The sequence below is a fragment of the Stegostoma tigrinum genome, chromosome 6 (genome assembly GCF_030684315.1).
Source record: "Stegostoma tigrinum isolate sSteTig4 chromosome 6, sSteTig4.hap1, whole genome shotgun sequence".
Classification (NCBI taxonomy): domain Eukaryota; kingdom Metazoa; phylum Chordata; class Chondrichthyes; order Orectolobiformes; family Stegostomatidae; genus Stegostoma; species Stegostoma tigrinum.
In genome coordinates this window covers 61,679,495-61,785,528 of record NC_081359.1, presented here as the reverse complement: position 1 = coordinate 61,785,528, position 106,034 = coordinate 61,679,495, and the positions used below count along the sequence as shown (strand labels likewise).

Genomic DNA, 106,034 nt, shown 5'->3' with positions numbered 1-106,034 from the left:
CAATGGCTCACTTGAGAAATCTAGACTTGATACGTTACATTCCATCAGTTTTATTATATTCTCTATAGCAGTCTCATTGGAAATAAGGAATCATGGGTGACAGGTGACCTATATCTGTTATGAAGTTGCTTTTTATTACTTTTTCAAATCCTCCCAAATATATTGTGTCTTAATATATGTCAGTCTTCCTGCCCTATTCTTGTTTCATTACAGTTAGGTTTTGACTCATGAATTACTTAAGAAATAATGGGTCACCCTAAAACTGAAGTTAAATAAAGTTATTTATTTAACGAGGGAACAACATTAGGGATTTAAATGGCAATAGAATGCCCTTCTTAGACTACCTGGCACTAAAATCCCTTTATTTTCACTCTACTCTTCATAATAAGTAAACTTAAGCAATACAAAGTCCAAATATGTTCAACCCTGTGAAGTGTAAGCTGATGCACTTTGGAAGAAGTAATAAGACAGGCAAGTATTCTATGAATGGCAGGACACTAGAATGCTCACAGAAACAGAGGAATCTGGGGGCGCTTTGTCCACAGACCCCTGAAGGCAGCAGGACAAATTAATAGTGTTGTTAACAAGACATACTTGACACTTTTTTTCTTCAGTTGTGGTATAGATTATAAAAGGAGTACAATTATGTTGGAGCTGTATAAAAAGCAGCTGCTCCCCTTCGTTGAAGATAACAAAGTGTGATGCTGGATGAACACAGCAGGCCAAGCAGCATCTTGGGAGCACAAAAGCTGACATTTTGGGCCTAGACCCTTCATCAGAAAAGGGGGATGAGGAGAGGGTTCTGAAATAAATAGGGAGAGAGGGAGAGGCAGATCAAAGATGGATAGAGGAAAAGATTGGTGGAGAGGAGATAGACAAGTTAAAAAGGCGGGGATGGAGCCTGTAGAGGTGAGTATAGGTGAGGAGGTAGGGAGGGGATAGGTCAGTCTGGGGAGAATAGACAGGTCATGGGGGTGGAATGAGCTTAGTAGGTTGGAAATGGGGGTGCAGCTTGAGGAGGGAGGATAGGTGAGAGGAAGAACAGGTTAGGGAGGCAGGGACGAGCTGGGCTGGTTTTGGGATGCGGTGGGGGAGGGGAGATTTTGAAGCTTGTGATGCCCACATTGATACCATTGGGCTGCAGGGTTCCCAAGCAGAATATGAGTTGCTGTTCCTGCAACCTTCGGGTGGCATCATTGTGGCACTGCAGGGGGCCCAGGATGGACATGTCGCCTAAGGAATGCGAGGGGGAGTTGAAATGGTTCGGGCTGGGAGGTGCAGTTGTTTGTTGCGAACTGAGCTTCGGTGTTCTGCAAAGCGGTCCCCAAGCCTCCACTTGGTTTCCCCAATGTAGAGAAAGCCACAATGGGTACAGCGGATGCAGTATACCACATTGGCAGATGTGCAGGTGAACATCTGCTTAATATTGTAGGTCGTCTAGGGTCCTGGGATGTGGGTGAGGGAGGAGGTGTGGGAGCAAGTGTAGCACTTCCTGCGGTTGCAGGTCTCTCTGGAAGGTAGACAAGGGTGGGGATGGAAAAATGGCTTGGGTGGTGGGGTCAGATTGTAGATGGCGGAAGTGTCAGAGGATGATGTGTTGTATCTGGAGGTTGGTGGGTTAGTATGTGAGGACGAGGGGGATTCTCTTTTGGCGGTTATTGTGGGGAAGGGGTGTGACAGATGAGTTGTGGGAAATGCGGGAGACACGGTCAAGGGCGTTCTCGACCACAGAGGCAGGGGGTCGTTGCAATCCTTGAAGAACAAGGACATCTGGGATGTACGGGAGTGGAATGTCTCATCCTGGGAGCAGGTGCAGCAGAGGCGAAGGAATTGGGAATAGGTGATGGAATTTTTGCAGGAGGGTGGGTGGGAGGAGGTGTATTCTAGATAGCTGTGGGAGTCAGTGGGCTTGAAATGGATATCAGTTTCTGGTGGTTGCCTGAGATGGATCTCTGATACAATTTTAACCCCTTCGTTGAAGATTTAATTTTTAAAAAGTGCATAGTTTTAAATGAAAGGCAGTTTTGAGGAAAACCAGTTATGCCCAGAGGGTGACAGGGATCTGGAATGCATGGCCTGGGAGGTTAGTTGAGGTGAGAAATTTCACATCAATTTAAAAAGTACTTGATGCGCACTTGAAATATCGTAACATTCAAGGCTTTGGGCCAAGTGCTGGAAAGTCAGACATTGGTAGATTTAGAGTAGTTTAATGAATGCAAACTTGATGTACTAAAGGGCCTACTCTATACTGTATCATTCTATAATTCTGTGTTGTAAGTAAACGGTCACACTGATGAACAATCTGCCTATGTCAGCCTTGAATATACTTAAGGATCCAGTCTCAAACAGCCCTCTGCAGGAAAGAATGGCCCAGATTCACTGACCTACCAAAAGATGAAATTCCCCTCAATTTCCTTCTTAAAAGGGTTAGCCCTTACTCTATTATGCCCTACAGTCTCCCATAACAGGGAACAACATTTCTACAACTGCCCCTTCAAGGCCGCTAAGATTCTTGCATGCTTCAATAAGGAGCCTCTCACTTTTCTAAACTCCTTTGAGTGCAGGCCTAACTGGCTCAGTGGTCAGTACTACTGCCTCACAGTGCCAGAGACCAGGTTCAATTCCCCCTTGGGTGACAGTCTGTGTACAGTCTCCCCATGTCTGCATGGGTTTCCCCTGGGTGCTCCGGTTTCCTCCCACAGTCTAGAGATGTACACGTCAGCTGGACCGGCCATGCTAATTTGCCCCATAGTGTCAAGAGGTGTGCTACCCATGGAAAATGCAGGGTGACAGAGAAAGAGTAGGTGGATGGGATGCTCTTTGGAGGGATGGTATGACTTGTTGGGCCAAATGGCCTGTTTCCACACTGTAGGGATTCTATGATTCGACTCTGTCTTCATAAGACAGTCCCTCTACATTCTGGATTCACCTAATGAATTTTCTCTGATTTACGCCCAGTAATAGTATAACTTCCCTCACTTAAGGGGACCAAAACTGTTCATAGTATTCTATGTTGTTTCACTTGTGCATGGTTTAGTTTTAGCAAGATTTCCCTATATTTATAATCCACTCTCTTTGAAATAAAGGCCAACATTTCATTTTCTTTCCCCATTTCCTGCTGATTATGCATGCTGGGTTTTTGTGATTAATGTACGAGGATTCCTAAATTCCTCTAATGCAGATTTGTGTAATCTTTCTCTTCTTCGGTGAAATACATCTGCTCTATTTCTCCTGCCAAATGATACATACTCACATTTTCCATATTATATTCCAAGTAGTTTTTTCCAAATCACTTAACCTGTCTATATCGCTCTTTGTGTCATTCTCGCCATTTGTCTTTCTACCTATTTTTGTGTCATTCGCAAATTTAATGATAGTGCAGTCGCTTTCCTCAACCAAGTCATTGATACATATTGGTAAATAAATTGTCCCAGCAATGACTCCTGTGGCACTTAGATATTTACAGATTGCCATTCTCAGGATGTTCCCTTTATCTCAACTCTGTTTTCTGTTAGTTAGTTAATCTTCCCACTCATGCTAATACACTACATCAATACCATGAGCTTATTAAGTAGCTTTATGTGTGCTACATCAACAACTGCCTTCTGAAAATCCAAGTATACTAAATCTACTGGTTCCCCACCATCCATCCTGTGTGTTACTTCTTCAAAGAAATATGATGAATTCATCAGGCATGATTCAGCTTCATAAAGCTATGCTGACCCTGACTGATCATATTATGTATTTCCAAATTGTCTACTCCTACATCTTTTATGAGACTTTAACATTTTCCTAACTGGGCCATTGTTACCTGCTTTTTTTCTCTTTCCCTGTTTGAAAGAAGTTATTATATTGGTAGTTTTCCAAACCTCTGGAATCTTACTCAAATAAAAGGATTTTTGGAAGATAACTATCAGCACATACATAATATCTGTGGCTACTTCCTTTAATATCATAGCCCCCATTAGTTTCCTGAGCACTTTTTCTCTAGTGATAGTAAGTGTATTTATCATCTCTCCCCATTTTGACCCAATGTACACTCAAGAAATCTTGAAACATCTACAGTGTAACACTATATCATGGTGATCTGGACCAGTTAACATTGCAACCATTGGCATATATAGAACTCATGAAATGAACAACTCAAGCAGTTGCATTCAGTTTCAATGGTACCATGTATGCCCATATGGATGGTATTGCTTGGGAATCTTGCTTGACCCAGATCTTGCAAATATCATTGTTGAATTCCATGAGAAATGTGTCTTCAATAAATGACACCCAAACTCCTACATTTTATGTATTTCTTGCATATGGATAATACCTTTGCTTTACTTAAATTCACAGCTGCATATGAAAATGTTATTTTATGTCTTAATGAACAACCTGTGTTCAGATTCATGTTTGAAATGAAATGGTCAAATGTGCTCCCTTTCTTCAATGTCTTCATTGAGGAATTGGCTGGATATTCTATACTATTGTCTACCACAAAGCCAACTTTGCTGGTCATATATGCATTGCGATCCCTATTGTTCCATTTGCAATAAGATTAGCCTCGTTGGCAATCTAATAAATATAGTCAAAGTCATTTGTTCACTATAAAAATTTAATGTTGGAATAAAGCCATCCTGTCGGATAATGGCTCCTATGATCTTCTATAGTTCATGCAAACTCTTGGAAGGCCCTAAGGCACTCTTGGTCCTGAAAAGTGCCCTGTCTACTTCAGCAGGTCAAGAAGCATCTGTGGGGAGGAAGAAGAATTAATGGTTTGAGTCCAGTGAATCCTTCTTCAGAAGTGCCTTGAAATTGGTGAATCTAGCTGTTTCATGCTGCTGCCACAAAGTAGTGAAACAGGTGAAGTTTGACACTAACAGTTTATTGCTGTCAAGCCAAAAAGATGTTCAATTATAATACAAATAAGTGATGCAATATACCGACTTTCACACCAGTGTGTTTCTTGATATGTAGGTTATGCATCCCAAAAACTGGTTGATTATATCAAATATATAGGAACATAGTTCCATGTTCGGCTGGCGTGTACCTAGCAGGAGAATTTGTATTTGGTAGTTTTCCCATGGTTCTGCTGCCCTTATCTTTCTATGCTGTAATGTTTGCGTGTTTGGAAGTAACTTTTGAATAAACCTTGGTGAAAAATTGCAGTACTTGTTTGAGGTGGAACACACCACTTTCATTGTGCATCCATGGTGAAGGAAGTGAATGTTGAAGGCTGTGGATAGAATGATAACCAAATGGACTGCTTTGTTCTGGATGGTGTCATGATTCTTCAGTGTTATTAGAGCTGCACTCATCCAGGTAAGTGGGAAGTATTCAATCACACTCCTGACTTGAAGAGGCACTGGGGAGGCTGAAGGTGAACTACTTACAGCTTCATTTCTAGCCTCTCGCTTGTTCTTATAAATACAATATTTATAGGTCTAATCCTGTTTAGTTTCTGGTCAATGGTAATCCTCATGATTTTGGAAGCGAGAGACTCAATTACAATAACGGCACCGAATATCAGGGATTAATAGTTAGATTGTTCCATGTTGGAGTTAGTCATTGTCTGGAACTTGTGTAGCATGAATGTGATGTGCCACTTATCAGCCCAAACCAACTCTGATGTTGTGATGAAGGGGAGGTCATTGATGAAGGCAATGATAGTAATTGAGTATAGGACACTTCCCAGAGGAACTCATGCAATCATGGGTCTGGGATGATTAATCTCCAACAGCCACAAAAATCTTCCTTTGTACTCAGTATGATTCAGAGGAGCAGAGTCTTCCCTGATTCCCATTCACTCTAATTTTGCTGGGATTCCTTAATATCAAACTAGGTCTGCATATTGACAAGGATAGTTACTCTCACTTCCCCTCTGGAGTTCTGCTCTTTTATTATGTTTGGACCAAGGCTGAAATGAGGTCAGCAGCTGAGTTGATCTGGTGGAACCTAAACTAAGTGTCACTGGTCAGGTTATTGTTCAATAAATTTAACTTGATAACAGTATTAAAAGCACCTTCACTCTGCCTTTGCATTGATGATTAAGAGTTGACTAATGGGGCAGTAGTTGGCCATGTTGGATTTGTCTATTTTTTTATGCACAGGGCTTACTTGGGCAAAATCACTTAAATTCTTTTGTTTATGTCAGAAATGAGTTTGGATTAAATTTCCAACAAGGTCAGTTTACATCCTTTTTCATACGATCATGCATAACAGAGTAAAGATTTTCCAAATATACATAAAAACACAAAAAAAATTGAAATTGGCTTTCTATCTAGCTTGATCACATGTGGGTCACACAGTTCAACATTCTGACATCACCACATCATATGAAGTAGTTTTGGATTGGAGAATCTGTTGACATTAACTAAGGCTGAAATAGCAATGTTTTATTGAAATCCACTGTTTCATTCCCACTATGGGGTTAATTTCAATGTACTGTGTTGCATACTGTATTAGAGGGCACTGACACAGTAATTACTGTCGCAGTAGCACAATTTAAAATGCTTGTTCCTGGTCAAAACCTGGTGAGTAACTTGGTGCATAAAAGCACAAGTGACCTATCAACTTTCCCCTGTTTTAACAAAGTCTTGGAGCGGTCACATATATCTTCAACTTGTAACAGTTCCAGCAATCATTCTGTAAACAAATTCAATGTCCTGGTCCAATGACTGTTTTGTATAGCAATTCAGCATATATGTAACAATAACTGAAATATTGTTTTCAATGTAAACTTCAATGATGCAACACTTATCACCGTTTCAACATGCACTGAAATGCTCCAGTTCTAACTGAACTTAAAATTCAAGGAACTTTAAAAAAATTTCTTGAGAGAGCTAACAGTCAAATGTGAATAAAAACTGCTCTAAATGTACAAATATAAATGTCCCCAACAGTAATCAAAGGAGACCTCCTGATGGGATGTCAGGGATCTGCTGTATTTTCTTGAAGTCGATGAGTTCTCACTGTAAGAACTTGAGGTCTTCTTTCCACTGATTCTTCCACCAACACTTCAAAATAATCTAAGCTGTCTAATTAAAAAGGTCACCATCACCAAATGGTAACTGCCAGAATGATCGTACCAGAATCATCACCAGGTGCCAAAAAATAATGGATCTCACTTGTGAAACTCATAAATTACATGCATAGAAAAGTTACGTAAAGCATTAAAATTGGGCAGAATGTTACAGTCCCTTGCAGGCAGGCTCGCAGCCAGAGGGATGTAAAACTCAATGAGTTTTTTCATGCCACCCACCTATCTGCCCACCTGCCTGCCTGCAATTAATGGCCACTTTAGAGTCACTACCCACCTGCGTGTAATTATTTGCTGGTGGAAAGAGGTCAGCAACAGCTAGTAAGCCTGAGAGTTAAGACAGGCCTTCTTCACCAATTAGAGACATCACCCCCACTTAGATATCTTGCCTTCTTGTCCATATTTTCCTTTCCCCTCAGCTTCCCTGCTAACCTGTGCATTCCAATCCCCTATTGCCTTTCTGTATCTCACCCTCCTTAATAGGAATCCCTTTCTTGAACCCACTGAACTCCTCCCCTATGTGGTTATCATTTGGTTCCAACTCATTAGGAATGGACCAGTTTTATAATGACATTTTCAGTGAAGGGATGGGAAAACTTGCCATTTGAATCATCGAATCCTTATAGTGCAGAAACAGGCCATTCAGCTCATTGAGTCTGCACTGACCCTCCAAAGAGTATCCTTCCCACACCCACAACTCTACACTATCCTGAAACCCCACATCTATCATGGCTAATCCACCTAACTTGTAGAGCTCTGGACATTACAGGGCAATTTAGCATGGCCAATCCACCTAAGCTGCAAATCCTTGGACTGTGGAAGGAAACCAGAACACCCAGTGAAAATCCATGTAGACATGGGCAGAATGTGCAACCTCCACTCAGTAAACCAAGTCTGGAATCAAACCCGGGTCCCTGGTGCTACAAGGTAGCAGAGCTAATGACTGTAGAATCATACTCACTGCCTCTTATTTGCTCCATCTTTGATGTGACCCTTCTACTAGAAAACAACAAGTTCTACCAATCAAAACAGTAACCACTATACTAAAAGGACAAAATTAACTTGCTTTACAACAACTTTTATTGTACATAACAATAATTATTTTCAAAATTATTTTGTGTTTCCTAATGATGTACAAGTTTGTACGATAAGTTAAATGCATGATTTGTTCTTTGAATTTTTGTTTTTGCTTGGTGTAGGAAATTTCCCTTGCTTAAAATTGTAACCATCACTTATTCAGATCTTAAATCTGTTCTACCTGTTACACCAATAAGACAAAAAGTCCACTGCTCTGTCATCTAGCTGAGTTTAGCAAATGGTTTATTCCACAGATTCCATGTACTTGTAGGTAACACCTGTACAAAATGAGAAATACACCACATTTAGATTAACCTGACATCAGTCAATGAGCTTAATTGGTGCTTTGACAGCTGATGCATAGTATAATTACTGGCAACACATACTTATGTTGGTAATTGGTAGGCTCTATTTCCAATGGATAACTGTTCGATGTGCATATCAAAACTGTTCCTGGAATCATTAGACATTGAAAACCACAGAAATGATCTGAATTCAGTTCCTAAAATTCATGAATTCTTTAAAACATTGTACTTACTATGTCACGCTATTCTTTAATATTTGTCTTAGGAGAAATCAAGAAAATGTTAATTCCTCAGAGTAGGTGTAAATGCATTGCAACTTGTTAAACAGAATAATACTGTCTTTCTAAGCATTAGATGGGATGGGATATTTAATAGCTGTTAAAACCTAACTGCAAGACTTTAAAACATTTGGTTTGAGGCTACTATTAATTTTACTTTCCAGCGTACTTCCAAATAGTTAGCAGGACAAAAGCTATACAGTATAAGAAGAGAATAATCAAAAATGCTGTTTGGAAATATAGAGAAGTAAACTTTCATTTCCAATGTGTATATTTAGCAAACTGCTTGTATTAAAATAATTGATTTCTAATTCTGCAAAGCAAAACAAGAGCAGTCTCTCAATCATAATGAATGTGAATAGCGTGGCCTGCAAGGAGGAACAGCAAGCCTGAGAACAGTGAGAAGAAAATCCCAATGGCTGCAATTATGAAGGACCATCCATATTGAATGTTTAGCGTAAAATCAGGACAGAGCTGAATTCTTTGCTTCTGAATGTATTCTTGAATATCAATCACAGTTTCGATCCAGATGACATACATAATAACAAGTACTGTAAATAAAATTCCTGGGAAGATAAAAAAGGAAAAAAAAAATCAAAACAACATTTTAAAACATCACCTATTTTCAGATGTGTTATTTTTAAGTACTATTTGCTACGAGTTCACCTTACTCTGCTAACAGCACTAGCTCAAAGCAATTGATTGCTCTACCTTCCTCTCCATCAAGGACAACCAAAGGTTTTAATTAAAATTAATCACCAAAGTTACACTCTAATCCAGACATAACTATTTTACTCCAGAAATAGACAGTGCATGCAGTGTAAAATTATTTTTTTGCACCAAATGCCTAATATTTAAGGGAGACACTGTAAGGAGGTGGAGGAACGGAGTAATCATGGAATAAGGGTAAACTGCAAAATCCCAGACATGCAAATCAAATGATAGGACCTCATTATTATTTCTTAGCTCAGTTCCTGTAGAGTGACTAGTCAGGCTGCCTGTTGGAATACCACCAATAGATAATGTGGCTAGCAATTATTACAATATATCCATTAGTTATTTTTTTAATTCATTAATGGGACAAGGGCATCGCTGGCTAGGCAGCATTTATTGTCCATCCCTAATTGCCCAGAGGGCAGTTAAGAGTCAACCACATTGTCGTGGGTTTGGAATCACATGTAGACCAAACCAGGTAAGGATGGCAATTTCCTTCCCTAAAGGACATTAGTGAACCAGATGGGTTTTTCCGACAATTGACAACAGATTCACAGTCATCATTAGATTCTTAATTCCAGATATTTATCGAATTCCACCATCTGCTGTGGCGGGATTTGAAGCTGGGTCCCCAGAACATTACCTAGGTCTCTGGAATATCAGTCCAGCCATAATACCCTCCCCAAAAGGTAGACTAATTGGTAAAGTTGGGTCACGTGGAATTCAGGATGAAACTGCCAACAGGATGCAAATTGGCTTAACAGAAGGAGACAGAGAGTGGTGGTGGAGGATTGCTTTTTCAACTGGAGGCCTGTCACCAGCAGCGTTCCACAAGAATCAGTTCCGGGTTTTTATGTGTTTGTCATTTATATAAATGATTTGGATCAGAATATACAAGGCATGATTAGTAAATCTGTGGACAACACCAAATTTGGTGGCATAGCAGACAGTGAAGAAGGTTTTCTACGATGATAAAGGGCTGGATCAAATGGGTTAAAGGGCTGAAAGTTGGCAGATGAAGTTCAATCTGGATAAATGCAAGGTGTTGCATTTTGGTACAACAAAGAATGGTAGGGCTTATACAATTAATGGTAGGGCCCTTGGGTAGTGTTGTAGAAGAGGGACCTAGAAGTTCAGGTGCATAATTCTTTGAAGTTCATGTTGCATATAGACAGGGTGATTAAAAAGGCACCTGTTATGTTTGCCTTCATTGCTTAATTGTTTGAGTATAGGAGTTGGGGTGTTACACTGAGGTTGCACAGGACATTGATGAGGCCTCACTCGAATACTGTGTCCAGTTCTGGTCGCCCAGTTACAGGAAAGATATTATTAAGCTAAAGAGGGTCCAGAAGAGATTTACCAGGATGTTGCTGGGTATGGAAGGTTTGAGCTAGAAAGAAAGGCTGGATAGGTTAGGAATTCTTTCACTGGAGCGTAGGAGGTTGAGAGGTGATCGTACAGAAGTTTATTTAATGAGGGGTCTCGATAGATTTAATGGTAGTTGTCTTTTCCCTCGGATGGTGTATTTCAAGTCTAGGGGAGTGTAACATTTTTAAGGTTGGGGTAGAGAGAATTAAAAAAGACATGAGGGGCAATTTTTTTAACACTGAGGGTGGTTCGCATGTGAAATGAACTTCCTGAGGAAGTGATGGATGTGGATACAATTACAGCATTTAAAAGACATTTGGATAAGTACATGAATAAGAAAGGTTTGGAAGGATATGGGCCAGGAGCAGGGAGGTGGGACCAGTTTAGTTTGGGATTATCTTCAGCGTTGACTGGTTGGACAGAAGGGTCTGTTTCCACACTGTATGACTCTGAAAAGATCATGCTGGTCCAAAGTTGATATGAAGATCTGATAAACTTATGACTAAAAGCTTGATCGGACAGTTGATGTTAAGGAGCATCTCAAAGAAAGAAAGGGAGATGGAGCAGTGGAGATGATTACAAAAGTGGACTTCCAGGTCTTAATATAGAGGCATGACCATCAATGGGGATCTGATGGAATTCAGGAATATGAAAGGCGTTGGAATTGGAGAGCAGAGACAGCTTGGAAACTATTAGGATTGGAGGGGAGTTACAGATCCTGAAAGGAGTGGGATTTGAAAGCAATGAAGAACATTTTAAAATTGAGGTATTGCTACACCAGCACTTAATGTAGGTTGGCAAGTACAGGGCTGACAGACAAATGAGATGATGTATGTTACAATATCGTTAGCAGTAATGTAGTGAGATCAAATTTATCAAGGTTAGTAGGTGGCCAAGGTAGAATTGGAACTTTGAAGGAGGGGTGTGAAATTAAGAGCCATTTAACAATAACTAATCTTATGTACTATTACCCAAAAAGTCTTTACATCAGTTTAGTACAACAGTGTTTGATACAAGAAAGGTTAAGGGTAGAATTTTGCCCATTAACTGTCAATCAAGAAATTCTTTGCAATATTATTTGCACGTGTAGTGAAGTATATGACCTGAAAAGGACAATATTAAATCCTTTTAAAAATCACATTCATTAGAGACAGTCGGAACTGCAGATGCTGAAGAATCTGAGATAACAAGGTGTAGAACTGGATGAACACAGCAGGCCAAGCAGCATCAGAGGAGCAGGAAGGCTGATATTTTGGGCCCAGATCCTTCTTCAGAAATGCTCATCATTGATGCACATTCATCAGCTCTTTGTCAAAGATGTGATTCAGTGGCCACTACGGGCTATATGCCAACCACACTATCCTGGTCACAGGGAGCAGTAAAAATGAAAAGTTACAAAACACGACCTTAGACTACCACATATGATTCTCACACTATTTTTACAACTGAAGGTTGCACAATACTCTGTGTTTTCAAAAATGGGATATTTCATTATGATATTGATATTAGGCTCTCATAATCCAGTTGGGAGCCTGATTTAAGTTTAACAATTACTGCCTCTGTTTCTCAATATTCAGAAGCTGATAATTAAATGGACTCAGGAGCAGCTAGCTACAGAAGGAAAATGCTTTGATTTGATTACACTTTGCAATTTTATTTTTGGTTTGTGAGTTAGGAAGTCCGGGAGATCCCTCAGCAAATTTTCTGCCAATACAGATTTCCTTTCACAGCCATTCAATTGTCAATCCCACAGCAATTCAGCATAGAATGCCAAGACCACTGTCCTACATTCTCCTGACCACCCATCCTCTCAGCCAGAAATCCCAAGCCTCCTGTCAAACAAAAAACTAACTCAGCTGTTAGAAATACTTGGAATAATTTTCTCCTGTCTATTCAAGCTTTGGCAAGTTCAGTCTTAAGAGATCTCAAATCGTAAAAACGTGTAATTTATGGCCAGTTTTCAACCTTAGCAAAGATGATTTGAGTGAGGTTTAGATGCCTCATCAGAGATATTAACATTTAGTTCTGCACTCTCAATTATTCTTGTGCAGCTGTCGCTCAGTAGCCCTTCACTGTTCGCCTCCTAGAACATTTGGTCCAGTATTGTGTTTATAGAGCTGGCATACAAACCCAATAGTAATGAGTTCAAATTTCACCATGACAAATTATGCAAATGCATTTACTAGCCATGTCAGCTCTGGTAGAAAGATTAACTATGCGAGCTGCTAGGACACTGTTAAATCAAACTAGTTAACTAATATTCTTTTAGGAATGGAAACCTCTTCTGTTAAACATTCATTCACACACCAAGGACATAATTTAATCCTGCTCACAGGAATGAGTTCTGGAATTGTGAGGGAAAACAGAGGTGAATGCATATTGCCTTTTGGTGCTATGCAGTTAATGCATAGGTGAGAAGAGGGAAAATGGGAGTTTGAGGACCTTAAGTCATTGATTAAGCACCATTTAAGTTCTTTTTCACACTGCCACTCTGCCAGAAGTGGGCCAACCCTCTGCCATGTAGAAACGTTATGTAGTAAAAGCAGCTCTGCTCCCTGCAGGTTCAGTGGGGAATGGTGGGTCACCCTATTTGATAGTTTCTGACCCATGGAAAGTTCTCTGTGTTGCAAGGGAGCCTCACTGGACTGCTGCAGCAGGCTTGAAACAGAATGGTTGGCTAGGGAACTTCACTTCTGAAGTGGCAGGCAGCTGTGGACAGAATGTTGGTGTTCTGTAAAACAATCATGTAGTCTGCATTTCATCTCCCAGTGAAGAGGACAGTATCGAAAACAGTCAACTAAATTGAGTGAAGTACAGGAAATTGACTGGCCCATCTGGAAGGTAAGGCTGGAGCAATGGATAGTGAGGAGGGAGGAGGGAAATGGGCAAGTGTCACACTTCTGCGATTGCATGGGAAGGTGCTGTGGGGTATGGGGAGCTGTTAGGGATGGAGGGGGAGGAACATAGAACACAGCACAGTACAGACCCTTTGGCCCATTCTGTTGTTCCAACCTATTATCCTACTCTAAAATTAAACTACCCAGCATACCCTACATTTTGCTATCATCCTCGTGCCTATACAACAGTCACTTAAATGTCCCTAATGTGTTTGACTCCCCTGCCACTGCCGGCAGTGCATTCCAGACACCCACCACTCTCTGTGTAAAGAACCTACCTCAGACATCTCCCCATACCTTCCTCCAATCACCTTAAAATCATGCCCCTTCATAATAGTCATTTCTGCCCTGGGAAAAGGTCTCTGGCTATCCACTCTATCTTTGCCTCTCATCATCTTGTACACCTCGATCAAGTCACCTCTCATCCTCCTTCACTCCAATGAGAAAAGCCCTAGTTCCCTCAACCTTTCTTCGTAAGACCTGCCCTCCAGTCCAGGCAGCATCCTGGTAAATCTCATCTTCACCTTCTCTAAAGCTTCCACATCCTTCCTATAATGAGGCGACCAGAACTGAACACAATATTCTAAGTGTGGCCTAACCAGGGATTTATAAAGCTGCGGCGTAACCTCATGGCTCTTATACTCAATTTCCCTGCCAATGAAAACCAACACACTATACGTGTTCTTTACAATCCTATCCACTTGGGTGGCAATTTTGAGGGATCTATGGATGTGGACTCCAAGATCCCTCTGTTTCTCCACGCTGCCAAGAATCCTGCCATGAACCCCATATTCTACATTCAAATTCAACCTTCCAAAATGAATCACTTCACGCTTTTCTGGGTTGAATTCCATCTGCCAATTCTTTGCCCAGCTCTGTATCCTGTCAAAGTCCCACTGCAAACTGTAACAGCCCTCCATGCTGTCCAAAACGCCACCAACCTTTGTGTCATTGGAAAACTTACTAACCCACCCTTCCACTTCCTCGTCCAAGTCATTTATAAAGATCACAAAAAGCAAAGGTCCCAAAAAAGATCCCTGCAGAACACCACTGGTCACTGAGCTCCAGGCTAAATACTTTCCTTCTACTACCACCCTCTGTCTTCTATTGGATAGCCAGTTTTGTATCCAGACAGCCAAATTTCCCTGAATCCCATGACTGCTTACTTTCTGAATGAGCCTACCATGGGGAACCTTATCAAATGCCTTGCTAAAATCCATATACGCCACACACACACTGCTAGACCTTCATCAATGTGTTCTGTCACATCCTCAAAGAATTCAATAAGGCTTGGGAGGCATGACCTGTCCCTCACAAAGCCACCCTCCAATCATCTGGTATCACTTCAGTGGACGGTGAGGACACAAAGATCATTGCCAAAGGCGCAGTAATCTCTTGCCTTGCTTCCAGCAGAACCTTGGGTATATCCCATCTGGCCCAGGGGACTTATCTATCCTCATGTTTTTCAAAATTGCTAGCATCCTTCTTTCTAACATGAACCTGTTCGAGCATACCAGCCTGTTTCACACTGTCCTCACAAACATCAAGGTCCCTCTCACTGGTGAATACTGAAGCAAACTATTCATTAAAGACCTCCCCTACCTCTGCTGACTCCACACACAAGTTCCTCCATTATCCCTGATCAGCACTAACCTCACTCTAGCCATCCGTTTATTCCTCACAGAAGTATAGAATGCCTTGGGGATTTCCTTAATCCTACCTGCCAAGGCTTTTCCATACCAACTTCTGGCTCTCCTAAGTCCATTTTTCAGTTCCTTCCTGGCTACCCTGTAACCCTCTAGAGCCGTGTCCAATCCTTGCTTTCTCAATTTTAAGTAAGCTTTCATCTTCTCCTGGAGTAGAGCAGGGTGTCTCAGAGGAAACGGTCCTTGCTAAATGCTGACAAGGGAGGGCAATATGTATTTGGTGGTAGCAAGCCACTGGAGGTGGTGGAAATGGCAGCTGTTAATCCTTTGGGTGTGGATGCTGGTGGGATGGAAAGTGAGGACTAGGGGGATCCTACTGGTGTTGTGGCTTCCTGTTGCTTCAACACACCACCATGTTCTCTGGCCAATATCTCTGTCTCCGGCCTGCTACGGTGCTCCAGTGAGGCTCAGCACAAGATGGAAGAACAGGGCCTCATCTTTCACTTGGGGACCCTGCAGCCTTCAGGACTCAATATCAAATTCAATAATTTTAAAACCTGAACATGTTCCTCATCGTCTTTTACTGCCCTCCACACCCCCCCCCCCCCCCCACCCAGCCCTGTCAGGCCCTGTCATAGCACGGGCTGTGTCAGCACAATCAACCCATTTTCACCCACTTATGCTGCCCATTAACATTACTTTCTCCTTGGTATACCATTATCCCATCCCTTTGTCTGCCTAACTGTCTTTCTATCTCTCTCTGGGCTCCATCTCTACCTATTCCCACCCATCCATCATTGGCTTATATACCACCATTTCCTAGTAACCATCAGTTCTGAAGAAGGGTCAATGGACTCAAAACATTAGCTCTGATTTCCATCCACAGATGCTGCCAGACCTGCTGAGCTTCTCCAGCAATTTCTGTTCTTAGTTAAGATTTCGAGCACCCACAGTTCTTTTTTATTTCACTCTGATGTGTTTGACAATAATGCCTTCTCAAGTGTCCTAATCAACCCAATCACACATAAACAATTACTCGAAAATAGAAAGTACCTCCATCCCCATTAATCATGGTAAGTAAAACAAGGTGGCATATAAGGGGAAATGCTGATCTCATTGAGTTAGTTGGCCATTGGGTGAGATAAATTGGGATTTTCAATTTAGGGTTTCGGTCCTTTTGTTATTTTTCTCTTTTTTTTGTGTAATCGAACCAACTGTTCTCAGGCAATTTGGAGAGTAACATCGCTATTTTTAATCCTACACCTAAATTTGTCACATGTATGAGACAGTGGGGAAATACTGGCACAGTGTTAATGTTAGTGGATTATAATTTCTGGAGACCCCAGGCTCTGGGGCCAGGTTTCAAATCCTATATGGCAGCCAATAATCTTTAAATTTAAATATCCAACTTCAAACCAGCTGGCTCATGTGGTGTCACTACCTTGGAACCAGAAATCTCAGGTTCAAGACCCATTTGCTGTAGGTCTAGTAACTTCCCTGAGTAGGTTGATTAAAAAAAATCTACAATATAAATCTAATCCCTAACAACAACAACAACTAAAATATAATTATTAATTGTATAGAAACCTATCTGATTTACCAAAGCTCTTTAGGGAACAAAAACCTGCTGTCCTTCCTGGTCTGGCCAACATGGAATTCCAGGTCCATGGTGATGTGATTGATTCTGAAATGCTCTACCCAACCAATTAGGTCAAGGGCAATTTGAGATTGGTAACAAATGTTGGCCATGCCAGTGATGCCCACATCCCATTAAAGAATTTAATATTCATTGCAGGGGGCTTGTTCTCTGACTGGGAAATTAGTTACAGCCCCACTTTGGCCATTTTTGTGAGCCCTATAGGTTTTAATTTAATTGAGTTGCCTACCTACCATCGGGTTTCCAAGCCTGCAAATGAATTTCCCCACTGCCGCTGACACCACCAGTAACATCCAGAAATCTTGGTGGAGGGAAAATTTTGTGGGAACAGGCCAACAGCTTTGTAACATTAACAATGCCCCCTGAACAGTGACAATTACCGCTGCCAGAACTCTGCAATGCTTAGAGCAGGGATCAGTGCAGCAGACTCAGCAAACAGGGGATTTCAGCAGCTTCCCCAGAGTCTGACAGGGAGACACCAGATCCAGCACCCTGGCTTTATTATCAAGCCTGCTGATAAAGGGAGTGCTACAATAATCTGGTGTGCTGACCTCTACTGGCACTAACTCCCAGTCACTTCCTCTTATCTAAATCATGGTCCGCCACTGAATATCAAGCTGTTACTTACAGGACTGTCATTGACCTCATCTCCTTTGAAGGCCTTCTCACCATGAGCTTCCCATCACACTGTCCCCTAAGCACGCACATCCCACTGCCTTCTTCTTCCCAACGTCCATAAACAGGACTGCCCTGGAAGACCAACCTTTTCAGCCTGTTCACGCCCCACTGAACATACGTCTTCTAATCTTGACTCTATTCCTCCCTACTTCCTCAGTCTCTTCCTATTATTATCACCATTCTTCTAATACTGTACTTTGGTTCGACAATTTCCAGTTTTATCATGCAATCGCTCTACAAATCTATCCCCCATCAGGATGGTCTGAAAACTCTCTGCTTTTTCCTGAAGAGTCCCCATCACCACCATCATCCCTCGCCTGACCAAGCTTGTTCTTGCTTTAAACAATTTCTCTTTTAAGTTTTCTCACTTTCTCTGAGTGAAAAGTGTGGCCATGGGTACCCATATAGGTCCCAGTTATGCCTGTCACTTTGTTGGGAACATGAATATTCCTAGCTCCAGTCCTAGTCTGGGCGCACCCACAACTCTTAGTCCAGTACATTGATGATGTCATCATTGTTACTTCATGTTCTCAACTGTTATTGGAAAATGTAATCAATTTTGTTTCCAATTTCAACCCTTTTTGCACCGTTACCTGGTCTACCTCTGACTCTTTCCATCACTTGCGTGGCTTCTTTATTTCCATTTCTGGGGATAGACTGTCCACCAGTATTCATTACAAACACACTGAGTCCCACAGTTACCTTGACTACACTTCCTCACATCATACATCCTGTAAGGATTCCATTCCATTCTCCCAACTTCTCTGTCTCCAGTACATCCGTCCAACGATGCCACCTTCCACCAGGATGCGTCTGACATATCTCCATTTTGCATCAACTGACGATTTCCCTCAGCGTGATTGGCATGGCCCTCAAAGACATCTGACCCATCTCTTGCACTTCTAATCAGACCTTTTCTCTTTATTCCAGAACATCGATTTGGATTCACTGTATCCTCACTTTCCACCTGACCAGTATCCACATGTAAAGGATCATTCGCTGCCACTTCCTCCAACTCCCACAGGATGCCACCACCAAACACATTTATACCTTTCCTCCCTTGTCAGCCTTCTGTTGGGAATGTTCCCTCCATGATATCATGGTCCACTCCTCCATTTCTCCAAGCACTTCCTTATTCCTGCATGGCACCTGCCCATATAATCGCAGAAGGTGTAGTACTCACTGATTCCATCTCTACCACTCTCACTGTTGAAGGCCCCAAACACAACTTCCACATGAAGCAGATTTTGCCTGTACTTGTTTCAACTTAGTCTACAGTATTTACTGCTCAACAATATGGCCTCCTTTACGTTAGCAAGACCAAATGCAGAATGGGTGATTGCTATGAAAAATATCTTCGTTCCATCCATTGGAATCATCCCAAACTTTCAGTTGATTCCTCCTTTGCAAACATTTCTGTCCTGGGCCTACTACAGTGTTCAAGGAAGCACAACACAAGCAAGACCTCATTTTCTGCTTAGACATTTTACAGCCTCTGGCATTCAATATTGAATACTACAACTTCAGAGCATGACTTCTGTGCCCTGAATTTGTCTTCGCTTCTCCTACCTTCATTCCCTTCTCCTCATTCTCTCTCTCGGTTTGAGCACCCTCACAATCTGTACCACTTGCCTCTCCTCCCACTTTGTCTCGAGCATAACAAAACACTATTTTCCAAAACCTTTCAGTTCTGAAGAAGAAATATGTGAACTTGAAATGTGAACTCTGTCTCTCTCAAGAGTGCCTACATGATTGCCATTAGGCTAGCTTTTAATTCCAATTTTGATTTTTGTTGAGGTCAAAATTCCTTATCTGCCATGATGGACTTGAAACCCATATTCTCAAAACATTGCCTCGAGCTCTGGGTTACCAGTCCAGTAACTGTTCTGATTCTGATTCTCTGCTGCAAAAACAGGTATAAAATCTCTGTTCAATTTATCTGATATTTCTCTGTTTTCTATAATTAATATCCCAGATTCACTCTCCAGAGGACAAGTGTTCACTTTACTTAATCTTTTCATCATTAAATATCTATAGAAACTCTTACAATCTGTTATATTTCTAACTGGCTTTTTCCTGTACCTTGGTTTCTCCTTCCTTATTAATCTTCCAGCCATTCATTGCTGCTCTGTATACTTCAGATCTCCATGCCAAACTTTGCCACCTGATCTAATGCCACTTGGCATCAAAACCCACCTCTGGATTGGAGGAGGTGTAAATTTAATTCCACTTAATGACTGTGAGATCTTTCTTCTTGCAAAATGTCTGAGACTGAAATGAATTTATCCATTGAGTCCACTCAGTATGAAAGACATTCAGCACTGAGACTTAAACTCTTTAATCAAATTTCAATGTTAGTGGCACTATTACACTCAGCTTTTGTCTTTATTGAACTTTAAACTCTGCTGCTGTGTAAGAGATATCAGTTAACTTTAATCAGTTTCCTTCTGGGTCATCTCCATGAGGTTGTTATGGAACTTACTGACTTTTTAATATTCAACTCAATTTCACTTTATTTAAATCTTCATCTCCTACAGCTGCATTAAAAAAAATCTTTGTCCGAGTCACGCTCAAGTAGTTAGTGAATTTTGATCTAAATTAGGCATGGAAACGTGATAATATGTAGCTGGAATGTGGGGCAATTGCTAGTTTTAATTTGGAGTTTGTACTATTATACAAGTTAAAATAAAATTCCATTAGTTTGGTACCATTTAAAATTTGCAAATATTTTCTCTATGAATTTTGAAGTTGTAAAATCTGATAGTTGAAATGTGATAAGCAAGGTTTCAAAGAAGAAGGGAGACAACAAACAACAATGTCTTGAGTCGTTAGTTGTGCTTTGTCAAAATAGGTGCAAAAAAAATCCCACTCCCATAATTGACACTATTTCCAACAATGGGGTATGGTGGTAGGTCAGACAGTACTGGAGAAGAGACAAACCAGACTCAAAACATTAACTCTGTTTCTTTCTCCACAGATACTGATATACTGATATACCTGTTGACTTTCTCCAGCATTCTCTGTGGTTTTCTGAGATGACCAGCATCAGCAGTATTTTGCCTATACTCAAGACACTAGTGAACCTCCTCCGCATTCTCTCTGGTGCAATCACAACCCTCCTGTTGTGTGACAACCAGAACTGCACCAGAATTCCAGCTGTGGCCTAACTAACATTATATACAGCTCCATCGTAATTGCTTTGCCCTTGTATTCAATGCCTTGACTAATAGAACTGTAGAGTCATACAGCATGGAAACAGACCCTTCAGTCCAACTCTTCCATGTTGACCAAGTTACCCAAACTAAACTAGTCCCACTTACCTGTATTTGGCCCATATCTCTCTAAACCTTTCTTATTCTTACATCTGTCCAAATGTCTTCTAAATGTTGTAACTGTACAAGCAACTACCACTTCTGCTGGCAGTTCATTCCCTATATGAACCATCTCTGTGTGAAAAAGTTGCCCCTCAGATCCCTTTTAAATCTTTCTCCTCTCATCTTTAAAACATGCCCTCTAGTTTTGAACTTCCCAACCCGAGGGACAAGATCTTTGCTATTCATCTTATTTATGCAAGGATTGGGGAGGTGGTGGCATAATCACAAGACTATTAACCAAGAGACCCAGTAAAGGTTCTGGGGGCCAGGTTTCAAATCCCACCAGGGCAGACGGTGGAATTAAAACCAATAAAAATCAGTAACTAAGATCCTAACGATGACTGCGTCGTTAATTACCATGAAAAGGTAAGGGTCATTAATGTCCTTTAAGGAAGGAAACTGCCATCTTTAACTGACTGGCCTACATGTGACTCCAGGCACATAGCAATGTGGTGAACCTTTAGCTACCCTCTCAGCAATTAGGGATAGGCAATAAATGCTAACCCAGCCAGTGATGCCCACATCTCATGAATGATTTTAAAAAAACATCCATATGCCTTTTAACCACCTTATCTATATGGCCAGCTGCCTTCAAGGATCTATGGACATGGATGTCCATACCAATGTCTTCCAGATCCTTTGACACATACTCTTTCCCTGGTTATTCTCTTGATCATAATGTACTTATTAAATTAACTTGAATTTTTCTTAGTGTTGCACTCCATGTCCCTTCTTCACTCTCCTAATTTTTTTTTAAGTAATACTTGCACTTTCTATAGTCCACTAGGGCATCCATTGTTTGAGCTCCCAGTATCTGCAATAAGCTTCCTTGTTTCCTTATTCATTCCTGTAAGTCCCTTGACATCCAGGGTACTCTTGACTTGTTGACTCACCCTTCACTTTTTTGGGAACATGTTGGTGATGCACTTTCACCATTAATCTTTCAGATGACCACCAATGCTTTGATGTGTAGTTTTAGAATCTTTGTTCTTATCCATAATTACCTTAAAACTAACCGAATGATTGTCTCTATTGATTTAATGGTCCTAAAATTAGATCCAACACTGCCCACTCTCTTGTAGGGCTTTCTTTGTGCTGGTTTAAAAAGCTGAGCCCCTCCAAGCCTGACATTTAGTCGATCCTAGTTAATATTGAGTAAATTCAAATCCCCTGCTATTACTGTCCTATTATTTTACACTTCTATGAGATTTGTTTACATATCTGTCTGTGCATCCACATTGCCTTACTTAGTCTAGAGAAACAATTCAGTTTGGCCCTGCAAGGCTCGCCACAATATGACACAGCTCAGGGCCTTAAAGCGAGACAGTGAAGAAGCGAGCCCTTCAGATACAACATCTGAGGAGGAGAACGATAACAAATATTGAGGAAGAGCTGACACCGACGAAGATGGCACAGTGGAAGACCACCCGAGGTGGAGGCTCAAGAAACCATGACAGATTCTTTATAGGACGGAGTCATTGCTAGAAGCGTATTAATTCAGAGCAAAATTTCTAGGCTCTTAAAAAGTCTAGCGAATTTTGAGAAGATTTGTAGCTCAGGTTGAGGTTCTGGATGTAAGTTTACTCGCTGATACTAGCATCCTTAGTATCTATCACTATTACTAGCATCCTTACATACAGATGAGGAAGGACATCACTTTGATTGGGACAACACATCCATCCTAGGACAAGCCAAACAGAGACATGCATGAGAATTCCTAGAAGCATGGCATTCCAACCGTAAGTCCATCAACAAACACATTGATTTGGAGCCCATCTACCACCATCTGAGAAAAAGAACAGGAAATAACATCGGCAACACAGGAAGTGACATCAACACAGGAAATGCCATCACCAACCCAAGGAAACCTAAACACATAAACAGAAAGTGGGACATAACACCAGCACTTCGCCGAAGGCTCACTGATGATGTTACCTAGAATGGTGATGAAACGTCCGAAAATGAACCTTCCAGCTCAGCGAGCAAGCTTACATCTTAAAAAGTCTACAATTTATATGCAGAGATATATACTGCAGCGCTGTAGTCAGTGTCAAAACAGATTTTTTTCAGGTTTGCTCCCTTCATCAGAACGGGGGAAGGGAAAGAGAGGTTGGAATAGATAGAGGGAGGGGGATGGGGCTGGGGGAAGGTAGACGGGATGGTGACAGGTGGATGAAGGTACGGGGTAGTGGAGATTGGATAGTGGGAAGGGTGGGGTGGATAGGTGGGAAGGAAGTGTACAGGTTGTATCAGATCAAGGAGGCAGAGTTGGGAGGAAGGGTTGGATGTAGGTTGAGGCTGAGGGTGGAGAGCTTTTGTAACTGGCGAATTTTACATTGAGGCCATTGGGCTGTAAGCTCCTGAGGCAGAATGAGGTATTGTTCCTCCAGTTTGCGCGTGGTGTCATTGTGGCACTGGAGGACGCTCAGGATGGATGCCAAGGGCGTGGGAGGGTAAGTTAAATTGTTGGCAACCAGAAGTTTTTGATTATAGTGTACAGTGCACAGATGCTCCGTGAATCAGTCACTGAGTCTGTGCTCGGTCTCACCGATATAGAGGAGACTGTATCGGGAGCAACGGATACTGTTGAAGGACCAGGTTGAAGGATATACGGGTGAACACCCATCAAATTTGGAAAGACGTTTTGGGCCCTTGGATAGAGGTGCGGGGGGAGGTGTAGAGACACGTGTAGCACTTCCTACAATTGCAGGGAAAGGTGCCAGAGTGGTGGGGCTAGTGGGAGTGTGAAGCAGTCAAGGGAGTCGCAGAGAGAGCAGTCCCAATGAAAGGCAGATAGGGGCGGGGAGGGAAATATTTCTTTGGTGGTGGGGTTAGATTGTAGGTAGTGGAAGTGGCAGAGGATGATGCGTTGGATGTGGCGGTTGGTGCCTTGGCATGTGAAGACCAGGGGACCTCTGTCCATACTTTTGTTGGGTGAGGGAGTTTGAGGGCAGAAGTGCAGGAAATGTGAAAGATGCAGTTGAGGGCATTGTGGATCAACAGAGGGGGGATGTTGTAGTCTTTGAAGCTGGAGGACATCTGGGATGTTCGGGAGTGGAACGTTCCATCTTGGGAGCAGATGTGGTGGAGGCGGAGGAATTGGGAGTAAGGGATCGCATTCTTGCAGGAGGGTGGGTGAGAGGAGTTATAGTCCAAATAGCTATGGGAGTCGGTGGGTTCAAAATAGATGTTGGTGCTGAGATGGTTACCGGAGATAGAGATGAGAGGTCCAGGGAGGGGAGGGAGGTATCAGCTTTGGTCCAGGAGAATTTGAGGTTGGGGTGAAAGGTGTTAGTAAAGTTAATGAACTGTGTAAGCTCCTCATGGGAGCTTGAGGCAGCGCTGATACAGTCATCGATGTAGCAGAGGAAGAGGTGGGGGATAGTGCCAGTGTAACTACAGAAGAGGGACTGTTCCATGTATCCAACTAAGAGACAGGCATAGCTTGGACCCTGTGGGCTTCCATAACCACCCTTTTAGTTTGTAGGAAGTGGGATGAGTTAAAGGAAAAGTTGTTGAGGGTAAGGAACAGTTCTGGTAAGGGTGTCGATGGAGATGGACTGGTTGGGCCTGCGGGACAAGAAGTAGCGAAGGCTTTTAGGCCATCTGTTTGGGGGATACAAATGTACAGGGATTGGATGCCCACAGTGAAGTTGAGGTGTTGGGGGCCAGGGAATTGAAATTCTTGGAGGAGGTGGAGGGCGTGGTAGCGTCTTCAACATAGATGGGTTCCACAAAGACGCCACATGCAAACTGGAGGAACAATACCTCATATTCCACCTCGGGAGCCTACAGCCTGTTTGCCTCAACATAACATAGAATTCACCAGTTTCAAAATCTCCCCACACCCGGCCTCATCCCATGTCCAACCCTCCCCCTCGTCCCCACCTCCTTGACCTGACACAACCTGTCCATCTTCTCTCCCACCTACCTCACTGACCAATTGCCACTACCCCCCACCTGTATCCACCTATCACTATCCCACCTACCTTTATCTATTTCCGTGCTTCCTTCCCCATCCCCAATCCTGATGAAGTGGTAAACCTGAAATGTCGACTTTCCTGCTCTTCAGATGCTGCCTGACCTGCTGTGTTCCTCCAGGTTCATGCTGTATTTACACCATGTATATATGTTATTCCCAGTGAGCAGTTTCCATATAATTAACTTTTAATATGGAAGCCACACTTCTTTAGGGAACTGCACATACCTGTTACAAAAGAAGATCAGCAGCATGTTTTACGTCTGTGCCCTAAACATGGCTAAAACCATGACCATCACAACTATTGGTCTGAACATGGTGCACCATGCATCCTACCTTATGCAGCATCTATAGCATTTTGACATGTGGAAAATCCATTTTACACTGTGTATAAATGAAGTGTAGATGACTATCATTGGCGTTGCAGCCACAAAATATACGCCTTTCCCCTTGACTATTTTTTTATTGTATTCATGGTAAAGATTGCAGCAATTTCCACATGAGTACTCCCAGTGGATAAGTCTCCACACTGGGAGCATGCATTTGGGAATACATCTATCGTTACAATGTTTATCATTGATTTTTTTTGTGGTAAAGAAAAGTACCACATTATAAATGTGCTATCATAATTATATAGACAATTCATTTGGTTGGAAATTTATGATTTAATGAGGGCAAACTCATGAACATTGCCATCATTATTCATCCAACAATGACAACAATTTCCTGTAGATTACATATGTGCAGTTAAACACAAATAAACAGTAAACCTACAATTCCCTGTCAGTGACAACACTGAAGTGTCCTCAGAACAGAAATCAGGGAACTAACTAAAATCTCCTTTTAAGCTGTTACAGAGGTAGTAGGTACTGCCGATTTTCTGAAGAAGGGTCCTGACCCAAAACGTCAAACTTTCTTGCTCCTCTGATGCTGCTTGGCCTGCTGTGTTCATCCACCTTCACACTGTGTTATCTCCTTTTAAGCTATTGATTTTACCATATGAACCCTTGAAAAGAGTGACACATTGTTGAATGATGTATCAATGAAGTTCATAATTAATACTAAACAGTTCCACAGTCCCTGAAAAACTAATGTTATCACTGAGGAATGCCAAATTTCTCCTCTACAATTAATTTTTTAAACTATTTAAAAGAATGTTTGTGATATTTCAGTTTCTATATTAACAGCATATGAATGTTCCAATAATTTATTTCACTTTCCCTAAAACTTTATAACTAAAAATGAAATATTTAGTACACTTTACTCTCAACTTTACAAAGTTAGAAAATTTGATCCAATTATTTCCACGAATTATATGTACAAATATAACACATAAACTGTCACACAGTGCATGTGACTAGACTTAAACCAAATACAAGGAACAAAATGCATATCTCTTTTAAGTGCCCATCTTCAAGGCACCTATCCTAAATACTTGCTGGAAAACTCTTTATGGGTCAGGGCCTGCTGTTTCTCTGCAAGGTTTTCACTTGTTCATTTCTGCTCCGAATATCAATTCTCTACTCCCTTTTCCTCTATGTTTGGGAACAGAATACTCTCTACTTTAAGCTAAGTATTGGGAAAGGGGTGATTATAAAGATGGACAGTTCTTCTTTTTAATATACCATAATAAAAGCACCCATTAGTCAAAAGTATCTGTAGATATTTATGAATTAAGATTATATTGTTGTAAAATGATTATGGCACATTTTGCTATCCAAGACCTGATTTAGTCATCGGTCATTAAAATTGCAACAACTCATATAGCTCAAGTTACTGTTAAATTAACTGCTGAACCAGTTAATTTTGAAGCAATCAACTAAATAAACAGTGAATTCATTAGCTGATAATTCATTCTGCTCTATATATTAGGTCGTAAGGTATTGCAAAGTATTCACAAAGAATATCCTACTTACCAGCAGATAGAAATAGTCCCCCTCCTGCTTTGTAGAGCTTATGATTAGGAAATGGAACTGCACAGATGATGATAAAGCCTCCCACTGTGACAGCAATGATACCCAACATCATAAATACTGACCAGAAACCACGGTAAACTGAAAAAACAGACAATACAAGTTAAGTTTAAGGTCAGATTGCAAACATTAAAATGGTATTGTGTCATCTCACAATAGTTTATTGTCTATACAAGGAACAGGGAAGCTACTTCTGATAAGAAGCAAGCTGCAGACTTGATGTTTCCAGAGGAATTGTCAATGTTATGGACAAAAGAATCTAAAGGATCATCAATAATGTCACAACATAGGTTTGGAGGACAGAAAATGCTAGAAGAATTCAACTCTAGGATTCTTCAGTAGCAGAGCTTAGAAGAACAACATTGCACTTGGACTGAAGCCTGGATATCAGAGACAGACGCTGTTGGTTGGAATTGTAGCTTGGTAACAGCCAAGTTGGGTTATGAGGCTTAACTTGTTTACTTAAAGGGTCTTATATGGGTTGCTACATGCAATAAAATTTAAATTATTGTTTCAGTATTTGGTTGTGAGTCTACTTAATAAGAAGCTGAATTAAATGTAGCTTGTGGTCATTTACGCACAACATTATTTTGTCATAAATGTTATAATCTGAAAAACTATGAATTCAATGGCTATTCATATAAATATGGTTGTAGATAGTGTTTAAAATTATTTAATGGGGGAAAGGGATTAAATTGAAGGGATGGTTAAAACATTGAAAGCAATCAAATGATCATGGGTGGAGGGTAACAAGGAGGCAAACAGTAATCAAAGTGTGACATTAAGGTGCAGAAAATACATGCAGAGGTGGGCAAACCAGAGTAAAGTAACAATCGTAATAAGTCAATCTTAAGGCTCATCATCTGAATGCTTACAGCACTTGTAATGAAATAGATTTGCAATGGCAATAATAGAGATGAACAAATATGATGTCTTTTAGAGAGACATCATATGGAGTTTAATGTAAGAAAGTGTGGATCATTCACTCTGGTAAGAAAAATCAAAAGGCAGACTATAATGTAAACAGAGAAGGGCGCCAATAAAGTACAATACAGAGGATCTGGGTGCCTTTGTGCAGAAAACACAAAATGTTAGTATACAGATGCAGCAATTAATTAAGAAGGCAAATGAAACTTTGGCCTTTATTGCTAGAGGGTTGAAGCTTAAAAATACAGAAGTCTTATTAATACAGAGTCCTGGTGAGAACTGTGCACAGTACCTGGAACACTGTGTACAGTTTTGGTCCTAGTATTTAAGAAAGGATGTACTGGCTTTGGAAACAGTTCAAAAGAAATTCACCAGGCTGCTTACTGGGATGAAAGAGTTGAATTAATAAGAGCAGCGGAACAGGTTAGGCCTTTGTTCCTTAGAGTTTACAAGAATAGTGGATGATCTTATTGAAACATACAACATTCCAAGAGACCTTAACAGGATAGATATTGAGAAGGTATTTCACTACTGGGAGGAATCTTATGGAATCATTGAACCTCTACAGTGCTGAAAGAGGTCATTCAGCCCATCAACTATGTACTGCCCTTCCAAATAGCATCCCACTCAGATTCTTACCCTATAACTCCTCAATCTTAGGTAGGTCATGCCTCACAAACCTTATCGAGTTTTTTGAGGATGTGACTAGAAAAGTTGGTGAGGGTCGAGCTGTGGATGTGGTGTATATGGACTTCAGTAAGGCATTTGATAAGGTTCTCCATGGTAGGCTCATTCAGAAGGTCAGGAGAAATGGGATACAGGGGAACTTAGCTGTCTGGATACAGAATTGGCTGGCCAACAGAAGACAGCGAGTGGTAGTAGAAGGAAAATATTCCGCCTGGAAGTCAGTGGTGAGTGGGGTTCCACAGGGCTCTGTCCTTGGGCCTCTACTGTTTGTAATTTTTATTAATGACTTGGATGAGGGGATTGAAGGATGGGTCAGCAAGTTTGCAGACGACACAAAGGTCGGAGGTGTCGTTGACAGTATAGAGGGCTGTTGTAGGCTGCAGCGGGACATTGACAGGATGCAGAGATGGGCTGCGAGGTGGCAGATGGAGTTCAACCTGGATAAATGCGAGGTGATGCATTTTGGAAGGTCGAATTTGAAAGCTGAGTACAGGATTAAGGATAGGGTTCTTGGCAGTGTGGAGGAACAGAGGGATCTTGGTGTGCAGATACATAGATCCCTTAAAATGGCCACCCAAGTGGACAGGGTTGTTAAGAAAGCATATGATGTTTTGGCTTTCATTAACAGGGGGATTGAGTTTAAGAGTCGTGAGATCTTGTTGCAGCTCTATAAAACTTGGTTAGACCGCACTTGGAATACTGCGTCCAGTTCTGGTCGCCCTATTATAGGAAAGATGTGGATGCTTTGGAGAGGGTTCAGAGGAGGTTTACCAGGATGCTGCCTGGACTGGAGGGCTTATCTTATGAAGAGAGGTTGACTGAGCTCGGTCTCTTTTCATTGGAGAAAAGGAGGAGGAGAGGGAACCTAACTGAGGTATACAAGATAATGAGAGGCATAGATAGAGTTGATAGGCAGAGACTATTTCCCAGGGCAGAAATGGCTAGCACGAGGGGTCATACTTTTAAGCTGGTTGGAGGAAAGTATAGAGGGGACGTCAGAGGCGGGTTCTTTACATAGAGAGTTGTGAGAGCATGGAATGCGTTGCCAGCAGCAGTTGTGGAAGCAAGGTCATTGGGGTCATTTAAGAGACTGCTGGACATGCATATGGTCACAGAAATCTGAGGGTGCGTACATGAGGATCAATGGTCGGCACAACATTGTGGGCTGAAGGGCCTGTTCTGTGCTGTACTGTTCTATGTTCTATGTTCTAGGTTCTAATCTTGAACTAGGGGGCATAGAAATTTGAATTCAATTTTAAAAAAACAAGTTAGAAGCTTATCCTAATGGTAGTGGTGTAACCATTTTTGGTTGTCATCAAAGCCCATCTGGTTCACTCATGCCTTTTCGAGAAGGAAATCTACATCTTTACCTTATCTGACCCACATGTAACTCCAATGTGATTAACTCTTAACTGCCCTCTGAGCAAGTAGGGATGAGCACTAAATAATGATCTTGCCAGTAATGCCCACATCCTTTGATCGAATACAAATAACTGTGATTTTAGATAGGAGTGCCTGTGGTCAGCACACAGAATTATGCGCTGTAACAGGATGCAATCTTGCAATGTCAAGGAATGGCACATAGATTCATGCTGATGATCCTTGACATGCTGAATTCATGAAGCGCAGATACTAAAATATCATGGTGGCTCAGAGGTTAGCACTGCTGCCTCACAGTGTCAGGAACCCCAGAGTCTGATTCCCACTTCTGTGTGGAGTTTGCATATTCTCCCCGTGTCTGCTTGGGTTTCCTCCAGGTGCTCCAGTTTCCTCCCAGAGCCCAAAGATGTGCAGGTTAGGTGAATTAGCCATGCTAAATTGCCCTTAGTGTTCAGGGATGTGCAGGCTATACGGATTAGCCATGGGAAATGCAGTGTTAGGGTGGTGGGTCTGGGTGGGATGCTGTTTGGAGGATCAGCGTGGGCTCGATGGATGGAATGGTCTGCTTCCACACTGCAGGGATTCTATGATTTCCTTAAGGAGAGGAAGGGGGATATTTGCAGTCACTCTAAGCTGTTTTTCAGGTATGCATACCTGTTACAGCAGTGTTGAAATAAGACATTGAGGATGTCCATCATTTTCTCAGCTAGAAATGTTATGGAGTTACAAACAACAAATGATACCACAATTTAGGAACATGCCAACTGGGACCATTACCCAAAAGAGAGGGATGATTTTCTACTAAGCAAAAAAAGTAAATCACAAGTTGTGAATACATTACCGACTTATTTCAGATTTATAATTCAGATGACTTCCTTTTTATCCTGAATGAATGGTACTATAGACAGTTGCAAAGGTGGCTTACCACTGAATTAGACATAATTACTTATGGGAACAATGAGCTTTTAAAACAAACCTGCTGAATCTAACCATGCAAAATAATATTAATGCCTGTATTTATACATTTGTGTATGAATAGTTTGAAATATTTCTTGTCAATTTAGATAATTCTGAGCATTAGAATTAAATAATCAGCAGGTCTGTGGCATTTTTTTCTAATAATTTATGTAAACTTATGTAAACAGACAAATTAGAAGCATTTATCAAAATATGTAAGGGTTTGTTATAAAATATTTATTTGTGATCTTGTCTGATATTATTATAAAATTTATTTCTGATTATCCTAGTTTCTAACATACACTTGTTAGCCTTTTGCGAATAACTTTAAATATGAAACCAAAATACATCAAAGACCTGACAGGTCCTGTTAATAAAAGGGCTCCTGTTGATAAAACAATGGCATAACTCATGGTAAATGTACTAACATCCTACAGTGATCTTAAGATTGTAATCTCATTGTACTTTTGGTGACAGAAGTAAACAGGTGCGTTATTCTGTGATAATGGGAACTGCAGATGCTGGAGAATCCAAGATAATAAAATGTGAGGCTGGATGAACACAGCAGGCCCAGCAGCATCTCAGGAGCACAAAAGCTGACGTTTCAGGCCTAGACCCTTCATCAGAGAGCGTTATTCTTATGGTTTATAGCTGCCCAATCCCTGATTCACTTATCATCATTGACAAGTTGCCAATACCCACCAATTAATCAAGAAATTCCTATGATTCAACGTAAGGCCATCTGTTTACTTACTGATAGCTGTCTCATAAGTAGTGGAGTTGTATGAATCCGTTGTCAGAGGGAACGGGAGGAGATAGGCGTGCATACAATATTTCAAAGGAGGTTGGTTAGCTGTGTAATAAAGAAGTAAATAGTGTGAGAAGCATTTGTTAATCATAAAAATCCTCCCAAAAAGCTCAGCAACTACTGTTGGTAAACAGGTCTGCATACTACGATTTGTAGCTATCGAATTAATCTGTCAGAATATAACATAAACTTAATACATTGATCAAATTTCCACAGTATTACTTTAGCAGAGGTTTTAATCTTTTTAAAACTTGCATCATATGAAAAGGTTAAACATTTGTAAAATTATATCCTGAAACATAATTTCAAGGCGTCCTCCTACAAGTGATAAACCAAGAAATTTATTCATTAAAGATTCTTTAATTACGTTTAGCATACATGAAACATATTCAGAGGCTTGCACACTTGTTTGCAAAATAAACAAAAATATATTTTACATGGAGTTTTACAAGTTAAAGTATCTTCCCAGACTCAGCAAATAGATCTACATTATAATCTTATATTAATACTGTTTCTAAACTGTATGACATTAAGAAGTGATTTCCCCATAAACACTATCACAGTATTTTAAACGATAAGCATACCTATTATTGGCTAAGGTAACAAAGTGTGGGGCTGGATGGACACAGCAGGCCAAGCAGCATCTTAGGGGCACAAAAGCTGACATTTTGGGCCTAGAACCTTCATCATTTTTTCTGAAGGGTCTAGGCCCGAAACATCAGCTTTTGTGCTCCTAAGATGCTACTTGGCCTGCTGTGTTCATTCAGCTCCACACTTCGTTATCTTGGATTCTCCAGCATCTGCAGTTCCCATTATCTCTGACCCCTATTATTGGCTACTTGAGTTATATATAGGCCTTACTAACGTTTTAATTTTTTAGCAATTCTGTGCTTCTTGTAGAATGAAGCACAGAAATGGGAGAGAAACTACACACTAGAGCAGTCCCATTGCGTGTCTGCTCGTCCCATCCAAGCAGACAGCTCTGGAAAATGCTGGGAAAAGAATCAGTAAATAAGGAGTAGAAGTAGGAGGAAAAGCCAGCATTCATACTTAAATTAGGCTTCTCCTACTTTGTTTATCAGCCTACTCACTTTTTCATTGGTACTGAACATCAAGGAAAGTCCAGTTACTTATGCTTCAAAAAGCCAAAACCAAAGGATGTAATTACAATACACTCCTTTCTCTTCCTCTTGTTTTGTGCCAAAATAGGAACAGTGAACACCTAATGACAGGGATCAAAGCAGTGCCTCACTTAACTAACAAGGTAAATTTGTGTACTTCTACGCTATGAGATTTCAGGATTGAGATGGAAGAAAGTGCTCTGGTTGATATATACAGCATTGATGAGTGAAAGGAAACCTGCTAACCAGAAGGCCCATGGAACCATGGATTTGGACTTCAGAAAACCCCAAATGTGGCATGCCAGTTTAGGTTAAAGTATCTTTATTGCTATCAATATTCAGCAAATTTTATAAACTCCATGTGAGATCTAATTTTACTGCTATGTTTGGAACTTATATTCCAAAGTAGAGTTAATTAGGTTTTTGGCTTTAGTTCTACACTGGTGATTTTATTGTTTTAAAAAAGTTTCAGAAAGTGATTTGGAAGAGTAAGCTGAAGACAGACTTTCCAAGAAAGCATGTGATTTAAGTAAAATGACCAACAAGCTATCTGGGAAGATAATTGCTGCGATTTCTACTCAATACAACATTTTACAGATACAGTTTATCAGAGGCCACAAGCTGGTTGGCTTCAGAAAACAAAGATTAATTCCTTCAAATGAATAATTTTTCATTTGTGAATGTCTTCAGGCTATTAAAGTTGAAAGGAGGTCTTAAGTTGTTTTATTAGCTTCAAAATTGGCAAAATCAGAGATTATCCTGTCTCTGTGTCTTGGGCATAGATAATAATGGACAGGATAACATCTAGTGAATGTGCAGAGATTTAATGAAAAGAAATTCTGAGAGCTTCATCAGTCTAGTAAAATATTTTACCATGAAGATCGGAGTTAAACCACAATGGAGTTGAGTGTCTGTAAATGATATTGCTGGGAAATAATGTTGAATCTTCTATTTTCATTGATTAGGATAGGATCTTTCTAATTTTCTTTCATGACTAACAAATGTTTGTTCTTTTGTTAAAATTACATTAACAGCCTTGTGTGGATGTATTCAATGACTGGCTACCATTGCAAACAAAGTGCAAATTTAAAACAGATGCTTTACCAAGCCAGATCTCATCTTGGAATCTGACTTGCCCAATTTTAGTAGCTCTCTCACATGGATTTAAAATAGTCAAAACTCCAACAATACTGACAAGCCACTCATTAAAACCCTTCATAGCCAATGCCACTTGCCAAAAATTCAAACACTAAAATAAATTATTCGTAAATTTATATGATCACACATCATCATCATGCTGCTTCAATTCCATGAACTCTAAATTTACTCACAAGTTATACTTGATCAGATGCCTTTTGGTGGTCATATACATTACATCAACAACATTAGCCCTATCTACACTCTGTTACATCACCAAAATAAAATCAAGTCTGTTAAACTTGATTTGCTGTTAGTAAATCTACATTGGCTTTTCTAACTTAACCCACACTTAAGTGACTATTAATTTTGTCCTATCATCTCTAAAAGTTTCCTACTATTGAAGATAAGTTGAAAGCTTGTCCTTATGTTTTTAACAAGGATATAAAAGTTGAAATTCCCTAGTCCTCTCACAATACCCTTGTATAAAGGTAAGTTGAAAAACTATGGCCAGTGTCTCTACAAGTTTCACTCACACTTTTCTTCAGTATCCTTCAATGTATTTCATTTAGTTCTGGTGGCTTATCAAAATCAGCTTTGTACGGTCAGCATTTCTAATACCACTGATTTATCAATTTCTACCGCATCAAATGTCTCACCTACCTCCTCAATCAATTAACTTGAGTAGCATTACCTTCGCTGATAAAGTCAGATAAAATTACTGTCTGCAATATTTTTTGAAAATCAAAATCTATCACATCTAGTAGCACTTCTTTCTATAGTCAGCTAGTTCCACTCTCAAAATATATAAATGATTGGTCAAACATAATTTCTCCTAACTAAAATCTTGTCACCTATGCCTAGCCTTATTGTCATTCTGGATGTGAGTTTGCTCGCTGAGCTGGAAGGTTAGTTTTCAGACGTTTCATCACCATTCTAGGTAACATCATCAGGGAGCCTCCGATGAAGCGCTGGTGTTATGTCCCGCTTTCTATTTATCTGTTTAGGGTTCCTTGGGTTGGTGATGTCATTTCCTGCATTGGTGATGTCATTTCCTGTTCTTTTTCTCAGAGGATGGTAGATTGGCTCCAAATCAATGTGTTTGTTGATGGTGTTCCGGTTGGAATGCCATGCTTCTACGAATTCTTGTGAGTGTGTCTCTGTTTGGCTTGTCCTAGGATGGATGTGTTGTCCCAATCAAAGTGGTGTCCTTCCTCATCCGTATGTAAGGATACGAGTGATAGTGGGTCACGTCGTTTTGTGGCTAGTTGATGTTCATATCTACCATCCTCTGAGAAAAAGAACAGGAAATGACATCACCAATGCGGGAAATGACATCACCAACCCATGGAATCCTAAACAGATCAATAGAAAGCGGAACATAACACCAGCACTTCATCGGAGGCTCACTGATGATGTTACCTAGAATGGTGATGAAAAGTCTGAAAACTAACCTTCCAGCTCAGCGAGCAAACTCATCCAGAACCTCAACCTGAGCTACAAATCTTCTCAAAACTCGCTTACTATCATTTTCTAAATGCCCAGTTGCCATGTCCTCACTAAAGGCCTTAGAATTTTCTCTACACCTAATGTAAAGCTAACCAGTCTGTTAACATTAGTTTCAACCAAAAGACCAAATGACATAGGAGCAGAAGTAGGTCATTCAGTCAATTGAGACTGCTCCACCATTCAAAGAAATCATGGGTGATCTGATAATCCTTAAATCCAGGGAGCTGCTAAACCTGCTGAGTTTCTCCAGCAATTTCAATTTCTGTTCCAAATATTCTCTACCCTCTGAGAAAAGAAGTTCTTCCTCATTTCTGTCTAAAATGTGCGCCCCCTGATTATGCTTTACGGTCTGCACTTCTCCGACAAGGCAAAAAAACTTATGTTAACTCCTCGGTCAAGTTCCCTAAGAATCTAATATGTTTCAGATTACCAGTGAGTGCAGACTCGACTTATTCAACCCCTTCTCATAAGACAGTCCCTCTATATCTGGGTATCAGCCACATGAAACTTCTTTGAACTGTCTCCAGTCCCAAAACACTTCACAGTATTACGTTGTGTCTAACTAGTGTCTTGTATTGTTTTGGCAAGACTTCCCTACCTGTCTATTCCATTCCCTCTGAAATAAATATCAACATTCCATTTGCCTTCCCTATTATCTGCACATAAGATTTTTATCTGGGATGAAGACTTCCAAATCCTTCTGTTCTATAGCTTTCTGTAGTATTTCTCTGATTAAATAAGATTTAGCCAGTCTATTGTTCCTAACAAAGTACATAACCCTCATATTTCCCCAAATCATACTTCAGCTGCCAGGTTTTTGCCCAGTTGCTTAATATGTCTATATCTCTCTGCACACCTGTTGCATCATCCTCACCACTTGCCTTGCCACCAATTTTTGTGCCATCTGCAAATGTGGCTACAGCACATTTACTTCCCTTATCCAAATTATCTATGTATTACAAATAAATGTGGCCCCAGCACTGATCCCTGCGGCAATCCACTAGTACAGACTGCCATTCTCAGAACCAACACCATCCCCAACTATCAAATCCCAACTCCTTGTCTTCCATTAGTTAATCAATCCTCTTTTCATGCTGATAAAGTACTTCCAACACCACAGGCTTTTACCTTATTTTTAATAACTTTACATGTAGGACCTTTTCAAATACCTCAAAATTCGAATATATTACAGTCACCTGTTCCCTTTATCAACCTGCTTGTTATCTCTTTAAAGAATTCTCATATACTTTTAGGTATAATTTCCCCTTCAAAAGCCATGCTGACTCTGCTTGACTGTAGGGTCATAAATTATACAGGACAGAAACAAATCCTTCAGTCCAACTCATCCAGGCCAACCAGATATCCAAAACTGCTCCCAGTTAGCATATACCAGCATTTGGACCATATTCCCTTAAACTTTCCTATTCACATACCCATCAGATGTCTTTTAAATGTCATAATTGTACCCACCTTCACCACTTCCTATGGCTGCTTGTTCCAAATACACTCCACCATGGCTTAAACCTATGTCCTCTAGTTTTGGACTCCCTCACTCAGGGAAAAAGACCTTGGCCATTCACCCTATCCATGCCTCTCATGATTTTCAAAACCTCTATAAGGTCACCCCTCAGTCTCCAAAGCTCCAGAGAAAATAGCCTCAGCCTATTCAGTCTTTCCCATAGTTCAAACCATCCAATCCAGGCAACATCTTGAATCCCCTCAAGTGTAACAACATCCTTCCTATAGTAAGGAGACCAGAATTGAATGCAGCATTCTGAAAATGGCCTAATCAGTTGCAATATGACATCCCAACACCTACGCTCAATGCTTTGAGTAATGAAGGCAAGCATACCAAATACTTTTTTTTAACCAACTTGTCTACCTGTGAGTCCACCTTCAAGGAACTATTCACCTGCACCCCATGGACTCTCTGTTTAACGACACTCCCCAGGGCCCCACCATTAACTGTTTAAGTTCTGCCCTAATTTGCCTTGCCACTTAGTTGATTGAATTTTTGAACAAGTGACAAAGAAGATTGATGAAAACAGAGCAGTAGACATTGTCTATAGCAAGGTTTCAAGAAGGTTCTGCAATAATAGACTAGTTAATAAAATTAGGTCATATGGAATCCAGGGGAGCTATTCAATTCGATACAAAACTGGCTTGAAGGTAAAAGACAGAAGGTGGTTAGTGCTTTTCCAATCTGGAGGCCTGTGACCAAGGCAAATTAGGAAGATGAGTATCTCAATCCACGTGGACAAGGAAAACCACCACTTTGACTGGGACAACACCAATATCCTGGGACAGACTAGGCAGAAACAAACACGAGAATTCCTGGAAGCATGGCACTCCACGAAGAGGCTATTAATAAACACATTGAACTCAACATCAGCATAAACATTCCACCCTGAAGGAAACCCGGAAGTGAGGCAATCCATCTCAATGGACCCCAGAGTTTAAAAAGCAGGTGGGAAAACACACCGAAGCTTCATGGGAGGCTGCACTGAGGATGTTACCAAGCATGGTAACGAAACGTCTGAAAAACAAGAAACCAGCTTGGCGAGCCAACCAACTTCCACAACCTCAACCCCCACAACCCGAGCTACAAATCCACTCCAAAACCTTATTAAACACAGATGCAAAATGCTCATTTAGGATCTCACCCATCTCCTGTGGTTCTGCATATAGACAGCCTTGTTGATCTATAAGGGACCATCTTCTCTCCCTAGTTACTTTTCTGCACCTAATGTATTTGTAGAGTCACTTTTGATTCTCCTTAACCCTATTTGCCCAAGGTATCTCATGTCCCCTTTTTGCCTCCCTGATTTCCCTCTTAAGTATTCTGCTACTGTCCTTATCATCATCCAGGGATTCACTTAATCCAGTTGTCTATAGGTCCCTGGTGCGGTGAGGCAACAGTGCTAACCACTGAGTCACTGTGCTGTCTTACGTTAAGCTAACTATCCTTTAGGTTACCTGTTTTTGTCTCCTTCACGTTTTAAATAAAGTTATTAAATGACAGGGTCTGTGGTGTGGGGGTGGATAAAGGGCATGGAAGGAGGCGTCCAGTTTCTAAAATTATTAAACTCGATATTGAGTCTGAAAGGCTGCAGGATCCCCAGGTGGAAATGGATGCCATTCTTTCAGCTTGCACTGGACCCTGCTGCAGTGCTGCCATAGGTCCAGGACAGTGATACTGGCCAGGGAACACAGTGATGCACTGAAATGGCATGCTACCGGAAGCTTGGATTCATTTTTGCCAGGCTGAAGACAGGTGTTCAGCAAAGCAGACACCCAGTCTATGTGTCATCTGTGTAGAGGAGACCACATTACAAGCATATTGGATACAGTAGACTAGTTTGAATGAAGTGCAGGTATATTGCTGCTTCACCTGGAGGGTGTGGCTGGAGCCTTGGATAGTGAAGAGAGGGCGTGTAAATGGGCAGGCGTTGCACCTTCTGCGATTGCTTGGAAAGGTGCCACAGGGACGTGAGGATGTGTTGGGAGTGGAGGAGGAGTGGACTAAAGGGAATGGTCCCTGTGAAATGCTGACAAGGGAGGGGAGGGGATTGTGTATCTGGTGGAGGCATCCTGTTGGACGTGGCGAAAATGGCAGCTAATGATCCTTTGGATGCGGATTCCGACGAGGGGGAAAATGAGGACCTGGGGAACCTTATCAATGTTGTGAGGGAGAAGTGAAGGGGGGAGGGCAGAAGTGCAGGAGATGGAACAGACATGGCAGAGGGCCTTGTTAACAATGGTGGTGGGGAATTTTTGATCAAGGAAAAGGAGGACCCTTCCCGAGGCACCCCTGCAGCTTTTGGCATCATCAGAACAGAAGTGATGAAGATGGAGAAACTCAGAGAATGGAAGAGACTCTTTAAAGGAAACAGGGTGTGAGGATGTATAGTTCGAGTAACTGTAGGAGTCAGTGGGTTTGTAGTGAATATCAGCTGCCAATCCATTTCGCAGAAGTGAATACAGAAATGTCAAGGAAGGAAAGGGAGAGGTCAGAAATGGGACAGGCGAAGTTGTGAACAGGTGGAAATTAGAAACGAAATTGTTTAATTTTACCAATTCCGGACAAGAGAGGGAAGCAGCATCAATGGTGTCATTGATATACTGGCGAAAGAGTTGTAGGGAGGGACCCAAGTAGGATTGAAACAAGGAATGTTCCACATACCCTAAAAACAGTCATAAATGGGGCCAATGCAAGTACATATAGTCACACTTTTGATCTGAAGAAATTGACCGAAGTTAAAGAAGTTGTTTAGTGTGAGGACAAGCTTGGCCAGTGGAGGATGGAGGTGGATAGCTTGATCCCTGGTTGGGTCCATACATATTATTCTAGGAAAGTGTCCTAAATACATTCTGTGAATTCTTCCTCATGGCTACCTCTGCCAATCTGACTAACCCAATCCACATGAAGCTCATGATTAAGTAATTTAATTAATTAATCCATGGTTAATATATTCACTTTGTTACATGCCCTCATTATCTCCTGATTTATTCTCTGTCCTATATTTTACTGCTATTGGGCAGCTTAAAACTATTCTTAATAGTGATTTCTTTCCTTTTTCAGTTCCTACCTACACACATATGGATTCTCATCTTTCAAGGCAAGATACTGTCTTGCTATTGCATTTCTTCCATGTCAGAAGTGTTAGCAAAGAACCCTTTCCTTCCTTATCATCTTTTGGAAAATTCTTGTATCCCTGAGTATTTAGTTCCTGGCTTTGATCTCTTTCCTTAGAATCCCTACAGTGCAGAAACAGGCCCTATGACCCAACAGTCCACACTGACCCTCACAGCATCCTACCCAGTCCCAGCTCCCTACGACCCACCTAAACTACACGTCCCTGAACACTATGGGCAATTTAGCATGGCCAATCCACCTAACCTGCGCATCTTTGGACTGTGGGAGGAAACTGGAGCACCCAGAGGAAACCCACACAGATAAAAGGAGAACGTGCAAACTCCACACAGACGGTTGCCTGAGGGTGGAATTGAACCCAGGTCCCTGGCGCTGTGAGGCAGCAATGCTAACCACTGAGCCACCGTGCCACCCCAAATTGTACCAATGTCTCTGAAATGGCTGTAAGATCGTATCCATTAACCTGTATTTCAGCCATAAATTGATTTATTTTGTTCTGCTTACTATGCATATTCAAATAAAAACCTACTAAATTTGCCATTTAACCATTTTTTTCTCCTTTTGATTTGACTTTCTGCTTTCTTTTCACATTCGTATAAACTGTATTGTTTATGAAATAAACTGAAATTATAACTGAAATTGTTCTACCCCGAATGTGGTTATGTCAGATGGTTGCCGTGTAACATAGCCATGTTCACTTACATTGTAAGCCTATATTTCCCCTTTCCCAAACCCTCCATTCCTCTATTTAGTTTAAAGCACTCTCCACCACCCCGATTATTCAAAAGTGTTGGAAGTTTTCCACCTGAAACTATTGTTAGTTTTTCCTAATTTCTAAAGTGAAAAGATAATCTTACTCACTGAACCAGAACTTCCAAATGTTGTCATCGACCACAGCTTCATTGAACCAACATCTCCAGAAGAAGCCCTCATGGTGAAAAATGGCACCAGCTCTATGGGAAGGCACAATGATATCTCCCTTCTAAACATGAAAGGAAACACTTCATTATTTCATCACTTGCAGTATTGCAATACAATAAAACTTATAGCTTGTAATGCCATCACTATTGTTTTAAAGTTTTACGCTGTTGAATTTCTTTTGATGGTCCCATTAAGTTCCCTGATCACAAAAAGCTGCCAAAATGAGTTTTAGCATGATAAGCTTTTCTCAAATACACATCTGCACCACTTTCTATTGAAATGGAACCTTTCATGAATGTTTTTAAATCAAATTATATTTGAATTAATGAACTTGTATGAAAACATCTATTACATATTAACTGGTGATCAAAAAATTGCAGTTTAAAATGTATTGTAGACTATTCTATCAACCAGTAACTAAGAAAACACTCACGTATGATGCATTTAACTGTGGGTTTATCATTGATTTCTACATGACCTTTGCTAATCATAGTGCCACCATTATGCCTTATTTCAGGAAGAAACATGCAGAAATCATCACTAGTTCAACTTTGGAGTTTGAGGGAGACAGATGTAAATTATTTGCATACTGGTTTGTATACAGTCTGTTCATATGAATGACATTTACTTATCAAATCAGTAAACAATTACAACTTTTCGGTTATTCATTTGTGGGACCTTTAATGCAGTGAAGCATCCTAAAGCACTTCACAGGAATGATAAACAGACAAACATTTAAAGTTGAACCTGGGCTCATCCTTGACCACTACTTTGCCTTTCCTGGAAAGATTCTATTCCACTTGCGGATTGACCAGAGTTGATGACACATTGTTAGGGAGTTACCATGACAGTCCTTAACACTGGCCATTGAGTTTTATGGCAACAGGTCAAATTTGGGTCAGAAAATGTCTGTGGATTACGACCTACCATTGTACTTCAGCTAATGAAACAATATATTTCCATTATGAAGGCCATTCAGAAGAAGCAATGAGGGTAGCAAAGGCATTCTAGGTATTTTTGGTGGAAAATTTCAATGCCCATCACCAAAAGTAATTCAGTAGTATCACCAGCAACCAAGCTGATTATATTCTGAAAGTCAAAGCCTCATAGATTGACCTATAGTAGGTGATAGTAGGTCAAATTACCCCTTGTAAGCGCATCATTCCATAACAAAATAGATCAAAGTCACCATTGCGTAGTACTTACAGAGACAAAAGCCTCTTTTTCTTATTGAACATGCCACCATGATGTTGTGTGACACTGCCATAGGTGGTGGCACAGTGGCTCAGTGGTTAGCACTGCAGCCTCACAGCGCTAGGGACCCGGGTTCGATTCCAGCCTCAGGCGACTGTCTGTGCGGAGTTTGCACATTCTCCCCATGTCTGCATGAGTTTCCTCCGGGTGCTCCAGTTTCCTCCCACAGTCCAAAGATGTGCAGGTTAGGTGGATCGGCCATGCTAAATTGCCCATAGTGTTCAGGGGTGTGTGGGTTATAGGGGGATTGGTCTGGGTGGGATGCTTCAAGGGGCGGAGTGGACTTGTTGGGCCGAAGGGCCTGTTTCCATTCTGTAGGGAATCTAATCAGTTCTAAATAGGCTGGATTCAAAACAGATCCAGCAGCTCAAGCTTAGGCCTCTGAGGGCCACCAACAGCAGAGCTGTTTTCCACCAGCATATCCGCTCTATGGCCTGACCTTATAATCATACCATGGGACTTACCCCAGTTCCGTAAGGCGTGTGAAAGAGGAGCAATGTCAGGCATTCTTAAAAACAAGGTGTCAAGATGGTGAATCTGGAACACACGACAACATGCGTGCTCAACAATGGAAGTGGCATGCTATACACAGAGCTGAACAATCCCATATCTAAAAGATCAGATCTAAGCTCTGCAGTCCCCCTACATTTGATCGTGGATGGTATTACAGAATCATACAACATGGAAACAGTTCCTTTGGTCCAGCTCATCTTCGCCGACCAGACATCCCAATCTGACCTATGCCCATTTGACTGTATGTGGCCCATATCCCTCTAAACCCTTCCTATTCATATATCCATCCATATGTCTCCTAATTGTTGTAATTGTACCAGCCTCCGCCATTTCTCTGTCAGCTCTTTCGATCCATGCACCACCCTCTTTGTGAAAATGTTATCCCTCGGGTCCTTTTTAAATTTTCCCTTCTCACCTTAAATCCTCTAATTTTGGACTCCCCCACCCTAGGGAAAAGATCTTGGACATTCATCCTTTCCATGCCCCTCTTGATTTTATAAACCTCTATAAGGTGACCCCTCAGCCTCCAACACTCCAAGGAATAAAGCCCCAGCCAGTTCTGCCACTCCCTACAACTTAAACCCTCCAATTCCAGCCACATCCTTGCAAATCTTTTTTGCACCATCTCAAGGTTAACGTGCTGTTAGTCACTTTGGATTTTGCAGGGATTAAGTAGCTGCTTTATTTGAATTTCCTACATCACTCTCTTACATCTCATGTAGGAGATGAGTAATTAGTTGCTTGGCAATATTTGACATTGCTGATCTGTTATTAGCTAATGAAAGTAGCTAACTGTTCAAATTCCATGGATAATGTCCAACGACTTCACAAATCATGTGGTCTTCACTGATGTAGATTAAGAAGCACCAAGGTCCACTCTTAAAGGTTTAGCCCTGCTTTCCGAGAAATTATTTTGCATCTAAAACAGAGTGAGTTGCCTGAGATTTTTGGATCTTAGCCAGCATTTAGTCCACAGTGGTCTGTTTTGATGCAAGTAACAAAGAGATTAGCTTTGTGGTTGATAAATATATTTCTGGCATTAAATGATACAGTGCTAAAGGTTGGGTGGACCATTTTGTCCATCGTGCTGTACAATTGTACAAAGACAAAGAGACATTGTGAACATCCTCATCCCAGTGAAGGCACAGCACAGGATGAGAATGCAAAACAGTAAAGTTGAAGAATTGCAACGATCTTTATCCAGGACTACCAGTTGATTCATTCTATCTGATATCAAGAAGCTGGCAAGCACATAGATGCAATGATGCTATAGGCCACAACAACATCCTAGTTGTAATGCTAAAGACATGTTCCAGAGCTACATGCACCCATAGCCATCCTGTTCCAGTTTAGCTACAACACCAACATTTACCTGACAATGTGGAATATGGCTGAAGAATATCCTTTTCAGGAAAAGTTCAATCCAACCACTATCCCATCTGTACATCCATCCCTACTGTAAATCAGCAACAAAACCTGCTCACTGATGGTCAGACTGGGCTCTGTCAGGACCACTCTTTTTCTGGACATCATTTTAGCCTTGGTCCAAACATGGACAAAAGAGTTGAAATATTTGGTGAAATATCAGTTTTAGAGTGGGCAAAACGTCAAAAAATAAAGACAAACCCAAAATAATTCCTTTTTCTCAAGTCTTTAACATGCTTCATTATTGGCTGTTGAATTGCTAAAAATCACACACTGAGATATGAACTTCATTGGAAAAGCTTGAAAGAATAATCTTCTTGCTGGTGTAATGCTGTTAACCACGATAAAGTCCAGTGTGGACCAGGAAATGTCAGATCCTAAAGCTAATAACAGATGTCGCTACTTAAAGACTTCTGTCTCATTACAGATGTCCAACAATTTTCGGCACAGGGTTTGGCTGATGAACCCTGGTAGAAGCATGCATATGACTTTGTTTAACATGTAAACTTTTGTGTCATCATTGTGCTCGATCTCGACAGGTTGGTGGTTAGATTTTGGCAGCATGCAGAACCATGGTGACTGGGGCCATGTTTTTGCTACTGCCACCTCTGCCGTCTCAGTGAGACAAAAATCTTCCTTTCCTTGTTCAGCCATTGAGGACTTTTTGGACCACCCACTATCCGACTTCTTTTAGTCAGTGAGCGGGAGCTAAGCACAGAGCAAATCCACGTCACACCTGAGGGCCGTGTATAAGTTACAGCATGGTGTGTGCATGCCTTGCGGCTGAAATGTAGAACTTTTCTATACATGAAAAAGCAGTTGAAAATCACTGGCATTTTAAATCTAAAAATAAAAGAAAATCAAGTGGGGTAATTCCACGTGGTGGCATGCTTTAAGGCAGACGGGAATTTCACCAAATGTGATGAGGACCCCATCATTGTTCCGCTCCAACCATGCAAGCAATTAAGTCCAGAGCAGAAATACACACCTATGGTCCTCATCCCTCCACAGCCAGAGTTGGGGAGCTCATAATGCAAAACCCTGCTAGGTTTGCTTGCAGACTTCCAACAAGACAGTTGATTGTGGGAGAAAAGAGGATCCCTCATTAAAAGACACTCAGGGCCTGATGAAGGGACAATACACACACACGTACACACTCTGTCTCTTTCTCTCCTCTCTCTGTCACACACACATACAAACAGATACACTCACAGGCCAACAACAGGCAGGTCTCTGACATTGTACAATGCTTACAGCAAACAGATTGGGTTGAAAATTCAGAATGGAAAAGCCTTCAACCAGACATTAAACATCCATCCCACATTGTGAATGTCACACTTTGCGTGAAGTCGAACACATGAAAGCTTCTGCCACATTTAACATCAAACACCTGAAGAAAATTGGTAAAGTCAAGCTCAACACCAGTGCAAATATCCTACTGTCTTGAATTGTGTTGACTATATCTGGCTCAGTGGAAGTTAATAATACAACTTGCAACAGTGATAATGACATATATTGACATTATGGCTCATTCATTCCTTCCAGATATTTTTGAAAATCAGCTTTTTCACGTATGTTATACCCACCTATGGAGAAGGTGGGATTCAAATCCAGGCATCCTGGCTCAGAAGCAGGGGCACTACCACTGTCCCACAAGAGCCATTCATCCATTTGTGCCATTGGTAGATTGGTAGTGAAATGTACCTGTGGCAATTCCATATGGAAACCACAAGCATTCCACCTAGTAGATACAAATAAGTCAGGAATAATGGAACTACTTGCACATTGCACAACAATTGACCATTCAAAAAAATCACCAAGATATCAATCACAACGAAAAGGTCAAGAATACTCACAGTGAGTTCATCCAGGACTTAGAACAAATTTCTCCAGGAGAATTCATTGCAATATGAAACTTCAGAGACGATACTGTAATACACCTCAGAGAAGATGCAATTCCATCAATTGACCTTCCCAGAATGTGGGATATTCACATACAAGAGAATCTTAAAAGCAGGCTAGACAATGCTCTAAAGACATGCCCGCAGAAAATTCCAAGCTTAGAAGCTATTATAGAACATAATCCCAATTTTACAAGAGCTTTATTATTTTTCAAGCTGGATGGCAAGTTGGTTGGTTTACTTGGCAAAGAAATCTTAAGAAATCAATGCATTCAAACCACGATTTAGAAAATATTCTTTCAGATACTGCATAATCTTCTGGTTTATCTGACAGTTAGAGTCAGTTCCATCAACATATTGTGTGATTCATATGTTGTGATGTTTTTATATATTTTTGACGTAACATTGCAATTTTGGGTTCTTTGATTCTGCATTAGTAAAATACACAGTTTGAAGTCAATAATTAGCTTGTGAGCATTTCGGTAGCCATGTGGATATCTTTTAAAACAGCTTTTGAGGCGTCAGTCTAGATTGATTTTTGAGCGCATTGATAGCATTTTAAGAATGAACAAGATAAAAAAAGCTCCAGTTTAGAAGGTCAGGAGCGGGTTTTTCAAACTTCAAGGAAACACCAACTGCTTAGAGAGTTCCTTTGATTTTTCACTCTACGTTTTGAGCAGTTCTGTGAAGTCTTGGGTGAAGATGGTTGCCTACACCAGTGCTCTTGAGAAAGGAAGCATATAGTAAAAGAGATAATTGGAACTGCAGATGCTGGAGAATCCAAGGTAACAAAGTGAGGAGCTGGATGAACACAGCAGGCCAAGCAGCATCTCAGGAGCACAAAAGCTGACATTTCAAGCCTAGACCCTTCCGTCAGCTTTTGTGCTCCAAAGATGCTGCTTGGCCTGCTGTGTTCATCCAGCTCCACACTTTGTTATCTAGTAAAAGAGACATAGGTTTTGAGATAAACCCTAAAGAGATCACTTAAAGCTGGGTGTGTTTAAGCTCAGATGTTTCACAGCTCTGGGAAGGCGTTAGCTGCAGTTCCAGTCTATATATTAAACTCACAAGTAAGGTAAACCTACTGAAGCGTTTGAATCAGTAACTCTGGTGTAAATATCACAAAAGGTATCTTTGGGCAAAATGCTAATTTTGTTTTTGGTTCCTGTATGAAGGGTGTGTTCTGGATACAATACAAAAACTATCTTCTTCTTTCTAATTTATAAAGGTGTGTTTTGGGATTAATGGGATTATACTTTTACCATGTGTTTTAAAAAAATCATTGAATTTGTGCTATAAGTTAAAGGTTTGGGGTTGTTATCTTAATTTCTTTTGCTAATAAACTCATTTTATTCCTAAAGCAAAGCATTGCATACTCATATTTCAATGAAAGGTCACTTTGTTAAAACCAAATTAAGTGCACCATCAAGACTACAACAACTTCAAAGGACAGGCATATGACTTTGACGTCTGCTACAAACCTGCTGTCAAAATAGTTTGACACATTGAACAGATTACTGAATTTGAATACAAATATATAAAATCCACTAAACCTATGAATATATTGTTTGGCTATCAAAGTATAAAATGAGCTTAAGGTCCATTTGATGCATTTTGGCCAGCACAATTGAAACCAACTTCAGGAGAAAGCAGTTAATGATCCATGACTGAAGGTATAATGGAACATTATAATATAACAATGGCCTAAGCAATGCAAATGTGCCACACTCTCAAGTGCTTTTGGCTACAAAAAGATAAATTTGGTGTCTCAGAAGCCTATTTTTAGGGGGAAGCAAGTACTTGCACCTGAGGCTTTTTACCAAGACATACTGTCACTCAGGGCATACAGGCACACAGTGAACAAGACACTGAGCATAGGATACTGAGTATTGACCAGAGATCAACAATAATGTTGAGAAGCATTTAAGGATGCTTAAGTGTGCCAGAGTCACCAACCATAATAATACACCATTATAAAACTCCATCAGTCCCTTCATCCAAAATCACAACCGATTTATTCAGCAAACAAGGTGACAATTTTCTCCTTGTCACCAACTATGTTTCCAAATTTCCAACTGTCAGATTGTTAAAAGACTCTTCAGGTGTATCCATGGCCAACACTATGAGTGTATTACTCAGTCTATTGCATGTATCTGAAGAAATCATACCCAACAATGGGCCACAATATACAGGCAGACCTTTCTAGCACATTTGTGCCAAATGGAGCATAAACCACTTGAAAGCCTCAGCATATTACCCCAAATCCAAAGGTATCACTGAATGAATGATTTGCTCTGTCAAATTATTTTATTATGAAGTGCAAGGCAACAAAACAAAACGTTTGTATGGCTGTGCTATATTCAGGAGGAACAACTCTGGATATGGGTTTATTATCACCAACTGAGATCAACTTGGAAGGCAAGTTAAGGAAACCCAGACAGCTAGCTCCTCTCTAAGTTCTCAGAAATGAAGCACATACTTCTCAAAAAAACAAGGGTGAATGAAGATGGTGGGTAATTAACATATTGGAGTAGAACTACTTGATTTGTGGATAGTATAGAAGGTTAGGGTCATATATTCTATCCAAGGAATGTCAAAACTCACAGAGGTATCCAAAGTATGCAGAATGGCTAGTCTCTACAAAGTCACAACACCAATCGAGCAACATTTAAGAGAAACAGAAATCAACTCCGAGAGCTGTTCAGAACTCAAACTGTGCACAGAACACACAGTCAGATAATGAAGATGCAGAAGGTCAACATGACAACAACCAACACTCTAATAAAACACAAAAGACCAACACCATCCAGATCAAGAGACATTAAGGGCAAAGTCTAGATCTCCAGATAGTAACAGCATCACAAGATACAAACAAGATTGCCAAATCACCCTTAGATGATAATAACTCTTAGATTTGTATGTATTTTAGTTCTTATTTCTGTAAAAATGGCTTTGCAACTATCTTAATAACATATATTTTCACTCAGTGCATGTAGTTTTATCTTGGGAAAGCAGAGCAGTGTTATTAAGAACAGAGTATGTTAATAAGCCAAATGCCAGGAAGTCACCACATGACTAACAGTCACATGAAGTCCAAGCTGCAGCATGCTGGACTAAGGATGTGAACTTAATTTGGTCTGCAACTGCAAGCTATGGGTGTTTGTCTGTTCAGGAAACATGTTTGAAATTTTCAAGTAAACTCACTCTATGATACTGACCAATCGAGTATGTGAGTGGTGATTCTATGTTCAGGAACAGAGCACAAGAATACAACACATTCTCTTAAATAGCATCCACCACAGAATAGAAAGGATATCATTAAACTGCAAAGAGTGCAGAAATGATGTACTAAGATGCCCACGTGGACTGAAGGTTTGAGTTATAAGGAGAGATTGGATAGGCTGGGTCTTTTTTTCCCTGGAACATGGGAGACTCAGGGGTGACCTTATAGAGGTCTATAAAATCATGAGAGGCATAAGTTAGAAAGCCATGGTAGGGGAGTCCAAAATGACAGCGCATAGATTTAAGGTCAGAGGGGAGAGATACAAAAGGGTTCAGAGGGGCAGAGGTAGTGATGAAAGCAAACACAATTTCATCATATGAGAAACATTTAGGCAGGTACATAAATGGGATAGGTATGGAGGGATAAGGACCAAATGCAAGAAAATGGAACTAGATTAATTGTGAAAACTGGGTTACTTGGGCAAGTTGGACTGAAGGGCCTGTTTCCATACTGTAGACATCTTTCACTCGATGACTCGAGAACTGTGCAAACAAAGCTTTTGAAATGTAAGTAATACACAATAATGCACCAGTTATTCACGTCTTTTTTTAGGGTTATCTGCCAACCTTCTGCTAAACTAACAGGAAATCACTTCTAAGGAACTTTGAGAAAATTCTCAGCGTTGTCCTTTATGATGTTTCCTTGACCTTACTGCAGTCTTTAGCAAAGTACACCATCCCATACTCTTCCAAGCCTACTGGTCCACTGGCCCAGCTCAGTGTAACTTCATTCACATGCCTCCACAAGCTAGAGCATCATTAACAACTGTTTCTCTTCCTAACACGGCATCATTTAGAGTCAACATGAATTTATTTTGTCCCCTTCCTCATCTGCATGATCCCCTGCAACACTATCCACCAATATGGAGTGCGATTCCATAGGAAATCTGATAACACACAGCTCCATCACTCCACCAGTCCTCTGTATTTCCACGGTTTCCATGTTGGCAAACTTCTGGTCCAACATACAAACATGAATATCTACACATTCCTGCAGTTGATTATTAGGAAGGCCTGTCTTTGGTTCTTCCCACCTTTTCTGTTCTTTTGCAAACTTCATATCCTGTGCAGCCATCCTCTCAATCTGAACCCCATTATTTCCAATACCAATCACAGTACAATCTGTATGCTAGAAATCTGAAACAAAATCAGAAATTACTGGAGAAACTGAATAGATCTGATGGATCCTTAGAAGGATGACAGAACTCTAAAAAGCCATCTCCGCCTGCTCTCCACAGACGCTGCCAGATCTGCTGAATTTCTCCAGCTGAACCTGAACTGAGCTTCCAAAGGCACATTTGCAATCCCCTTTTTGTTCTACAATCTCAAACTTTCAGACCTTCAACTGTTTCATTAGGATGTGGATAATATATACCTCTCTTCATTTACTTTTCACTTCATCAATTTTAACTTAATTCCGACGAGTTAGAAGACTCTCCCACACTGCAGGAGAGTGTACATTAGAATTTTGATTGCTAATGACTAAGAATCCCGCAATTGTGGTGATGTATGACTCCCGCTTCTCACCAGATGTGGCTGAGGAAACGAGTTCGTTTTCCCAATGTACAATTAAAGTCGATTACATAATTAGTGTAAAATTTACGGTTGTTTTGTCAACCATAACAATACACGCAACAAGGAGTATAATTTACAGTCGGTAACGTCATGCATTTATGTAAGTATAAAAAAAGTGTTGAAATGGTGAGTTGTTGTATGATTCAGTCCAAATTATTGTTAATGCATAGCTTTAGCACGGCAGCTGTCAGTATCTGTAAGAAACTGAACGGCATTTGCGGATGAAAAACGAAAAAAAACTGCGGATGCCGGAAATAAGAATCAAAAACCGAAATTGCTGGAAAAACTCAGCAGGTCTGGCAGCAACTGTTGAGAGAAATCAAAGTTGAGGACTGTGAAGTTCAAAGTTTAAAGCATGTTACACTCTAATCCTTCTTTTAAATCGGTGAGAAGCGCTTTGGATCTGTACTGACCAAAAATCAATACATTGCTCTCCAGCTTTGCGTGTAGGTCATGCACAAATGAAACACAATGCAAGGTTTTGAATTTTGTGGGTTGCAATTATAATACACTTATCTGTGTGGTCGGTTTTATTCTGTGCTTCTCCCTTAGTTCTGGTTGTAGGGGCTTGCAGAGTAACGGAGATTGACACTAACCTCTGCGGGGATTGAATCCGTGCTATTTCGGACAGAAGGACATGTTTCAGTGGCCTGCAGCCAGTAATCTGTGCCGAAAGCAACTAAAAAGAGTAAAACTCCGAGAGCTCCAAACAGCCCGGCGATGAAAAGAAGCACGCTGAGTTTCATAGTTTTTTCTGTATTCTTCACCGTTGTCTAATTGACCGAAGGAATTTCTTCAGCAAGATCCCTCTTTCTCTCTCTCTCTGCTCTGTTTTAGGAATCTGATCTCTCTCTTTGCACACGGGTGCGGCGTTTCAAAAATAACCGACCTCCTTGTAACTATGAGTGGGACATATTGTAATTCCCATGTGCATATCAGTTGAGGAAAAGGCCTCGCTGGCCTCTGCCTTTTCGCATGGATCGCAAAGTCCTGGAATCCTGGAGAATGGAATTCACTGAAGAAATGACATCGCCACGCTGCAAATAGCTGCAGCTTATACTATCCACGGTTGTGACTGGCCGCCTTCGCTCTGTGCTGAAATGCAGCACAAGTATTTCGCTGTTCCTCGCGTCTGACCCGTTTGCCTTTTGGGTGGATTGTTCATGTTTCGCGAAGGTCCTGGCCTTGAAAGGAGGAAAAGCATCAATAACATATTTGTACAGCATCATGAAACCTCCCAAAGCAACTCCAACGGGAGCGTTAGAAACCAAAGAATGAATAGGTCGGATGACGAAAGGCTTGGTGAAATGGGTTACTTTTAGGAAGTATCTAAAGGAGAAAAGTGAACTGTGGTGGCATTGGAGCAGGAGTGGACTACACAGTCATTAAAGTGTGTTCTGCCAGACTAGATCCTTGCTGATCATTTACCTCTTCCTCATTTTCCTGCTGCAAATTATGTCCTGAGAAGTCATCGGTGTCTGGAAATCTCAAATTTAAATTATTGAGCTCCAATGACGACCTTTCACAGCCCGACATGATAGAGTTCGGAGAATTGACCCACCACTGACGGTAGAAATTCCTCCTCATCTTAGTTCTAACTGGCTTGCTCTTTATCTTGAAACTTAGATGCTGGGTTGTAGAAACATCCACCTCCCAAACAGGGAACTGCTTACAACCTGTGGAGGTCTCCAAGAATTTTGTGTTTCAATCAGCAGCCTCTCATTCTATGAAACTCCAGAGAATTCAGGCACATTATGCACAATACCTCTTGCTAGGATAACACTAACATCCCAGGAATCAATCTGCAGCACTCCCTGGATGATAAGTATAAACTTCCTCACCCAAGGGAACCAAAACTGCACACAATATTCCAGGTGTAATTTCACCATTGTTCGAAACAACATAAATAAAGACATCTTTATTCCTGTACTCAGGATTAGCTAGCAACAGAAAGGCAATTGCTAGACTATTCATCTGTAGAACCAAATAACATCCTAGCAGATGGTAAAATTTGAATTTAATTAAAAGAATCTGCTATTAAGAGTCTAATGATGACCATGAATCTGTTGTTGATTGTAATGAAAAACCCATCTGGTTAACTAATTTCCGTTAGAGAAGGAAACTGCTACATGTGACTCCAGACCCTGTTGTTGATTGTAATGAAAAACCCATCTGGTTAACTAATTTCCGTTAGAGAAGGAAACTGCTACATGTGACTCCAGACCCTGTTGTTGATTGTAATGAAAAACCCATCTGGTTAACTAATTTCCGTTAGAGAAGGAAACTGCTACATGTGACTCCAGACCCACAGCTGTCCTCAGGATAATTAGGGAAGGGCAATAAATGCTGGCCCAACTAGTGACACCCTCATCCTGTGAATAAGTAAAAGAAAAGCTCTCGGAAGTGGAACTGTACTTTTCACTGAGGGACAGAGATCTGACTGTTAGACTGTTTAGCCCCACTCCCCAAGCATGTTACCATTGTTAGACAGTCCTTTCAAAAGGGGGTCCGTGGGTGGATTAACTTTTCTTTGGTAGTTGGGTGGCCTAGCAATGTACACGCCGACACCCTTAAACAAATTCAGTGCAGTTCTTCTTTCCCCAGATTTGAAAATATGCTAAACTTCATCTCTATGAACAGAGTTTCCCAAACTGGGTCATTAGTTGAGATTCTGGGTCGTGCGCTCTGAGCTAGCAATGGTTGCAGGTTTTACCTGCTGCAAGGTCCTTTAAATCTCAATGTCTCTATTATCTGGTGGGGGTGGCCTATTGGCCAACTCTTGAGTCCTGATACCTGCTCCAAAAAGCCAACATAAAGGGTTGGTGTTGAAAATTTTTTGTAATGATTAAATACTTTGTCTCCACTTTAGGTATCACAACACCACCATGTTTTGCCCCCAACGCTGACACTCCCCTTCAGTCTCACAGCTCCTCAGCCAACTCCATCCCACCCTTCCAATTCTCATTGAGGAAAGCAAGGCAGTGCTCAAGTTTTGAAATGGGGTCAGTGTGGAAAATAATTTAAGAAGCACTGCAGCGGGAATTAAATGACTGTCAGCCAGTGGGCTCTGAGCTGTTCAACCTTTGAAGCCCAAAGCTGACAACTTCATTTGTGCCTGTTTTGAGCAGGTAGCTGACCACAAAAAAGAACCACAATGCCCCACATGGAGCTAAAATTCTTCCTTCAGTTTTTTTTATTATTTCTTTGAACCCTCCCATTTATGCATTTTTCCCATGTGCTCTTTTGCCGTTTTTTGATTCACACTTGTACAGACCACTCTGTCATTTCCTGTGCTTGTTGACTTTGCATACTTTCTTCACTTCTTTCTGCTTCTTAAATGCTGGTTATTGCAATATCATTGGGTTCTGACTCAGGTTTTCTTATTGGATGCTGATTGGACAAATGAGTTTCAAGTATATTCTGTCTTATTTACAATACGTGCCTTTTTCTTAAATTGACACTGCAAACAGTGATATAGTGTAATTCATTACATTATTCCTCACACACAGTAGAGTGGGTAGAGTTAACAGCCAAGGTCTTTTTCTGAGGCTCAGGGAGTCCAAAACTAGAAGACATAAGTTTAAGGTTTACAAACAGAGGGACAAGATTTAAAAAGGGCTTGAGGTATGATTTTTTGACGCAGAAGGTGGTGCGTGTATAGAATGAGCTGCCAGAAGAAGTGGTGAAGGCAGGTACAATTATAACATTTAAAAAGCTGGATGGGTACATGAATAGGAAGAACTGAGAGGTATACGGGATAAATGCTGGCAAATGGGGCTAGATTGATTTAGGATACCTGTTCAGCATAGACAAGTTGGACCGAAGGGTCTGTTTCTGTACTATGACTCTGAATGGGACTAGATCAGATTGGAATCTATGGTGAGCATGGATGATCTGGATTGAAGGGTCGGTTTCCATGTTGTGTGACTTATGACTCTATGACTATTTTACTTGTCATTTTATGAACAATTCCTGTGAATAACAGCCCATCTTGATTCCTCCATACTTATCAAGTGTATTAATGTATGCTGCCAGTTTGCAAAGGTATTAAATATGACATAATTACTCATTCATTTTGAATTGAACTCCACACCCCATTATGACACACAAATGATGAAATATTTTATTTCAAAGTTAATAATGTGGAATAAAATTAATGATTGACGATATCAGAATTTCAAGATATTTGGATTCATTTCTCACAAGTGTGTTACATTTTACACAAGATAGCCACTGTACATCTTAATAAACGAACAGTGATATTGCAATTAGCAGGAACATGTTTTAATCTCCTTCAGAAGCTACCCCATGTGAACTTGTGCACTCTCTAAAAGGCACATTTGAATATCAGTCCATCCAGTCCCTTTGTGAATGTGGCTGCTCTTGCAGTAAATTATAAATGTATTACTGTCATGATGAATTAGGAGACATCTCTATGATTGAAGTTGAGCTTACAATAGCAACAGCTTAAAATATGTACTTTATTTACAAAATTTGATATTTGCAATGATATCAATTTAGCATCTTAGATGATGTTTTATTCCTGTCAGCATTGAGATAGGAATTTCACAGTTACTAGTTTCCAGTTCTTAAATTCCAATTGTACTTGACAAGAATTGATGATATTAGTAAGTTAAAAAAATGGATGCAAATAAAATGTGATCTAAAATGTTTTATCATCATTGCAGAAAATTTGGAATAATATTGTTTCTTGATGTGGAAATCATAGCAAGCCAATTTAACAAATTGTAATTACAATTACAATTTCTGTTAATTCTCTGTTATGAAGATAAGTAAGGTCGGTAAGTTTAACTGCTACAGTTGCTCAACACTTTGTTTTTAGCCAAGTAACATTGAAAGAAGACATAATTTGTCGAAGCTTTTGTCTTACACTCATCAGGACAATTTGCAAGAATAACAATTCATAGGGAAAACCCAATAGCCATGCTGCATGGAGAGAAAGCATTGATCAGTTGATAAGTGGAGTTTGATTGAGAGAGGCATTGTCATGGAGAATGCACCTATTAATGCTGATTGACAGGTAACAGCCAGGCTTTGTTTTAATTTTAAACCAGGTAGATTGACTCTGAAATAGTTAGGCCACTGCCTTGAAAAATGAACTTGCAAATGGCTGTCATATATTTTATGGAATTAAAACAGACACAATGTGTGTGCACAACATCAGCTTTCCTGCTCCTCTGATGCTGCTTGGCCTGCTGTGTACATCCAGCTCTACACCTTGTTGTCTCAAGTTCTTCAGCATAGGCGGTTCCTACTACCTCTGTAACAATGTGTGAGCATGTTTTTTTCTGCCTGTAAAGGAAAGGGCCCTGTGTATTCAAATACATCACATGCAGGCTTGACTGATAATCCTGAATTAGTAATAAAAACAGAAATTGCTGGAGAAATTTAGCAGCCTCCATGGAGAGAAAGCAGAATTCACATTTGAAATCCAATGATTCTTCTTCAGAATGCCACCCAGATTTGAACCGTTACCTATGCTTTCTCTTCACAGATCCTACCAGACATGCTGAATTTCTCCAGCAATTTCTGTATTTTTTATAGATGTCCAGCATCTACAGTTCTTTGTTTTATTATAACCCTAAATTGGTTGTAAATCTATTTCCTCACACTTCCCGCATTATCCAGTAAATGCCATCCAATTGGAGAATCACATCTATTGTTAAAACTGTTTTGCAGGTGTAAAACAAGACAGATGTGGAGAAGCAATTTGTTTGTTAGAATTTGTTTTGTTTTGTTTGAAACAAAGAGTTACAGAACATGTGGGACTTCTAGAGATTGGAGGAGTAAGGAGTTGCAAAGTAGGCCTTGCTGGTAAATGTCAGTGCAGAGGATGGTAACTGAGTGCATGACTTTTAAAGGAAACTGGAAGTTGCAAGGAGTGTAAGGAGAAGGAATGCTTGCTGGAGAACTGAGAATGCATCTTCAAGAAGTGTGATAAAAGGGTTCTAAGATGAATCAGGGTTGCATTAATTAATCTGAATGTTCTTGCTTAGATTGGTTTCTTAACTGTATGTTAACTAATTCTTGATTTAGGTTAATTTTGCTTTGCCTTTTCCAGCAAAAGTCTTAAACTGTGAAATTGCATCCTTTGATAATCTTTCGAAAATTCAGTTTTTTTCAAAGTTATATATTTTTGCAGTGATTTTAAAGCATTAAGATGCTTTATCAATATGTATGCTTCTGCTAAATATTTATCCGTGTGAGATTTTCCTGTTCAGATACTTGTTGCTAAGCCTTCAAGTGTCATTTCATAATCCAGAAAAATGCAAAATACAGAAAGGACATGATTGGAGGCATTCTGGACTGGTGAGGTATTTAGTAATCCTAATGTTAATGAGCAAAGGCTCTCATGTGGTCCTCCTACCCGTTCAGAAATGTCCACATTCCCAACGGATAAAAACTGTTGTTACACCAAATGGTAGCATTTCATGAAATCCGCACCTATGCCTGAACTATCTCTGTTTTTTATGATTATTGTAAAAGCAGGTTGTCATCATTTTTCCTCAAACCTAGTTCTACACACACAATATTGTCAATAAATAGTGTCAGCTATGAAAAGTGGCTTGTTGTCACTGACATGCCTATTTTCACTGTTATTGACGCTTTGTAAAACATCCAAGTCACCATGCAACAGACCATGCCAAATGTTATTCGTTACACAACATTACACAATCCAAATCACATGCCATAGAAATAATTAAATAATATAAAGTTTGAGAGGAAAACCAAACACGAAAAAGAGGCTATGGGTTAGAATTTCAGTTTGTTACTTGGCATTAGCTGTTGTTGTGAATCATCTGTTCTTTAGATAAATCATTCAACGTTAATTTCCACTTACTTGGATAGAAAAGAAAGTCAGGCGGTTCCATAACCTACCCACAATGCAACATTTATGCTTAGGAAACAAATTAAGCATCTATCAGTATGATCATGTAAAGTCAGAGAATCTGCCTCCACAGAACGTATAGAAAGACAAAGGAGGTGAATGTTTATGGATACTTCAGACGTCAACATGATCTTTGAGACAACCAAAATGGAATCCTGAGCTAAAGAAGAGATAACACGGTTTGGAGCGGGAGAAACACAGCAGGCCAGGCAGTATCAGAGGAGCAGGAAAGTTGACAATTTGGATTGGGACCCTTCTTCAGAAATTTGGGGCGACATGGTGGCTCAGTGTTTAGCACTGCTGCCTCACAGCACCAGGGACCCAGGTTCGATTCTGGCCTCAGGCGACTGCCTTTGCGGAGTTTGCACATTCTCCCCGTGTCTGCATGGGTTTTCTCCGGTTTCCCCCCAAAGTCCAAAGATGTGCAGGCTACGTGGATCGGCCATGCTAAATTGCCCGTAGTGTTCAGGGGTGTGTGGGTTATAGGGGGATGGATCTGGGTGGGATGCTTCAAGGGGCAGTATGGACTTGTTGGGCTGAAGGGCCTGTTTCCACACTGTGGGGAATCTAATCTAAATTGCCTGTAAGTGCATATAAATGAACTGGATATTTTGGAGACTAGCATTCAACCTAAAGCTGAATCATAGCAATGTCCAGTAGATAGAGAGTAAACAAGTTGTTACAGAGCATTTTGAGCACAACTTAATATCCTGCTGATTATACAATTTCTTTTGCTGACGGAGTTAGCATACATCACAAGAATTTCTGGGATATTGTGTCAAATCTGCACCAATTCTGTATCAAAATATACTTTGGAAAGGATCTGAGAATTCATTTAAAAACAGTAAGTGCTGTACTACTCTTAAGAGCCATATAGCAAGGAAACAGATCCATCGGTCTATCATATCTATGCCAACCATAAAGCCAAACTATACTTGTCCCATCTGCCTGTGCTTGTCCCATCTTCCTCCAAACACTTACTAACTATAAAAAATCTAGAGCTAAATCGAGAAACAAACCTGAATCTCAGAGGCAGCTGCCAGATTCATGCTACTCTCAGTCCACCAATTTGGAATATTAACCACCTTATAGGAGTCATAATGATTAATCATATGCATCTTACTGGAGGTCTCTCTTGGAGTGCAAAACGATTGGAAGGAAGACATCATGTTCTGCAGAACAGCACCAGTTACTGCAGGAGAGAAGGATAGGAGGATGTCATGCAGTCTTTTCTCCTCTGTGGGTAAGGGACATCCCTCTCTCTCTAAACATCCTCCACGAGGAATTCCAGTGGCCTCATCTGAAAAGCTATGCATCTTTGCATTCAATTCCAGAGTAATTGGAAATCTAGTGCTGTGTGTTAGCAGCTCTCTCCATACATAGTGGACATGGACGCATACAAAAAAAATTATGCTCATTAGAATTTATGTTTGCAGATTTTTACAATATATTTGTTCACAAGACTTGGGTGTTACTGACAGGGCTAGTATTTATTACTCATCCCTGATGGTACAACAGACAGTTAAAAGTTAACCACATTACTGTCGAGTCATTTGTAGGCCTGACCAGGTAAAAATGTTAGATTTCCTTCTCCCAAGGACATCCATCCCTAAAGTGTATACTTGGGTTGTCTTATTTAGCACATTAAGGTATTTTCGAATCATGGCATTCAGTAATTAGCTCAAAATTGCATGATAAAGCCAGAATTTAAAATGTCTTCTTTGCCTTGTATTCATTTATTGCTTCTTTAAACCGAAATATTTTGGCTGTTTCTCAATCCTGCACAGAAAGAGCAACAGGCCAAACACAGTGTAGATGGAAAAGAAAGTATGAAGAGAAACTGAACTGCCAGAATCTGTGGACAGATTAGAGATCATTGGCCAGGTTGTCTTCTTAGTTCCCCCACTGTAGAGGGCACATTAAAGTGGACTGAAGTAATGTATATTGAAATATTGCTTTCAATCCATAACATTGGTGTAGGAGAAAAGTAGTGGACAGATGCTGTAACTGTTGCATTTGCCACAGGCCGTGGAAAAGTCATTATCTTGGAGCTTATAGGTGCTTTGGAAGATGAAATGGGGAAGGATGAAATATGTGTTCAGAGAATGACATATCTTTAATTATTAGCACTTTTAATAGTACTCTTGCTGAATATGGCCTCTCGTAATCCCTCATCTTTCCTTAAAACATTGTAACAGTAAGGCCCTACTTTATTCAAACTTAATCCACATTGTTATTGTTTCCGTATTAATTCCTTTCATAGTTATTAATGTTTGTTTTCCTCAACTTGTTTTGAAATTTTTGTTTGCATTCATTGGCAAATTCAATGTTTATGTTATCTTTTCCATTTTGATCATTTGACTTTTTCATATCCCTTGTTCCTTCTCCAACATTGTTTTATTGCTTAGCATTCATGACTTAGCACACTCTCTTATGATAATAATTCTTCACCATTACAATCAGGCTTTCTTTTTTTTTATTCCTGTAGCTCTTATAGAGGTAACTACACTCCATGGCTTTAGTTCATGTTGGATCCAAATCAGTACCTAATCTATCCACACTGTCAAGTTTCCTGTCACAAAAATCCTCGCAATCCGTCCCCTCCATTCATCTTGACACACTTCTGTCTGGACATTCATGAATGATACAAGTTTGAAGCACAGTATGTGGTCTATTTTACTGCCACTATTAACAACTCATTCCTTTGATTCTTTCCCAAATCCCTGTAATTTTTAAAATAATATATTTATGCACTTCTCCTTCATTGCTTCCTTCAACATCTCTGAAAAGAAGCTCCATTTCCTCACAACCCTTTGCAAAATAAAAGTAAATTCTCACCTCAACACGTCATTCTTTTTCCACTGTAGCCTATTTAAGCTGATGTGCTCCCCCCCTTTCCAATTGCAACACATCGTTGACCTCTGCCCTGTTTGATTAGGGATTTTTTTTCCTCCCTTTACTTAATTTTGGCACTATTACTCCATTAGTTCATTTTTTATTCACTGCTGAAGTGTGGACATTGCTAACTGAGCTAGTGTTGATTGTACATTCTTAGCTGCCCTTGAGATGATGGTGGGTGGTGAGCTGCCTTCTTGAAGCACTGCAATCCATACGCTGTAGGTAGACCCACAACTCCCTTAGGGAGGTATTTTCATAATTGTGATCCAGTGGCACTGACTGACAGTGATTTATTTCCAAGTAAGGATGGTGTAGCACTTCAGGGCAACATGACAAATGCTGGTGTTCCCATGTATCTTCTGCCCTTATCCTTCTTAATGGAAGTGGTCATGGAATTGGAAGGTGCTGTCTAAGATGAATTTCTGCAGTGCACGTTGTAGATAGTACACACTGCTGCACTGAGGATTGGTGATGTGGAGGGAGTGGATGTTTGCGGATATGGTGTCAAGCCAATGGGTTGCTTTGCAATGAATGCTTTCTGAGTGATGTTGGAGCTGCACTCGTCCAGACAAGCAGTGAGTATTCCATCCTGACTTGTACCTTGTAGATGATGGATAGGCTTTGGGGCGTCAGGAGGTGAGTTACTTGCTGCAAGATTCTTAGCTATTTGATCTGTTTTTGTAGCCATGCATATAGTCAGTCTAATTGAGTTTCTAGTCAATGTTAATGCCCAGGATGTTTATAGTGGGAGAATTTAGTGATGGTAATATCTTTGAAAGTCAAGGGTCGGTGGGTAAAGTGACTCTCATTTAAGACCATCACTACTGGGAACCTAAGGTGACATTGTTATTGTGATACCCAGTAAGCAGTTAATCTCATTACTAGAGATAATGGGAACTGCAGATGCTGGAGAATCCAAGATAACAAAGTGTGAAGCTGGATGAACACAGCAGGCCAAGCAGCATCTCAGGAGCACAAAGGCTGACGTTTCGGGCCTAGACCCTTCATCAGATGAAGGGTCTAGGCCCGAAACGTCAGCCTTTGTGCTCCTGAGATGCTGCTTGGCCTGCTGTGTTCATCCAGCTTCACACTTTGTAATCTCATTACTAATTTGGGCGGCACAGTGGCTCAGTGGTTAGCACTGCAGCCTCACAGCACCAGGGACCTGGGTTCGATTCCAGTCTCGGTCAACTGTCTGTGCGGAGTTTGCACATTCTCCCTATGTCTGTGTGGGTTTCCTCTGGGTGCTCCGGTTTCCTCCCACAGTCCAAAGATGTGCATGCTAGGTGGATTGGCCATGCTAAATTGCCCGTAGTGTTCAGGGGTGTGTGGGTTATAGGGGGATGGCTCTGGGTGGTCGCTTCAAGGGGCAGTGTGGACTTGTTGGGCCGAAGGGCCTGTTTGCACACTGTAAGGAATCTAATCTAAAGACTGCTGATCATATTCCTGAAGGACAATGAGCTCAGTGGAAACAAACTGTAAGATAAAGCATTTCCTGGAGAACACCACAAAGGAACTGCATTTTGAGACAGAGATGTCCCCAACAGGAGGTAGTCCCATTGTGTCCTATTGTGTAGAATAGAATGAAATAAGAGATGCTAAACACAGGCCATTCAGCAAATAAATCAACAGTACAATATGACTGATAAGTCAAATAGCAGTTGCTGGAAAGAAAGGAGGATAAAAGAAAGCTTATGATCATTCAAGGCAGCAGAACCCAGCGAGTGAGAGAGAGAGAGAGAGAGAGAGAGAGAGACATAGACTGGGACTAACTATCCAGAAGCATGTCGAAAGTTGAGATTTTGTGCCTAGTCAATGTGAGGACAGATGGATAATATCACATACACATGAATGAAAATATTTTAGTTATGTAATTACAGCATTTTGTTAGTACATTGTTTTTCATGCAATAAAGCATTATGAATTTTCAAACAGAAATTTGTTTCTCAGGGTTGTTACTCAATACCACTGGCAAGCAAGGGGGATGTGCTTCTGGACACAGGTCAACATTACACTCTCAAACCTCCATCCTGACACTTGTGCTCTCTCTCACTTAACAGTGTGACTAAATTGCCTTCTCAAAGTTTCCTTTTCCACTCTAAAATAATGGCAAATTCTTGATTTTTTTTCATATTATCTTATATTTCTTCCATATCCCTTGTTCGCTATCCTCCCATCACTGAGTTGATATTTTTCTATCCATTCTGTCCAGCCTTTCATTTTGAATACCTCTATCAAATCACCTTACCGCCTTTTCTTCAAGGAAAATGATCCCAACTTCTCCAATCCTTGTTCTGAACTCATCCCTGGAACCAGTCTCAGAACCCTTCTGCGCTTTCTGCAACACAGTCACAATATTCCTAAAGAGTGACATCCATTTCCAGAAACAATACTCCAGTTGAGGCCAAACCAGTGTCATTATCATTGTCCCTTTGTTCTTGTGCTTTCTGATTTGATTTATTACTGTCGTGTACCGAGGTACAGTGAAAAGTGTTGTCTTATGTACTTTACAGGCAGATCGTACTGTACGAGTGCATCAGGGTAATAGAACAGAGTCCAGGATACAGTGTTACAGCTGTTGAGAAGGTGCAAAGAGAGATCAACATTAACGTTGAAGAGGTCTATTCAATCATCTGATAACTGCAGGGAAAATGCTGTTCACACGTGTATACAAACCTTTATATCTTCTGTGCAACAAAAGAGGGTGGATGACAGTACAACCAGGATGGGAGGGGTCTTTGATTATGTTGGTTGCTTTCCCGAGGCAATGGGAAGTATAGATAAAGTCAATGGATGAGAGGCTGGTTTGTGTGATGGACTGGGCTGTGTTCATAATTCTTTGTAGTTTCTTTTGGTCTATGGAAGAGTAGTTGCTATACTATGCCATGATGCATCCAGATGGGATGCTTTCTACAGTGCATCTATAAATATTTGTAAGAGACTTTATGTACATGCTGAATTTCCTTAGCATCATGAGGAAATAGAGGTTTTGCTGTGCTTTCTTAACCGTAGTGTCAACTTGGTAGACCAGGACAGATTGGTGATCACCACTGCTTGGAACTTGACGCTCTCAACCATCTCACCCTCTGTACCATTGGTGCAGATCGGAGTGTGTCCTCCACACTACTTCCTAAAGTCAATGACCAGCTCCTTTGTTTTTTGTGTCTTTACACCATGCCGCTAACACTCAATCTCTTTCCTGTATTCCGTTTTACTGGAGATCCAACTTATCAGCAAACTTGTAAATGGAGTTGGTGCGGAATTTGGCCTCACAGTTATGTGTGTAAAAGGAGTAATACAGTGGGTTGAGTATGCAGCCTTCCGGGCATTAGAGTTGATGATTATCCTGGAGGATGTGTTGTCTCCTGCCTGTGGTCTATTGGTCAGGAAATCAAGAATTCAGTTTTGAAGGGTGGGGAGCAGAGATCGAGTTCCTGGAGTATAGAGATGAGTTTGTTTGCAATTGTGGTGCTGGAGGTAGAGCTGAAATCAATAAGAAGGAGCCTATTGTAGGTATGTTGTCCAGATGTTCTAGAGATGAGTGTAGGGCCATGGTCCTGTTGCACTGATAGACAACTTGCAAGGGATCAAGGCAATCTAGGAGGCTGGAGTTGATATGAGCCATGGTTGACTTCTCAAAGCACTTCATAATTATGGAGTTCAGAGCCACCAGGCATTGAGGCATTCTGCATGATTTTTCTTTGGCATCATGCTACTATTTATGAAGTCGAGGATACTGTACACTTTATCAACCATGCTCTTAACTTGATCTGCTACCTTCAATGACTCAAGCACATGTGTAAATAGGTCCTTCTGCTCCTGCAACCCCTTCAGAACTGCAAGATAATAAAATGTGAGGCTGGATGCAACCCCTTCAGAACTGTATCCTTTCTGTTGTTTTATGTCTCTGATTTTTCTGCCAAAATTAATTGCTTCATACTTCCCTGTGTTGAATTTTACCTGCCACATGTCCACCCATGTCCCATTGTCATTCATTCACTCATTCCTCCTGTAGCTATTATTGCTATTTCTTAGTCCTAGCAATTGAAGTGATTCCAACAGGTGCATACTGTAAATGAGCACTTATGTTTGTTTAGAATTGCATTCCCGCACTTCAGCCTAACTCGTCTACAACACCACTCTAAAGAGCATCCCACCCTGACCCATTCACCTACCATATCACCCTGCATTTCCCATGGCTAACACACCTAACCTACACATCCCCGAACACAATGGGTAATGTTGGATGGTCAATCTACCTAACTTGCACGTGTTTGGAGAGCAGGGAGGAAATCGGAGTACCAGGCGGTAACCCGCACAGACATGGGCAGAAAGTGCAAACATGGTCAGTCGCGCAAGGTTGCAATCGAATCCGTGTCTTTGGCGCTGTGCCACTCTGATAATTCCCAAGTAAAGTCAGGTCAAGAATCTGCTTCAGCCCAAATTGAGCCAATGAGTCCAAGCAGATTTCTGTTGGCCAAAACTGACAGCCCGAGAAAAGTTGTAAGCCAAGGGCAACAGCGCAGGCAAGAAGTATCAGATTGTTTTCCAACGTAGCAGTTGGGCATTATTCTTTTCAGAATGCGCTGTTTTACAATGTAAACTCGATAATTCGGAAACCTATTCACATGAAATGCTTGAATTGGCATCTGGGGATGTTTACAAAGTTGACTTTAGGTCAGTATGATCCAAACGGCACAACTTCATCAGCAGCGTTTTGCAGGGCTGCACCAGAGGTGGGGTATGTTGCGCATGCGCAATCCTCCGCGCTGTGAATGGGCTGACGTTGGGTTCCATCACTGCACGCGCCTCACCACCCCGCCCCCGCCCCGGCCGGACAATGGGGTTTGTTGGCTCGCGAGGGCCTCTCGTGCTCTCTCTGTATCTGGTGGGATTCCTGGTAAGTTACAGTGGGGGGAGGGGGAGGTCATGTGACTGGCTGCTGGGTTGAGGAGGTAGCGTGTTGTAGTGCGCTGTGAGCCTGTTACAAACTGCAAACAGGAAGTGGGTATTTCAATGCTTCTTCGTCACCACTTCCTCCGCTCCACTGCCCAAAGCATTCTTCCACGCATTGCGCCAGCACATTCTCTGCACTGATGACAGCAGTCCCGTCTCGAAACGGCAGCTTTCCTGCTCCTCTGAAGCTGCCTGGCCTGCGATGTTCCTACAGCTCCACACGGTGTTGCCTCTGACTCCAGCATCTGCGCTTTTTGCTGTCTCTAATAGCACTCTTTTTGTGTTAGTAAATCCCCACGACCTTGTGCCCCAACAGCTTGATGCACTTGCTGAATCTGACCGGTTTAGTTTTAAAATCACAGACATTGTCACCTTGTGGTAAGGGTCCTGCTTCATGTAAAAGCATGTCCAGGTGTAATGGATTCATTTTTTCTTTCTGTCGCCACCGAAATTATTGAATGATCAAAGCGGATTTTAAAATTTCGAGCGAGAACTCATGATTTTGAAATATTTTTAATACTCTGCTCATCCGTTTCGGTTATGATCTAGTGTAACGAAGTGGGAAGCTTTAAGTTTGCCTTTTTTTAAAAATAAAATGAACAGAATAGGAAGTAGGTAAATAAAACTGGGAAAACTTATCACAGCTCTTCTGGGTGAACGTTTGGATGAATTTACCAGTAGGATTCTGAAAGTTAAAAATTTATGTTTCATCATTTTAAAGTTTCAGTTTCACAAGGTGTTAAATCTACATTAGATTAACAGGATCTGGAATCGAACAGAAAGTGCTGGAAAAACTCAGTCGGTCTACCAGCAGCCGTGTACGGGGAAATATTAATGTTCTGAATCATAGGGATGTACAGCATGCAAACACCCATAGATACAATTCATCCATGCTGCTCAGATACTCTAAATTAATCTAGTCCTATTTGCCAGCATTTGGCCCATATCCCTCTTAAACCCTCCCTATTCATATGCCATCCAGATACCTTTTAGACAATAGACAATAGGTGCAGGAGTAGGCCATTCGACCCTTCGAACCAGCACCACCATTCATTATGATCATGGCTCATCATTCACAATCAGTATTCTGTTCCTGCCTTATTCCCATAACCCTTGATTCCACTATCTTTGAGAGCTCTATCCATCTCTTTCTTGAAAGTATCCAGAGACTTGGCCTCCACTGCCTTTTAAATGTTGTAATTGTACAAGCCACCACCACTTCCTCTGATAGCTCAGTCCATACACGCACTGCCCTGTGTGGAAAAAGTTGCCCCTTCAGGTCCCTTATAAATCTTTCCCCTCTCACCTTAAACCTATGCCCTCTAGTTTTGGACTCCCCTACCCTGGGAAGAGATGTTGATCATTCACCCTATCCATTCCTCTCATCATTTTATAGACTTCTCTAAGTTCATCCGTCAGCCTCCCAAAGCTCCAAGGAACATAGCCCCAGCCTATTCAGCCTCTCAGTGTAGCTCAAACCGTCCAGCACTGGCAACATTCTTGTAAATCTTTTCTAAAGTTTCATACTATCTTTCCTGTAGCAGGGAGACCAGAATTGAATGCAGTATTCCAAAAGTGGCCTAACCAGTGTCCTGCACAGCTGCAACATGACATCCCAACTCCTATAGTCAATGCACTGACCAATAAAGGCAAGGTACCAAAAACCTTCTTCACTATCCTATCTACCTGGACTCCACTTTTAAGGAAGTATGAACCTGCACTCCAAGGTCTCTTTGTTCAGCAACACTCCCCATTAATTGTATAAGTCCTGGCCTGATTTACTTTGCCAAAATGTAGCACCTCACATTTATCTACATTAAACTCCATCTGGCACTTCTCGGCTTATTGGCCCAATGATCGAGGTCCCAGTATGACTTGGACGCTGTTCCTACTGGTTTTTAACACTTCTGTTTAAACTCCATAGGCCTGCTGTATCATGCTCCATTTACATGGTCATGTAGCCAGACTGTCTGTGACACTGTTGGGGACACAAAGGTGTAGTGTTATTATTGCTGGACTGTTAATCCAGAGACTCAGATAATGGTCTGGGCACCCAGGTTCGAGTCTCACCATGGCAGATTTGGAATTTGAATTCGATAAATATCTGGAATTGAGAATATAGTGATGACTGTGAATATACTTCCTTTTGTTGGAAAACCCATCTGAGTCACTAAAATCCCTTTATGGAAGGAAACTGCCACCCTCACCTTGCCTACATGTAACTCCAGACCCACAATAATGTGTTTTACTTTAAACTGCCCTCTGGGCAATTAGGGATGGGCAATAAATGCTGCCTAGCCAGCGATGCCCTCATCCCGTGAATGAATAAATCTGCAGTAGGGTATTATGAAGGCTTCAGTTCGGAATTTGATGTTGACACCAAGTCCTGGAAGAAGCTTGGTTTGGGTCACCGTAGCTGGTATAACTGAATAAGAAACGATTGTGCCTTCTTCAAAAGCAATATCAGAAGCAGAGAGGAAAGAAATATCACAAGGATTAGAAATCCAGATCAATGAGCTGGCCATTGACTTCAGGAAGCAAAGTAGAGAGCATACTCCTGTTTGCATCAATAGTACTGAGGGGTGGAGACAGCTGAGAGTGTCCAGTTCCTGGGAGTGATGATCACCAACAATCTGTCCTGGTCCACCCACATCGACACAACCATAGAGAAAACACAGCAACATCTCTACTTCCTCAGGAGGCTGAGAAAATTCAGCATATCCACAAAGGCTCTTACCAATTTTTATAGCTGTATCAAGAAAGCATTCTATCTGGATGCATCACAGCATGGTTTAGCAACTTCTGTTCCCAGGACCACAAGAAGCTACAGAGAGTTGCGAATGTAGCCCAATCTATCACGCAAACCAGCTTTCCATCTGTTGACTTCAGCTACAATTCCTACAGCCTCAGAACACTAACCAGCATAATCAAAGATCCCTCCCACTTCAGTTGTACTCTCTTCCACTCTCTTTTGTCGGGTAGAAGATATAGAAGTTTGTATACACGTACTAATAGATCCAAGAACAACTTTTTCCCCTGCTGAATGGACTTCTCAAACATTAATAGTGGTCTCTCTGCACCTTCTCTGTGGGTGTATCACTGTATTCTGCACTCTGGTTTGTGACACAATGCACTTTGTATGGCATGATCTGCCTGAATAACACACAAAACAGCACTTTTCACTGTATCTCGGTACACGTGACAACAATAAATCAACAATCAATCAGTCAATCAAATGCCTGCCATATCCTGCCCTAGTTGTAGCAGAATTGCCTGGGTGGAGTTTGGCCTAAATGTCATGAGTACCCACTGGAATACCAGGAAGTGCATGAGATGATGGCAGTGGTTAACTGCTTCAAAGAGTCAATAAAATTTGCATTAACGTTGAAATTGCCTTTATTAAAAATATTTAAATTATTTGAATCACTAAAGTAACGTCCCACATTTGTAAACTATTTAAAGTTTAAGACCTTCGTGATATTCTAAACTCCCTTTTCACTAAGGCCTTTGTGTGAAATCTAATGAATAAACAGGATGAGATTTCGTTTCTCTGTTCCTGTGATCAGGCTCTGGAATTTTTTTGCAGTTGGGTGCTCTTCCATTTCCTTCTCCAACTCCCACACACCTTCATCCATTACTACACTCTTGGCACCAAACTGCATTTTTCTTCCACCAGAATCCTGAGCCATTGAAACTGTCACCTCTTCATTTTACATTTATTTTATATCTAAGCAAAGGCTGCATCCCTGTAAGTGGTCAGTCAGAATTTAATGTACAATCAATAGTTAATTGTTTATTAAAGGCTACATAAGAAATGGAGCAAGAATAGGCCAATTGAGACCCCCTTGGTAGCTCCATGAGGTTGCTCCTGAGTAAGGAAGGGCTGTTTTATGAGGAGATGTTAATTGCGTTGGGTCTGTATTACATTGGAATTTAAAAGAATAAAAGGTGACCCTATTGAAATGTAGAAGATTCTTAGGAGACTTGACATGGTGGATGCAGAAAGGTTATTTCCCCTCGTGAGAGAGTCGAGGATGAGAAGGCTAAATTTCAAAATAAAGGGTAATCTATTTAAGACAGATTAGAGGAGTTTCTTCTGTCAGAGGCTGGCGAATCTGTGGAATTCTTTAGCGGAGAGGGCTCCTGAGGCTGGGATGTTGAGCATGCCTAAGGCTGAGGTGGAGAGATTTTTAATTTGTAAGGGAATCGAGGGGTTACAGAGAAAAGGCAGGAAAGTGGAGTTAAGGATTATTAGATCATCTGTAATCTCATTGAATTGCAAAGCAGATCCATTGGGCTGAATGGCCTACTTCTGCTCCTAAGTCTTATGATCTTACCACAATTATATATATTGTCGCCACAGAAACAGTTATGCTCAACTGTTTCTTTTTGTCTTCATATCTTCTTCCCTCTTCTAATTCTTCCCACCTGCGGTATTGTTCTCATTCCATTTATAATGTTTCTAGCTGTGCTGAGCCTGTGGCCCTTGGCATCAATCCTTCCCACAGTCTTAAACCCCATTCTGATTTTCTATTGTTCTAATGCTAAAAGAATGTTCTCATGTTTAGAGTTAACAAGACAAACTGATAAAAGTGTGAATGATAGTAGGAACTGCCAATGCTGGAGAATCTGAGATAACAAGGTGTAGAGCTGGATAAACACAGTAGGCCAAGCAGCATCAGAGGAACAGGAAAGCTGAAGTTTCGGGTCTGGACGCTTCTTCAGAAATGGGCCAGCTTTCCTGCTCCTCTGATGCTGCTTGGCCTGTTGTGTTCCTCCAGCTCTACACCTTGTTAAACTGATAAAAGTGTCCAGTTTAAGTTGGTAAAGTGGATCCAAATGTAAGCAAGTGACATATCCCAAGAATGCTGTGTTGAGACATATCAATCCTGATTATTTGTGAGAAGGCAATAGGTGCATGTGTTTACAGGATAGGGAGATGGGAACCCTGTATGTGCCAGAAAACAAGAACCTTGTCAAATTTAATGTCAAGATTTCATCATTTCATACCCTATTTCCTTTACTGTGTGCCACATGGTCTTGATGGTCAAGTGTCCTCCTGTACTGCAGTGACATTATGACCTGCAGGACAGCTGGCCAGAATGAGAGGTTAATCTGCCAAAGGGACACAGCAAAATGGGACACTTGCTAGTAACCAGGAAAAATTGCAGGTTGGTGACAGAACTTGGGTGGAGGAGAATTTGCAAACGGGCGCTGATTGCAGTTTTGTGACTTTAAGTGGGAGGGCTGGAATGGGGTGCTCCTGAGATGCTGCTTGGCCTGCTGTGTTCATCCAGCTTCACACTTTATTATCTAGCAATATTTTTACTTGCTTTAGCAGTCTTTCACCTCAAGGCTTAAGTGTTTAAATTGAAAACTATGAACAGAAGTAATTTTATTTAAAATTTTCTTAATACTAATTTCTTAAGGATGTCTTTTGTGAAAAGCCAAAGTGCTTCACGGTGAATTGAGTATTTTTTGAAAAGCAATTACTGTGGTAGAAAAATGAAGTAGATCATTTGAACATGGCAAATTTTCAAAATCAACAATCAGTTAACAAAATTGACAGTTTTAGTAAGGTTTGTTGAATGCTTCATGTTATTCTGGAAACTGCAAGAACTTTCTGCTATTCCTTGAATAGTATTGCGGGATATTTTATATTCACTTAACTGCAGATTCTTTAAGGTCTAATCTGAAAGACAACTCCCCTGACATTGCGGAACTCCCTGAGTACTAGGCAAAGGTGTCAGCATAAATTACATTCTCCAGTATCTAACTAAAATGTGAATGTTACCACTGAATCAAAGTTGACACTCCCACCAATAGTGGAACATATCAGACCAATAGCCTGACATGTGAAGCGTTTGCTGTTTTCTGGTTTTGTTTTTTATCATTAGCAGCATTTTACTTTGTGATCAACCTTTTCTTCCTGTTTGTTTTTATTCCTAACATTTAATGAATCCATTAGTATTACTCAAATTGACTTTTGCAGGACCTCTGCTTACAGCCCCATTAATGGCTAAGTATCAGTTCGGGATCAACAGGGTTCACATAGCCTACTTTGGAAAGCCAACTGCATAGATTTGTAGCAAGAATGTAGTGGTATCAAGTAACGACAGTGGCATTTTGTTGTTAACTGTAGCTAGAGGATATTTTACATTGGTATTTGCAATAGGACAGCCTACGTAATTTACTTTCTTAATATACACACTAAAGCTATCTATACTATGTATTTATTGATTTTACAATGCACAATGCAGGCTACCAATATTATATCATACTTGACCCAATAATTTTAAAAATAATGTGTGGATTGAGTCACTGATATTCTTTATTGCTTATGATAATTTGTGAAGTTATATCATTTGTTCATACTTTGTTCAATATACGAAAGTTCAAAAGTGGGCCAGATGTTCAAAACAAGAAGAAAGGTGTAAGTAAGGGGTAATTAATCATCAATAAACAAAAATGTCATGTTAACAAGGAAAGCAATTCACTTTATACTCCTAATCTTAATTTCAAGATGTATTGGGAGTGCTGTGTCCAATACAATAATTTCAGCACACCCATCTGTGGTATTTTAATCCAGGCATCTTATTATAATTTTGCTTCTGGGTTTGGTGTTGAATCTTTGGCAGCTGACCTACTGCTGATCCATGTTGTGCAATCTCAATTCTAGTGTTTAAAAACTTGATTGAAAGGTGGCGTTTAAAAGAACTTGAGAGATTTGACTTTGTGCAGAGAAAATTGTGTCTCATAAACTTCGTTGCGCCTTTTGAGGATGTGACCAAGAAGATAGTGGAGGGCACAGTGGTAGATGTTGTCTACATGGTCTTTAGTAAGGCTTTTGACAAAGTTCTGCATGATAGACAAATTAGTAAAGTTAGATTACCTGAGATCCAGGGAGAGAGACCCAATCATTTACAAAATTGTCTCCTACCATCAAGTCAGAGGACAGTGATAGAGGATTGTTTTTCATACTGGAAGCCTGTGGCCAGCCACGTTCTGCAGGGATTAGTGCTGGGTCCTCTGCTGTTTGTCATTTATATAAACGATTTGGGTTAGAGGAGAAGATGGTTACTAAGTTTGCAGATGACACTGAAATTGGTGGTATATTGGACCGTGCAGAAGGTACAATAAGATCTTGATCCGCTGGGCCACAAGGAGCGGCAGATGGAGTTTATTTAAGATAAATGTGAGGTGTTACATTTTGGTAAGGCAAACCAGTGCAGGACTTAGGCTGTCAATAGTAGGGTGCCTAGGGAGTGTTGTCAAGCAGAGAGACCGAGGAGTTCAGGTATGTAAGTTCCTTGAAAGTAATGTCACAGTTAAACAGAGGGATAAAGAAGATGTTTAGATTTAGGTTTAGATTTATCGATTTGTCACATTTACTGAGTATAGGAATACATAAGTAGAGTGAAAAGTCCACAAAGTCACCATTCACTGGTGCCCACTTGATATCAAAAACCAGAATTAATAGATTTAACAAAGCCAAAAGGTAAGCAAGACAAAGAAGTCCAGATCTTGGAATCCCAAGTCCCATCTCCAGGTGCTGCTCCAAATGCTAGGCCGCTGTCGCTGCCTCACTGGTACTGCTCTCACTGCCATCACTGCCTCACCAGCCCCGCTGTCACTGTCATTACCTCACCGGCCCCACTCTCACTGTCACTGCCTCACAAGCCCCTGTCTCACTGTCACTGCCTCACAGGCACCTGTGTCTCTGTCACTGCGCCACAGGCCCCTGTGTCTCTGTCACTGCCTCACAGGCCCCTGTGTCTCTGTCACTGCGCCACAGGCCCCTGTGTCTCTGTCACTGCCTCACAGGCCCCTGTGTCTCTGTCACTGCGCCACAGGCCCCTGTGTCTCTGTCACTGCCTCACAGGCCCCTGTGTCTCTGTCACTGCGCCACAGGCCCCTGTCTCTCTGTCACTGCCTCACAGGCCCCTGTGTCTCTGTCACTGCGCCACAGGCCCCTGTCTCTCTGTCACTGCCTCACAGGTCCCTGTCTCTCTGTCACTGCGCCACAGGCCCCTGTCTCTCTGTCACTGCCTCACAGGCCCCTGTGTCTCTGTCACTGCGCCACAGGCCCCTGTGTCTCTGTCACTGCACCACAGGCCCCTGTGTCTCTGTCACTGCGCCACAGGCCCCTGTGTCTCTGTCACTGCGCCACAGGCCCCTGTCTCTCTGTCACTGCCTCACAGGCCCCTGTGTCTCTGTCACTGCGCCACAGGCCCCTGTGTCTCTGTCACTGCGCCACAGGCCCCTGTGTCTCTGTCACTGCGCCACAGGCCCCTGTGTCTCTGTCACTGCGCCACAGGCCCCGGTGTCTCTGTCACTGCGCCACAGGCCCCGGTGTCTCTGTCACTGCGCCACAGGCCCCTGTGTCTCTGTCACTGCGCCACAGGCCCCTGTGTCTCTGTCACTGCGCCACAGGCCCCTGTGTCTCTGTCACTGCGCCACAGGCCCCTGTGTCTCTGTACTGCGCCACAGGCCCCTGTGTCTCTGTCACTGCGCCACAGGCCCCTGTGTCTCTGTCACTGCGCCACAGGCCCCTGTGTCTCTGTCACTGCGCCACAGGCCCCTGTGTCTCTGTCACTGCGCCACAGGCCCCTGTGTCTCTGTCACTGCGCCACAGGCCCCTGTGTCTCTGTCACTGCGCCACAGGACCCTGTGTCTCTGTCACTGCGCCACAGGCCCCTGTGTCTCTGTCACTGCGCCACAGGCCCCTGTGTCTCTGTCACTGCGCCACAGGCCCCTGTGTCTCTGTCACTGCGCCACAGGCCCCTGTGTCTCTGTCACTGCGCCACAGGCCCCTGTGTCTCTGTCACTGCGCCACAGGCCCCTGTGTCTCTGTCACTGCGCAACAGGCCCCTGTGTCTCTGTCACTGCGCCACAGGCCCCTGTGTCTCTGTCACTGCCTCACAGGCCCCTGTCTCTCTGTCACTGCGCCACAGGCCCCTGTGTCTCTGTCACTGCGCCACAGGCCCCTGTGTCTCTGTCACTGCGCCACAGGCCCCTGTGTCTCTGTCACTGCGCCACAGGCCCCTGTGTCTCTGTCACTGCGCCACAGGCCCCTGTCTCTCTGTCACTGCTTCACAGGCCCCGCTCTCACTGTCACTGCCTCACAGGCCCCTGTCCTACTGTCACTGCCTCACAGGCCCCGCTCTCACTGTCACTGCCTCACAGGCCCCTGTCCCACTGTCACTGCCTCACAGGCCCCTGTCCCACTGTCACTGCCTCACAGGCCCCGCTCTCACTGTCACTGCCTCACAGGCCCCTGTCTCACTTCACTGCCTCACAGGCCCCTGTCCCACTGTCACGGCCTCACAGGCCCCTGTCCCACTGTCACGGCCTCACAGGCCCCGCTCTCACTGTCACGGCCTCACAGGCCCGGCTCTCACTGTCACGGCCTCACAGGCCCCGCTCTCACTGCCACGGCCTCACAGGCCCCGCTCTCACTGCCACGGCCTCACAGGCCCCGCTCTCACTGCCACGGCCTCACAGGCCCCGCTCTCACTGCCACGGCCCCACAGGCCCCGCTGTTATCGTCATCACCGCCTCAGCAGCTGGCCGACTTGCCTTCATTGGTCCGAACATTGAGTAAATGAGTTGGGATGTTGTGTTGCAGCTGTACAGAACATTGAGGCTGCTTTTGGAATACTCCATTTGGTTCTGATCTCCCCTTCTTAAGGAAGGATTTTATTACAATGGAAAGGGTGCAGAAAAGATTTACAAGAATGTTACCAGGACTGGAGGGCTTGAGTTATAAAGAGAGGCTGAATAGGCTGGGACTTTTTTTCCCAGCAGTGTAGAAGGCTGAGGGGGTGAATTGAGAGAGGTTTATAGAAGGCATAGTTAAGGTCAATTGTAATGGTCTTTTCATTATAGTAAGGGCGTTCAAATCTAGAGGGCGTAGGTTTAAGGTAGGAGGGGAAAGATTAAAAAGGGACTAGAAGAGCAACTTTTTCATATAGAGGGTGATGCATATATGAACCGAAGTGTCAGAGGAAGTCGTAGAGGCAGGTACAGTTACAACATTTAAAAGACGTTTGGGCAGGTATACAAAAAGGAATGGGTTAGAGGTAGATAGGCTAAATGCAGGCAAATCTTTATTTTAGGAAACCTTGTCAGCACGGATGAATTGGACCGAAGGGTCTGTTTCCGTGCTGTATACCTCTGAGCGAGCAATTATAAACTACTTTCTTTGGGCACTCAAAAGCAGTACCCTGCTTTCATGGTCTGCATAAAATAGCTCTCCGACTGAGGAGGGTGAGCGTGCCCAGAAATTCCAAGATGATAGTGGATGTAAAATTTGGGACTCCAATCTATAGTCCTATTGCTACCCCTAAAGTTGCCCCTCAGGTCCCTTTTAAACCTTACCCCTCTCACCTTAAACATATGCCCTGTTACCATCATTTATTGCATATCCGACCTACCTTAATGGCGGAATCTTATTCTGTATTGGTACAAGTGGAGCAGTCTTTGGCAAGGTCTGCACAAACTCCAAAACTCAGTGATTGTCAAACTAAAGTATCTCAATGGCCTGCACAGAGATCTGGGCAGCCTGACACTACCACTGCTGAAGTCACCATGTAGGAGAGGTAGGAAAGTGAGCTGTAAATCTTTGCAATTGCTCAACAGTATAGGTGTTAGGAAAAAATGCAATTTGTTGTTCCCATTCTTTTGTAGAACTTTATTCAGTAGAATGGTGTAGAGATGGATTGTCTAGTGGATGTGGTTTATATACAGGTTGAGTACTGCAGCTAAGTGAACGATACAGAATAAGGGCATATTTGGCAATTCAAACTGTAATGAGAGCAACCAGTGCTGCAATGGAGTTGCTATCCTTCTCCTCCTCTTCCTCTATCACCTCTCTCTTGGATTCATTCATAGATGATGTGTGCTCTGTGCTGTGTTCTTCCTTCCGCTTCAGTCCACGCGAATGCAGTGTTGAGCAGAGTGCAGCACACCACAGTCAGTTTAGGGATCAGTAATAGTGAATTTTGAAGGCCATCTTCAGATCTGTCCAAGCATGTAATGATCTGAACCCATCACCTGATCAATGGCTTATTTGGTTGTCAAATGACAATTGCTGTACGAAGTTGGGACTGCATTAGTTCTCATGGGTGAGATTAGGGGAGCAGTGGTGATGTCGTAATGTCACTGGACTAGTAACCCAGAGACCTAGACAAAAGCTCTGTGATCTGAGGTACAAATCCCATCATGGTACTTGGTGGAATTTGAAATCAGGTGATCAAATCTGGGAATTTTGAAAGCAAGTCTCAGTAATGTTGATGATAAAACTATTCTAAATTGTCATTAAAAACCCTTTGGTTCTCTAATATTCTCAGGGAAAGAAATCTGCCATCCTCACCCACTCTATATCTGGCTTGGCCTACCTGTGACTTGAGACCCTCAACAATGTGGTTGATTCTTAACTATCCACGGAAATGAACTAGCAAGCCACTGAGTTCGAGGCTAAGTAGAAATAGGTAATGAATGCTGAATTAAAACTTCTGTAGGGGTATCCTTTCAATCTCAGCAGCCTCCCTTTGAAGCTAATAGCCAGTGTGAGGAGGTCAGGAAGTTTGGTTTGCCTCAGGTTGAAATCCCTGAAACTATGCTGTATTTCTGTATTAACCTTTCCTTGTCATTACACACTAGTTGATGATGGTGTGGAAGCTCTTGTATTTGCTAAATGATCCTAATTCATCTGAAGTTGCAATAAATATCCAATTTGATGATCTGAATTCCTGGGGTGTGCCATCCTGACTGAGTGCCTGTTTGTTCTGACTGGTATCATCACAGATGAAGTCGGCTTAATTGTCAAAGATTTATCGAATCTCACCTGCGTAAAACCAACAGGGAAGTTCTGGATATGTCCTTGCCAGTGCCCCAACTAAACCATAACTGAACCATACAGCTTAAAGGAATATCTGAAATTCCAGTTGGCACTGTGAGCAGCTTAAGATGTTGTTAATCTAACTCACATTGAGCTCATGAAACTTTGCCAACCAACATTGGTCAGGTGATTCCAGTGGCCGTTTTAAGTTATTACTTTGTTCCCCTTTTAAAGCTCTATCAGGCCATGAAAGTCGTAGATATTAAATCAGATGATAGAATTTAAAGACTGATATTGCCTTATTTTGCATCATTCTGACAATGGGAAGCTACAAGAAGCCTAGGTGACCCATAGTAGCACTATTAAGTTTTAACATATGATTTACAGTGAAACGATTAACATTCTTAAATTGACATCCCAACTCTGCAAATAGGGTTACACAAGACCTGCCAAATATTCCACAGTTAAAACTGTGTTAACCTCCTCTCTCACAATCTAACTCACTTGCTGCCCAATGTTCACATTCCCCATTATAAATAGGTTTGAGGAATAAGTGGATGTGTTTTGGTTAGAACAGAATAAGCAGTAGGTTGACCCAATAAAACTGTAACTGTCTTTTCTGGCATAACTTAGGCATGCACAATTACAATATGTAAGGAATTCCATATGATTCCTTTACAGACTCACTTTCCTTAGCTCGCTGGATTTCAATGTTTTTTGTCTGGGAGAGGATTTTTTATAAATGTCTCAAAACCAAATCCTATCCACCTCCTTAGCTGCAGTGCCTAATAACTGGTTAAATTGATACTGAATTCTTTACAATCTGTGTTGACTGTAGCTGTGTTTGCATTTATCAAGATACCATTTATTAATTTTATTGCTTTCATTTGTATTTTTAGGACTTATTTGCTGTAAGTATGGTGGTCCCATTATTAAGTCGGCACATCAAACTTCTTGGAGGAAGCTCAACAGTAGCAGGGCTAGTAGGTAGGTATCTTCCATTCAACTTCATCAGGGCATACATATGTAAAGTATTTGATGGATAATTATTAAGTTGAACTGTAGGGGTTGGTTATCTCAGTTTTTCTGGAGAGCCAATTTGTGATGCAGAGTGAGGTTATTGTCAAGGATTCACGCTTACCCTCATCCCTCGCCCAAGGTGCGATGACCCGCATGTTAAACCATCACAAATCGCCTCTCTTTCTTAGGGGAGAGCAGCCCAATTTTATCTTTTAAGCAGAAAAAATGCCCTTCAGCCCATTGAGTCTGTGCCAGGTCACGAAGGAATTACTAACCTGGACTATCTATTTTGCTGCATGAACTGATTAGCCCTGGATTGATGAAGAGGACACTAATTACCTCAATAGTCCAAGTAAAACAGGAGCGGAATTGGCCATGGCTCTTCCTGCTTTTCAGTGACTTTGTATTTTTGAGTAGGTTACTTAGCAGTTCCGCACTGAGCTTAGTTATAGAACATAGAACATAGAACAATACAGCGCAGAACAGCCCCTTCGGCCCTCGATGTTGCGCTGACCTGTGAACTAATCTAAGCCCCTCCCCCTGCACTATCCCATCATCATCCATATGCTTATCGGAGGACTGTTTAAATGCGCCTAATGTGGCTGAGTTAACTACATTGGCAGGCAGGGCGTTCCACGCCCTTACCACTCTGAATAAAGAACCTGCCTCTGACATCTGTCTTAAATCTATCACCCCTCAATTTGTAGCTACGCCCCCTTGTACAAGCTGAAGTCATCATCTTCGGAAAAAGACTCTCACTGTCCACCCTATCTAATCCTCTGATCATCTTGTATGTCTCTATTAAATCCCCTCTTAGACTCCTTCTCTCCAATGAGAACAGACCCACGTCCCTCAGCCTTTCTTCATAGGGCCTGCGCTCCAGACCAGGCAACGTCCTGGTAAATCTCCTCTGCACCTTTTCCAATGCTCCCGCATCCTTCCTGTAATGGGGCGACCAGAACTGCACGCAATATTCCAAATGAGGCCGCACTAGTGTTTTGTACAGTTGTAGCATGACATCTCGGCTCTGGAACTCAATCCCTCTACCAATAAACCCTAAAACACCGTAAGTGTTCTTAACAGCACTATCAACCTGGGTGGCAACTTTCAGGGATCTATGTTCATGGATACCAAGATCCCTCTGCACATCCACACTACCAAGAATCTTTCCATTGACCTGGTATTCTGCCTTCCTATTATTCCTCCCAAAGTGAATCACCTCACATTTATCCATATTAAACTCCATTTTCCCACCTTTCAGCCCAATTCTGCAGTTTATTCAAGTCTCCCTGCAACCTGCAACATTCTTCCACACTGTCCACCACTCCACCGACTTTAGTGTCATCTGCAAACTTACTAACCCATCCACCAATGCCTGTGTCCAAGTCATTTATATGACACCCTTCAAGTTAAAATGAGTAGCTAATTCTCACTTTTGAGGTTTAAATATGCACTTTGGTGAGGTACTAGGGAGCTAAGATGAACCAAGAAACAATACAGTTTCCGCACTCAGAAAAAAATTAGCAAAGAAAAGTTATTGAAAATGTAACTGAACAGATCAACTGGCTTTGAAATCTGTTTTATTCATTGTCACTATTTTGAGTGTCATATGTGTATATTTAGATGTATGGAGAAAAAGTATATTTCCAGCTAGTAACTTGATTATTGCTGTCTATCCAAATAGTCATAATAGGCTTTAGTTCAGGTAGTATTGTTGTTACTTTGATTTTGGTGTTCTTGCACATTGCTTGGAATCAAGGTTGGTCAGCTGTAATTGAAGTCTACTTTTGACTTGGTTTGAAATTCTGTAGCAATGACAACAGCTTTATGTTGGGAATTTTTAATACTTATCTCCTGGGAATTACTCCAATTTCTTGTCTTCAGTGAGGTAATATTCCAATTGTGTGAAATTCCACTTGATACTTCCTGAGTGTTTGTTAATGTTGTGCTGCTGAGACTTTTTTTCAGTTTTAAATATAAATTTTAGTTAATTTTTTTTCTAAGAGTCATTGGGTCTGATTTTTAATTCTGAATAAACAAATGTGTTTTGAATAAGTGAAAATTGTGTCAGTGCAACTACATGGGGAATTCTTCCTCTTTTTTTTTCTTGGCAATTCCTTTTCTGTAGGAATTTGTAACATGCAACCTTTGTACATTTTGTTCAGCCTTTGATCATCATAGAATCCCTACAGTGTGGAAACAGGCCCTTCGGCCCAACAAGTCCACACCAACCCTCAGAGCATCCAATTCAGACTGAGCCCCCTAATATACACATCCCCTAATATACACATCCGTGAACACTATGGGTAGTGTAGCGTGGCCAATCCACCTAGCCTGTACATCGTTTGGACAGTGGGAGGAAACCGAAGCACCTGGGGGAAACCCACATAGACATGGGGAAAATGTGCAAACTCCACACAGACAGTCACCTGAGGGTGGAATCGAACCCGGGTCTCTGGTGCTGGGAGGTAGCTGCGCTAACCACTGAGCCATCTTGCCGCCCCTAAATTAGCACAATAAAACTTGTATGATGGGAGCTAGAATGTGCCAGAAAATATTTGGTCCTAATCTCTGCTATACTTGTTAAAGAACATCTATCATCTTTCCTAATTTTAATCCATTTAACTTGTTTATATATAAGACATATTTATGGTATTGATTGATCTTAAGCTACTGTTAAATGTTGTGATTTTACTGGGAAGAAAGAGGGATGAATTTTAAACCCCAAGTTGGACACACAGTTAAAAGAATGGATGTTTGCAGCACTTGTGAAGCAATATTTAAATGCTTGCAAGTAACCTAATTGCCAAAAGGGGGATTTAATCCATGCAGAAGGATAGTAATTACAGCAATTAATTTGTTTAAAGATATTTAAGTAGTATTTCATTGAAAGGCTCCCATTGTACGCTGACAGTTTCTGTGCCTGGGAGGCCTAGGTTCAAGTCCGATCTGTTCCAAAGGTGTGTAGTACAATGTCTGAGTAGGTTGATTTGAAAATATCTCAAATCCCATTGAATAAGTGCCTTTTGGCATAATGGCCCAACTCCAGGCCTGACGATCCAGCTTCCAGACCCATCTGGCCCAGATACATGTGATAACAGATGTGATAACAAATAGCTATAATTTCACTGACCTTTTAAACGAAATGATTTTTAACGAGGATTACCTAGAGCTCAACAGTAGCTTAACGGTTGCAAGAAAGATTGAATGGCAGGCCGAATTGTTTAAATCTGTTCTGCTCTTATATTAAACGGTCTACGATTATGTTTTGTTTCAATCATTCATGGGATGAGGGCGTCCTAATTTCCCAGAGGACAGTTAAAAGTCAACCACATTGCTGTGAGTCTGGAGTCAAAATAGACCAGTCTAGGTGAGAATGACAGAGATAATGGGAACTGCAGATGCTGGAGAATCCAAGATAATAAAATGTGAGGCTGGATGAACACAGCAGGCCAAGCAGCATCTCAGGAGCACAAAAGCTGACGTTTTGGGCCTAGACCCTTCATCAGAGAGGGGGATGGGGTGAGGGTTCTGGAATAAATAGGGAGAGAGGGGGAGGCGGACCGAAGATGGAGAGAAAAGAAGATAGTTGGAGAGAGTATAGGTGGGGAGGTAGGGAGGGGATAGGTCAGTCCAGGGAAGACGGACAGGTCAAGGAGGTGGGATGAGGTTAGTAGGTAGGAGATGGAGGTGCAGTTTGGGGTGGGAGGAAGGGATGGGTGAGAGGAAGAACAGGTTAGGGAAGCAGAGACAGGTTGGACTGGTTTTGGGATGCAGTGGGTGGAGGGGAAGAGCTGGGCTGGTTGTGTGGTGCAGTGGGGGGAGGGGACGAACTGGGCTGGTTTAGGGATGCAGTTGGGGAAGGGGAGATTTTGAAACTGGTGAAGTCCACATTAATACCATTAGGCTGCAGGGTTCCCAGGCGGAATATGAGTTGCTGTTCCTGCAACCTTCGGGTGGCATCATTGTGGCACTGCAGGAGGCCCATGACGGACATGTCATCTAAAGAATGGGAGGGGGAGTGGAAATGGTTTGCGACTGGGAGGTGCAGTTGTTTGTTGCGAACCGAGCGGAGGTGTTCTGCAAAGCGGTCTCCAAGCCTCCGCTTGGTTTCCCCAATGTAGAGGAAGCCACACCGGGTATAGTGGATGCAGTATACCACATTGGCAGATGTGCAGGTTCACCTCTGCTTAATGTGGAATGTCATCTTGGGGCCTGGGATAGGGGTGAGGGAGGAGGTGTGGGGGCAAGTGTAGCATTTCCTGCGGTTGCAGGGGAAGGTGCCGGGTGTGGTGGGGTTGGAGGGCAGTGTGGAGCGAACAAGAGAGTCACAGAGAGAGTGGTCTCTCCAGAAAGCAGACAGGGGTGGGGATGGAAAAATGTCTTGGGTGGTGGGGGCAGATTGTAGATGGCGGAAGTGTCGGAGGATGATGCATTGTATCCGGAGGTTGGTGGGGTGGTGTGTGCGAACGAGGGGGATCCTCTTAGGGCGGTTGTGGCGGGGGCGGGGTGTGAGGGATGTGTTGCGGGAATTGCGGGAGACGCGGTCAAGGGCGTTCTCGATCACTGTGGGGTTGAAAAGTTGCAGTCCTTGAAGAACTTGGACATCTGGGATGTGCGGGAGTGGAATGTCTTATCGTGGGAGCAGATGCGGCGGAGGCGGAGGAATTGGGAATAGGGGATGGAATTTTTGCAGGAGGGTGGGTGGGAGGAGGTGTATTCTAGGTAGCTGTGAGAATGACAGTTTCTTTCCCTAAAGGCCATGAGTGAATGAGTTGGGTTTTTCTGACAATTGACAATGGATTCATGGTCATCATAAGGCTCTTAATTCCCAATTTTTATTGAACTCAAATTCCACCATCTGCCATGGTGGGATGCGAACCGAGGTCCTCAAAATATTACCCGGGTCTTTGGATTAGTCAAGTGATAGTCCCATAGGTAAGTGCTTTGTAGGTCACGTGGAGCAAGTATGTTTCCTCCAGGCCTTGAAGCTACCCTGTTAAATTCCATGTTCAAAACCACAGTCAACTCCTCCACCAACTCCAATATTCCATGGTCTGACCGATATCTGATCTCTGTGACGCCCACCTAATCTTAAATGTTTTAGATTCCATATGCTCCTTGTCTACCTGAACTAACTCCACAGAGGCCACTATCCTATCAACAAGTCTCCCTTTATTTACAAGTAGAAAGCCCTGACTCTGGTACAGCCTCTTCAGAACCAGCTCTCAGAGTGAACAGAACCTGTGACGCTCCGCTCCTGTTGCTTTTTGTCAGACAGGGCGCCCTGTTTGGATCATATTAACAGCCCCAGTCAGGGAACTCATTTTCTATGAGGAGCGCCTGGGTGATCTCATTACAATTGCTACATTCCAAACTCTTAAATTAGCCTGGAAACATTTCAAAAAATTATGTCAAATCCCGCTTCTAACTGCAATAGGGCTTCAACATCCCAGCGGCCTTGCTCCTAATTCCCACTTTCTTACCTCGTAGTTATTAGGGTTTGACAATAGCCATCAACAGCCAAGTAATAGTATATCGCATTAAAACTGAGTGGATGCATTTTTATTACAGGTTCTGTATATGGATTGCTGCAGCTGCTTTCCAGTACTGTAATTGTAAGTATCATATATCAGTTATTTTTATAGGTTTTAAAATAGTGATAGCCATTTTGGAGAATTTGAACAATTTTGTCTTCTCAGTCAAACAAAACTTTCCATACAAAGTTGATTTTATTATTCATTAAGTCAAATGTCTTTTCCTTGCCATATCGCTTCTCCCTTTTCCTAAGGTTGCGAATGGTTTTGAAAGCCCTTAATATCTCACCAAATGATAATTACGTATTTATGTGGAAGTATCACCAACCTGTTAAATGTTCATGTTCAGTTCAATCATGGCCCAACCTGCATGCGTAGAGGTGACTGGTTAGTGTTAAAAGTAAACCTTGGCTGAATATAAACCTGTTGTTGCAAGTTGAATGCTTTCCTCATGGTTGCCGGATAGCCTGGCATAGTCCACAGAGTGACCTTGGCATAGTACTGCTCAGTGTTGCACTGTACCATGCCACAGTCTCAGTACATGTGTGCTTTGAAGAACTCTGTGTAGAATTATAAAGTGGCATTCTATTCACTAAGCTCTTTTTGATTTTGAACATTTTTGTTCACAAGTAACAAAACATTGCTCAAAACACCAATGAATCAGCCCATTAATATAAATTTTATATGAAATCCACAAGCTACCATAGGACTGCATTGGAGCCTGTGCTGTAATTGTGACTTTTCACAATATTTGAAAATGATATTACTGATCATAATATAATGTTATTTGTTTCAAGCAAATGAGAATAAATCATAGTGTTGATGTCCAGAAACATCAGCTGGTACACCAATTATTCACATCTTTGTGCTAGAATGTCAGAATTTGTTTTGGTTATATTTCAGACATATTTCATTTAGTATGTTTTCACCCAATATTTCGTGCAATTAGATTATTCATTGAGTTTCTCGTGGCTGCAACTGTGTTTACCAGAGCAAAACTGTAGTTTTTGAATTCCTTCAAGGAAGAAATGCATGTCGTGAACATATTAATTCATCAGGAATCGATAACACCACATGTTCTGTCTCTTTGTGGTGTGTCAGCAAGCAGCTGTTTGAAGCAATGTTTGAAATTTGTCCCGCTGAAATAAATCATTTGATTCAGTGTGACACGTATCCTTAAATAGAATAGAACTGATTTCCAATTGGGAATGAGAATAAAACCGCTGCTACGCTTAAAGCTAAAGTAACTGTAAATTTGGGAAAGAATTGCTTTCAAAATGTCACGCTATTATCGGAATTAATGTGCACTGTTCTATAAAAGGAACATAGGTGCAGGAATAGGCCATTCAGCTTGTTGGGCCACCCTACTATTCAATGTGATCATAACTAAACATCCACTTCAATTCCTTTTCCTCTCACTATTGTTATTCACCTTTGCCATCGGTGTTTAGAGCTGTCGATCTGTAAACATACTGAATGACTGATTGTCCACAACCATCCATGGTAGAGAATTCTAAGGATTCACAACCGAGTGCAAAGAAATTTCTCCTCATCTTGGTCGTAAGTGGCTTTCCGCTTATTTTAAATTATCCTAGACCCTCCATACCTGGGGAAACATATTATGCTGTATTTTGTAGATTTCGATGAGATCGCCTCTCATTTTTCAAAATTCTACAGAATGCAAACCCACTTTCCCTAATGCCTGTAAATAAGTCTGTCCCAACCATCCCAGGAATAATTCTGGTGAACGTCGATTATACTTGACAGTAATATTTTTTCGGACATAAGGAAACCAGAACCACATACTGTACTGTACATACAGTCTAACCAAGTTCTTATACAACTGGAGTAAGAGTTTGCTACTTCTGTTCTCAAATCCTCTAATGATGAAGCCAACTTTCCATCGCCTGCTGCACCTGCACGTTAACCTTAAGTGATTTATTAATGGGAAGATGCCAGCTCACCTTGTGCGTCTACATTTTTTAATCCCTTAGTATTTAACGAATATCCTGCATCTGTTCTTCCTTCCAAAGTGGAAAACTTCACTTTTTCCACATTATCTTCTTTCCCACACACTCAATGTCTGTCCAATCCTCTTCAAGCAGCTCTGCATCTTCGCTGTATTAGATATTTCCATCTAGTTTTATGCCATCAAAAAACTTGAAAATTTGGTTGTAAATCATTGATATAAGTTATGAACACCTGCAGCCAAAATATTGACCCTTTCAATACACCACTAGACACCACCTGCCTGTCACAATGACTTGTTTATTCCTACTCTTGTTTTCTCCCTGTGAGGTCAATCATTAATCCCCACCAGTACATTACCTCCTATTCCATTTAATTTTGCTAAGCAACCTGATGTAGAGGGCCTTATCAAAAGCATTCTAAAAATTTTAATCCTCCCCAGTGGTCCCCAGATGCCAGTATCCAGCAATTCTGTTCGCTGCATGTGATATTAAGAAAAATCTGAAAACAATGAATGCTACAAGGGCAATGAGTCCTGACAATATTCCAACAAAGATATTGAGCACTACTAGCCAAACTGTTCCATTACCTAACAATGTGGAAAACTGCCAAGATATGTCCTATTCACAATAAAGCAAGACAATTCTAACCTTGTCAGCTACCACCTCATCAGTCTACTCCTGATCATCAGTAAAATGATGGAAAGTGTCATCGACAGTGCTATCAAGTAGCACATGCTCAGCAGTAACCTGCTCAGTGATGCCCAGAGGGCCACTCAGCTGCTGATCTAATTACAGCCTCGTTTCAAATATGGACGAAAATGCTGAACATGTCTCCACCCTCAAAACATGAAATGCCATTTTATAACAAATGTATTTAAGACAAAGTTAGTAACATTTAAGTGACAAACAAAATGCAGAACTCCCAGCTATTCCTTCTTGATCCCACCGGATTATTAATGACTATTGAACTTTCCTGGTCACATTCTTAAATTTGCAACAATTTACATTTGGGATAATGCATCAACAATCCCATTTTCTTTACCAGAAATATATACAATTTTTATGTTAAACTGCTGCAGATTTAAACTCACTCTGAGCTATCATGGACCCTTACTTCATTCCACAAATCTCAGGAGATCATGGTCCATTAAAACAAACTGCTGCCTGAATGCTCCTCATGTCAACTCATATGCACTTAGAATTACCCTCCTCACCTCATCATAATCCCTAGAATATTCCTTTGATGGGGATGCATCAATTTCTTGTGCTTTATCAATTAATTTGCATTGGCATGTTCGGATCTGCGTTTGGCCACCTCATTTGTGTTGCTATCTTCTCAAATGACATGGAAAATGCTTCCACATCCTTTTCTTCAAACTTTGGCAAATCCTGTGCAACCCTAAACATTTCCTGTCTAAATCGTGGGTTATGACTGGAACCATCCTCTTCCATGTTTTCCAAAACATCAGGTTTATTTTGTGGAAAATGCTGGGGTAATTTAAATTCCTATTCTTTCTCTCCTACACTTTTTCTCCCTTTGGGAATTCCATCTCCCATTATCCCATTTCCATTTTCCCGAATTGCAACTCATAGGATCATTCAGGCCATTTAGCCGTCAAATCTGTTCGACCGTTCAATGTGCTCGTAGCCAATCTGTGGTCTAGCTCCATATACCTGCCTTTGACCCATATCCCTTAATACCCTTGCTTAACAAAAATGTATCAATTGCCGATTTTAAATAAACTGATTCTGCCATTTGTGGAAGAGTTTTCCCAATATCTGCCACCCTTTGCGTTAGGAATGTTTTCTAAACTATCTCCTGAACTTAATTCTCAGACAATGCCCCTTGGTTCTCGAACCGTCAACCAGTGGAAATAATTTATCTTGATCTACCCGGTCTTTCCTTGAAGTTAATGTTAATGACTTGAAGACTTCGATCTGATCACCCCTTAACCTCCTACATTCAGAGAACTTGAGCTTCATCGATGTATCCGATGTACTATCTGTACCACTTGGCCCCTGTTTTTCCACTAAACCCAACTGTTTCATTACTTAATCTATAATGTTTGCCTTCTTAGCTTTTTATGGCAACTTTATTTCCAATCTGCTGGCTAATCTGCTAGTTTCCCTGTAGTCTAACCCTGTAACTGTAGAAGGGAAACATCTGACAAGTTCAAAAACCTTTAAAGGATTTCTTAAATCTGGTTACAAACCTGATGTCTGATTATTAGGTCCAAGTACTAAAGTCCAATTTCAGACCTGCATTGTCTGCATTTCAAGATCCAGGACTCGAGCCCACAATAATGCTACAACATGGAGACAGATGACCAAACCAAATCAACCTTTCTACCTCTGTATTCGTAACACAATAAAATTAAAACTTTCAAAGACCCTCACTAGTTACATCAATGGTTGCTAACCGGACTTTTTAATAATCAATCTCAGACTTTGACACTGTTTTTGAATATTGAACAGAAGGTTAGCAATTTAGTAGAGATATAATAACTTTGGTGGAGAAAAAAAATTAAACAACACAGTAATCTAATTAATGTCTATGCATTAACTCAGAAACATTTGTTTTCAGCTCTCACTCGCACAAAAGACAAACAGATGATCAAACACAGTTAAAGGATGAGTTAAAAAAAGACAAAACTGGTTAGATTACTGAAATGTTTTTAGTGATGTGTTGTTTCATTGGCATTGATGTGGACCGTTTTTTTGAGATGTTGATCAGAGTCACCTTTTCATTTCACTCAGCTAAAGGTGATAATACTTCTAACTCAGCAACCACTCTTGAAGCTTCCAAAAACTGTCAAGGGAGGTTAAACAGGGAGTTTCATCGCCGGCCAAAACCCTTCTCCCCAGAAAACACAGTACCAAATAAATTCCAACTCTGCTCCTCTCCCTGACAGATTAACTACCTTTTCCCATGGCCTCATTCACCATTTAACATATGCCATCTGTTTGAATATAGGTCTCTCCCAGACTTGCTGAAACCAGTTCCCAGGTACTAACGTTGTTAATAGCTAAATTATACTATCTGTTTAAATGCATTGCTCTTCCCATGTCTATTGGAACCCTTTTAATGAAGAATCAGCCTGCAATTTAACTTCCAGGCTGGCCTCACAAACAAGCAAAAACTTGTTTGGTTTATACTTTTCCTTTTAACGCAAGCTGCTTTCGCAAAGTCCAAAGCTCATCTTCAGCTCACACTTTCAAGTTCACAGCTTCAAACTAAATTGATAAAAGAATGAAAATAAAAGTAATGAAAAACCATCCACATAATTGAAAAGTCTTTGGATTTTTGAGCTTTGGACTTTGCGGAAAACAGCTTGCATTAAAAGGAAAAGAATAAACCAAACAACCAAAAATCAATTATGTGGATGACAGCCTCTGGCTGATCACCTTTCTCCAAGAACCCCCTGCAGAAGCTTTGTGACATCTTTCAACTTGGAACTGAGGAAGTAACACACCATCTTGGAGTCATAGCAACTGCTCTGCCCAAGAACACATGAAATTACAGAGAGTTGTGAATATAGCCCAGTTCATCGTACAACCCAGCCTCCCATCTATTGACCCATTCTATACTTCTCACTGCCTTGGAAAAGCAGCCAATATAATCAACGACCGCCCCCACTCTGGTTACAGAAGTTTGAAAACACATATCAATAAATTAAAGAACAGCTTTTTCCCACAGTTATCGGACTTCTCAACAGACCTCTCAATATTATAGTTGATTTATCTCTGCACGTTCTCTGAAGCTGTAATACTGCACTCTGCATTCTGATCTATTACCCTGATGTACTAATGTAACGTATGATCTGCCTGAATAGCACACAAAACAATACATTTCACTATATCTTAGTATATGTGACAATAATAAATCAAATCAAAATCAGAATTTGATTGGCACTCAGCCCATTAGAAGGTACAAATTGCCAAGTGTGAACTCTTCCCTAGGCCATTTTCCCAGTGTTAAAATGTTAGTGGGGTCGAGAGGTGGGGTTGGTTGGTCATGGCAGTGTTACCAGCCTATTTGCAATTTTTAATTAGTTAAACTCTGCTGGGGCTTGTGATTGGAGCTTGGCAAAGCTTTGCTAATCTTCCTTCTGGTTCCCTACAGGCAAGGTGGGGCGGGTGACTGAGATCTGTTTAGTTGCTTACTTGTACAGCCTCAACGCAAAGCTCTGGGCAGAATTGCAGACAGACCTCTATGGGTGCAAAAGCAGCTGTACACAGTCTTATAGAGGGGCTGTCCCTATATCTTTCAATCCACCACATTCTCTCACATCCCCAAATCCCCTATGGTGTCCTGATTATTATCTTCACTGGCATTGATTGTTGACAGGCCTGAAGCCTGTATGTTGTAGAGTTTTGGAGCACTATGCTGACTCTTCGGTCATGTTTTGTTTTTATTGGGCCATGGGGCAGCACAGTGACCCAGTGGTTAGCACTCCTGCCTTACATTGCCAGGGACCTAGGTTTGATTCCACTCTCGGGCGACTGTGTGGAGTTTGCACGTTTTCTCCGGGTGCTCCAGTTTCCTCCTACAGACCATAGGTGTGCAGGTTAGGTGGATTGGCCATGTCAAGTTGCCGATCGTGTCCAGGGATACATAGTCTAGTCTGATTAGCCATGGGAAATGCGGGGATATGGAGATGGGATTGGGGAAGGTGGGTTGGAGTGGGTCTGGTTGGGATGATCTTTGGAGTGTCGGGGTGGACTTGATGGGCTGAATGGCCTCCTTCCACACTGTAGGGATTCTGTGACTCTATGGATTCCTTCTAATAAGTATATGGTAGATGGTTGCAAAGGAGTTGAAATCCCACAGCACAGGTGAAACATGGAGGTAGAAGCCTCCTACTTATTGCCACTTACTACACCCCCTCAGCCATTTTTTTATATCACGTGGTGTGAATTGATTTTGATTTAGGTCTGGCATGCTGGGGACCTCTGGTTGAGGCGAGGATGGATTGTCCATTCAGGATTTCTGGTTGAGGATGGATGCCATTACGTCAGAAAACTGGTAGATCTGGTCACAGGCAAAATAACCCTTTAATGCAACATTGTTTATATTTTACTTCTGAGTTCTGACCATTGTCAGGAGAAGATGTGCGGCTTCCCTGGTTGTGAACAGAAAAATGGATTTTGTATCCACTCTGACAGTGATGTATTAGAGCACTTTCAGGGTCAGTCCAAGCTTTTAAACAGTTTTTGGGGATTTATATCAAGTCAAAGTTTTGGTTTCTTTCTTCAATCTTGCCTTTTATTTCTGCATTAGTTTTTTTTAAATATCTGAACTGGTACTGGAAAATGGTGACTTTGTATACTTTTCACTGTACTCCTGTATTCCTGTACTTTAATACTCATGACAATAAATCTAATTCTAATTCTAACCTTGTAAACCAGTTTCATATCCATTCAAGCCTTTATGCTCAGTGGAGAATGTTCTTGGTCCTGGATTACAGATAGTGTTTCAAAGCTCCTGCACCATACCCCAAATATTTGCTGTTATCAGACCTTTCTTTTTAAGTTTATCTCATTTGGAACTTTAGTTGAATTAACGAAGGTTACAGTCGAATTTGATTCAGCCATTCGATCTCATTTGAGTGTGCATCATGTACTGCTCTTTTGTAAGTTTTGAAATTACTAGGGTATTCATTGACCTCTATATTAAGACTAGTATTTACTTTTTCTTCCCCTTAGTATCTTCAAGGAAGATCATTGCTTTATTTGCTGGTTCTTTAATTTCTTGGATGATGATCTTTGGTGGCTTTTCCCTCTGCTTTTGAGGATAAAAATTCCTTGGAGTGACATTCTGATCAAAATGATTGAATTTCCCAAATTCATGTGATTTAGCAGTGCATTCTTTGAGCTGCTGGGCCTTTTTCCCAACTTAGTGACAACACGACAAGCTGATATCTGGCATGCTGTCTCGATCTTCCCTGGGTGCTATTCAGACAAACTTGCATTTCTGTAGCCAAAGGATTTGTTTCTGTCCCCTTTAAGACTTGCTTCTGTTTTTGGATCTCAGCCTGCCTCGACCATTGACATTAGGTCTGCTTAGATTATACGAAGTCCAAGAGAGTTTTGTCAAAACCTCTGACCACTGTGCTGTCCCTGAGTTGTCTTTTAGCATTGTGTAATTGTGGATGTGAGTTTGCTCGCTGAGCTGGAAGGTTAGTTTTCAGACGTTTCGTCACCATTCTAGGTAACATCATCAGTGAGCCTCCAACGAAGTGATGGTGCTATGCCCGGCTTTCTATTTATCTGGTTAGGTTTCCTTGGGTTGGTGATGTCGTTTCCTGTGTTGGTGATGTCATTTCCTGTTCTTTTTCTCAGGGGATGGTAGATTGGTTCCAAGTCAATGTGTTTGTTGATGGAATTCTGGTTGGAATGCCATGCTTCTAGGAATTCTCATGCGTGTCTCTGTTTGGCTTGTCCTAGGATGGATGTGTTGTCCCAAGCAAAGTGGTGTCCTTCCTCATCTGTATGTAAGGATACGAGTGATAGTGGGTCATGTCGTTTTGTGGCTAGTTGATGTTCATGTGTCCTGGTAGCTAGCTTTCTGCCTGTCTGTCCAATGTAGTGTTTGTCACAGTTCTTGCAAGGTATTTTGTACATGGCATTCGTTTTGCTTGTTGTCAGTATAGGGTCTTTTAAGTTCATTAGCTGCTGTTTTAGTGTGTTTGTGGGTTTGTGTGGGTTTGAGTGGGTTTGTGTGATGCCTCTTGGCATCAGGGTAGACCACAAACCCACCAACACACTAAAACAGCAGCTAATGAACTTAAAAGACCCTATACAGACAACAAGCAAAACGAGCGTCATCTACAAAATACCTTGCAAGAACTGTGACAAACACTACATTGGACAAACAGGCAGAAAGCTAGCCACCAGGATACACGAACATCAACTAGCCACAAAACGACATGACCCACTATCACTCGTATCCTTACATACACATGAGGAAGGACACCACTTTGATTGGGACAACACATCCATCCTAGGACAAGCCAAACAGAGACACGCACGAGAATTCCTAGAAGCATGGCATTCCAACTGGAACTCCATCAACAAACACATTGATTTGGAGCCAATCTACCATCCCCTGAGAAAAAGAACAGGAAATGACATCACCAACCCAAGGAAACCTAAACAGATAAATAGAAAGCGGGACATAACACCAGCGCTTCGTCGGAGGCTCACTGATGATGTTACCTAGAATGGTGACGAAATGTCTGAAAACTAACCTTCCAGCTCAGCGAGCAAACTCACATCCAGAACATCAACCTGAGCTACAAATCTTCTCAAAATTGTGTAATTGTAATTATTGCCCAACAGTCGAGATCATAATAAAGCAGTCAGTGTCTTTCCCAGACATTTGCTTAACGCTGTGTAAAAACTAAAGAATCAAAAGCACTGATTAGGTGCTCCTCATAGGCCTCCTCAGCTTGCCCACAATGGCGCCCACTACATGCAGCAATATATTGACCCAATCTTTTGATTCCTGTCATTTCAATAATATGTAAATAACTTTCTCTGATTTTGTCATTTTTGTTTTACTTGTTGTGGTTATGCAATGTTTTCAAATGCTTTTGGAAGTGGCAAGGTGGAATCCAGGTCTGCACGTTGCACTGAATTTTCTTTCTGCAATGCTACTTTGCTAGTCACTGGATGGTGTCTGTCTTCCGAGGTTTTCCCTGGATGTTTATCAGGAGCTGATCTTGAGGTTTCACTGGCTGTACTGACTGTGCTGCCCTCTTGTCTTTAATGAGAACAGTTTCTCCCTATCGACTCTGCTCAGACCCTTCATGAACTTGAATACTTCCCTCAAATTTCCTGTTAACCTTTATTCACCAAAGAGAGCAGTCCCAACTTCACTAATCCATCTACGTAACAAAAGTTTATTGGATTATTCTCGTGAACCTTTATTGTACCTTTTCAGTTGCCTTCACGCCCTTACCAAAATGTGATGCCCAGAACTGAATGCAGTACTCCAGTTGAGTCTGAACCAGTGTTCTGCACAGGTTTAGCATAACCTTCTTTTGATTCATACTTTAAATTATCTAACTCTATATGGAGGCTGTGAATGTCAGAAGCAACAGACTCCGGTTGTGTAGCTTTTGTTTAAGAAGTGCTGTAATTTCGTCTGAGCAACATGGTGTACAATCTAAAGTTTGCCCAATATGGGATGGAACTAATCATATATATGGCTTTCTATTTTTAGAACTAAATTGGCAAACAAGGTAGCGCTGCATCTTTATTCATTCAAGGAATGAAGACATTAATGCCTAGGCCAGTGTTTATTCCCTATCCCTAATTACCCTGAGGGCAGTTAAGAGTCAACCGCATTGCTTACAACTGGCAAAATGTTTCTACTGATGCAAAAATTATGATAGAATTGCCAACTGCTGTTTTTGTTGACTGTTCCATTTCAGTGTTTTTAGCATAGCCATTCTGCTTTTAGATAATGAAAACTCTCGGTGAACCAGCAGAGGGCTCCAATTATCTAGGTTTGGCACACTGTTGTCTTCGGTCTAATGGAACCATAATCTTTATACTTGTATTAGAGAGATGAAGGTGAATTGCTGAAAAATATATTTAGGACACTTTTTGTTAACCATTGCCAGCTAAGAAATTTGGACAGTAATACTTTTGTTGTTCCTACTTAGTGTTCCTATAAAGTGCTGCCATCTTTTCTCCATGATGACACAAAGAGCTCCTTTCTTAGTTTATCTATTCATGGGTTCTGGGCATCATCGGCTAGGCAACATCCAATTGCCTATCCCTCCTTATCCTTGAGAAGTTGGTAATGATATTCCTTTTTGAACCGATGCAGTCCATGTGGTGATAGGAAGGGATTTACAGAATGTTGACCCAATGACAGTGAATGAACAGTGATACAGTTTCAAGTCAGGGTATCCTGTGGTGTTCGCACTCATTTGCTGCCCTGTGTCCTTCTAGGTGGCAGACACCACAGATTAGGAGTATTGGTAAATTAAGGAGTATTGGTGAGTTACTAATGTGCATCTTGTGGATGTTATACATTGCTGCCATTGTGTGTTAGTGGTGGAAGATGATAGATTCTGTCTTAAGGATATGTCATTGACTGACATTTGTATAGCATGAACTCCTACCAGTGAAATAGCCATACAGTGATTTTGGCAACAGGAGTTTGGATTCTTTACTGTGTGAAGCCATATCCAAAGTTGGATATCATCATGGTTAAAGTAAGGGATAGTAATTAAAATTACAAGCAGTTAAACTTTTTTCTTTTGTCTAGGGTTCTTGGAGCGATGTTGCAGGAAGACAGAAAGTATTATTAATTACACTCGTACTTTGTGGATTTAGCTACGGTCTACTTGGCATCTCTAGTAGCATCCCTTTGCTAATACTGGCTAGGATTCCCACTGGTAAGCATATAACCTGAACAGTTTGAAAATAGCACTTGACTTATTAACCTACAAGTGAGTCTCACTACCTTTAGGGTGGGAGGAAGAGTGTTTTTGAGCTGCCTGCTTCTGTAAAAAATGTTTTTAATGTCTATTTTGTAGCACCTTGTGATAGGAATGAGATTCGTTTTCAATTAGACGTCATGCATTCATTTTATGCATTGCACATTGCTTGTGATTTTTCTGCAGATGTGAATTTCATTCATCTTTAATCAGTGAGTCTTGTTATATAGTCTTGTTTTTCAACTGAAAACTAATGATTCTTTTGGGATAAAAATTCTGAAACTTTAATGCCAATGAAGCACTTTTGAAATATAGTCACTATTGTAATTTAAGCTAATTTTCCCACAGTAAGCTATGGTACCCAGAGCTGTACTGCCCAGATGTGATCTGACTTATGTATGTGATCTGATTTATATAGCTGTAGCAAAGCTTCCTCCTCTTTATATTCTGGCTATTTATGAAGGGTAGGATTCCATTCGATTTTGTAATTTTTTGTACTTCTACATTTTAGTGGCATGTGTACGTGGACCTCGACACATTTTTGCACTTCCGTCGTTATTGTCAATTAATTAGCATTTTCTAATATGCTCAGAGAAAGGTGAGATACTTGCCAAGCCCCTGACTTGCAGTTGAATGCTGATAATTGGTTGGATTTGATCTGCTTTTTTGGGGGAACAAGACATAGCTAGATGATTTCCACCTGGTCAGATAGCTGCAAGTTTTGTGAGCTGTACTGGAAGAGCTGGAGTTGATTGAAAGCAAGTAGTCATAGTGCCAGAGGAGAAAGATGCCAGATAGATGATTGTTTAACTTGAGGTTCACTATGCTGCAGGTGAGGGACAAGATTGAAAAGTGGGATCTTTATAGTAACCTCAGCTGGTACGAGAATTGAACCTGTGCTATTGGTATCTCTCTGTGTTGCAAACCAGCCACCTGAGCTAACCATACCTTGATAATTCTAAACTGAAAGAAAGCTAATGGTTTTCAGCATTTGCTCTCTCAGATCATAGAACTTTCGCAATACAAACAAGCTCTCATTATCTGTCCAGGAGGAACCCCAGCCATCTGCTCTCTGACACATTTAAAAGCTTAACTCCAGAAAGTCTGACAAGTCAATTATTAAATAGCTTCATACACACAGACCAAGGCCCACATTGCCATTTGTTCAAAATTCAAACTCATAAAACAAATTAAACAAGTACATTTAAATTACACCCCTTTCATCACACTGTCCTCTTGATGATCTAGAATCATATTGTTTCAAAAAACTGAGATGATAATATCAGACTTTATTAAGCCACTGCATCTCTTAGAAATGAAAAAGCTAATAGGTAATTTTGAATAATAGTCTACATTCAGTTATTGGTTATTCTTCCTTTCTTCAGTTTTTGAGGTAATTGTATTTAATTTAGCTTCTTGTGTTTAAGATGCATGAAGGAAGTAACAAAAGTGATTAATAATTACAAGAATATTCACTGTGTTCTATGCATTAAAATATGTTGCATTATTTTGTTTGGGTTCCCAAGTCACACTTCACCCAGCAGTGTTGCTGGGTCTCGGGTGATGTGTTCGAGGCAAAAATTATCAAGTGTTATAGACTGTGTATGCATTAATATCTCCTTGTTTTACATTTTCTTTAATTGATTTTTGTTTTGTACTTTCAGGTATTTTCAAACACACTCAATCCATCTCGAAAGCTCTTCTGTCAGACCTGATTCCTGAATACGAACGCCCCAATGTAATGGGGAGGTTTAGTGCAGCTTCTAGTGTGGGTTTCATTCTGGGCCCTGTACTTAGTGGATATCTGGTTGAGCTAGATGGCGGCTTCTACACCACTTCCTTCATTTGCAGTTTCATTTTCTTTGTAAATGCAGGTATGTCCCCTCTACAGAATATGGGTACGTTCATTGAGTGTTAGATTCCCTACAGTGTGGAAACAGGCCCTTTGGCCCAATAAGTCCACACCGCCCCTTGAAGCATCCCACCCGTGCTCGTTAGTAAGTCTGGCTCTCAGGTCAATCATCAACATTCCTCCCTCTTGCTGTGGGTCTATGTAGGGAATTTGCTGGCACATTGGCCAAGCTTCCACAATCAACTGTATCGATATAGAACAATACAGCGCAGAACAGCCCCTTCGGCCCTCGATGTTGCGCCAACCTGTGAACTAATCTAAGCCCCTCCCCCTACACTATCACATCATTATCCATATGCTTATCCAAGGACTGTTTAAATGCCCCTAATGTGGCTGAGTTAACTACATTGGCAGGCAGGGCGTATGTGTAAATAAAAGATTATGAACCTGGCTGATGGGAATACTGGACAAGTCTGATCCAGAGTGAAACTTGGTTCAGCAAAACAAACATTTTTTTTTCCCCTTTGTATTTGACACGAAGGACATAGTCACAGGAGGCTGTCAATGTATTTTTACAAAAACAATGTCAAAGTTTATTAAACCAAAAGAGAGAGACAACCTATTTTACATTTGATGAGAACTATTGGAAGGATTTCATTACAAACATCAGAAGGAAAGATGCATCCCTTTTCATCCAACAATGCTCTTAAAGACATTCAAGCCTCAATGAAGAGTAGCCCATATCACCATAAAAGCTTCTTGCTTAGCTGTAATCTGTTTTCTATCAACAGTTCATTCAAATATGATACATTTCTTATAACAATATCAATACAAACAGGATATACTGGCTGTCAGTTTTCTAATAGCCGAAAGCAGACATTAGTTTTGAAGTAATAAATCCTCCTTTTAGTGAAATATTAAGAACTGCCAATGCTCGAGTCAGTGATAACACAGTGTGGAGCTGGAGGAACACAGCAGGCCAGGCAGCATCAGAGGAACAGGAAAGTTGACGTTTCGGGTCGGGACCCTTCTTCAGAGAAAAAAGTCACTTTTATCTTGGGGTGGCACGGTGGCTCAGTGGTTAGCACCGCAGCCTCACAGCACCAGGGACCCGGGTTCAGTTCCCACCTCAGGCGACTGTCTATGTGGAGTTTGCACATTCTCCCCGTGTCGCGTGAGTTTCCTCTGGGTGCTCCGGTTTCCTCCCACAGTCCAAAGATGTGCAGGTTAAGTGGATTGGCCATGCTAAATTGCCCATTAGTGTTCAGGGGTGGGTGAGTTATAGGGGGATAGGTCTGGGTGGGATGCTTCAAGGGGCGGTGTGGGCTTCTTGGGCCGAAGGGCCTGTTTCCACACTGTAGGGTATCTAATCTAATCGTAAGGTTCAGCTCCATCACTCCAGCTTCATCATTGATTTCCAGGCAGTGTTTCACTCAACCAAATCAATACTAGGATCCAGATGATCCAGAACATTCTCAAAGCAACTGTTGACAGACTGAAACTGCTCCCACAGTAACTTACTTTGATTTCATCAATGTTTGACTCAGAGTAAGCCTGAGCCATCAAGCCTTTGTTGACTGCTTGATTTTGAGCATTCCATCTTGTCACCTAATCTGTTATCAAGCTTTATTCTTGGAATCTCAGAGATGTTCCCTGCCTTGACCTTGTCTTGCCTTGACCTTCCTGTAATGTTCACTCCTTGTCCACCAACCTGTATTGTGGTCTCCAACCCCAAGAGGTATTGAGGGAATGCTGTAGACATATACATTGTAGTTAAATACCGTTAACAGAGATTTTATTGCATTGTGTAGTGTAGATTTTCTGTTTAACAATGTTTTACTATTACAGGTGTTGTCTGGACGTTGCCTTACAAAGCAAGGTTGTATACTCCAACAAAAGAACTGCACTTAACAACAGAAGTGAATTGTGAGACTGAGTGTGCTACTTTACAAAAAGAAAAAGTTAAAAATCATTCTACAAAGTCAGTGATTACAACAGCCAATGGAGTAGCAAGACACAAAACATCAAATTCTGTCTGGAGTCAGTGTACGTTGGTGGGACACAATATAAAAGGACTAATTCATTCTAATCTATGGGATGTTTTTCTGGTAAGGTTCCTTATGGCTCTAGCTAACCTTCTGTACTACAGCAATTTTTATCTTGCTGTTGAAGAAAGATTTAACGCACCACCCAGACTAATAGGATATCTCATCAGCTATGGTGGAATAATTGGAGCTCTATCAGGTTTGATAGCTGGCTCTGTCATTGGACTCTATAATCGCAAAGTGATCTTACTGCTGTTACATTCAGGCATCCTCACATGTTGCACGATGGTGATGTACTCTGTTGCATCGTCAATACAGGTAGTTCTACTGTGCTCAACTGTTTTGGGGTTCTCAACCACTATTGGCCGTGTGTGCATCACCGACATGGAACTGAGCCAAGGTGGGCAACAGGCCAGAGGTACTATGATAGGAGCCGGACAATCAGTCACAGCTGTTGCACGTATACTTGCCCCGTTGTTTTCTGGGATTGTTCAAGAATTCAGTGTGTGCGGTCCACCAAGACTCGGTGCTGCCTTAGCTTTACTCGCCGTCCTCCTTATGGCCTCTATACATTCGAAACTCAATAAAACCACAGACGCCAAATCGAAACTACATTAAGGAATTGCAGAACTTATCATGAAGTAATGTGACTTTTTTGATGAAATATATCAAAAAAAAATATAATATTGTGTTTACTTTCTAAAATTGGATGATCATTTTATTAGACCCCTCGTCGGAATTTTTTTTTTCTCTGAAGAAGGGTCTAGGCCCGAAACGTCAGCTTTCCTGCTCCAATGATGCTGCTTGACCTGCTGTGTTCATCCAGCTCTACACCTTGTTATCTCAGATTCTCCAGCATCTGCAGTTCCTACCATCTCTGATCATTTTATTCCATGTTTTCCTTGATATGAAGTGTTTTCTCTTTGTTGCACTGTACTTCCATAGATGTTAGTGTCTCTCTGCTACCTGTTGGGTAGGAGTTTTGATGACAAATGCCAGCAAGCAGTGTACCCATGATGGGAAGAACAGATAATCCCAAATAAAAGCAAAGTGCTGGAGAAATTCAGCAGGCCTGGCAGCACCTGTGGACAGAGAAACAGAGTTTCTAGTCCAACGTGATTCTTCTTCAATTTGTTCAAATCCTGGCCACATGTTCTTCACCATTGTCCACCTCACTGCCAAGTTCCACTTTAATTTGGTCAGAGATGGGGATGCTTGCTGATTTTACCCTGTGTAAACTGCACAAGGCCTGTTTTGGTGTCTTAGTTATTGCTTTATCTCATCAGAAAACTCAGCAGAGACCTAGGAATCAAACTGTTTATGTCATGACTTTAGTGGCTAAATTGCACACTGCATAGATCCTCTGAGTCACTCATCAGAAGGGAGATTCCCCCACAAACAGTCCAAAGACACACACGCAATGAGAGGTGTGGGGGTGGACAAAGCGAAATGCCTGCTCAGGTGCTCCAGCACCTTGAGCCAGGTGTTTAAATAAAAGATTAAAGCAAAAAAAACCTTCCAGCCCATAATCCTCAGCTCCTCCACACACTTTTCGATCTTTATTCATGCCAAACTATGCCACACCTTGATCCTACCTACTCCTGTAGCCCTTTACAGTCCCTGTGTGAACGTATTGCCAAGCACCCTCTGCCATCATACTGCCTGCCAATTCACCCAGTATTAACAATGGGCAGACTACGTACTGAAAATAAATAATATTCTTGAGCATCCATTTATGAAAAAGTTTTTAAAAACTGATCAATAATAACTTTCACTTTATTTAACTTCCCTTAACCCTTATGAAAATAGGTATTTGTGTTTAATAAAATCTCAGATCATATACTTTGTAAGCACATAGATCTGTCAAACTATGAACTAGCTGGCATACCATTGTGATAATGATTAGTCTTGAATCCAGTCATACGGCATTAATCGTCTAATGAAGATCGTCTGGTTTATGTCAAAAGATAGTGCTTACTATTTCACTTCACTTCAGACAGTTCTTCAAATATTTACAGAGAAGATTTAAATCTCTTGATAACTTACTTGAGAACACCCTTCACAGCAACAATTAGCTTGGCAACTCCAACAAATTTGTTTAATATTTATCCAAAGGACGCTGACCCTCTCCGAAAGGACACCTGACTCCTCCCAATAGTGTCTTGGAGCTATATCCAAAAGAATTCTGTACCTCTCCTGAAGGGTATCCTACTTCTCCAAAGAACTCTGGTAAATTCAGCCCTTTTCCTGACACATCTGAAGTAAACCAGTCATGTTTTGGACATGCTTCAAAAGAAAACGGGCTCTGATTGAAGATAGCTGCACTTTAACGTGTGCATTTACATGTATGAACCATAAGTGTGCAAAGTACAACCTACCACAGCCTGGCTTCAGGGCTGGGACAACTGGATTCATGCCTCTGATGCTATTTTCATTAAGCCAGGGATCTATCCATTTGCAAAACTTCTGTACTTATTCTGGTTACCTAATAACCAAGCCAACACTTCTATCACTTGTATCACTTCTATGAGTCAGTGTATGCATGTGGATGACAGATAAAGACATTCAAAGAGCTTCTGACAGTCAGCTTATAATTGAAAAATGTGTATGAAGGGAAGATACTCAAGCACCCATTGCTTGCAAAACTATATCTCAGCAAGAGTCATTGCCCTTAGTAGACAGAAATTTGCACAATGAATATTTATTACCGTATGATATATTTGAATTTTGTGTTGTCTGTACTTCATGTATTTATAAAATGTAAACAACCGTGTTAGTTTTATGTTGTAACATATGTATGAGAAATACACTTATTGTGCTAACACCATCTTTCTAAACTGAAGAACAAACTTTCATTCAAAGCATTTGTTAATCATTGGGTTAGTCTTTTTGAGAAGAGTAATCGCAGTTGTATAAATAGGTGGTTCTTTTGGTGATGTTTTCCAAGGTATAACCCACTTTACAAATCTTACTTTATATCTTCTGATTTTCATTGTCTCTCCTCACTATCTCTTCAACCACACAACATCTCAATTAACTATGTTTACCATCCCAATTCTGGCCTTGCTGTTGTATAGTTGCTCAGCCCTGCTAACACTGGGCCTAAGACATTGGTACCTACCCAAGCAAACATTCCCTCCCTTAACCCCAATATTTCCTGAGATTTGACCTTCTGCTTGCTCACGCCTAAACTGCTCATTGTGATTATCTTTTGCTGCTGCCCTGTCCACACCTGTGTAATGTTTCTCCAGATTGTTTATCCATCTCTGACAAAATTGTAACTGATTTTTTTTTTAACAGTCCATGAGAACTTTGTTTCCTTGTCCTGTCATCACCAGAAACTTTCTCCCTATTGGTCTCACACCTTACTACTTACTTCACCTTAGACCACGCTGGCTCAGTGGTTAGTGCCAGGGACCCGGTTCGATTCCAGTCTCGGGCACCTGTGTGTCTGGAGTTTGCACATTCTCTCTCCCTGTCTGAATAAGCACCCTCTGGGTGCTCTGGTTTCCTCCCACAGTGGCAAGATGTGCAGATTAAGTGGATTGGCCATGCTAAATTGCCTATAGTGTCTAGGGTGGAAAATGCAGGGTGGGGCAGGTGGTAGGTCTGGGTGGGATGCTCTTCAGGGGGTTGGTGTGGACTCAATGGGCTGATGGCCTGCGTCCACTCTGTAGGGATTCTATGATATATCCCTCTACCTTGAGCAAACCCATCTTGCCACCATTGTTATAGAGTTAAAGAGCCATACAGCATGGAAACAAACCCTTCCATTCAACCAGACCATTGCCAAACATCATCCCAAAATAAACCAGTCCTGCTTGCCTGCTCCTGGCCCATATCCCTCTAAACCTTTCTTATTCATGTACTTATCTAGGTGTCTTTTAAACGTTGTAACCCTGCAATACCACTTCCTCAGGAAATTCATTACACAAATTCACTACCCACTGTATTAAAAAAAATTACCCCCTGTGTTTCTTAAATTACTCTTCTCTAACCTTAAAAATATGCTCCCAAGCCTTGAAATCCCACATCCTAGGGAAAAGACTCCTACCATTAATCCTATCATGATTCTATAAACCTCTGTAAGGTCACCTCTCAACCTCCTGCATCCTGTAACCTTCTTCCTTCACCCCTCAGTTTCCAAGACAACTGCAGCTCTCTATGTTCCCATGCTGTCTGTATTTCTGACTCCACTCTCTGTACATTACCCCTTTTCTTTCTGCCCCCTCCACCACCATATCATAATTCCATCAGATCCATTTTAGTCACTGATCAAGTCATATCACACTTGTTCTGGCCAATGTTTTGTCCTGCAATCAGTATCATAATCACGCTATAGAGATAGTTGGAACTGCCAATGCTGGAGAATCTGAGATAAAATGGTGTGAAGCTGGATGAACACAGCAGGCCAAGCAGCATCAGAGGAGCAGGAAAGCTGACGTTTCGAGTGCTGACCGAAACGTCAGCTTTCCTGCTCCTCTGATGCTGCTTGGCCTGCTGCGTTCAGCCAGCTTCACACCTTGTTATCTCGTAATCAACCTATTTGGTCATTATCACATTGCAATACATAAATGTACAGTGTCGCTACATTCCCTGTATTGGAGGAGTGGTGTTGCTGATCAGCTCAGTTGACCAGACAGATAACACATTGGATCAAATTAATATCCACAGCACAGTTCAATCCCTGTTCTGGCTGTGGTAGATTCAAGGCTTGTCTTCCTCACCTATCGAATGAAAACTATACTATTTTGCTGTGGTCATGAGCAGCATTGTATAAATCTAAGGCATTCATTTTGTATCTTAAATTATCTATCACATCTGTAATAGATGAAAAACACTCTTCCCTTAAATTATAAAGGATCATAGTTGTTTTTGATTTAGTTTGTTTTAAAAGTTAAAATGTTTTCAAAATAACTGTTTTGGCGCATAACTAAAGGTTACACTGGAAATTTACCACAATTTTTACTGCAATCCTTCAAGCAGAAAGATAGACCACCTGTTCAAGTATTTTCATTCTGAGGATAGTCAGTCAACAACGTGGCAAGTGAAGTGTAGAGTGCATCACTTGAGATCATTCAATTTGTTAATACGTGTAGATCTGTTTTTATTTTATAGAAGTATCAACTGTTGACGTTCAGAAAAACATGGGTATAAACTTGCACAAGGAAAGCAATATTAATACGTAGGGGCAGCTAGCAATTGGCTGAGTAAATGGCATGTTAGCAAGACAACCTGAGCACAAAAATGTGGAAGTTATGCTACAGTTCATACGGAGCTTTGGTGACAACTGAAGTGTTGTGTGCGGCTTAGGTCTCTACTTATAAAAGCATATCATTGCCTTGGAGGAGGTAGAGTAGAGGTTCACTAAGTTCATTCCTGATGTGAAATATTGCCCTCTGATGATAAACCGAGCAAGTTGGGCGATCTATGGACTTCGAAGGTTTGAAACTTTACCTCATTGAAACATGCAAGCTTCTGAAAAGGTTAGATGCCAGTTGTTTTCATTTTTTCTGGGTAGTCTTGAACGTAGCCACGGACCAAGGAGAAGAGTTCACTTCTTTAGGATCTGGATGGGAAGGAATATGAATTTTTGGAATTGTGTACTTCAGAAGATCGCAGATGCTCCAATTGATGAGTTTATTCAAGGTTGGAAAGAAAGCTTTGTAGTCTCTGGGAAATCAAGGTATATTGAGAGTGGAAGGGAAACTGAACTTGAAGAAGTAATCAGCCCTGATCTTATTGAATGAAAGTAAAGGGTCAGAAAATTTTGCTATGTCCTTTCATAAACTTCCAATTGCTGAATCTTTATTGAATTCTATTATCTTAGGAGCAAAAAGTGCATTGGCACTGTACTTAATTTTATTTTCACAAAATAGCAGGTCTTAACCAAGCTATTTGTATTTCTTATCCTTGTAAGAGGTAAAGTTGCCATGGTTCTACTGGTCCATAGGGCTGTTGGCTTGTTAGAAAGAGTCAACTGGTGATGCAAAAACAGAAATTGCAGTTCTGGTAGCATTTGTGGAGAGAAATCAGAGTTAATATTTCAGGTTGGGTGACCATGGTGGTGGTTTAACATGAGGGTCACCACACCTTAGGCAAGAGGAGGGATTGAGATGGAGAATCATTCACAGTAACCTCAGCCAGTGCAGGAATTGAACCCATGCTGTTGGCATCACAAACCAGCCATCTACCCAACTGAGCTAATGGTGTTCAATATTGTTCAGACCATCATATAGTAATGTTTACAAAAGAAATGTGAAAGGACTAGTTGTTTGACAATTGTTCTCTAAATATTCTCTAGTGATATTTAATTCTTGTAAAATTTGATTTACAGTTTTATCTGCAAATGTTATGTAAGTTGTTGGTGCTAGTAAAATTTATATCCTAATAAACTGTAAATTTTTGGGATGCATATGAAAGACTCAGTGGTTTATTGCCCACCTACATTTATTCTGCAATAGTTGAGGACCTTCTCCTTGAATTTTATATATTCTTTTGAAGATGCTGCTCCCACAAAATTAT

At 41.3% G+C, this 106,034-nt stretch overlaps 2 protein-coding genes across 4 annotated transcripts; one reads left to right on the top strand and one right to left on the bottom strand.

The window, feature by feature from the left end:
- Positions 1-8,330: 8,330 nt before the first annotated feature.
- On the bottom strand, positions 8,331-52,168 carry LOC125453713 (transmembrane protein 182). 2 transcript variants are annotated; one of them, XM_048533622.1, is made up of 5 exons: positions 51,621-52,168; positions 41,015-41,135; positions 31,679-31,777; positions 26,917-27,054; positions 8,331-9,253 (listed from the first exon to the last, which is right to left on the bottom strand). In XM_048533622.1, exons 1-5 carry the CDS (start codon positions 51,768-51,770, stop codon positions 9,027-9,029), a joined length of 735 nt encoding a protein of 244 aa, XP_048389579.1. In that variant the 5' UTR covers positions 51,771-52,168; the 3' UTR covers positions 8,331-9,026. The 2 variants fall into 2 exon arrangements, with proteins under 2 accessions (XP_048389579.1, XP_059502585.1); XM_059646602.1 differs by lacking the exon at positions 51,621-52,168 and adding an exon at positions 42,793-42,856.
- Positions 52,169-65,613: 13,445 nt separating this feature from the next.
- mfsd9 (major facilitator superfamily domain containing 9) lies at positions 65,614-103,916 on the top strand. Of its 2 annotated transcripts, none has more exons than XM_048532843.2 (6): positions 65,614-65,732; positions 78,530-78,617; positions 84,225-84,268; positions 95,441-95,570; positions 97,277-97,486; positions 99,313-103,916. In XM_048532843.2, exons 1-6 carry the CDS (start codon positions 65,673-65,675, stop codon positions 100,125-100,127), a joined length of 1,347 nt encoding a protein of 448 aa, XP_048388800.1. In that variant the 5' UTR covers positions 65,614-65,672; the 3' UTR covers positions 100,128-103,916. The 2 variants fall into 2 exon arrangements, with proteins under 2 accessions (XP_048388800.1, XP_048388801.1); XM_048532844.2 differs by lacking the exon at positions 65,614-65,732 and adding an exon at positions 85,639-85,747 and having other exon boundaries at positions 78,557-78,617.
- The last annotated feature ends 2,118 nt before the right edge of the window (positions 103,917-106,034 follow it).

Coding starts and splice junctions, on each gene's coding strand:
- LOC125453713 (XM_048533622.1), bottom strand. CDS start 51,770: ATGAAACTCAGCGTGCTTCTTTTCATCGCCGGGCTGTTTGGAGCTCTC. Junction 31,778..41,014: donor CATTTGGAAGTTCTGGTTCA/GTGAGTAAGATT, acceptor TTTATTACACAG/CTAACCAACCTCCTTTGAAA. Junction 27,055..31,678: donor TACTTATGAGACAGCTATCA/GTAAGTAAACAG, acceptor CTGTTTTTTCAG/TTTACCGTGGTTTCTGGTCA.
- mfsd9 (XM_048532843.2), top strand. CDS start 65,673: ATGGGGTTTGTTGGCTCGCGAGGGCCTCTCGTGCTCTCTCTGTATCTG. Junction 65,733..78,529: donor TGTATCTGGTGGGATTCCTG/GTAAGTTACAGT, acceptor TTGTATTTTTAG/GACTTATTTGCTGTAAGTAT. Junction 78,618..84,224: donor AACAGTAGCAGGGCTAGTAG/GTAGGTATCTTC, acceptor TTTTTATTACAG/GTTCTGTATATGGATTGCTG.